Source organism: Ambystoma mexicanum, chromosome 1p (genome assembly GCF_040938575.1).
Source record: "Ambystoma mexicanum isolate Mex_15411 chromosome 1p, UKY_AmexF1_1, whole genome shotgun sequence".
In the NCBI taxonomy this organism is placed as follows: Eukaryota; Metazoa; Chordata; class Amphibia; order Caudata; family Ambystomatidae; genus Ambystoma; species Ambystoma mexicanum.
In genome coordinates this window covers 1,274,601,832-1,274,746,010 of record NC_090921.1, presented here as the reverse complement: position 1 = coordinate 1,274,746,010, position 144,179 = coordinate 1,274,601,832, and the positions used below count along the sequence as shown (strand labels likewise).

The 144,179-nt window shown below is 47.5% G+C and overlaps 1 long non-coding RNA gene across 2 annotated transcripts; it reads left to right on the top strand.

The window, feature by feature from the left end:
* The first annotated feature begins 47,218 nt into the window (after positions 1 to 47,218).
* Positions 47,219 to 138,967, top strand: LOC138452857 (uncharacterized). 2 transcript variants are annotated; one of them, XR_011260321.1, is made up of 3 exons: positions 47,219 to 47,284; positions 47,769 to 47,833; positions 129,953 to 138,967. It is a non-coding gene; the product is annotated as an uncharacterized lncRNA (long non-coding RNA). The 2 variants fall into 2 exon arrangements; XR_011260320.1 differs by lacking the exon at positions 129,953 to 138,967 and adding an exon at positions 47,992 to 48,272 and having other exon boundaries at positions 47,233 to 47,284.
* The last annotated feature ends 5,212 nt before the right edge of the window (positions 138,968 to 144,179 follow it).

Sequence of the window (144,179 nt, the reverse complement as noted above, 5' to 3'; positions counted from 1 at the left end):
GCTCGTCTCTGACTTGGTCGATCCAGCGTATATCATCTCTCACTGTCACCTGTTCTTGTTTCACTTGTTGTTTCATGTGCGCTCGCTTGTCAGTTTGTATGCAGTGTTTTACGATTTGTAGCGTGGGTCATGTTCCGCCTCTCTCACCACTTCCAACCATTCAATGGGGAATGGCTGTAGGTGATGTACCATGTAGTTGATGTACGCGTCGGCTATGGATGGTGGTGTTTGTGCTGTGCCCGAGGGGTGTCGGGATAGATAATCGGCTGGATTGTCCTCCTTTCCCGGGCAATGTCTAATGCTGAATTTGTAATCTTGTAGCCTGGCTATCCTCGAGGGCATCCTTGACTTGGGATCGTCGTAAATTGTGAGCAGCGCTTGATGGTCGGTGACGACCGTGAATTCCTTCCCGTATAAGAATAGGTGGAAATATTCACAGGCTCAGACCACTGCCAGGCTCTATTTCTCGGCCTGTGAATAGGCCTGTTCCGTGGGCGTGAGGATTCTGCTGGCATATGCCACCATGAACATTTTGGTATGGTTTTCTGGGTCCTTTTGAGATAGGATGGCCCCTAGTCCCACCGGTCTTGCATCTACTATAACTTCTGTGTCCCTTCGGGTGTCAAAATAAGCCATGTGTTCTGCCTTCGTGGTCTAGTTTCGGATGGATTCAAACGCTTGCTGACACTCCTCTGACCATACGAATGGCTGGTCTTTGCCTGTTAGTAATCGTAGGGGGTTGCTCGCTGTCGCATAATCTTTGAGGGATCTCGAGCAATAGCTTGCGAGTCCCAGGAAAGAGCATAGTTCTAACGTGTTTGTGGGGGGCATTGCCGTGTTGAGTGCGGCGACCTTGTCTGGATCCGGTTGTATGCCCTGATCTGAGAAAATGTGTCCAAAGAAGAATAGCTACCCTTTGCCAAACTCGCATTTATCTTTGTTGAGTGTGAGGTCTGCGGTTTCCATCGTGGCGCACACACGGTGTAGTGCTGTGTCGTGCTCTTTTTTGGTTTTGCCGAATATTAGCACGTCGTCCGAATAGTTTAGACAGTTCGGTCTGTGGCGAATGACTCTATGGATTTCCTCCTGAAAAACCTCAGCGGCCGATGAGATGCCGAAGCTGAGTCTCTTATATTGAACCAACCCCAGGTGTGTTACAAAGGTTGTGATTTATCTTGACTTAGGGCTCATTTCTATTTGATGGTAACCCTCTGTCAGGTCTAGTTTAGAGAACACCTTGGCTCCATGGAGGAGATGGATCATGTCGGTGATCCTCTGCGCCTTGTGTCTCTCCTTTTTGATGGCGACGTTGGCCCTTCACATGTCCATGCACAGGCGTATAGAACCGTCCGGGGATTTCTTTGGAACAGGGACAATGGGCGACACCAAGGGCGTCGGTCCTTGTACTGGCTCAATGACTTGTAGTTTGATTAATTTGTCTAGCTCCTCTTCTACCTGTCTTTGTATGTTAACAGGTATTCCCCTGTAATGTTGTGCCACCGGTGGTACGTCTGGATTGATGTGGAGGTGTACTTTCCTGTTCTTTAGTTTTCCTAGGCCATTGAATAACTTCGGGAATGTGTCCTGGATCGCCTTCAGAGTGTCAAAGTATTTGTGGGCCATTATTTGGTACAGAACGTGCACAAGGCCCATGTCGACTGCTGTTTTAAAGCTTAGAATGCATCCGCTATTGGCTTCTGTTTTTAGGATGTGCAGTGGAATCTTTGCTGCGTGAGATTTGTGTGCACACCATGCCATGATGGTGCCCTTGCATGGCAGTGGTGTGGTTGCACCATATGGGTAGATGTCCACCGTGGCCTTGCGCACTTTGGGTTGACGGGATAGCGAGTTGAAAGTTTGCTCGCTGATAATGTTCACCGTAGCACCTGTGTCGATCAGGAATTCCGCTGGAGTGTCGTTCACTTGTAGGGTGAGAGTCGGGCTGTGCTGGGTGGCTGTTGCGTTGTTGAGAGCCCAGACATATCCTTTTTTCCGCTGGTCGTCCTCTGAGGATGGTGTCTCACTGCTTGAGGGTGAGCGCATTTCTATGTATTGGACGAATCTTCATCTCTGAGTCTCCCTCCCTCTTGTGGTCGTCTCTCTTCCCTGGCATGTGTGCTCCTGCGCTCCATGTTTTCTCTGCGTGAGGGTTTGTGGTTCCTCTCAGACTGGTTGTTTGTTGGAATGTGGCGTCCAGCCCTACGTCGTTCCTGTGCCCTCTGCCTGTTAGGGCCGCCTGATGGTGAGTTTTTGCATACTGCCCTGAAGTGGTCCATGCCACCACAAGCGGCACATTGTTGTCCTACGGCGGGGCAGTCCCCCATGTGTGGGTATTCGTAGCCACACCTGTAGCATGTGGCGCCAGATCGCCCTCTGCCCTGACTCATGGCTGTTTTTAGCCTGTTGACTGTGTCGGTGGGCGTGATGGGTTTTTGTAGGTTTACTTTGACCAGATTGTCTAGCTGTGACTCGACCGCTACTTCCATTCTGGCTAGGGCTAATATTTCTTCCAGCAATCTTTATTTTTGGAGAAATTGCTTCCTGAATGACTGGGACACACAGCCTGCGATTACTTGCGACCGTAGCGCCTCCTCCTTTGAATAGCGGTGGAATTTGCAGTACTTTTCTTTTGATGCGTAGGCGCATCACATAGTTGTCCAGCGATTCGCCTTTCTCTTGACGGGTGGAGTGAAAGATGTGGCGCTCATAGTCTATGTTGGTATGTGGAGCAAAATATTCAGACAGTTTTCGATGTACCTCCTCATATGTGGCAGTGTCCCAGTTAACTAGTTCGCCTGCAATGACTCTCACGGCTGGCCCTATGGCCATGGATAGTGTGTATTTCAGCCTGGCGCTGTCGGTGAGGCCTACCGCCCGAGCATAGAATTTGAAGTCCCGCAGCCATGTGACCCACCGGGGTCCCAGGTTTGTCATGTCTCGCACATCAAAGGGGTTGGGCATGTTCATTACTTGTGCTGACCCACCTGTTGTTGGGGTCTGGTTGGTGCTGCCTCCAGTTGCCCCATCTGTGCTTGCTAGAGTCGTTGTGGGCACGGCAGATGAAGCTGTGGGCGCTGACGAAGAAGCCTGGTCTGTCATGATGAGGTGTTAAGGTTCACGGAGGGCAGGGTGTGGCTTCTTTAGGTATTTCTTACTTCCTTTGATTTACTTGCTTGTATCCTGGCAGACAGGGTCCTCTGCTGCCTTCAGCCTGGAGCTATTCCACTGGTGCGCTGTGTGTTTTCTTCAGGCACGTGGCTTGTCGCCAGTGTGATCTTCCCCACCTTTCTGCGGTGCCGCCTTTGCGTTTGTTGCGCCGTTGGGGCCGGGTGGGGGAATTTCGTCTGCCTTATGAGGAGCTCTGTGCCTCTTCGGGCAGCGCTGTTCGGGCTCTGTGGGGGGGGGGGGTGGTCAGCTGTGTAAGCTGCTGGGCCTGGTCCAACGCGGACCTGTTTGCAGGCCACGTGTGCGCAGGCCACGTGTGCGAGAGGCGCTGACGCGCTGACACTGCCTGGATGGCAGCCCTCTGTGCGCGCGGAGTTCTCCTGCGGCTCGGGCGGGTCCGTCACGGCCCTGTTTACAAGCCGCGTCTGTGCAGGCTGCGTGTGTGAGGGGCGCTGACGCACTGACACTGCCCGATGGCAGCCCTCTGTGTGCGCAGAGCTCTCCCCTCGTCGCCAGTGTTAAGGCGCTGGCTAGGCCACTCCGATACCATGCGCACGCACACACATTCAAGGAGACATGGAGACAGAGCTCACACCTCAACGTCTTCCTTTATTCCCTTACAATATGTAACTGCCGGCCCCTGGCCAGCCCCTCCCTAACCCCAACATCACTTCCCTTAGGGTATGGCCCGCAACGGCGGACCTCCCACATAACGATGTGGTTGGGCTCCCTATCAAGCCCCTATGTCTGAGACCTGACCCACACGTGAAGCAATTACATCACACGTCACGCTACGTGATGACGTCACAGTGTCATGCAGCGCAAACACACGACTGTGCGCCATCTTTTGTGCTATGTATTATAATATTTTTTGCTATCACTTAATCCACCGCTATCGGACATGAGCTAGCGTCGATGAGCTTTCAGAATTTTTGGGCAGGTATTTCGAGGCTATCCTCTGTGATGATTTTGTTATTGTGTGGTATTTTTGTTTTCTTAAACATGGTCACTTTTTCACGTGACATTTCTTGAGTAAACGTTTTAGGGATTTCTTTTTTTCCGTTCTTCATTTTTCACGCCATGTATTTCAATGGTTTCTGAACCGCATGCCACACACACAGAACTACACTAGTAAGCTTACCAGTCGTTCAGGTGGTATTTGTACATTTTGCAAATGGTGCCTGCTAGCTTACACATTTCGAGGTATGCAGGAAACGTATGATCTGTTATTAGAATGAAACTAAGTGGAGTAACTGCTTCAGGTATACCACAGGTAAATGCAAAGGCATGAATTCTGCTCAAATGTTTTAAAGCCATAAATGAGCCCATGGGCATCAATAATTCTTACTAATATAAAATATAGCTAGCATGTTTATATGATGTTGGTGCCCTCATTGCATGGTCATGGCTGTGTACTAGTGCTGGATCTTGGTACAACACATTAGTGTCACCTTGCTCCAAACAATAGTTCTGAAGAAACACATAATTACCTAATTTTAGTGACGTGATGACGGCCATTCAGCTTGCATGTTTTGAGCTGGGCCCTTTCTTCATGGGGCCAACACAAATGTATACTGATAATATCCAAATGCCGTGAACTGCAAAAGCCAAAACTATGGGCGTTGGCAATGCTCATATCTCTTACCAGTGGCCTTTGACACCTCTACTAGTCAAATCTAACAGTGAGCTACACTGCTTTGCACTTAGCCTAACCCCTCTTAGTTTACGGGCTCTATTATTTTAGAAATTAGTCCCTCACCTGGCTAGTTGCATCCTATCCATCAGCAAGAAGACCAATGGTAAGAGATGATTAAGACCGCAGTGTGCGCTATTTAATTCATCACACTTGGGTAGACCGTAATTTGCGTAGCTGAAGCAAAAGCTGAACACATTGGTTTAAGCCCACACCACTGAATTTACAAATGGCCTGTAACAGTACAGTGATCTTTCATAAAAGGTGCTGTTTTTTGAACATGACACGTACCATTGTGAAGCCCCAGAGACTTGTGTGGAGGGGCAAGCGACTTGTCCTTTGTCTTCCGGTCACTTATCTGAAGGTTGCTTTTCAAATAACAGCCAATTTGGCTGAGGCAGAAGAGAAAAGCCTGTCCAGGTGATAGCCCACATTACATGCGTCCAGGCATGGTACACAAGAGCACAGTCTGCTCTAGAAGTCTCCTCTTATGGGAACCTATTGCACTTCCTCTGCACTTCAATGAGTAAAATCAGCACCATGCCTGCCATGTCCGATAGCTTGAATGGTGCTTTATATTTTGTTATGGTTACTTGTCAGCATTGTCCATCAAAAACTTTTCTAAGGCAGACCGTTCACCAACACTCAATGAAAAGATTGGCGGGCGGTCCCTTAAGGGTCCCTTCTCTGCAGCTCTGTAGAAGTTGGCATGTCTTCATAAGGACGAGGTACACTATTCTAGGGGCCAAAGATGCCAGGCTCAGCTGATGGATTTCCTGGGCCCAGGTATAGAGGGAACAATGCTGCTGTCAACTCAGCCACAGCGGGCAGCAGGGGATGGTGTTGGGTTGGAGGCCGATAGTGATCTTGCAGTTCCGGGGCGGCTAAGTGTTGGTCAACATGAGGCCCTCCAGTTATTTGGGCCTATTCTGTCCACGATCCCTCACAATTGACTATTCTGGCTAGGGCTGATGGGAGTTAAACCTGCTCAAGATTGCTCAGGGGGAGCACATAGGTTTAGGCTTCATCTTTGGGGAGGAAGGATAACTCAGGGGCAACGTGTTTGTCTTGGGAGCAAGACAACAAAGGTCTGAATCCTGATCCCGCACTTAGAAACCTTACATCTTTCTAGGCATTCCCGATTTTCCTCTGTTGGCATTTGGGATATCACTTTTAAAATCATGTTTTGGTGAACTGTACAGAACAAGTGGAAACATTTCAAAGGGCAAAATAAAGTAAAGTATCTGGATGTACCGGTCGACATGGTTTTCTTCAGGGTGAAGGAAAATGGCGGGTTGTTGTTGTCTATAGTTAGAGCTGATTAGGTACTTGAAAATGCCCTCTCCCATTTGCCAGAGATCATAGCTATTGCACCCAAACTAGTTAAGCGATATCCTACAACCTCACACTCTGAACACAGGAAGTACCCCCTAAATATCAGTGCTGTATAGGTTGTACTCTCTGGGGCGCACCATAGTTGCCCCCTCGAACTAAGGATAAAGTGTCAAAATCGGCACCCATAGATTGTTTGGGGGTGACGCGCACTCCAGGTTCTCTTTCACTACGCCGGCTTGCACCGATGGTGAAGGATCACGACCATACGCGGTGAATCGTCCAATGCCGGCTGCACGCGACTGCGCTTGCCTCTGGCCTGGAATCAATGTTTTTCCCTTTATTTGCTTAGACATGAAGGAGCAAAAGTGTCGTGCCAAGAAAAACAAAGGGAGCAAAACTCCAACGGACAGGACTATTTGCATTAGACGTAAATAGCATAGCAAATATTGCTTCTTTTGGCAGTGCGTTTTTACAGTAATGAAGGCAACTTTATGTCCTCTAACGCAGCAACACAAACAAAATGGGGGTCATTTTGTAAGGTGGTTATTGCCTGGAGGGTTCTGTCAATGTTAGCACTTACGTGCTTGGATCCCCTGTTACAAATTGGAGTGGAAAATGAAAGCGTAAAACAGCCACATACTTGGCACAATCTTCTCCCTTCCACACGTCAATGTACACCCCACAAATTATTAAAACCTCGCATTTGATGCATTGAATATTTAGCGCTCAACTTGTGACTACTGAAACAAAGTATTTTTCCCTAAAAAATATTTGTGCGGACAGGATCCTTTATTAGCACCTGGGCAAAAGCCAACAATCATGGGTACCAACTTTTAAATGTCCAAGTTGGTGGAGTGAAAGTTATGGTGCAAACGTTGATGCGAGGATGTCCTAGTTAATGAACGTGGTCATGATTAATTCAAAGAGCAGCATCCATCATGTTTGTAGTGTGAAGAGACCACCCAAACAGAGCCCTTTAGATTACACTACTTTATGTTACTAGTACACTCTGGAAATTACATTTCTTGTATTTCAACCGTTAATGTTTACCGATCTGCAAGAGGATACACACGCAGAAGAGTGGTCAGGGAAAGGGATGCACCTGCAACAATATGTGTGCAAGCTGTGGGTCACGAGTTTGCATCTTTGATGGTGCGGTGGATCATGTATTTATTAATAACACGCCTAATACCGTACCAGAGTTTGGTTTCTAAGCACAGATCCGGCATTCGAACCTCTGACGCTCCGCATGGTCTTGCTTCCAAGACCAGCGCGTTGCCCCTGTGCTATCCTCCGTTCACAATGTAATCCTTCTGAGGCTGGTACAATGACTAGCAATGAGCCGGCTCATGCCCTCCTAAGCGAAAGGGACAAGCAGCCAACACACAGAGCTGCTGGTGGACCTACGCCCTAGGGGAGCAGTCCCGCCCCCACCCCATAACCCCTCCAAGCATGCAGAAAAATAAAGCAGCAGTGGCCCGTCACATGTCCTGAATGGTGAGGGAGAGGGGAAAAAATGAAAGCAATATTGGGAGACATCTGGCCTTAAAATTAAGCAAGCAGCCCTGATGCCTAAAATGAGTTTGGCTGCAAGGTGGAGGGGCTGGACTTATGCAGGTGGCATTGACTGGAGTCTGCTTCCCCATTGATGGATTGGGCAGGTGCGGCTTGAGGGTCTCTACTTCAGCCTGGTACTTTGAATCCTGATTCCAGATCAGCTGCTGTTAAAAAAACCACCCATCTCAGGTGGCCCCCTCAGCTTCCTCTCTGAAAGCATCCATTGAGAAGCACCCTCTTGCTCCCTCGAATCTTGAACTTCTGACAGACCTGGGCAAGAAAAGTATGGGCTGTGAGCAAGATGATGCTCTTGATTTGACCCTGGAATGTGATGGGAAGTGGAATATGATGGGGTAGATCAGGAAAAAAGGCAAAGCCCAGAAAACGGTACTGAAAGAGATGCGATGGAACAACACCTCAGAAAAAATAGTGAGGATAGCCATTTGTTGGCAGAAGACATTAATACTTAACTACATAATGGCCATGCAGGAGGTAAGATGTAAACCTAAAGATATATCATAATGGAGAGAAGGCAGGCTCTAGTTTCGAACGCTCCTGCACTAAGCTCTGTTTGTTAGTCATGTAGTCCAAAACATTTGTGCAAGGTCACAGGTTGGTAGAGGTGAAACCCACATCTCATGGTAGGCATAGAGAGACGGTCCTGGTTACCTCGACAAAGGTTTAGTTTGAAAATTCTGTATGCAAGAATTGATTCCCACGCTGAGTGTGGTTGGTACAGTGATGTTTTAATTACAGTGTAGACTTGTAGTCTTGTGGTGGTCAGCCGACATGCGTTTTCGACCGTGAGGGGTCTTTATCAACCCAATTGTATTTATAATTGCAGTGGTTTTCTTTCTAAGTTTCCCGGGCTTCTCCAGCCCGGGGAGCCCAGGAAACTAAAAAGAAAAACACTGCATTTATAAATACAACAACGTTGTGTTTACAAATGCAGATACTTTCGTTTTGAGTCTCCCGGGCTCCCCCGGGCTGGAGAAGCCTGGGAAACTTAGAAGGAGTCTCCCGGGCTCAAAACGAAAGCTGCTGCAGTCATAAATATAGCGCGATTGGATTTATAATTGCAGTGGTTTTGTTCCTAAGTTTCCTGGGGTCCTCCCGCCTGGGGGAGCCCGGGAAACTTAGAAAGAAAACCTCTGCAATCATAAATACAACCGCGCTGTATTTATGATTGCGGTGGTATGAATATAAAAAGTTAAAAAACAAGCACATACCGGGCAGCAGCCTTCCTGCCTGCATTCTCTGCTCTCTGTGTCTCACTAATGAAGCAAAAGCCGCCACTGTTATAAAAGCTACCAGCAGGTGGCTTTTGTTTTATTAGTGCCGCCAGGGCAGAGAATAACTCAAGCACAGGAGGCTCGTCCATTTCACAAAATGGACGCGTCCTAGTGCTTGATTTTAAAGGGGTTTAAACATTATTTGTGTAACATTTTACATAGGAACTAATTAAAAAGAAGTTTTATATATTTTGTATTATTGCCCATCTTTTAAGTCCATACTATTCCTTTAATACTGCATAGTATACTGCTCATACTCATTTGAAGTACTGATAACATGTAGCTATACTGCCAGTCCAAAGTGTGAACATTCATCCATTATTGCTAGGTAATACTTTATGAGGTTATAATACAAAGAAAACCCTATTGACAGGACAGCCAAAGACTTGCTCAAGAGCTACCTGTTTGCTACATTAGCCATACAGTCGCTTGCTGCTGGGTGTTGGACTGACAAACTGAAAGCGGGTAGGCTAAAAAATTGGTGAGACATAACAATGTTTGCAAAATAACCAGAAAAGTACATGTTTCTTAGTGATCTAAAGGGCTACCGAATACTGCACTGCTAATAAGCTGTGGTCAGCAGAAAGCAGGCGGGATAGAAATACTGAAATAACATAACTAACAAATGAAAAGCATTTCTAGTTAAAATATAGTTTTTTAAACGACATTTGTGTATTAATTCCATTTCTGTGTGAGTTTCATTTAGTAGAAATGCCATATGGGCAGAACATAATGCAGTAAAAATGAAAGACGCATTTCCTTCAGCTGGCGCAGTGCCCCTTGCAAAATGCAATTATGAGAAGTTCATGACTAACGCAAATTTGGCAACCATTCTGAATGATTAATTCTTTTGCTCATTACAATACAACACAATTCAGATCTTTACTAATTCATACTGCAGGTGTTTTTAAATGTACGCCATTCATCCAGAATGGTTAAGATGCCCACCACTTATCACAATTGGGCACAAAGGAATTATTCAAGGAAAACTGAAGGAAATCGTGACAGTGCCCCTTCTAAAAAGATGCACAGCAAATGCATAGCAGCAAATATGCTGGAATGATCTTCTACTCATCAGACATCGTGCGGCTCTGCCTCATTCGCATACTGTTCTTACAGAAATGATAGCTGCAGAAATTAACTAGTGGGGCATAAATACATTTCATGTAGGAGGGTGGCAAAGGATGAAAACTCCCCTCTTCAGAGTGGTTTGGGCTAATATACAAATTAAAACGAATGGCATTTTACGGCCCAGTTAACAGAGGAAAAACTGATAACAAACTGCCATATATGCCACGGTAACAAGAGATATTCCAGTACTTCAAGTAGCAAATAACTCAACATACGAGCATGTTCTGGCAGCAAATCATGATGTAGCCAGCAGACAATGGTATTATGCCGAAAGAAACACTTGTTGCATACTAGTACACACATATTCATCACCCGAACCCCAACCTCCCTTACTCTTCAATGCAGCCGACGCTCCTCTGCCTGATCTTTAATCTGCCCTGCTGACTGCTTTTGTTCAAAACAGCACACGTTCTGGAAACTCAGCGCAAGGCAGGACGGCTGAAGGAACTTGCACCAGAAGCCGGCTTGCAGGACCCACCCCCAGTACAGGCGAGGCAACGAGGGACCATCCACAAAGTACTTACACCTACTAATCCCAATGTACACTCAATTGTATGCTGTCGGGACTCAGGGCTAGCCTTTTGCAGTGGCGTAGCACAACATTTGGGAGCGCCCGTGCAAGCCATACTGAGCCTCCCCCCCAAAGCACAGAGCACACCACACTCGGGTCAGCCGAGACCACCAGGTTTGTGCAATGTCCATGAAGATTATGCAGCTACATGGGCACGCACTACTATAGGTGAAAGATGTAAATATGTGTTTTTTTATTAAAGCGTAAAGGTTTCACCTAGTGTATAATGAAGGGGGTGGTGCCTGGTCCCCAAATATACCAGCCGCCAGTGGTGGCTGGTGAGTTGTTTTATTGGAGGGTGCAAAGTGAGCCCAAACCAACGAAAACAGTTTGGGGAGGTCAGTGAGGATTATTCCCCGTCACCTGAGAAAACGTTTTGAAAAATGGGTTCGAATGATGCACACGCTTTGTGGGAAAAGTGGGTAAAGGCCAGACGGTTTTTGCAATCGGTTTTGTCGGGTAACTCATGAAAAAATACAATAGATGCAAGTCACCAAAAGTGCACAGGCACATTTCCCAATGCATTTTCATGCCTTTCCCTGCAATATATGCCAGCATAAAAACATTTGTGTCCATACATTTGCATGCTCCCTCCACCAACATATGTCAGTATTCCCATTGAAGAGCATGCTATAAAAGAACATGTAAAAAGCAAACAGGTCTTTCAATACTGGCATTATGCACAAATTCCTTTCCTGTTCCTTTCAAATGACAGCTGCATGATCCTGGCTAGAGCATTAATACTCTCCAGGTTAGATTACTGCAATGCTCTATATAGTGGCGCCAATAAAGCCATCATCCAGAGGCGACTTCAAAATAACGCCTTAAGAGCTGCACTAGGCTTGAATAGAAGAGAACATATCTCCTCTACCAGACGCCAACATAAATGGCTCTCCACTTATAATAAAATTCTCCTAAAAATGGTCTCCTTGACCCACAAAGTATTAAATAATTCTGCCCCTAGCTACCTTGTAAATGGACTAAACAGAAGAACGTCTATCAGACCAACGAGAGCTGGCAATGCCAACTGCCTCGTGGTACCGGGATTCAGACTCACCAAGATTGGCGGTAATAACTTTCCTGTGAAGGCTTCTAAATTTTGGAACTCCTCGCCACATGAGTTTAGAGTAGATCAACCATATCTACACTTCAGAAAGAACTATATTAACCTGCTCAATTTGTCTGACCACTAGTTTGTACCACTGTATTATCCTATCCTGGCTGCCCCTGCCTATCATATTGCAACACGGACTATGTAATCTGTCCTTTACCTGTACACCAGTGTTAGGCAGAATTATATGCAGTACCCTTTGGGAACACTGCACACAATTAAGACTACAAGTGACAGTACAATTTCACCTTTGGTACAAGCCTGTAATACAATTATAGTGGTAGCAGTAGCAGAGCAGCCAGACTTATCTCAAGAGTAAGTGAGCAGTACAAATAGTTACACAAAGGACACCAATTACTATGATTCAGGCAAACAGTGACTCAAGGTTTCGAAGTAAAAGAATATATATTTATTTACTCAACAGTTGTATAACATTTCACTATTCTAAGCAAGGTTAAAATCACAATCATAAATACACCACACCACTTCCCTTAAATTCCAGACAAGTTAAGCTCACAAAATGAAGTGGGAGCAAAATGGCACTCCAGTAATTTAAAAGGGAGGGAAAGACAAAGCTATTACCAATTAGGCAAAACCAACAGGTAAGTATTCTGAGCAGTTGAACAAGAGAGACTACAGTGAGGAGATCAGCTAGAAAAGGCTTAGGCCCAAAGTCAATAGGTCAAAAGTCTTTTGCTCAAGATCACACAGTTCAGGGTAGTTCGCTGTAAAGTTTTTGGCACAGTTTACGGACGAGGTTGGTTGGTAGAAAAGTTAGTTCAAAGAGAAGAGAAGGACAAGCCCTTGGATTGGAGAAAGATTTCAAACACTTTCACCGCGGCTAAGCGAAGCGCACAACAGAATTTGCACAGTAACTTAAAACGGAGAGCAGGCTGTAGCTGAGGTAGACATTCCTGGTAGTTCCTGCAGGCTCACGGTTCCTGAAGTTACTGTCGGACTGATCAGAAGTAGGAAGACTGGAGGGTCCTGCACTACCCACGGAAGAAACCAGCAGCAGCGCAAAACAACGAATAAAAGGTGTGCTCCTTAAAACCCAAGCAGGGTCCGACCTTCCTGGCTATCCGGCCCACTGTAGCTCTGTACAGTGAATTCGACCAGAGGAGGGTTCCTGGCTTGTAGTTTGGGTGAACTGGTTGGTCCCACCAGCTCAAGGGAAGAAGTTTCCTGGAGGATATTCTCTGTCGTTGGATTTGGTGATTCGGACCTGCAGCAGGGCTTCACCGGGTGGTTCAGTCGTTGTAGGGGTCCTCTTCTTCCAGTTCCTTGTTGGTTCTTTCGTTCCAGTGGCGACTCTGTCTTTCCAGTCCCAGAGACCTGCTTTTTATGCAGTTTTCCCCCCATTTATACAGCCTGGCTGTCAATCACACAGCAGGGGGGCTGGCCTGGCAAGGCAGGTCCCCTTAGCCAATCAGACAAGAGTGTGACTTGCGTTACCAAGGGAACCCATGGCAGGGGTCCGAAGATCCCTCCCTCACATCCTGCCTACCTAGACTATCAGGCGCCTTAAGGAGAGCATCTGTGCAGAAAGAAGCCCGCGAAAAGACAGCGATCCCCGGTTTGGCGCACAGAGAAAAACACGAGAAAGACTTTAACAAAAAGAAATGGCGAATAAACCCAGCCGGAACAAAAATAAAATGTATTTGGTCAAGCGAGTTTATGTTCGAGGCTAATATAATAGCCTAAAACATTACCACGTTATATAAGGTAAGCGCGGTAGGAAAGTTAGGGTACATACCACTGCCACCAGCCAAGTCTTAATATTAAGGGAGTGAAATAATGCCCCAAGAGGTACAGACAAAAAGCAATAAGAGTTAACCCTTTCCAATACTCCATGTAAGATGGGGTGTACTGGGTCTGTGGTTTCATAAAGTTAATGGCAACTTTACCTGTTTCTGGGTGACAGTAGTCAGCCCTAGAAAAATGGAGTCAGGGGGAAGTCTCAAAGACAACCCTGTGTCACTGCACTGAAGGTTCTGTGTAACACACACAAAAAGTGGTGCACATGTAGTAGGTGAGGCTCCAGTGCTCAAGATCACAGAAAGTAGAAATACACATAGCAAAACACATGTAAGAGTGGGGAAAAGACTCACACACTTACCAGGTGAAAAAAATAAATCCTAGAAATCCAGCAAAGCTGCTGGGGGACTCTTTAGGTAAGGGAATCAACCATTTATGAGAATTCTCCCTAACAATCTGTATATATATATTCCCATTGTATTATATCTGTATTATATTTGCCATACTGTAACCTATTTGTAACCTTGTAAGCTTTGCATTTTCTTACGGCTGCGCCCTGTTAGCCCTGGGTTTGGTGCGCATTATAAATCAATAAACAAACAACAAGCACAAAGCTGGCTCTGCCAATATATGCCAGTACTCCTATGTAAGCACATACACCTGTTGGGTCAGCCATTAAAAGTGACATGCCACATGTCCAAACTGGTTCCAATGTAAGCCAGTCTGGAAGAACACTTAAGTTATCATGCTTGCTTAATCATAGATGCTCAGCTTATAAAAAGTCATGCTATAGGAAGAAATAGCTGGGCCGCTATACCAAAATGACAGTCTACCAATGTAATACTACTTATCATGCTTGCTTTATGAAAGATGCCCAGTAATGCCACAGTAAGCAATGGCTGCACCAAAAGGCCAGTCTAGCCACGTAATAACACACAAACTTGGCTTTACCCGAAAATACTAGTAAAACATGCCAAGTCAATTAAGGATGTGTCAGAAATGCTCTAGTGAGCCCCAGCCTCCCAGGGCCTTATACACATACACTCACCCCCCTTCACACACCAGTCACTCATCCATATATCTTCTCTCACATTCATTCACACTGTATTCTTCACACAGGTGCCCACGTACCCAGCATATTCACACGCAATCACATTCATACCCATTCACCCACCAGTCACTGACCCATACCGCATACATACATCTGACACGCACATCACACATGCAAAATACACATACAGATTTTGTTTTTAAAGAAGCCTTATCACCCATTTTTCCCGCTTGAGCTTCAGCCTGTCACTCCAGGCCCCAGGCTCCTCTGCGCTCCTCACAGACAGGAACCAGTAAGCTGGGATAACTTCCTGGTTCCTGTATAAGACGGCGCGAGGAAGGCGGACGACAAAGGATAGGAGCTGAATGTGGCACGTGCCACATGTCACGTTCAGCTCTAACCCCTGCAGAGTGCCTCCTGCTTGTTTTTATTTATTTATTTATTTATTTATTGCATTTATTACTCGCCCAAACCCTTGTGCTGCAAGCCCTAGCCCTGCCTTCACCTTAAAAGGCGAGGACTGTGCCAGGCCCTTCCCCACCCCCTAGACCTTAGTGGCAGGTTCCCAGCACTACGGGGCCTGCAGGGGCTGTTTTACGTGCACTAAATAGAGTAGGGAGAGAGGCCATCCTGCATTTTAAAGTAAGACACTGGCATTTTGCAAAACGTGTACAGCCTGTGCTTTTTGCACACATAAAAAATAGAAATTATATTTATCAATATTTTGAAACATTTTGCAGGAATACCTCTATTAGGTTAAATCATTATTAAGGTTACCTTTCAAGACACATATGCAGCCCCTTCCGTGAGCAATTTGAATACAGTACAGACCCATGGCCTTGCTGCCCTCACCCTTCCACATCCATCATCATCCGCCAGAGTTTCTCATGGAAGCTCCAGGATGCCTCACTTCCATATTGCCTACGGCTCTTCACTGTGCTGTTGAGATGGCGCAGTGGGTTCATGCACCTGCCGAGCAGATTTAGGTGAACATTTCATGCCAGATTTCTGGCACTGCTAACCCAGTCCTTGACTCTTTCTGTGTTGCTAAAATAAGGGCCAAGTTTGTTAAGTAATAACAATTGTGTTAAAAAGCCTTCAAAGCAGACATTCACTGCTGTTGGCGGGTTGCAGTTGCGGGCTACTGTGCATTTTGCAAGTATAGCTTAGATTTTGTCAATGGAGTTGCTTTAAAATATTTTCTTTTACAGGGACTTGATAAGAGCCATCCACTTGCAGGCTGAGGTTACTAATACATTCTTACCCCTTCTTTAACAGCTTGAGTTCGTATGCAGCATTTGATACAGCAGGGTTTGAGGTTTCATAGCACTGGGTTTACAGACCGTGTCGGACTGGGCCAGACAATTGTCTCGGGCACCAATGAAAAAGTGGCCCGCCGTTGCAAATGGCAATTCATTCCTTTTGGGACACTGTTTGAATAGTAATCAAGGGGGGATTTTTTGATAAAGTGTGATGCAAAATGTGCATTTCAAAGAATATTTATTCAGCAACACTGGTCCAAACTACTAGCCACAGAGTAAATTAACTCATCAAACTGGCCCGAATTGGCCAAAAAAAAGTGTCCCACTTTGACCTGAAAAAATGGCCCATGCCAACATTTTGTGTTTTTGGTTCGGCCATGGGCCTATTGTCCTATAGGCCAGTCCGACCCTGTTTACAGAAACATGTTCTGGTACGCCAGTGCCCTCTTGGTTGTAGCCCCTGAGCTTCTATCCGGGGCTACAACCAAAAGACCTGGGGCTAAAGCCTCCCCTCAAACCCCCCTAGCGATGCTTCTGGTCTTCGATTTTATCTTGCTTCAGGAAACGCAGACGGCCTGGCTCCAGTTTCTGCAAGGATATTATATATTTCATCAGGAGGCTGAGAGAAGGGGGAAAGGAAGATGGTGGCATACTGGTGTGGGTCACATGCTTGCTTGGTATTCTGGATTTGATTTTGACACCTTTTTCGGCTCTTTTAAAAAAAAAGAATCAGTTTTATTTTGTTTCAGAGTGTTTATCACTTTGTTTTCCTTTAGAGTTAGATTGCCTTGGTATTTTGCTGGTCCATGTTCACATTTTCTTAACTCCATTCCAAACTTGCAGCCTCTTCAAGTGCGTGCTTGCCTTGTGAACAGTGTCAACGTGGGATTTTGTGGTGTTGATCAGTGTTGTATGTCTCCGGTTCCGTCCAGAGTGCCCTGTGAGCTCCCTCCCACCTACAGAGTCACACACACACAGCTGTAGTCCGTTCGGGCTCCCCAGTCGCTCTGCGGCAGCCGGGAACCCCCCTTTTTGTATACAGCATGCAGCAGAGTGCAACATCACTCCCCAGTGTGCGTGTGCCTTTAAAGGGGCAGCACCACACTCCTTTTTCATAACCAAAACAACGAACAAAGGATTGCTACCTACAAAACATAAAACCACACTGCACACAAAAATGATGGACCCCTTTAATTACTGCCACCCTCGTCCCACACACAAGTTGCAGTCCACAGGGTGTTCCCACCAGTTCAGGGTTCCAGCACATAGTCACTGAGGTGGGCAGGCCTCCCTCTCCCTGTCCTCTGGAGATACCTCCTGCCTGCCTCCCGGTTCAGGCCCCCCCTCCCCTGAGCTCTCCCGAGCCGGAGAGGCTGGTGGAGGAGCCAGGCCCCCGCCCTCGTCTGGTACATCAGTCATGTTGCTTCTCTGTGCTGCTTCCGGCCTGGCTTCTCCCAGCCTCTTGAAGAAAGTGGCATTACGAGTCACAGACGCAGTCCCACCAGATGCCGTGACTATTGACTCATGCACTGTTACCAGGTCCAGAGGTCCCCGGCTCATAGGTCAGCGACAGCCTTCCTTGTGGATGACGATAACAGACTGACACCTCATCGCCCGGGACAAAATGCAGAGGCCTGAGTCCCCTCTGGTTGTTATCCTGCTCAGTCCTTTCTTTTATCTCCCTCTCCACCTGCTTGTTGTCGGTGACTGTGGGCTCACGCTCTCCCACTTACGATAAGAGGCCCCTTGGACATCAATGGAACATTCCCTCAGCCGGCGCCATCCCGGTGGATGTATGAGGGGTGGCACGGTATTTGCGCAGATATTTATACAGGGCCCTCTGCAGACTCTGACCATGTCCATGACCAATGTGGAAAACCTTGTTTAAGGTCCTCATCAAGCGCTCTGCCTCACCATTCGCTCTGGGCCACAGCTGTGTGATCTTACGGTGATGGACTCCATACTCCTCCATCAGGTGGGCAAAGCTCTCCCCTTGAAACGGTGCGCCGTTATCTGGACACAGCACCTTAGGCAGTACATGAGTGGCAAAGATCCTCGACAGCGACCACCATGTTCTCAAATGCCACGGATTCAACAACTCCACCTCCGGGTACCTGGACCACTCATCAAAGATTACCAGATAGTGGGTAGCCCGGCCCGTAGAGCCAAAGTCAGAATGCACCACTTCCCATGGCCTGGTACTCCGCAGCATAGTCTCTATTGCAGGTTCCTTCTGCACTGGTGACACCGCCTGTCACCACATACAGGCGCTATAAATTCCTCAACTCGCCTCTCCAGGTCGGGGAACCACACCTTCTGGCGCAGCGGGGCTTTTGTCTTGGCAGTGCCCTGGTGTCCCTGGTGTGCTAGTTCGATGATCAGTGGTATCTTGCCTTGCGGGATCACTAATTGGTTGCCCCTGAGCAGTAGGCCAGCCTCAGAACGTAATTCGTCCCTCACCCTCCAAAGTTGGTGCAACGTGGCCTTGGCCTCCTGAGTTCTCATGGCCATTGTGTCCAACACTGACCTCCACGAGCCCTGCTGTAGGGCTGCCTTGAGGATGAGGAAGCACTCATCCTCCACTGCAGCTTGTTTGAATTCACTGACCGGCGCGGAGTTAGGAGTGGCCGCTTCCACCACGAGCCGGACATGCTCATCAGACTCCTCTGCACAGATGTTCGGTGGGCCTCCTGGTTCTCCCCTCAGGTGTCTAGAGAGGAAATCGCCCACGTTGTTGCTGCCAGGCCAGTACACAAGGGAGGCCCCGTACTCCAACAAAGCCAGCATCCACCGCTCGATCCTTGCCGGTGGCTTAGAGGACGAACCTGCTAGAATGGGCAAGAGGGGCTTGTGGTCAGTGACCCCCAGTGCTCCAAATAAGATTTTGAGGTGGTAGTATTTTACTCTCTATTTTTAAACTTTGAGAGTAAATGCGATTTTAAGAGAGTAAAAATGACTTTTCTCCTTTGCAAGAGAGTAAAATGAATGCGACATCCAGCCGACGTGTAAAATAAAACTGTATGGAAATCATTATTATGAGGAAAGCTTTCTGCATTGCGACAGAATACCTTTCATTATTTCTGGCCATTTGAGCTCTCCTGTATATATTTAAATGTTGAAATCACTAAAACCTAGCCAATTATATAGTAAAGCATACATGAATTTGTATTGTGTGTTTTGAGATTCGATAGCAGAATTGTCTTTTGATGTTTAATGAAAGTCCTAATTTCCTGGAGCTATTACTACCAAATGGTATGCCAATGTTATGATACAACAGTGCAGTGAGGCAAGGACTCCATACTAAATTCTATATCTAATCTAGTGGTCAAATAGTTATTTATATAGCTCTTTTGGCAAAGCGCTGTACATAGAACATATTTATCACAATTACCACTAAACCAAAGTCGGTACTCTTTTATCGACCTCGAAAAGATGAAAGGCTGAGTTGGACTTGCCAGGATTCAAACCCGCAACCCACAGATCACGCAGAGATTGCAGCAACGAGTGCTCAACCGGCTGAGCTATCTTATTGGCTAACATCTTTCAGAGGTTGGTTGACTGAGTATTGACTGAGGTATAATGATCACAGTACCTAGATGTATGACAAACCATTTATGAAGCGCTACATAAAGTTAAATACCTATCTGGATTATCACAGGTTTTGCTCAGTTTCTATTTCAATTACCAATGTAACTTTCATTTGTTTGTTTTTGGACAGCGCTTGCACTTTCTTGAGAGTCAGGTTTTGGATGTTTTATTTGTAGTCTTGAAGAATTGAGAGGCTAGAACACCTATGATCAGTGTAATGACAATTACTCACCCTTGAGCAAGGACTTTGCTGCCACTGACCATTTCTAGTAATGTACTCCATTGACTGCAAGGTTGAATGGATGTAAACTAGACTGTGCATAGTCATCAATTTACACACTGTTTTTATAATTAGACTGTAAATCAAAAAATTATAAGTGTAAAAATGATCAGCCTCTGCATGATTATGCACACAGCACTGGAACTCTGAAAAATACAATTGTGCAATACTGGTTTGCTTTCGCTGGAAAAAAAGAATAACTTGTTAAAAAAATAATAATAAAAAAAATCTCAATTGCAACTTAGTTTTCCATCATATTCATTATACAATTCTAGAAAAACATGCACAGTGCTTCTGAAGCTGAATGGAAAGAAACCATTCCTTTTATCAGTGTGCAGTTTATTTTTTTGAAAAGCTTCAGAGAAATACATTCTGTTTCAAAGGTGGTTTGCAATTCCATCCATGTAGATGAAAATCACAAGAAGCCTTCTGGTTTCTGTCAAGTAACCTGACCTTTGCACTGCCCACTGCTCTAAACCTGTGTGTAAATGTACCCAGGAAAATAAAAAAGCTTGCGTATTTACAAGATTTTCATGCGTAAAAAGGCCTGGGACTCGCCGTATCTCGAGCCCTGGTGACCCCTGTCACAGGTCTCCCCAGCACATACAATCTGAAGTGCCGACAGCCCCACAGGACCGCCAGGGCCTCTCGCTCAATTTGGGAATGTCTCTGCTCCGTTTCAGACAGGGCTTTGGTGACATATGCGACTGGACGAACCAAATTTGAATCAATCTAGGTGAGCACAGCACCTAGACCAAACGGACTGGCATCCACTACGATCTCGGACTGGAGAGACGGATCGAAGAATGCCATGGTGTCCTCTGCTGTCAGGGCCCCCTTAATGTCCTCAAAAGCAGCCTGCTCCAGCGGCCCCCACTGCCAGGTGACATCCTTCTTGGTGAGAGCCTGCAGCGGCTCGGACCGGGATGCAAGGTTCTTGATGAATCGGCCACAATATGTGACCATTTCCAGGAAACTACAAACTTCTGAGATGTTTTCCGGGGGTCGGGCCTCCATTAGGTCTTTCACTTTCCTCGGGTAAGGTGACACACCCCCTTCTTTAAAGATGAAGAACTCAATCGTAGTCTTTAGGAACTCGCCCTTGTCCCTGTGTAACATTAAGCCAAGAGACTGGAGCCGCTCAAAAGTCTTTGCCAGTTTGCCCAGGTGCTCAGCCTCGGACTTAGCAAACACCAACATGTCGTCGCTAATATTGAGCACACCGTCCAGGTCGGCAAGGGCACCACGGATTATGTTTTGAAACACCTCGGCCACCGATGACACCCCAAAGCTCAGCCGCTTGTAGCGGTACAGACCACGATGGGTGGCAAACGTGGTAATATACGGCGGCTCAGGGTGCAGCACCACCTGATGGTACCCAGCCCGCAAGTCCAGCTCCGAGAAAAACCGGGCTCCTTGCAACTCAGTGATGTCGTCAACAGTGGGAGTCAGATGTCTCTCCCTCTTGATTGCTTTGTTGGGGAGCCGCATGTCCACACATATTCTGACTGAGTCAGGCTGCTTCGGTTTCCTGGAGATGACAATCGGAGAGACCCACTCAGTCAGGCCCTCTACCTTCTCAATAATGTCCAGTTTGACAAGCTTGTCCAACTCTTGATCGACCAAGTCTCTCTGATGAAATGGGACCCGCCGATGTTTCAGGGCAATTGGTTGGATTGATTAATCGATTTGTAGCCGCACCGGTTCACCTGCCATGCGCCCAATTCCTTCAAACAGACGGCTGTACTTCGCCAGCAGCATCTGAATGTCCTAGACGTACACCGAGTGGGCAAAACTGATGATGCCCAGTGCCTCCGCAGCCGCACAGCTCAGCAGGCTGTTACTGCTAACCGTGCTGACGTAGAAACTGTCTCTTATTGATGAACTAACATGTTCTTCATCAGCCACGAAGGCTCCATCCAGAGGGAATGGCTGTGCCCCACCAAATGTAAATATGCGGGCCTTGGGAGTCACTAACTTCGGTGGACACTCCATGGCGTCATAGTGCTCCCGCGCCATGACATTCACTGAAGCCCCTGTGTCAACCAGCACAGGCACCGATGACCTTTTCACCTTCACCAGGCACCTTGGTTGCCGCCTGTTCTTGAGCAGCAGGACACGAAGAAGACATTCTCCTCCTCTTCATCATCTTCCGGTGAGGCACCATCTTCCCCTTGATCCACCTGGGCAACGTTGGGCGGGCATTGTTGACGAAAGAGTCCCGCTCCAACGGGCCCCCTTGGAACTACCAGCAGCAGCAGAGCCGTGCACATGCAGGCGTAATGGTGTGCCGCTCCACAGTGGCCACATGCATTCCCCAACGCTGGGCACTCGGCCGGGTGTGGAAGGTCATACCCACACTTCAAACATGACTCCACTAACCTGGTGCCTATATCACGCTGGTTCCCACCTGGACGCCTGGTACCTCTGCCACCCATACCAAAGCCCACCGCACAGACATCTTCTGCCTTTCCGTGGCGCACCCCCGCCTCCATCCAGGACACTCTCACTTCCGACACCTCCTGACACCGTCCCAGCTCCAGGATGCGAGGCAATGAAATGCCGGGTTCCCGCAGCACCTGCCAGCGTAACTTGCCTGACGCACACCCCTGGATCAGTTGGTTCCGGATCACTGTATCAGGATTGTCCCATCCACACGGCACAGCTAGCCAGCACAACCTTCCGTAGAAAGTGTCCAATGTTTTGTCATCCTTCTGGCAAGAGGAGCTCATGACAAAATGTTTGTAGTCAGCGTTGGCAAGTGGCGGAAGTAGTCATGTAGAGCGGCCTTCGGTGCATCATAAGAGTTGTTAGGGGATTGAAGAGACAAAAAAACTTCATGCACCGCAGGCCCAGCAGCATACAGCAGCGTTGCCAATTTGCTGTCACCATTGGTCTCCATGTTGGCCCTAAAGTACATGTCCAGCCTGTCGATCCACATCTTCCAGTGGGGCCCCAGGCTGGATGGGGCACCTGAAATCTCAAACTCGTGCATTGGTTGTAAAGCTCCAGGAGGTCTCATTCCAGGCAGTTGTTGAGGCACCTGAGCCTGGGGCATCTGCCCAGGGGGCACTGGAAGCGCTGTTTGGTCAACGTTGCTCTTGATGGCGAGCACACAGGCATACCACCCAACTTAGATGGGGCCGCAACTCACCACCTGCACCCAAAGACGAGTGTGACAGCTGCTGTGAGGCAAAATGAGCGTCACCCACCAGATGGCACAGGACTCCAGCAATCACCTGATGTCTCCGTTCACCACCAATAAGAAGCAGGCTGGTGCAATGTCCCATGCACCCCAGAAAATGTCCAAAAAGAATACATTCAGGGGCACTCAGCATGCACCACAGTCCACAATGCACAGGATGGGCAGATTGTACTGCCAAGGGACCACCAAGCCAGTCAGTGGCTCCAACAATAGAGCTGAGTGGGCCCAGGGGAACATAAAGTAAATTACAGGCCTCCACTAGCTCCACACCTCAAACTCGATGAAATATTGAAGAAAACGTCTTCACAAGCACAGCACGTGCAATTTCAGCTGTTCAGCTGAAAGGATTTCCAAAACCTGAACTTAGATGGCGCACAGGTGCTCTACAAAAGAGCCGCGACCATCCTGAGCCCGTTACACAAAATGGCCACCAAACCGTGTGGTTCTCCCCCTTTCCGCGGCATTCAGGACGGTGAAAACTATGTCGAAGAAGAAAAAATAAATAAATCACTGCCGTGCCTGGGTAAACAATCAGATGCTCGTCGCCACTATTGTATGTCTCTGGTTCCGTCCAGAGTGCCCCGTGAGCCCCCTCCCGCCTACAGAGCCACACGCACACAGCTGTAGTCGGTTCGGGCTCCCCAGTTGCTCTGCGGCGGCCAGTAACGCCCCCTTTATACAGCACACGGTGGAGTGCAATGTCACTCCGCCATGTGCGTGTGCCCTTAAAGGGGCAGCACCACAATCAGGAAGCAGAAGGAATTTCGGGAAAGAGTACTCTTTACCACTGTTCCAGAGTAATGGAGATGGCAAGGACAGCGGCATGAGCTCTGTGCCAGCTTTCAAGTTACAGGTGTGAAGCCTTGGGTGGAGTCATACCATATCGTTGCGCTGCTGCTTTGTGAAAGATGACAGCCCCAATGACATGATTGTACGTATGTGACTAAAAGGTTTGCACTGCCAATGAAGGTAACTGAATATGGTGGGATGGTGCGACTATCATGGATCGATGTCCAAGGTACTGGATACATGCAAGTACATAAGAGAACGAGATTATTATTTTTCTTTAAATCATAGCAGACACTTGTTAGGGTACTGTGATGAATCCAATGGTGTCATCACTTCTTTCCCAGCAGTGACCTCTCCCCATGTGGCCAGGGAACGGCAGCCACTACCTGACCACGACCCTGTGGGCAGCTATATGAGGGCGGATCACATTAGTGTGGCAACCCTCAAAGGAGTGATACAACATTATATGCCAAGACAGGGCATCCACACCAATCAATAGACCCTAAACCCCTTCTTACAACCTTAAGAACCATCCCTTCCCTGGTAGAGTGCGCTAGAGACCCGAACAAGATGGCCGCTCCCCTGTAAGCTCCCACACAGCCTTAAAAAATCCTCATCAATCCTGTCCGTTCCGGTGGACCAGCACCCCAATACTGCTGCCAGCAACGTCGCATGTGAGCTGACAAAAGAAATACCCGATGAGCAGCTGATTTTAGGGACTGGTGCCACAAAAACTACGCCTGGCGCACATCGGTGCACTCGAGCAGCTACTCGAACCCGGGAATTCGCCGACGCTTACCCACCTCCTGCGGCCCTGCAGCGGAGTCCCCACAGCAGACGGAAAGCCCCATCAGGCCCTCGGGCAAAGAGGGCTGAGGAGGTCCTCGCCGGTCGCTGGAGCCGCGAGCGCGCCCCCCAACAACAACGAGGACCGGCTCGAGTGGCGCAGCCTGCGGGCCCCCCCCGGCGATCCAGGAGAGTGAAGCCTGCAGGACGTCCCCTTCGGAGAGCGGCCGCCAGCATACAGCCGCCCCCCTTCACAATAGAGATGCATTCTGGCTCGTCGACCGCCCCCCTTCACATCGGAGTCACACTCCAGCCTGTGCCGGCATAGCAGAGGGGGTGAGATCCGGGCCCGGGCCCAGGGGAGACATCGCCCAGATCTAGAGGCGGCATCCAGAGGAGCCCTCCCGGCTCCCCTGGCAGCCCGGAGGGGCAACGAGCAACAGAGCACCTTGATAGGAGACAGCGCCGGAGCGCGGTGGCAGAACAGACCCTCCCCATGACCCAGCGTCGATACCCACACCACATCGGCCCGCTCACCTCAGCGCCACGGTGGCACTGGTTGACGAAAGAGTGTGAGAAGCAGACCCACGGGAAGAAAGTCCCCACAGAGGCCTCAGGTACAGTGCACACAAGGGGGGCAGAAAGCACAGAGCGCAGCAAAGAGCTATTGGTGTAACCCCCTACGGCCCAAACACGTAATTTACTGGTAGGACAAACCGCTAGACCTCACCAACCCCCGCCCAACAAAGCTTAGCATACCGCTCACCACCGCCCAGCAAAAGGCCTGAGCCCCGTAGTACAGAGAGTCTAACAAGAACAGCTGGAACAAAGTGCAGCTAATACGAACTGGGCCAGCCCCCATGCGACACCAAAGCGCACCCCAGTAAAGGCCAGCCAGCAGAAACCCAAAGTAGAACTACAGCGTTCACGCAAAATAAACCAGACGCAGAGTCAAAACCCCCCGGCCCCTCAAACACTCATTGTGCCATCAACAGTAATTTGAGAGACAGGCGCAAACCAGATTAAATCGTAAATACCCCCTGGGGCACAAAGATCCTTGTAAACAGTGCAAACTTTTACCCAGCACCAACAAACCATACACCAATCGGTCAACCCAGCGGAGTAACCAACAACACTGCTCATACAAATCTGAGATGGGGAAATCCGACAAATCGCAGCGTAAACTGAACTTTGAAGCCGGCACCTCATCCAAAACACCCAGACACAATACCGAACAAGAATCCCCGTCACACGCGACCAGTCAAGATGATTGCGATTCCCAACCTCTAGATATTAGAGCACTTCTCCTGGAGTTGAAGACTGGAATTAGTAACCTGGATAGCAAACTGGACGACCTCTCTTCCAAGGTAGACCAAGTGCAACACCGGCTTGATAATCACACAGAACGCCTAGATGAGGCGGAACAGCGAAAATCCAATCTTGACGATGGGGTGACAACCTTAACTGCCAGACTAACGACTCTCGAAGCTCAAATGAAAACGGCCAATGCGCGCAACGAGGACCTCGAGGGCGCTCTAGAAGGAATAACATTAGGATAGTAGGGGTAAGAGAGAAACAACTACAGGGCAAAATGGAGGACCACATGGAAGAAATGTGAAAATCCCTCTTTGGACCTGAAGCTCTATCGCACTTATTTGTCGTCGAGAGAGCCCACAGAATACCAACAGCAAAACCCATTCCCGGAGTACCACCTCGACCAATTATTGCAAAACTGCTCAATTATAAAGACAGAGATGCGATCCTCCGACTTGCAAGAGAGAAAGGTGAGCTACAACACGACGGTGACACTTTCCACTTTTACCCAGATTTCTCACCAGCCGTACAAGCGCAAAGGAGAACCTTCACAAGTATCAAGCAAAGACCCCGTACCAATCAGATCCCATATTCGATGCTGTTTCCCGCCCGACTGAGAGTGCAACATCAAGGGAGGACCCAGTTTTTCCAGACGCCCGAAGAAGCAAGCTTATATCTCGACCGGGCAGGCGAGAAAAAAGACACTGAAGGCAGATCGCTCCTGATACACGGATTGATGGCGTAAGAAGTCACTCTAGTGAACTCGTACGTCCCAAACACTGATAGCTCCAGCAACTTTGAATGGGTGATGAACTATTTGAACACGACCAGGCGGTCCACGATCATATGGGGCGGAGACCTCAATACAACACTCAACCCATCCAAGGACAAGTCGCACAATACGATGTCAGCCCCATCCAAAGCGAGCCTGCAAATCATAGAAATCTGCAAAGCCTACGACCTTGTCGATATCTGGAGAAATAAATACCCAAACACCCAGGACTACACCTTCCACTCCTGGGTTCACAATACCAGTTCAAGGATAGACTCCCTTCTTGTGTCTACCCACAGCCGCCTGCAGTGGGGCGACTGCCACATACTCCCGAGATCTCTGTCAGACCACTCCATGGTGACCCTGAATGTAACACAACACAAACAATCAAAACCAAGCCACACTGGAGGTTCAAACCCAGAGCCCTACAGGACACTGTCTTTGCAGAAGAACTGCGAACAGAGATAAAGTATTTTCTAGACACCAACCTAGGATCAGTGTCCTCTGCCAGGACACTATGGGAAACACTGAAGTGCTTCACCAGAGGAGTATGCATAACAAAAGAATGCGGAATCCTTAAACTGATACGAAGAGAACTGAACGCCAGTGAAACCCGACTCAAGGAGCTCCAGAGCTTACTCCTAACTGATGATAACTCGCAGACTCTGGCGGCAATCAAAAAGGAACTAGAGCTGTTCTGCACTACAGCAGAAAGAGAAGTAAAATGCCTAAACAAGGCACCACAAAATCCATCAATACAGCGAGGGACAACAGCCCGGGGCACTCCTAGCGAGGCTCCTAGCTGCCGACAGGAAACCCACATCGATTGAATCAGTGACCGATCACACAGGCACCGCTGTCCACTCCGCAACCGACATCGTCGAAACATTCCGCAACTTCTACCAAAGGCTATATGATTCAAACAACTCCGCAAACCCGGCTGAACTGGCACAATACCTAGACACTGTCAAATTATACTGGACAGACTCAGAGCTTAGGGAACCGCTGAACGCTCCAATCACTACCGAAGAAATCCTGGAGGCCATCAAAGAGCTACCGAATACAAAAGCACCAGGCCCGGATGGCCTGTCCGGAGAATTCTACAAATTCTATGCAGACCTCCTTGCGCCACTACTCCTACAGGTATACGAGGAGGCCCTAACCAACGACCAACTGCCACCAACACTCTACATGGCCAGCATAATCCTTTTACACAAGCCCGGCAAAGATCCAAACGAATGTGGTTCATATAGACCAATATTACTGATAAATCTGGACAGTAAAATCTTTGCGAAGATCCTAACTAAGAGACTATTACCCCTCATGCCCGCCATGGTACTGGACGATCAGGCGGCTTTATCCCAGGGAGGAACACTTCCTATGGGATAAGAAGAATGTTTGGAGTGATAGAAGCCCTCGACCCGGAACGTCAGGTGGTGGCGGTACTACTGGACGCCGAAAAGGCCTTTGACTCTGTCAAATGGCCCTTCCTCTGTACAGTTCTAGAAAGGATGGGCCTGGGCAAACGCTTTATACAACTGATCTCACTGCTCTACAAAAAGCCAAAATCTAACATCATACTGGGTGGTATACGATCAGCCAATATCCATCTAAGAAGAGGGACCAGACAAGGCTTTCCACTCTCCGCACTTTTATTTGCCTTAGTAATGGAGCCCCTGGCCTCCGATCTGCGCATGCATCACCTCCATAGAGGCCTTACATTCGGCCCACACAAAATGATAATTTCACTATACGCGGATGACGTAGCCCTGTTTCTCCAGAACGCTGACGAGAACCTGCACCCGGTGATGAGAGCAGTAATCCAATTTGGCCATTTCTCAGGACTGTGAATCAACAGTAGCAAATCAGTCATCTTCCCACTTACCGCCGCCACCACCGAATTTGCAGATGACTTTGGCTTCTAGTGGCAACACTCACATGTGAGATACCTCAGTATTCATATGTCCAGAATGAAAGAAGACATCCTACGAGATAACTACGAAGCCACATTGGACACCATTCAATCCAAAATCGATAGGTGGAAATCCTTGCCACTCACCCTCTGGGGCAGAGTATCAATAGTGAAGATGATCATCCTACCGAAACATCTATACCTCTTCTCAAACATCCCTCTGCTTCTGCCACAAAGGTTTCTACAGCGGATCAAAAGCATGGCCCTTGACCTCATCTGGGCGGGCAAAGTTGCGAGAGTGGCCTACACCACACTAACTCTACCAACATGACAGGGCGGATTGGCTCTCCCTGACATGGAACGCTACTACTGGGCAGCCCAAGCCCAATTCCTTAGCCACTGGTATACAACGCATTTCGTAAGACCACACGTTCAGATAGAGAGCGCTGGCGACACCACATCTCCTCCGTGCCATCATCTTTGGCCAATTCCCGGTCAATCAATCATCCATGAACACTGTCACCACCACATACTCAATCTGGAAAAAGATAGCCAAGAAAAGTAACATTACATCCAGATTCTCCCCTCTTCTCCCGATTAAACACATCCGAGGAATCCCCATCACAGCAGAAAAGGTTTTCCTGCTTTGGGCAGAAAAACTACAACTATGCACCATGAATGACTTCTTCCCAGAAGGTAGATTCCTGTCTTCTCAACAATCCCAAGACAGAGGAAGCAACAACGCCCTCGATATCTTCATCTATTTCAGATTGCGACACTCACTGCAGGCAGCAATCCCGACCTTTCTGTAACAACCACCAGTTTGGCCACTACTCCACAACACAATCCAAGCACAAGGAGATGGGCATTTGGTAGCAAACATCTACAGGGCCCTTCTCAGTGAATCAAACTCACCCTGCTCAGGCGCCAAAAGGAGATGGGGAAAAAACGCTCAGAAGCATAATCCCAGAAGGGGAATGGGCCTACATACTAAATCTTACTCAAAAAGTCGCGATCAACTCGAGATTTAAACTGATCCACTTTAACTTCCTGCATCAAACATACCATACACCAGTGAAACTTCATGCCCAAAGAGACACAATGACACAATAGCGGCAGAGTGCGACAGATACAGAGCGCCAGAAGCAGACTTCCTACACCTGGCCTGGTCATGCCCACCGGAGGCTACCTTCTGGAATGCAGTGCTGGAAAAAACATCGGCAATAATAGGAATGGTCCTCGACCCCGACCCGAAAATAACAATGCTAGGACTGACCCAACCACTGCCTAGCACAGTTAGAAAACTAACAAACCTACTTCTGGTTTTGGCACGAAGAAGAGTTGCATACAACTGGGGCAGAGGACCCCCAACAAGTCCGCAGCTCTAGCTTAAAGACATTACGTATTGCCAAGACGTGGAAACTAACTTCATCAAGACGCTGCCGCTTCATTCATGCCCCCCAGACATTTGGGGCCCATATATAGCATACTTGCTTTCAACAACAGATGTACTGGAACCGCAACACCTATCTCCTTCACAGGACTCGAGTACCAGCTCGACACACAACGCTGAAGCCACGGAGACTGCGCGATGCTCATAACCGCTTAAGCATACAGACAATGTCATTGCAATGGACGGGGTGGAGGGCGACGGGGGGGAAGGGCACTTGCGAGGCGGCCGACGCATGGCCTTATTGTTTGTTTTGATTGAAAATGGCAATAAAGTTTTTTTTAAAAAAGAACCATCCCTTCGCTAATGGACGAAGAGGGGGCCCTGGAATGGCCCTCATGCCCCCTATGCGAAGGTCAACCTCCAGAATGAAGAATGAGAGTTGTAACTCATTGTTTGGCCAGTCACCAAATGCACCAGTATATCAACGATATACCAAGAGATATTCTCTCAGATAACCATTCAAACCGTATCCGGTTGATGGGTTTGAGGAGACAGGGGTCTCATCAATGGACCAGATCGACTGACAGCAAAACCAAGCAAGTGATGACGTCACTGGAGACACCATGACATAGCGGTGTTAGTCATTTAGCAAATCTGCACTCATCTATGAAGTAATGCAGACATAGGGGGTAATTCCGGGGTTGGAGGTAATCCTTTACCTCCGTATTCCGAGGTCCCTTTGCAGGTCCTTCCTTACCTCCTGCTTTTAGCAGGAGTAAAGTACGGGACCCGCAAAGGTACTTCGGAGGTAATTACAGTACCGTAATTTGCGGTGCCGTAATTACCTCCTTCCCCATTCCCATTGAGCCCTATGGGGCAGAAATGGGAATGGGGAAGGGCAAAAGGTGAATGGGGAATTACCGGTCCCTCCAACCCTGGAATGGACCGGTAATTACTCCATTCACCATGCCGGATTTGGGACGGTTTCGAAGGCAACCATGGAGCTAATTACTCCATGGTTAGCTCTAAACCCGGAATGAGGCCCATAGTTTCTATTACTTATACATGAAAAACATGTATGTGACTCCCATAGGTAGAAGACAGTAAGTATACATGGACTGACATTGCATATGCTTTATTGCAACTAACGTTAGGAAGCTATAGAAACATATAGGGAACCTGCAGGGTGATTAAAGTGAATGAGGCTGGAAACACAGGCCTCGGATCGATGGAAGGGGAGACACAGTTCCTGCAGCACAAGCTGGTATTCACAGCCAAGGACAATGGAGGGCGGAAAATTCCTGGTTCCCGAGTCAGCAAGCCACTTGCAAGAATTCCGAATAAAATCCTCATTATTACAGGCAGAAGATCTTGGTTTTGCAGTCTCTTCACGTGTGACCCAGCAGAGCAAGACCTGTCCGTTTACTAGTGTTGAGAAGAGAAGCTGTTACCAGCAAAGCAGACTGAAATTATACATGTTTTGCCCACCAAAACTGCAACCTGCAGGCCCTCTCTCAGGCCCGGCGATCAGACCAGTAGCAACAATATGGAACACAGCGCTTCATAGCCATTCCCATTACCTTGAAAAGGTACACTGAGCTCTGTTAACAGAGAAGGATCCCAGGTCTTGGACGAACCGCTCTAGCTAATCCAGAAGCTCCATTTGTAAGGTGATTTTGCATGGGCCAATGGTCTTCCTGCAACAATGTAGTGGGCACCTAGTGTGTGAAGTCTCAGGTGGAGCAACCAGACACAATGACCCAATTGGATAGATTAATATATGGGACCTCTATAGGTAATTAGTACAAACTAACCACTCATAGGTTTTTGGGGTGGACCTGTTTGTAACATCACACATGAATAAAAATGTGTGACACGGGTTCGGGAGCTTAGATTGCTTGAGAATTTTGTTTTCTTGTATGGTCCCTGTATATTGTAGAAATAAAAGTAACCTTTGCCCCATGGCTGAGTCTTCTGTTTTTGCATTGCTGAGTTTTGATGGGCCTAAGTTACTCTGCTTATTCAGACATTGCATTTGCGAACCCCCGATTTCTCTGACATACTTCAATTGGTAGCAGAGGATGGTTTACTGCGATCGCTCGAAAAGAGGCTGTCTCATCCCGCAGCACGCCCGGAAGGCTGTGGCATGACCCACAGAAGTCTAGAGTACACAGAATGCACACCATGGTGAGGTCCTCAGGAACCACATTGGAGAAAGGTGTAAGGTGATTTTGCATGGGCCAATGGTCTTCCTGCAACAATGTAGTGGGCACCTAGTGTGTGAAGTCTCAGGTGGAGCAACCAGACACAATGACCCAATTGGATAGATTAATATATGGGACCTCTATAGGTAATTAGTACAAACTAACCACTCATAGGTTTTTGGGGTGGACCTGTTTGTAACATCACACATGAATAAAAATGTGTGACACGGGTTCGGGAGCTTAGATTGCTTGAGAATTTTGTTTTCTTGTATGGTCCCTGTATATTGTAGAAATAAAAGTAACCTTTGCCCCATGGCTGAGTCTTCTGTTTTTGCATTGGTGAGTTTTGATGGGCCTAAATTACTCTGCTTATTCAGACATTGCATTTGCGAACCCCCGATTTCTCTGACATACTTCAATTGGTAGCAGAGGATGGTTTACTGCGATCGCTCGAAAAGAGGCTGTCTCATCCCACAGCACGCCCGGAAGGCTGTGGCATGACCCACAGAAGTCTAGAGTACACAGAATGCACACCATGGTGAGGTCCTCAGGAACCACAATGGAGAAATTCCTGCCTGCTATCTGTGGGACACCCAGCATACCGGAAAGGCAGTGCGGCAGGTTGGGGGCAGAGTCAGCGTCCGAACGAGTCAGCGGATCAGCGTCCGAACGAGTCAGCGGATCCCAGAGTGTAAGTATAGACTCAGCTATATGACAAACCGGGGAGGGGTGGACCAGTGCCCATTGGTGTCCCTGTTGAAGCATTAGGGGGGGGATAAGGAGTGTTGTTGGTTGACTTTGTTCGTGGTTGGGGAATATTCGGTCTTGGGGCGATCAATTTTGGCAGTCAAATTAGACAATTGACTTAAGGGCATGGATGACTATATAAATATCTAATTTCTTGTGGGTTGGGCGTTGTAGCTCGGGTCATGGATCAAGGTATTCCTGTGTAATAAAGCTAGGCAGTTGAAGCTAGTTGTATTGCGGAAGGTGTTCTCCTGGTCAAGTATTGCAGAGGCATTTTATCTACAGGCAGATCACGTGAATTATTGGTATTCCTGGTTATGAAGGCAGGACGACGGCCGTGTATATGTTTTTTGTTCTGTCAAGTTTCTAGTTGTGGTGTTTAAGTGAATATATTGGAAAGGCAGACATCAGCAACTTCTTTTACTTTCTTACTGTAGAGGGGACGCCACTAGTCAGGTTGCTGTATAGGCCTTAAGGTACAGAGCGTTTCTGTTGGCCGTTGAATAATAGCGGGGCTTTGAACCAGTGGTCGGGCCTTTGGGGCGGAGCGTGGATACCACATGCGCAGAATTGTCAGTTGAGCCTTTGGGGCAGAGAGCTGCAGAAGGGTAGTACACGGAGCACACCCCTGGCATTGTTTGGGAACTAGAGAGGCTGAGATTAATGTGGTGATTGTATGGTCTATAAGAGGTATTTGTTAATTGCATATTTGAACTGTGGATGTGTTGAAATCCTGATTCAAGGTCAAGAAAGTATTAATATATAATGTACTCAGGTAAAATCATGACGGACACACCTCTACAGCACATGTGCAAGTCCCCCCCCTGAAGGACAACATCTGTCAGTATAGCGCGGAATACACTTGCGGCACAGAGGGCAAGTTGGCAAAGCGCTGACCAAAATAAAGGAGCTTCTCCAAATGTGTGCAGCAACAATTACACAAGTGCATACACGAGGCTTACAAGGGGGAAGACTTTAAGCAAACGAATGGCCATATTCGAGCAGGACGAGGAAGGGGACCTGATGCAGCAACACTAGATGCTGAACCAGTGATAGGCAGAAAAGTGATCACCCTCAAACTCCCCTCCTCCTCCAACAGAGAGCGGGGACCCAGGTATCATACCCCGTTAGGGAATTAAGTGCAGTGGCATGGTATACCAATCCCACTTTTGTACCTCTGGTGTATAGTAAAAGGGAGGGTCAAAGCGAGGCGGAGCAGGCAACTAAGGGAACGCAGCGCACAGGCGCCGAAGAGAAGGAGCACAACTAGATCCAGGCGAGGTTAAGTGAAAATGACTTGGGGAAGGGGGAACCTTGAGCAGGAGCCCATAGTTCTGAACAAATGGGTAGGCAGACAGATATTGCTTAAACTACATAGAAAGGTCACAGGAGCTACAGTAGGCGCAAGATCACAGGAGATACAATAAGCGCACACAAAGAAGTTGTAGGCAACAAAGACGCAGAGGAGACAAGAGAATGGGCAGCATGATAAGAAAGGGAAGAGAACGAAAGAGCACAGAGGCAGAAGCATGAGAGCTAGAGGAGCGGGAGACAAGAAGACCGAGCTTGAGGACAAAGCGAGGAGAAGGGCAGAAGAGAGGGAAAGGCAAGTGCAGATTAAAGTAGAGCGGCTCCTTGGGGAGCGCCGACACAGGAGGAGGGACGCGCTCTAAGGGAAGCGCAAATAAAGATGAGTATAGCACGTTTAAGGAAAGGGAGACACAAGAGATAGGGGAACGAGACAGAAGCGGGAAGAACTGCAGGGTTACCCCGTGGATAGACAAAGATGAGATTGATCTCCCCATGAGGGGGGAGTGTGAAAATAAGGGTCAATCAGGGGGAAGCGGCAGGGAAGCACGATATTGAGGAGGCTTAGCTTCCATGAACATATTGACAGTACCAATGGGGACACAGGGTCCGATGCTGATTTATTGGGGTGCGAGGATGACCAAGGGGAGAGGCCCTCATGCTGCTCCTGAGGGATAAACCCGGATAGGGGCACATTGTGGGGATGACTATAAAGCAATGGACGGTTGGAGGGGGGCAGCAATCGCATTCTAGAAACATATTGGTCAGCGCAGGCAATATCACCCCATATACGCAGAGGCCTAGAAATCTACCGGGAGAAGGAAGGGAGATATGACGCGGCCGTTTACCGCTACCAAAGAAATGGGGAGACCAAGCAGCGGGGTGGGACTGACCCAGTGCCCATTATTTACCCAGTGCCCATTATTAGAGAAAGGAGGAGGGCGACCTCAATACATACCATGGCAGCAGATGGACAAAGACAACTTAAGGTGTAAGCTACTGTCGTTGACTGCCGGATCTCGGAAGTGGATACATGAGCTAGAGAGACTGACATCAGGAACATTAGCAGTGGGTGACATGAGCATTCAGCAATTCTTGGGGAGGTTGTAGACGATCTATGGAAAAGAGCAGGTTACCCCGGAAACAGTACAAAACACAGCGCATGATGGTTTGCTGTTCAATAATTGTTGAGCAGCCATGTGGCACGCTCTGAGTATTCAGTACCCAGATAATAGCATGATTGTGGCACACAAAATGAGGGAAGATGAAGATCTGTTTCGATATATTCAGGCTATCCAAGAGAAATGGCGTTTGGAGACGAGTGCACCGTGGGACAAAACAGGGGTGTTATTTTCTCATATATTTTGCCAAGGGCTACCTGAACAGGTGCAAAAGCAAAGATACTATTGGGGATGGAGGGCAAACCATGGTCAGAAATTCAGCTTACTATAGTACACCATTGTATGCTAATGTAAGAAAAAAGTGTGAGGACAGAAAATGAGAGGAATCAAAGCTAGTACAGAAGAAGTTATCAAAGTATACAATGGAAGGGTCGATGTTGACCAGCGCTGATGCAGGTGCGCCGCATGCGCATTACAGACTGCCATTCACGGGAGGAGGCTTTGTGTGGTGGCGAGACATGTGCCAAGGGTTTAGAGGGAGAAGAGGAGCACCCAGGGGAAGAGGGTATGGATATCAAATGCAGCAAAGGCTAGAGGGGATAACAGGGAGTTATCAGAGACCGATTGGGGTGTGGGGGCGTTCCACTACAGTGTTGGGTGTGCAGACAGATATTACATCTCCATAGTGTGCAGAAGCAGGGGTGGTGGAGAATGTCATACAATTTTTTATTTTACGAGCGGCGGGAGATAGACTGTTAGATACAGATCCTCAGCGCAAAACCAGACCTACACCACGAGAATCATACCGTTCAAACACAAAGTGTATAAGATTTTAGGCCAAATGGCCACATAATCAGTGCCTTAAGCCCTGAAGACGGACATAGCCCGAAATGCATCAGCAATCACGTTTGATGGCACTGAATCTATGGATGCAGTTTTTGCCTTCTAATTAAAACTTTGGAGTATGAAACTATAAGAGCTTCTGGCTTTTAATTTGGAATGACACTTTAGATATAAACTAATGTTATCATAACCTACTGCAGCTCCAGAAGAGAGCCCAACATGAGCACACTCAGAATTAGTTTGGATTTGATTTTTTTCTTTTCATCAGTTATGGGTAACCTTGTGGGTAAGTGAAAAGAAAGAAGCTGGATAAAACATCCAGCTAAGACTGGTGCTCGCGCTTGTGTTCTGAGAACTGAATTTTACTCGATCTTCTTGTAGAGTCAATCAGAATTCCATATGTAAACTGTTACTTCACAGCTTTAATTTTATGTATAGGTATAGGTATAATTGATTATGTCATCAATCCATATACATGTTAGACTTAACACCATCCAAGTAGACTGTCAAATACGTATGGTTAACATTGCCTATGCATTTCGGAGACTTGCTCCTTCCTCAGGGCTAAAACCATAACGTAATATCTCATTACTGAAGTCCAACTTGAATGTTTCTATATCTGGTCGAGTGGTGGAAGTGCACCTATTTCCCTTTAACTTATGATGCCTGGAATCAGGAATTGAGCTTTTCGTAAACGGCAGTCACCTTGTGGGTAACCTTGTGCCTAGGTCTCAAGGTGTGCTCCTATATATATATATACATATATATATATTCACACACACTTTTGAAAATGTAAACTGAATCAGCCTACTAATAGCGGGGCCCAGCCTCAATTTTCCGGAATGTCATACCAACCCACATATCAGGCAGAACAGACTGACTATTACGCCCAAGACCACACACGGCAACAAGCACAGACCCAAGACGCATACATGCAAACATATCAACCTATGATGCAGGCAACACACATGCAAAAACCTGTACAGCCATACCCACAGGCATCGCCTGCATATCAGATGCAAACACCCATGCAAACACCACAAACAGCACAGCAGGATACTCGGATAGTGACAACTGCAGACTGCACAAAATCGGCTGGTGGGGGGGAGAGGGTGACTGTGGTCGGGGGCAACCCGTTCACAGGAAATGGGATGTCATACCCACAATAGGACAGCCCACAGATGGACCGGATGTGTTTAATCCGATCAATTACACCTGACCCAGCAGAGGAACCCTGTATAGGGTTGACGATAGGTGACAAGACTTTTTCCTTTCTCGTGAACACAGCAGCAACTAGATCCTGTATCAGGGAGGGAAGATACCGAATGCCATGAATGCGCAGGGATTCTCTGGGGTGATAGATTTGGTTCCTTTTATAGACAAACTCTCACTTTCTATAAGGGAGCACGACTTAGCTTTGCCGCTATTGTATTCGACAGACACCAGTGAAAATAATGGGAAGGGATATCATGAGTAAGCTCAACATGACCATCTCATTTACAGACCAAGGGATAGTGTGTTCAACACCAGGAATTCATAAATGGACGCAAGAGAGATTATTCAGGCATATTGTGGACACATGGTACAGAAGTGGGGGAGGGGCGCCAACAGACATTGAACTATTCTAATATGTAATACAAGTATTGATAACATGGCTCCCAGGAAATGAGGGAAAGCTATGGTGATTACCTATTTAGGCCAGAAATTCCATTAGATGAGCATGAGGGGAAAGTGGTCCCAATAGAACGAGAGGCAGTAATAGTAAGGAATGACAGGATAACACTACATGAGACAGATGACACAGGACGATCCTGGAGGACAGTGATTGCAGTGGGGGAGGGATACAAGTTGACTAACGTGACTGACAAATAGCTGTTTCAGGACATCCGATCAGATCACAAGGTGGTGTTTGACATCAGCATCACATATTGGGTGAAAATACACTTCAGGGAAATACCAGAGAATGGCGATGTTGTTGAAAGCACCACCACCATTTCTCAAGGAAGATTTGGCAAAGGTACCCAGTGTCTTATGCACCACAAGTCCCTATGACGTGGGGCTACTGAGAGGGATAGGAGCAGTGAAGTTAAATCTTAAACCAGGAGCAATCTTACCAAGGGCAAAACAATATCCCTTGTCGAGAGAAGCAGACAAGGGCATTTATGAGACGATTGCAGCACTAGTGAAACAAGGCATTCTAGTGCCATCGGAATCACAGTGCAATACCGCAGTGTACCCTGTGAAAAAGGTAATGGGGGGTTGTTGTGTTTTATACAGGATTTGTGCCCTTTGAACCAGATTGTAGAAGCAGAATTTCCTTTAGTTCAAAATCCAGTTACAATTCCATGTAGCATTCCCATGGAAGCTACCCACTTCACAGTGACAGATTTGAAGAATGCTTTGTTCTCTATACCACTTCACCCAGAGTCACAGGAATTTACATTGTTTCTATATATAAATAAAGTGGAAACATACTCTGCTCCCACAAGGGTACTGTGAGTCCCCTTCCATATTTAATAGGGTCCTTCAATGGATTTAGGCAATATACAATTGGAAAGTACTGTCATACAGTACGTGGATGTCATTTTGATCTGTTGCAAGTCAAAGATACAGTGCAGGAATTACTCTGTGCATATGTTTACAGCATTAGCAGAGAAAGGGTACAAGGTAGACAAGGCAGAAATGACACTATTATCAGAAAGAGGTGCTGTACATTGGACAGCTAATAACACAGGAGGGGCGGAGGGTGACACCAGAAAGGGCAGAGGCAGTTTGCAGAACGTCGAAACCTAAGACTGTGAGACAGATGCAACACCTTTAAGGTCTCAGTAGTTATCGCAGAGCATGGGTATTTGACTACAGTACATACACAAGGCCTCGGTTAAGTACACAAAGAGGCCTGAAGGGAGAGGGCACAGTTCAATGGACAGAAGAAGTGACAGGTGCGTTTAAGGAGCTGAAAGAAGCAATATGCAGCGCTTAGGTGCTAGGGATCTCAGACTATCAAGACAAATTGTATTTGTTCGCACACTCCAATGGAGTAGTGATGACTATAGTGCTCACACAGAAGGCAAGGCTAGGACATAAGCCATTGGCATACTATAAGGTCAAGTTAGATCCAGTAATGAGGGGACATTACCCGTGTGAACAAGCACTGTCTGCTCCTGCTTTTGCAGTGAAGAAATTAGCGAGCATCACAATGGGAAGCAGCATCACTCTTTTCGTGGAGCATGCTCTCTTTGCAATACTAGAACGGCACAAGAGTACACTGACCACACAGAGGGCTTCAGGGTACGCAGTGATATTATTGAATCCAGCCATAGAGGTAGTGAGATGCAGGACTGTGAACATGGCGACATTCGTGGCCAAACCAATAGAGGAGGGAGATTATGTACATGATTGCACCGCAAACATGGAGCAATATGACGACATTCCAAGAGTAAGGGAAAAGCCACTTGAGGGGGGGGGACAAGGTGCTTTACATTGACGGTTCTTCAATGATAGACCAGACTACGGGGAGAGAGACACACAGGGACAGCAGTAGTGAAGATAAAGGCAAATGGGACAGCTGAAGTGGTAGCGAGTGCACGATTACCGTCACATTTTTCAGCGCAGGTAGCAGAACTAGTAGCCCTTATATTGGCATTAGAGCAGAGCAAGAACCTGGAGGGGACAGTGTATTCGGCCTCAGCCTATGTGACGTATACAGTCCACTAAGAATTGTCTCGCTAAGGAGGGGCTCCTGATGTGCTGACGACAGGCTGGTGCAGCATACGCCCAGATTGGGCAGACTCAGAGATGCTTCATTTCCCAATGGGAATAGCATTCGTGAAGTGCCAAGCCCACATGAGAGGGGAGGACCCATGTCTCCAGGGGCAACGAGGCAGCAGAAGCGAAGCGTGCAGCATATCTTGTTGACATTTTAGATGTCGATACCCCATCTCACATGCGTGCTTGTGTGCACACAATGGTTTTACAAGAGGGGTACAGCGTATTAGCAGTGACACAAATTATGGAGTTACAGGGGGGCACACCGAGGGAAGAAAAAGAACTATGGGTGTAAAGGGGATGCTCTACATCTTCATCAGACACCCTGTGGCGGCAGGAAAGCACAGGCAAACTGGTGATGCCACTGTCATTACTAAGAATAGTGAGCAAGGGGTCCACGTCTGGATTCCCTTGCTCACTATTCTTAGAGAGGCACAGCTCCTCCCTACTGATGAGGTCCAACCAGACCGAAACACGTGTCTGGGGATGCTGTTGGTACTCTTGTTCAGAGGAGAATTGCCTAGCATTTCGGTGCTGGACTGCCCCAGGGCAGGACAAAGACTGATATGTTTGGGATATTTCATCTGTGAAAGATAGTGAGCCAAAGACTCTGGATAAGTCTCTCGTAACCAGGACTAATGTCTGGCAGAGAGACTCCCAGGACCCCCCTTGTCAATTTGCAGTACCTTCAGAGCATAGACTATTTAGCAGAACAGAGATATTCTTTGCATCCATCATTCCAGCAATGCAGGCCAGCACAAACGCTAAATGGCTCCAGATCACGAGGCGAGAGCTGATGCAGATGATATATTTGAGGGTCTAGGCGTTCAATGCAATCAAAGAAGAACTCCGAGCAGTGAGGTTGATGGCACTACAAACAGGTATGTTTTGGACCTCCTGACAGCCATGGAGGGAGGAATTTGCACCAGAATTGGGTCTTCTTGCTGTACATTTGTTACAGCAAATGACGAGAACAATGGGACACTCACTGAGGCGTTACCAGATTATCAGAGATGCATGCCAAAATGGAAGCAGAGACTAATGCTGCAGGGAAGGATGAAGATTGGCTGTCGTACATCTTTTCATGCTTACTACCTTGGATGGCCAGTGGACTGAAGGTGTTAGCTGCAGTACTAGTGTTACTACTGCTGGCTTTTTGTTTTATCAGGATATGCATTATACAAGGCTGCACGACAACTGAAAAGACTGTAGGTATGAAAGTACAGATGACAAGATAATAAAAGCTTGAGATACATTGAGAGCACAGTTATCAGATTGTCCTCTGTTCCCGGCTGGAGTGTTGTTCGGGTATCCCTACGACACCAAAGATTATTTGGGGAAATGGGTTTGGTGCAACCCTGGAGGAGACTGCAGTTATGTGACATGGAGTTTGGATGATCATGCAAGATTCTATGGGAGTGACAAAGATATGGCTACTGGAGGTGAAGATGAATAAGGTTGGAGGAGTGGCCGACAGTGTCGACCAGAGGGGGGATTGAAGAGAGGGTCCCTGGAATGGCCTCATGTCCCCTATGTGAATGTCAACCAGCAGAATGGGAGGTGTAACTTGTTGTTTGGCCAATCACCAAATGCACCAGTATATCAACAATATGACATGAGAAATTCCCTCAGACAACCATTCAAACTGTATCCAGTTGATGGGTTCGAGGTGACAGGGGTCTCGTCAATGGACCAGGTTGACGGACAGCAAAACCAAGCAAGTGATGACATCACTAGAGATACCATGGCATAGCACCTTTAGTCATGAAGCAAATATGCACTCATGCATGAAGTAACACAGACATAGGGCCTCATTACACGGATGGCGGTTATGGTTAACGGTCACCATTAATGGTAACGGTGACCGTTAACCATTACCGCCTTACTACGAGGTCCCTTAGCGGGTTGGTGCTTTAACGCCTGCTTTTTGCAGGCGTTAAAAACCAACCCACTAAGGGACCTTGGTGCTAATTACGGCACCGCAAAATTGCGGTGCCGTAATAAGCACCTTCCCCGTTCCCATTATGCCCTATGGGGCAAAAATGGGAATGGGGAAGGGCAGTGGTGGAAGGGGGAATTACCGCCCCGCCAACCTTGGAATGGGGCGGTAATTCCCCCTTCCACCAAGGCGGTGCCGGTATTTTACCGGCATGGATCAAGGTGCTAATAGCACCTTGGTCCATGTGCTAATACCGCCATCTGTGTAATGAGGCCCATACACTCATTTCTATTACTTGTAGACACGAAAAACGTGCTTATGACTCCCGTAGGTAGAGGACGGATACACTTACATAATCCCATGCCAAGACTCTATTCTTTCTTTCACCAAAGCAGAAACGCAAGACAGCAAAGTATACGTAGACGGAGCTTGCACTTGCTTTATTGCAATTAACCTTAGGAAGCGATAGAAATATATAGGGAACCTGCAGGGTGACTAATGTGAATGAGGTTGGAAACACAGGCCTCAGATCCATGGAAGGGGAGACACGGGTCCTGCAGCATGAGCTGGTGTTCACAGCCAAGGAAAGGGCAGGTGGAAAATGCTTGGTTCCTGAGGCAGCAAGCCACCTGCAAGAATTCAGAATAAAATCCTCATAATTACAGACAGAAAAGCTTGGTTTTGCAGTCTCTTTACACGTGACCCAGCAGAGCAAGACAATGCCCATTTACTCGTGATGAGAGAGAAGCTGTTCCCAGCGTAGCAGACTGAAATGATACATGTGTTGCCCACCAAAACTGCAACCTGCAGGCAGTCTCTCAGGCTAGGTGATCAGACCAGTAGCAACAATCTGTAACACACAGCACTCCATAGCCATTACCTTAAAAAGGTACACTGAGCTCTGTGAACAGAAAAGGGTCCCAGGCCTGGGAGGACCTGCTCTAGCCAATCCAGAAGCTCCATTTGTAAGGTGATATAAAATGTTGCATGGGACAATGGTCTTCCTGCAAAAATGTAGTGGCCACTTTGTGGGGCAGGGAGGAATTTTCGGGCGGAGCCTCCTGACATGGTGACCCAATGGGATAGATTAAAATTTGGGACCTCTATTGGTAATTAGTACAAACTAACCAATGGGGATGCCTCATAGGTTTTTGAGGTGGACCCAGTTTTCTGTGACGTCACTCATGAATAAAAATGTGTGACACAGGTTTGGGAGCTGAGATTGCTTGAGAATTTTGTTTTCCTGTATGATCACGTCTATTGGAAAAACAAAGACAGTAATCTTTGCCCCATGGATGAGTCTTCCATTTCTGCATTGGGGAACTTTGATGGGCCTAAATTACTCTGCTGATTCAGACATTGTATTTGCGAACCCCCAATTCCTTTGGCATATTTCAGACTCATGGGTTGTACTTCTCGCCTAATTCAGTACTGGGACGAAAAAGAATAGGAGTATCCTAAATGAAGATCTCTTTCCCAGTACTGTGACAAGGGAGAGGTTTGGAGGAATGTTGATCACTCCTAATGAGAGCCATTGTCAGTGGTCCAGTCTTCCCCCAACAACTCAGAGGAGAAAGATGCGAGGAGCAAGGATGATCACTCTTAATGAGAACCACTGCCAGCAGTCAGGTCTTTCCCCAAATCCTATTGGCCAGATAAAAGACCCAGGAAGTGTGATAGAGGCCCTCCCTGAAGGACCGGGCTGCAGGAATTGTTTGGTGTAGAAGGGGCCTTGGACTGCTATCCTGGAGAAGTGAAGGGGGAATCCTTGCACCCCAACAGCTGGTGGAGGACTGGGGACCGCTGGGGAACCACTTGGGCCTCCACAAAGTGTATGAACCCCTTGGCACCAGCAATGTGCCAGAGGGAAGCTGGAGGCCCCCCTCACTGGGGAAGTGCAACTAAAAGCAGGAGGAGTTCGCCAGCTCATGGCAGAGGAAGAAACAGGCGGCACAGGCGTCCAGACCACTAAAAGGTGCAAGAGGACAGCCTGGCAAGCAACAAGCTTTGGAGAGGCTTGCGCAAAGCAGAGCAAGAGGAAGCAAGTCGTGCTTCCTGAAGGCGGAAGAGGCTGTGACACTGTCCAGAGCACAGACACCTACCGTAAATGCTACAACGCCATAAAGCTAATTCCGGTGAGCCCAGGGAAAGGGTTGGGACATCGACGCACTGTAACAAATTCCCTAGACAGTGGCACGGGGATCGAGACCCACAGTGCAATCTTGCAGGAAGACCAGGAAGGGTCTGGAACCCACAGTACTAAATTGGGGAAGAACAAGGAGGGTCAAGGGGAGCGAAAGATAACCCCTCGCCTTGTGAAACTATTACACGTGTGAAAACATCCCTGGCAGGAGAGTATACCAGGCAAAAGGCAAGTGTGTGTAAAGCTACATAAGAGAAGCGCAAGGAAAACCCAAGCCCCTAGGAATTTGACTTGCATGGCATTTACAGAGAGAGAGAGAGATTGCATAAAGTCCTGGCAGGAGAGCATACCAGGCGAAGAACGGATCTGCTATAAGGAGTAGTACATGTAAACCTGGGATGGGAAACATGTCGGGTGTTTTGCGAGTTTGGGACTCACAACCAAATGGTGTTTCTATGAAAAGAATTCTAAGGAAGACAAATGCTCTTGAGAATTGAACTTTATTGAATGTGGGATCCTGGGAAAGGGAGACATATTCCCTGGAGTGAGTTGCAGTACAGGAGGAGGGAGCTATCCTCTTGATCAGCCGAATTTGGTTAGTTTTGAATTTTTGCTTATGATGGAAAGACTCCTGGGGAAGGGAGTTATCCGCATTGAAACATTGGGAACGTGTGTTGGATTTGACCATTTGTGCACTTCAAGAAGCAGAGACAGTTTCCTTTGCACCTTAGAGTTAGTTTTATGGGGGTGAGGGTGAGGATAGGATTTTGGACACTGGACGTATATTGATTTTGGACATCTTAGTTTTCATTTAGGTAGGGAAATACCGCCTATAGAAGAGACAGCAAGGCATTTTCTAACCCCTCTTACTTTGAAGAAAAGTTTGTAACCACAAACATGAAGCAAATTCTGTTGAGGAACCTTTTCCCAATGGACACTTATCAGGGTAGACCTCAGCGCCCTTCAGTTTGTCGGAAAACTATTGTTTGATGCATGAATTGCGTAACAACGGAGAAAAAATGGTTCCTCCACTCCGTTTTGTGAACTAATAGTAAAAATATAGTTACACCTTTTCATTCATGCGCCAGCTTGACAAAGAAAAAATCCACTCAGTTGGAATATAGTTATTAAGACTGTGTATTAGTTTGAGCGGTGATGAACCGTGAAGATTATATAACAATGGCCTACAATCATTTAACAACACCATTATGTTATGTCAAATTACCATCAAACCCCAAATTGGATATCATCAAGGAACTTACAGAAGCAATCACATGCTGGCACCGTCAAGGACTCTTAACAGATGAGGAAAAACAAGCACTGGAAATTAATTATCCCACATTACCGACCATATACTTTTTACCTACAGTTCATAAACCATTTGAGCGAATTCCAGAAGGGAGACCTATTATAAGTGGAATAGGTTGGGCTACCGTCAACATGGCTGAATACATCGACAACATTCTTAGACCCAAAGTCAGCACAACAAAGTCATTCCTTAAAGATACAACAGCAATCATCAACAAATTAATAGGGGTTGATTGGCAAGCTGGATACATCTTAGTTACATGGGATGTTACAGCACTTTATACATCGATCAAGCATAACACGCCTTTGGATGCTATAGATCAATCAAACTACTAATTAATACAGATTAGTAAGGAAATGATGCTTCTAACATTGAAAAATAACATTTTTCTGTTCAATAAGGAGTACTATAGGCAGACCTGCGGCGTAGTTATGGGTGTTAAATATGCCCCGGCATTGGCTAATCTTGTAATGGCCATGTATGAAGACCAATACATCTATTCAGATGCAGACTATGAAGACTATGTTGTTCTATGGAATCGATATATAGATGATGTTTTTCTCATCTGGAAGGGGAATGACGACCAACTACAAGTATTTAGACAACGAGCAAATCAGAATACTTTAGGAATACAATTTACTGGAACCTCTAGCACATCAGAGGTCAACTTTTTAGATTTAACAATCTATATAGAAGAAAACAAACTAATGACTAAAACCTACAGGAAACCAACAGAGGCAAACTCAACTTTGTTTGCGACAAGTTGTCATTACAATCCTGTAATTAAAAATATCCCGAAAGAGGAGTTTATACGAGCTCGAAGGAACTGTTCAGCAAAAGCAGCCTTTGATGAAGAATGTAAACTGCTCTCAACAAGTTTTTTAGCCAGAGGATATGCCAGGAAGAATATCACAAAAGCACGTGTTAAAGCAAGGGAACTCAACAGAGAAAATACATTGATCTCCAGCAAACAAACTGACAGTCAACCAGAACAAATTAGATTCATTACAACATATTGCGCCAACAAAGAAGAAACTAAGACAAGACGAGGCGAATCTAATATGCCGCTTTCGGACAGTAGAAAGAGGCTTGAACTCGGACAATGAGATGTCCTCCTTCCTATGAAACCTGGAAAGGTTATGAACTATATGTCACTTACCAACTATGAGTTCTGTATATAGTTTATGCACCTCTCAGTTCACTCAACGGCTCCAAGTGCCAAGAATTCAACCTCAGGATATGACTTTTAGTTTGTCATTAGAGCAGAACAAAACAGAATGTTTAATTAGATAATATATAGTCTATCTAGCTCCTTGTATTAACTAGACATCCTTTCCAAGAATAATTAATCACATTGACTATCATGGCCTCAGTTCACGTGTACATTAGGGAGAAGACGCATCCCTTTGCATTCCTTCATTTCTTTTAATTTTCCATTGTGCAATCGACATACATTGAAATTCGACAAACAACGCGCACAACGCTCAAATACTTAATTGGCTTTTTGCTCACAGTCTTTTAGTAATTAGCGATCCCTAATTGAACAATCACTTATATGAGTTGTCATGGCAACGGCCTACGGTATCAGTAAGGAATTAGCACATGCCTTTGTACATCCCCTTTAACATTATGTTTGTGTAATTAACCTGAATTGGATTTTGCAAAAGGCTCCTAAGTTAACTTTCCTACTTAATAGGCATCACGTCATATAGCACAAACCACATACGTTTTGCATCCACTTCAATGTATGGGCTCACATAGTCGAGAGTAGTACTCTTCTTGCTTTCGGAGCCCTAAAGATGGCGCCCAGAATAGTAACTGAGAAAGGACCATTAGGGTCGCAGAGGAGACCACAGTAACAACTATTAAAGCCACCATTTTGGTTTTCTATTCGAACACGGACAGATTTGCACAGAGCTCGTTTTTGTATTGCAGAGGTAAGATACGAACATTAGGATGTTTGCATCTGCAGCCCGCACAGCATGCGGAGTGATTAATTTAACTGCACTTGCGAAGCACTTACCACATGAGAATGCAATGAGAGAATAAGCTCACTTTAGATGATAAATAAAAAAACATACTCTTCGCGCAGCTCTTTGACCAACTGAATGGCACATGTACAAACACGAGATGCTTTAAACTTTCCTTCCTCTTTTTTTTTTATCATATAGGCACGTTTAAACTGTATTTAAGAAAGCAGTTTTACCCCAACCCACTGACTTATGTAAAAATAGTTGCATTAACATAGAACTAACTAATTTCACATGAACAAACATAAGACGCACTAAACCTTTTCTCTTCTATTTTACCTTATGGGCATAGTTAAACTTTACTCAAGACAATATTAGTATTTCAACCCACATACTTATGAAAAATCAGTTGTATTAATATAGAACAAATTACCCCCAATTTATTTGACAGGTTGGGATTGAGCCCATGACTGTTTTGTTTTGCTGAAAAGCCATGTTCCAAATCAATACTATTAGGTAAGAGAAAATTCGTTTTTTGTTTAATGTTTGAGACTACTCACCAAATGTTTTCAAGTTTGCAAACTCATATGCAAGAGACAAATTAACTCATGAAAGTTTTCTTTGTTTTTTCCTCCCCCTTTTCCCATTTGTCTATGTTTTCATTTTACGTTTAGGCTCATGTTTTCCTTTTTGTTTTAATGCTTAACCCTTTAAATGCCATGGGTATTTCTCCCCAGTGCCAGGGCGTTTTTTGGTGATTTCGGTTTGTGGCCATTCAATGGCTTGTAACTTTTTTGTTACATGAGATCTCAGCGAAATTTGGCTCCTTTTTTTCCCACATGTAGGTGGTCGTAACGCCACCCAGGAATCCTAGGTTGCTGTAGGGGGGTGGGAGAAAATAAGCAAAAAGTGCGAACATTTTGGTTTTTTTCAAAAAGTGCCAATAAAATGATGTACAAAGAAGCCTGTGGTTTTTTCCTTGTAAGAGCTAGGAACAAATGGTTTGGTGTGCTGAGTTCCCCAATTTCCTGGCTTTCAGGAACAGGTTGAGTGGAAACGAAAGAAAATTATTTTGATGTGGTTATCAACCGTTTTGTGAGAGGTAGGCGATTTTGGCCATTTTTGCCAATTGGACATGCATGGACGGAATGGAAGAAAAGGATAGGAAAGCCGAATTGGAGGACAGAAAGGCATATATTTTTGAAAAGTATACAAGATTCCAAGTTTAGGAAGGGGTGATTTGCGTAGGTCAGGCAACAGCTAGGTAGGGGAAACTGCTATAGATTGGGGGGAAAGCGGGAAAATGACTGAAAAAAAGGTATGTGTTGGACATGGTTGGCTTGGTACGGCAATGGCTTCTATGAATTTTGAGAAAAGCAATGCTCCTCTACATTCCCCCCGACTCTTGCAGTTAGGAGAGCACACATTTTTTGTAGTGTTTTACAAAACAAGCAATACCACAAGCCAAACACTGAGCCATGGTACACAGGAGTTTTACTCTCACGGCCTGAACAGACACACTTAGCATGTGTAAATCGGGAAAACCAATGTGGTGAGGAACGGCAAGCATACATTTTTTGAAAGAGCACAGGCAGACCTTTTCAAGGGTAGTTGACATGTGCAGGTTACAAAAGTGTATGGTGGCTAAAGCAGCAAATAAATGTAGGTCACATTTGGGAAATGAAAGGGTTGTGTGACAAAGGGCATCAGCAAATGGGTCAAAACGTTATGAAAACCACACAAACACAACAAATGTTATACCTTCCCGCGTTCCCACAGGTGTCCCGATGAAAACGGTACCTCACATGTGTGGGTGCACCTACCTGGGCGCCATGAGGAAAGCCTAAAACACAAGTAACCCCAAGTCTGATTTCAGACCCGAATTTCAGACTCTCTGCCGACCGGCACACCACACAGATATGGGCCTCGGGTGTCCAAGCCACCAAGGAAAACAGGGAACCCCATGCATTTCTGAAAAGAGGACACCCGTGGGAATCCGCAGAGGTATGATTTGCGCAAATCGCCCCAGAATTTATTACCCAGACACACCCGCAAAGTCTGAAATGTGGGGAAAAAATGCATTTTCCGCACATTACGCTCGGCTCACCCATCAAAACACGCCCCCAACAACACATGACCTACCGTCCTGCGTTCCCACAGGTGTCCCGATGAAAACGGTATCTCACATGTGTGGGTGCACCTACCTGGGTGCCAAGGGGAAAGCCTAAAACACAAGTAACCCCAAGTCTGTTTTCAGACCGGAATTTCAGACTCTCTGCCGACCGGCACACCACACAGATATGGGCCTCAGGTGTCCAAGCCACCAAGGAAAACAGGGAACTCCATGCATTTCCGAAAAGAGGACACCGTGGGAATCCGCAGAGGTATGATTTGCGCAAATCGCCACAGAATTTATTACCCAGACACCCCCGCAAAGTCCATAATGTGGGGAAAAAAACGCATTTTCTGCACATTTTGCTCTGCTCACCCATCGAAACACACCCCCAACAACACATGGCCTACCGTCCCGCGTTCCCACAGGTGTCCCGATGAAAACGGTACCTCACATGTGTGGGTGCACCTACCTGGGCCCAAAGGAATAAGGCTAAACCACTGCTATCCCCCCAAAGGGTTTGGGGAGCCAACCTACAGATTTAGGCCTGGGGTGTTGCAGCCACCAAGAAAAACAGGGACCCCCATGCATTTCTGAAAAGAAGACATCCGTGGGAATCCACAGAGGTATGACTTGCGTCAATCGGGCCAGAATTTATTACCCACAATCCCCGGCAAAGTCGGAAATTTGGCAAAAAACCCCACCATTTTCAGACATTTCCCTTTGGTCACCCACTGAAACACGTCGCCAGCACCACATGGCCTACCGTCCCGCGTTCCCACATGTGTCTCAATGAAAGGCAGACCTAGTATGCGTGGGTGTCGTGCCTGAGTGAGAATGGGTACATCATTTGCACAGCAAGTGGTCTTTAGTGCTCCCAGTACATAGGAAAGTGCTGTCAGTAAGCCCCTTCACATGCACCTTTGCTCACACTTCTCATACATTCACGTCACAATGCAGTCGGACAAGCAAGGTAGGATTTAGCACACGGACGAGCCTCCGTGCTTAGCACAAGGAGGAACATCCTTGTGAGCAGTGATGCCACGGCAAGGCAGCCACCGTATCACTGGCCATTCATACACCTTTTGTGTCTGCAGTCAGTGGGCATCCATATCAGCAGTCGCACCTCTACCAAATCACTTGCGCCAGAGCAAGCGTATCTGCACACTTGTACCATGTGTCCGTGTGCACACAATGCAACTGTGTCTCCAGGCAACATCTTTCACATCATTTTCCAGCAATTGCTCATCAACTGTCCGCATTCAAATGAAATGGCATGTGCCAACAATCGTATCTGCACACTGATAGCAAGTGCACATTGGCTCCCTTGGCTACCTGGCCTACAGGCGCTGTCTCTCACACCAACTTCAAGTATGTCCCTAGCAAGATTTTTACAGCACTCATATGTGCAACCTTACCCACACTAAGCTAACACCCTCTAACATGCTACTCATTTCTGCAGTGCTGGGAAAGTGCATTCACAGAAATGACATCTGCATGTTCTGTTGCTACACCTCACTCGCACACCAATCGTATCCAAGTAATTCCTACAGAAGACATTTCAGCTACACCACACATATCACAAGTTACGGTAAAACAATAAAGAGGGCAGGGTGGTACGAGGTACGCAAGACACCGCCCCCATGTAGGTGTCCAAGTACCACTTTCATGAAACTTCGACCTCAAGAGAGGGAGCCAAAGTGGCGTGTACTATTTCCAAAATACACCCCTTGAGTGGAAGGAACTGGAATGGTGTTCCCATCTTCACCAACGCAACCCTCGAGTGGAGGGAGTGGGACTGCCGTTTGTTTGCATGGCAAGCCTTAGGTGGAAGGTGCAGAAATCACCTTCCATTCCACTGCACGCCTCTTCACTGCTTCACTGAAGGAGTGAACCCTCACTGACGTTTTTTTCTAAGGCAGGCCTCAAGTGGAGCGAGCTGCACTAGCATGCCTTGCAAAGACACCCCAAAGGGGACAGAACCAGAGTGGTGTTCTCTACTTCCCCAAGCAACGCCTCAAGTGGAGGGAGCTGGAGTGGCATGCCTTTCCAAGATACGCCTCCAGTGAAAGGAGCCTGAATTGCGTTCCTTTGCAAGTCACACCTCGCGCAGAGGGCGCTAGACTGAGCCTTTCCATCTACAGCAGGCCTCAAGTGAAAGGTACCGGAGTGGTGTGCCTTTCCAAGGCAGGCCTCCAGTGGAGGGAGCAGCACTAGCAATGCTCGTGAGGTGGGTTGTATACAAATTGATCGTTTTACAACTGCTCGAATGACAATTGACCTTTTCACAATTGACCGAATTGTGAAGGTCAATTGTACCATATATGTGGGGGGAAACCCCCCACAACCCCCCACCCAACGCCAAACCCCCCAAAACCCATATATATATATATAAAAAACCAAACCATTATATATATATATATATATTCGGTCAATTGTGAAAAGGTCAATTGTGACCCTTTAAATTCGGTCAATTGTTCATTCGAACAATTGTAAACGACCAATTTGGGTAATACCGTGAGGTGAAATGCTGTTGCATTTTCATTGATGGTACACCTCCAGTGCAGGGAGCAGGAGTGCCATTCATTTGTAAGAGGTGCACAAAATCAGAGCCCAAGGGTTCCTTTCAAGGGATGATGGCCATTTCCGGAAATCAGTCCATCCCCCAATACTTTTCCTTTGTATGATACAAAAGGAAACAAGGCTGTAGGCAGAGGCCTGGATTGGAAGGGCATTGGGGACAGTACACCTGAGTATCCTTCCTCACTCCTTGTTTACTACACACCTTACATCTTCTGTAAGGGTGTGTCTTCATTGCTGTGGCAGGAACAAAATCAGCAAAGTGTCGATCTTGCAATCTGGCCACATCTTCTACCTCTGGAACGGAGGGAATTTCTACATGGACCATAGTCAGCGATTGAACAATTTCTGTTTCAAAGTTCAATAAGGACAGGTTGTTTTGTGGAGTAGCGGCACGGTACACCACATAAGCATTGAACGTTGCTATATGCATAATGTGTGTGGCCAACTTTATGTACCAGAAGCGCGACTTGCATTCAGCCTTGTATGACTCAAGCACTTGGTCGGTTTTATCTACTCCACCCATGTACTTGTTGTAGTCCAGAATGCAGATGGGCTTCCATGCTTGCTGAGTCTGCCCGCGCTCAGTGACTGCTGAAGTACTTTCATCATGAATAGTACTCAGCATGTACACATCCCTTTTGTGGCAGAATTTTACTGCCAACAGTTCATCCCGCCGCATTGCCATACATTCTCCCTTGGCCAACTTCTTGCACACAAGTTTTCTGGGGAAGCCTTTGCGGTTACAGCTCATTGTACCGCATGCCAGTGTGTCCACATTGAACAATTCCCTGAACAGTGGAATTCCTGTGTAGAAATTGTCCACATACAAATGGTGACCCTTGTGGAGCCATGGTGTGAGAAGATCCCAAACAATCTTCCCAGTTGTCCCTAAATGGGCTGGGCAGCCCGGAGGGTTTAGGGTAGAGTCTTTCCCAGTGTAGACTCTCATGTTGCAGACATACCCAGTGGTACTTTCACACAACATGTAAAACTTGATCCCATATCGTGCTCTCTTGCTAGGAATGAATTGCTTGAACACTAGCCGGCCTTTGTACAACATCAATGACTCATCAATGGATATATACATACACCTCTGCAAATCGCTGAGTCAAGTGCTTCAGAAAGGGCTGAAGTTTGAACAGCCTCTCAAAGTTTGGGTCAGTTCTGGGTAATGCTGCCGAGTTGTCATTGAAATGCAACATACGTAGCAGTGCTTGAAAGCGATTCCTACTCATTGTAGCTGGAAAAAACGGGGTTGCATGAACCGCTACAGTAGACCAGTACATTGAGACAGACGGCTTCGGCGATATTCCCAGGAGCAGAATGAGACCCCAAAATTTTCTCATCTGAAGATCAGTTGTTGGAACCCATGCTTGTGCTCTGGAATGGGGTTTCAGAGTGGGACCCCTTGACCTCAAGAACTGTGCAGCGTACAAATTGGTTTGCTGAACCATATCTGCAATTAACCCATCATCAACAAAAAGGTTGAAAATGTCAATAGGCTGGGTGTGTGGCTAACTGCCGAGTGATGGAGACGTAAACCTCCGTTGCTCCTGTGCCGCCAGCCGAATTCTACACCCATCCTGCGCATCTACTCATCCTAGAAGGCTGAAAATCCCTCCTATGGCTGCGTGAATGTAAGCTGCATCGATCCCTGGTGATTACTGGAGCAGAGGTGCTGTACAATCCTTCTGAATCGCAAATTTGTGGCTGCCATCTCCGCGCGTCCAGTGCTCCCAAGATGGCCGCCGAGAGACCAATCTAGAGGACGAGGACGAGGAGGACGAGACATGCCTGGGGAGCGCTGTCCATAGAGGGGCGTGCACGGCTCTGCCCTGGTGTCCGGGATAGACTGCAGCGACGTGGCGCTGATCCGCCTGGGGCCTGTGACCAACAGGAGCGGGCGAGAACAAGGAGCACCTGACGACCCCCGCCCTGCCCGTGCCGGTGCTGGCGCGCACATAGTGGACCCGGCGCCTCTGTCCCCGTATCGAACTGCGCCCTGGCTGCTTTGCGGCGCTGGTGAGACCTGAAATGGCCCCCTCCGCGAGGTGAAAGGATGGTGGGGTGAACCCGTCTGCGGCGACGGAAAGGACACGCCGCTGCGTCAGCTGCTCGCCCCCGGAGGCGCCCTCCTGGCCTCGTAGACTGATCAACTGGTTGAGGTGACGGAGTCGAGGCAGAGCGGCTGACACCCAACACACACTGCCATATTGGCGTGGGCGCTCCGCATCACGTAGAGCACCCGCGAAGACTTCCGCGTCCCTGATTGCTGACGCCTGCGGCCCTGTTAGGGAGAGCTACGGTGCGGTAAGGAGAGGCGGGTGGTGACGGGTGGGGGCTCGGGCTTCAAACATTGCTGGGGGCCCCCCCCGTTCCCTCTCTCCCCCCGCTGGTTCGAGCGGCCCTACTGGGGCTCTGGTGCCCCCCCCCCTTGGATCTACAGTAGGCGGGGGTTCAGGATTGTACACCCACGGGCCCCACCTCTGCATTCACAAAGCATTTCCATCCCGGCCCTCTCTTATCCAGTATTGGGTACTGCGTCACAACGGAAAAGAGCGCGAGGCCTCCCCCAAATACACGGAAGGGTATGATACAAAAAATAGAACTTGTCGAGTAGTGGCCCGATAACTGCCGGAGTGTATCCATACCATACAAGCTGTCCCCGCATTCTCATATACAATCGAGAGGAAAGGGTGGAAGAGGAACTGCAGAGTACTCGGGCGGCAAGTAAAGTAATCACAGCAAACCAAGCGCGCGAAAGCACACATCCACAGTCATAAGGTGGGTGGGCACTCCCAGCACAAGGTGGAGGCGAAATAAGAAGGCTAATCCTAAATGGCCCCACGTGGCTCCCGTCCCAATCACTCCAGGACTAGTGTACATTGCCTCCAGGACTCTGAGTAACACTCGCCTACCTACTCTGTCGACATCCTCCTTCTCATATACGCAGAGCAAGATCTCCAACACAACAAAACAGCAGAACAAAGCATAGTGCTCCAGGCGGGGAGGTGGAGTGCACACTAAGCCAGGCACAGATACAGTCGACACCCTGCAATTCGCAGCAGCCTCTGGCACAGCTGTTCTAGGAGGTTACCCGCCTGGTGGATCACCCCTGGCCCAACAATCCCATCTACTCTCTCACTCTATCGCTGGCCTCTCCCTCCCCATGGGGGACAAACCTCTACTGATATCACCCCGGACATCCGGATATGGGGAAGGATAAACCTAGAAAAACTTCTACGCAAAGTAGAATTGAACAGTATGCTACAACGCCATCGACCCGCTCCCCGGAACAGCTGCTACCACCTGAAGCGGACTGCATGGAGGAAGATATCTCCCTAAGAGATATAATGAGTGCCATCGCCAGCTCCAGAACTTCAATGGAGAAGAAAATGGATAGCATCGGTGCGGACGTGTCCCTGCTAAGACACGACCTGCAAAAGTTGACTCTACGCACTGGGGAGGCGGAGGCGCGGATCTCTGAAACCGAAGACAATCTACGAGGGATAAACCATAACATGTCCAGCATGATGGCCCGCATCAAGCTCCTGGAGGCGAGAGTAGAGGATGGCGAAGGCAGATCTAGGCGAAACAACATCTGCATACTAGGCCTTCCCGAGAAGGCAGAGGGGGACTGTATGGAACTATTCCTCGAAGAATGGCTAGTGGACACATACAACCAGGGCGTAAGAGACACATAAAATCTGGGGGGGACAGGGGACTCCTTGGGGACTTTGCTTTTTCTATTTATTTATTGTGTTTTAGTCAAAGAACTCGACTTTTCCCAAAATTAAAATTAAAATAGCAGTACGTATTAAATTACAAATATCATCACTGTATAAAACAAGAGAAAAAAAGAAAAGAAAACAGAAGAAAATTAAAGGATGCAGCAGCAAAGAACATGTCTTTATATGTTGCATTTCTGGATGTGTCATCTGACTATGAGCTCATGGTAAGAGAGAGGAAATAACAATTACTTCCAGTGGGCCACAGCTAGGACGCGAGCTTGTTAAGAGGCAGATTACCTGTAGGTGGATTCCTGCCAAATAAAGGAGTTGCAGCCATTTCTAACAACTGCAAGTTGCTACCTTTTTTGTGTGGGGCAAGGAGACGTGTGTGTCTCTTGGAATGGAAGGATGGGGGTTTCAAAGAAAGAGGAAATCTTGCTTGTACCTCTGAGTAAACCCTGTTATTGGAGTAGAGGGACTAGGTGTGTGATGTTGCTGCTTTGACTGTCCTCCGGAGGCTGGGGGTTACAGCAAACAAGGAGGATGAGCAATCGCAAGCCCACCCCCTTATAAGCACTCCCCAGGTCTGCGGCCGGATGCGTCAGACCCAGGGGATGCCTAGTAGGTGGGGTGTATGTGGACCCAGGGGGGTGGCCAGAGGAGCAGCCCGCTATAGCGCCCCTGTGAGGGCCGGGCCAGCCTCTTACGATGAGTCTGGTCCCTCTTATTCCATCTCATGCTGGCTTTAGAGCCTAGCCTTTCTTTGCCTTTGTTATTCTGAATGTAGAGCTGGACTCAGTTCCTTTCTCGTTTAAGATTTGCTGCAAAGCCCGATCTATTTAATTCTCTCATATGTTACTAGGACGGCAGAGCATGGGTCCTCTGCCCCGTTACACTATTCAAAGAGGCCCTCTGGCCTTTCTTTGCCTCTCCCTCATCTCAATGCTTGCTTGCTTAATACATACCTCCTTGCTTGAACACTCAACATATTCTCCCTACCACAGCAAAGGCAGCTGCAGACTGTCTTAACTTCTGTTTGTTCCGTGTCTTGAATTGGCCTCTTATTTCTGCTTTACTGTCTGCCAGGGAAAGGCATTTGCCAGTCACTGCCATAAAGGTTCTACCTGGCCATAAGAGGGAAACAGATAGCCAATATTGGAAGAACATGGGCATATTATGCTAGAGGCTGGCAACTGCCTTCCTAATGCCTACACAAGAGACACAACTCTTGCCTTTGTTTCTAACAGTAATTCAGTGGATGAAGAAACGTGAGAACACACATATTGCTTATAAATGAAGGGGATGATATCACACTTGGTTAAGACATTTTGATCATGCCAGGAGCTAATTTCCAGCTGCAATTAAGCGATTACCTTTTAGACTTCTGGCTTTAAATAATGTTAGTATCACCTGGAAAGCACAGTGGTTGCTCAACAGGGTTCTTGGAGCATGAGGGGTACCCTACTCGTGGGCATGGATGATTGGGGGGCATTGTTGCCCTGATTTGGGGCCTGGCCCTTACAGCCATGATGGGGGGAGGGGCCTATTACTTTTGGTCGTACGTACCCTTTGAGGGTGGGCAGACATTGCCTCCTGCTTTAGCCCACTAACAGCTCTGCTTTGCGACTTTATCACACATACCTGTCAGGTGGCATATAACTCAATGCTACTAATGTTATCAGCCTCGGAAGTCTGGAATCCTTTGCCACATCAACTAGGGTACAGGCTTGCCTGAGACTTACCCACGTCTGAGTTGGGATCTGTTGCCCTGTGGGGAAGACACACACAGAAAGAGCCGGGCACAGTGCCCTTGTGGGTTTTTCACACTTCTTCCTTGGGGTGGGCACAATTCACTCCGCAGAGAAAGTGGCACATTCTAGACAACATTCTCCCACTTTGACAATGTCACCCAAAGAGCTAAATTGGCCATTTGATATACCTCTGTCGACTTATTATTGCGCAATCCACACTGATGGGTTTAAGCACCTGTTTTATGTGAGATGGCAATTAAGGGAATTTGCCAACACACTCAAGAAGCACAGGACACCCTCTTACCAGCGACATGCCATGCTCACTCATTCTGTTCACGAATTGCCATTTATCTGGGGTCATGTTAAATGTATTTATTTATTTATTACATGTGTAGCATCGCGAAAACCCACAAGCATCAAGGCGCAAAGTAAACTGCATTGAGTGGACCATTTCCATTGGTGCAAGTTTTTACTTTTCTGCCACAAATGGAAGATTTTAATGTAAAAGGCAGGTGAAATCGCATTGCTTTTCCACTCTGGAAGAGTGTAAATACCTTGTGCAATTCGTGATTGCTGGCGGAATTGGCAATGGCTTCCTCTGGACTCCGCCTGCTTTTACAAGGTTTAATTTAATTTCTAAGGAGATCCCAGAGGAATCCCTTTCCTTATTTCCAGCATGAGAATCCATGCTGGCAGTAAGGCCGCATTTGTCTGGTGGAGCGGGAAATACAGGGGGTCCTGGTGTGTCCACTCGGCTCCCGAACTCTACCCAGAAAATGCACGAAAATCTGGCCAATTAGAAAAAGCAACAGTAATAGTGTTTTCCACCACTTTTTCTGAACCAATTGACCTGGAAAATGCTGTGTTGCATCGGAAGCTGAATGCATTCACTCCGCACATTGTCCCACCGGAAGATTAAGCCAGGTGCTGAACACAGGTGTTACATATTCCTGTGCACAATCTGCATTTGGAGCATTAACTCACAGAGCTACCTTACAAATTATATCTCTTCTGGGGCTTTACCGTCTTAACCCCTTAACTGCCATGGGTATTTCTGCCAAGGGCTTTTTTTGGTGATTACGGAATGTCGCCATTCAATGCCTTGTAACTTTTATGTTACATAAGATATCTCTGCCAAATATTGGGGCAATTCGCGCAAGTCAGACCTCTGTGGATTCCCACTGGTGTCCTCTTTTTGGAAATGCATGAGGTTCCCTGTTTTCCCTGGTGGCTTCACACCATAGGATCAAATCTGTATGTCGTCCACATGAGCAAAATCTGCTCTGCCGAAAGGCTTGGGGTTACCAGTGGGTTAGCCTTTTCCCTTTGCGCCCAGGTAGGTGCACCCACACATGTGAGGTACCGTTTTTGTTGGGACACCTGTGGGTACGCAGGATGGTAGGACATGTGTTGTTGCAGCGTGTTTCGGTAGGTGTCCAGAGTGAAATGTCTGAACATTTTGTTTTTTCCACCAAATTTCAGAGACATTTCCCTCTGCCCACCCACCGAAGCACGCCACCAATAACAGATGTCCTACCTTCTCGCGTTCCCACAGGTGTCCCGACAAAAACTGTACCTCATATGTGTGGGTGCACCTACCTGGGCGCAAAGGGAAAAGGCTAACCCACTGATAACCCCAATCTAGCAATCTGCCCCCAGGGAGGGCTACATGAGATGCCCCCCCATCCATTTGGGGTGGGGGGAGAGGACCACCCCCTTTCCACTAATAACATCCATGGTGGTTCAGTGGCTCCCCACACCCACCCAAAACAAGTTATAATTTGTTTTATTTTAGTTGTGCCCCTTTCCTAGGGGCAGATGGGCATATGTGTGTGGCCATCTGCCCCCGGGCGGGGCAAAACTTACTGCCCCAGGCTTGGGGACTGGATCTGCAATATTTGCAGTGGCCTTTCCCCCTAACCCCAAATGGATGGGGGCATCTCATGTACCCCTTCCTAGGGGCAGAAATCTGCCCCCAGGGAGGGCTACATAAGGTGCCCCATCCACTCAGGGTGGGGAGAGAGGGCCTCCCCCCACCCCTTTCAAACACAAAAAAAAAACTCCTGGTGGTCTAGTGGGTCCCCCCTGACCCACCAACCCTGCCCCCCCAAAACAAGTTATAATATATTTTTTGTTTATCCCCTTCCCTAGGGGCAGATGGGCACATGTGTGTGGCCATCTGCCCCCAGGGGGGCAAAACGTACTGCCCCAGGCATGGGGGGGGGTGGCTCTGACAATATTTGCAGTAGCCTCTCCGCTCACCCCAAATGGATGGGGGCATCTCATGTACCACTTCCTAGGGGCAGAAATCTGCCCCCACGGAGGGCCACATAAGGTGCCCCCCATCCACTTAGGTTGGGGGGAGAGGGCCCCCTTTCAAACACAAAAAAATCCTGGTGGTCTAGTGGGGCCCATCAGGCCCCACTACCCCAACAGGCCCCACTACCCCAAACAAGTTATAATAATTTTTGGGTTTTTTGTTGTTTTCCCCTTCTCTAGGGGCAAATGGGTATATTGCCCCTAGAGATGTGTGGCCATCTGCCCCTGGGGGGCAAAACATACTGCCCCAATCTTGGGGGTTGGTTCTGCCAATATTTAGAGTGGCCTCTCCCCCCACCCCAAATGGATGGGGGCATCTCATGTACCCCTTCCTAGGGGCAGAAATCTACACACCAAACATATTCTGGGGGGGATCAATGACATTACACCGCCCCCACTTACAATTGTTGGGGGGATTTGTCCCCCCATTTCTCCCCCATGTCCTACCCCATGCATACGACGCACAGTCCTTCTCTAAATTCTTTTCCATTGAACAGGCCCATCGCATTCCGACCGGCAAAATTATCCCCTGGGCACCCCCACGCACAGTCATCGCGAGATTCCTAAATTATAGGGACAGGGATACGGTGCTGCAGCTGGCAAGGGCAAAAGGGACAATCACATATAACGGATCAAGAATTGCTTTCTTCCCAGACTTTACCAGAGAAGTACAAAAGGCGCGCCAGTCATTTGATCCACTCAAGAAACGCCTGCACTCAATGGGTGTCAAATATGGGCTAATCTTTCCTGCCCAGCTAAAGATTTATCATAAAGGCACATCAGTGCATTTCACAGATCCCAAGGAGGCATGGAACTGGGCCGAGAGGCATATAGATGGCGACTGGAGCGCAGGAAGGGGGAGGAGAGAAGATCGCAATAGATCACACCCTGAACGCTCACCGGACATGGAGCCGCAGCAGCAGCAACAACTAATAGGGAACCCAAACCCAGGAAACGCATAAAGAGTTGCAACAGCCACCGTAAACGACCAAAACACAGCATAATGTAGCAACGGAGCCCGTGCTCCACAAAATATACTAAAGCATATGTCATATTAAGGCTGGTGGCCAGCCTAGCAGCCGCCCCCCACACACAGTACCGAACCCAGGGCACCGTAAAGGGGTGCCACGCCACCCATCTCAAACTTCACACAAACTGCAGATCCCGGCTACAGCTGGGTGGGCGCAGATTGAATAGAAGTTTATGGAAAAGTTTGACTGTTTTACAGTTATGTTGGGTCGACAGATGCTTCAGTTGTGGGTGGAGTATGGGGAGGTGGGAGTTGGAGATAATGTTTTTATTCGTTGTTTCGATGTTGTAAGCCGCACCAAAGCCGATACGCATGTAGTAATATGCCTCTTGAACTTGAGCCCAGCAGACCAAAGAAAGAAGCAGGTTTCGACACATAATACACCAAGGTGCCAGCAAGTTCAAATCCTTTCCGGATTGCTTGACCTTGTACTGTCTCTGAAAGTGCAACACACCAATTACACATATACAGAGACCACATGGCACAAGTCACTAACGTAACTAAAAGTAGAACTATTCGGGTGATGGTATGGAACGTGAATGGGCTCGGAAATAGCATTAAGAGGCGCTTAGTCCTACAAGCGCTGAACCGCCACTCCCCTGACGTAGCCTTCCTAACAGAGACACATCAGGCAGGCACGAGGTGCACATTGTTTAGACGCTCGAACTACCGGCAAGCCTTCCACGCCGGTTACACCATGGGGTCACGTGGGGTATTAATTCTGGTACATAAAAGGCTTCCCTATAGCCCCAATACGGTCACACAAGACCAAGGAGGCAGGTTTGTTCACACGACAGGTACCCTCGGGAACGCACCATATCTATGACTGCCGTTTATGCGCCACCTAATCTACTAACCCCCCTGATGAAGGACATAACACCCATAATTGCCAACAACCCTGAATCCCTCATATTGCTTGGAGGGGACTTCAATGAAGTCATGAACATAGACCTGGACAGAACGCACGTACGTTCCAGGAACCCGGACATACGTACTAAACTGGCCACATTCACTAATGCACTGGGATTGCAGGATGTATGGAGATCACTACATCCCAACACAAGGGAATACTCCTACCATTCAGGTGCACACGCCTCACTATCCAGGCTAGATTACTTCTTCTTACCGCTCAGTAATATACATGAAGTAAGTGAAGCCCGACTATTCCTTAGAGGTATTTCGGATCATTCCCCACTTATGATAACGATTAGTACAGACAGAACAATCCCCCCACCCAGCTGGAGATTGAATAGTTACTACCTAGGATTTCCAGAACTGGTGGAGCACATACAGAAGGCCACTGAAACATACCTTGAATTGAACACACACTCTGTAGATAGCCCAACAACACTTTGGGAAGCGCTGAAGACGGTACTAAGTGGTGAAATCATAGCCTGGACCACAGCTCACAGGAAGAAACATCTCGAAACGTTACATGCAGCTGAAGAAAAGGTACGCAATGCAGAGGTTGAGCACCTAGCCTATGACCAGCCCGAGACGCAACGAGCGTTACAACTGGCACAAAAGCAATTACAACACATTGCCCTAGACAACCCAAAATAGGCGCACGCAGCAATGCGTGCGAGAGTATACGAAGCAGGGGACAAGTTAGGGAAAATACTGGCATGGCTAGAACATAGAGACCTAGGCCTCACCCAGGTCAGGAAGCTAGCTACGGAAGGCCCTGACCCATTAATAACAGATCAGGACATAGCGGAGGGCTTCGCAAAGTATTATGCTGAGCTATACAGTGCACCACTCTCACCACCACCGACCGACATTCTAGACAAAATCACCTTCCCTGTCCTAGATAGGCAGCAGGCTGATTTACTAGAACAGGACATTACTGAGGAAGAAGTGTCTCGGGCAATGTCAGAGCTCCAATCAGGGAAAACCCCAGGCCCAAACGGTTTTCCTGTTGAAACATGGAAAAAGATAGGCATAAACGTAATCTCCACACAACTACTGCGCCTGTTTCAACACTCGCACTCACAAGGTAGTCTCCCTCCGGACCTCAGGAAAGCCACGATAATAGTTTTACCAAAGGCAGATAAACCACCTGACCAGTGCAGCTCCTATAGACCCATTTCGCTTATAAACTGTGAGGCCAAAATACTTGCGAACACATTGGCTAAACGGCTGCAGCAAGTCATACACAAACTTGTGCACCCAGACCAATGTGGGTTTATGCCACAGAGATCCACCAGGCAGAATATATATAGACTGCACACAGCAATGGAAAAGATGCCTGGACTACAGAACTCTCTGGCATTACTATCCATAGATTTTGAAAAAGCTTTTGATTCTGTGCACTGGGAAGCAATTTGGGAAATTATGCGTCGCATGGGTATAGGTCCACAATTCTTGAGCTGGGTCAAGCTACTATATCATCACCCGGTAGCAGTGACAAAAGTGAATGGATACACCTCGAAACCCTTCCAGCTGGGTAAGGGCACAAGACAAGGCTGTCCCCTATCGGCCCTGATCTTTGCGTTAGCAATTGAACCGTTAGCGATCCTATTAAGGTCCACACAAACATGGAACGGTTTCAGGTGGGCGGATGGCTGGGAGGATATGGTGTCCCTATACGCAGATGACCTGCTAATATACCTGGCGAACCCACGTGTTTCCTGCCCTGTAGTGACGCGTCTATTAGAGAGTTACGGCAGGTTCAGCGGACTCGAGGCTAAGTGGTCAAAATCCATACTATTTCCAGTTAAAGAGATAGAGAATGCTATACCAGACGAATGTCCTTATCGGGTTGAAAGAGGTCAATTCAAGTATCTAGGTATACTAATTACACATAAGTTGTCTGCTTATGTGGAAAAAAACCTCCACCCGATAACGACCAGGTTCAAGGAGGACACCTGCCACTGGATGTCCTTGCCGCTCACGCTACTGGGACGCGCCGCTCTCTTCAAAATTATGACTCTCCACCGCTTTCTTTACATATTACAGAATGCACCGCTACCCATTGCGTCCAACGCGATCCATAGGATAGACCAAACGCTTAGGAAGTTGTTGTGGAAAGGGGGTCATCCACGTCTGGCACTTACTACCCTACAAAGATCCATATGGGAGGGTGGGATTGGACTCCCCCGGCTGCAAACTTATTATTGGGTCAGTCAAATGGCAATAGTCAACGACAAAGCATGGGGACATCTCTCTGCCGCCCAATAAAATACAGGATCCCGATACACAAGAGAGGCCCGTCATGTCCCTCCTTTACCGGAAAAAAATTCGATCTCCCACCCCTTCCATGTTGTCCCACATAACCCTGGTCTGGACAGACATACATAAATACTTGGGCTGGGACAAAAAGGTAACCCTAGCACAACCTCTGTGGAACAACAAACTCCTTCCGGAAGTGTACAAACTCCCTAGGTGGCAAGCATGGACTCAACTAGGTATCACAAAAGTCGGAGATGTAATAAAAGAGAATGAGATAAGACCATTCACGGACCTAGTCAACACCTTCGCACTCCCACCTAATGAGCAATACCATTATATGCAATTTAAACACGCACTGCAGGTTCATCTTCCGGAATTGATTGATGCACCAGACTACTCCCTGCTGGAACGCAATGTATTCCCAGAATTACTTACATACAAAGTCACGTCCACTATGTATAGCGCCATAAACTCCTTTGCCACGAAAGAACTGGTGGGCCTGAAAGCCAAATGGGAGAGAGAAGTAGGCGACATACTTCCAGAGGACTGGGTAACTGCACTAATGTATCCTAGAGAATCGACTATCTCCTCCAGGCTTTGGTTAATTCAACTAAAGATACTACATAGAATCTATTATCCGAGAGTCGCATTATTTAAATGGGGAAAGACCACTAACCCAAACTGTCTGAGATGTAAGGGGGAGGAGGGGTCCTACTACCATATACTGTGGGAATGTGCTGTCATTCAACAATACTGGCCTCAATGTTGCAATGAACTGTCAAGGGTAATGGGAAAGAGAATACTTGTGAACCCGAAACAACTACTATTGGGAATAGAGGAAGATACTGATTTAACAAGGTACGAAAAGGAAAAGGCGTTTTTATCTACCACCACCGCAATATTGCAAAGGAACATAGCGCAACTATGGGGCTCTGAGAGGCCACCATGCTATGACCAATGGATCACGGATGTCGACATCTGCATCGCAATGGAGAAAAGGGTTTATGCTGCCAGAGGGTGTCCAGAGAAAGCCCAGAGAATATGGCAGAACTGGGAAGATGTGCATTAAAATAATCCATAATGGCAAATTGGAATACAGCCCAAGGACATGTTAGTGTGCCAGACTGTGTGTCATGTCCGGAGCGATGTGTCGAGGATTGCTTAGAAAATGCCTGGAGGCTCATTAACAGGAATCATGCGGGGAACTATTGGCGGGCGGGTAAAGGAAGTTGTGTTTACCCCTTTGTGTGGGGCTGTTTGTTGTATGTTACAAAAAAGAAAAACAATGTTTTTATTAAAAAAAAAAAGAAAATGTCAATAGGCTGAAACCCATCTGTATTTACTGTGCACTCTGATATTCCAGTGAAAGGGGGCACAACAGGCTGAGCCATTGCTGGAGGCACCCACTGCGACTCATCATCCATGACAGGAACTGGCACATGCCTTGCACGTCCTGCTTGTCCCCTCCCCCTTACAGGTCTCCTGCATGTGGGAAGTGTGGGAATAGGTGCATGTACTCTTTCCACCTCTTCGTAATCAGATGATGAGCAGGAAGAACTGCCATCCACAGAGAAATCACTTCCCCAATCACTTTCATGCTGACCCTCAGAAGCAGTATCTGTTTCAGATTCCATATCCACCTCTGTGCCATGCTCTGAGCCAGATTCCATCAGTGCAGCTAACGCCTGTGCACCAGACAGTGATTGTCGCCGAGAAGCCATGACTACTGTCGCTATGGAACCCTTCACTGCCCAAAGAACAGAGAAAGACTGAAACAATAACTATGTGTGCTTCTCAAAGTGTGGAACCTAGTAGAGTAAGTGCTATGCAATGCCACAAACCTACACCACACAAGGACGCCAAAATGTCCAAACTCTGTTCACAAACTGTAGCAGCCCTCTGCAATATGACGTACTCTGAGCACGCTACAAAAAACGGAGTACAATTTTGCAAACACTCACATGAAATGCTAAGGACCAGCTCACTGCTTACTTACAAGTGGGTAGACAGCTACAACACACCTGCACCTAAAACAAAGACAACAAAAAATCTAAGCAAGATGTCCTCTTCCACTATACATTACAGAAATACAAGTGTGGCGACGAGGATTGCACCCACAGTACCAATTCAGAGACAGCCAACGTGCGTTGCACCCTCCCCTCCTCCATGAAATGCTGATGCATGGGAAATGGCGTTGAGAAGCAACCATGTAACATATTAGTGATTGGGTGAGTTGAAAAGGCAGAGAGGCGATCAAGACGCAGACAGGGAACAAAAGGAAAGTACATGCCAGACCCTTCCAGACAATTGCTGGCACACTTTTCACAAAAAACCCTGCTCCTTCACGTAGGGTTCAGTGTTGGAAGGGGAAAGGTCACAAGGGCGGAACTACTGCAAGGGCAAGCAAGTGCAATTAGGCTGTTGAAAGTGGTGATGGTTAGCAAACAAATAAGCAGCACCGACATACTGAATACATTCACATGCCATGAACACAAAGCAATTGCTAGGAAGTTGGAGTCTCACTGTCAACAAATGTACTTACATGTTGATTACACTTACACAATCGAGTAAGTCCATCAGTTATTGGCCTCCCCCCTGCAACATATCGTCTGGGCAAAGGTGAGGATGTCCGCAATAAACAGCTCCATGCCTCTTTTAGAAAGGTGCACCCCGTCTCGGTGAATCACTTCACCTTTTATGAATCCATGATGGATTGTTTTAATTCTGTCATTCCACTTTGTTAGTCTTGACAGCTCCCCATTCAGTTTCCTCGCCGAGGAGTTGATGGTCCTTGCATTCCCTGGAGTTCTACAATCCCTCCTGGGAATCATCTGGGACCAGGCCACCACAGTGTTTGGAAAACACTGTGCAATCCATTTGAGTTCCACCATGAGCAACTCCCGTACCCCTTTCCGTCTCACAGACGCCAATTCATTTCCTCTCAGGTGCACCACTAAAAGGTCGGGGGGGGGGACATCTCCTTTTGCCTGGGCATCGCTGATGGCTCCTCTGAGTTGGTGAAGGCGCACCCCTCCAACCCCAAACCAATGGACATCGAGGCCATCCCTTCCAGCCACAGATGCGGTTGGCCCTCGGAAAAGTCGGGCAGCCCTTTTGATGAGAGTGGCCGATAATCCACACAACCCTCATCCTCACTAGGAAATGGAAACGGGAAAACCCCCATAAATATGGCCATACATACAGTTCACCAATAAGCACAACTATTGCTTGAACACATGGCTCTTGCAACAATCCCAGACACACACGTCCCCCAATCTGACATGCACTTCTCATGTGAGATTACAGTAGGTGCTTACAGAATTGACACATTCTTCTCTGGGAAAGAGGTGAAGAACACTCTATGTCACTGTGTGCCAATGACACAGTTATGCTGTCACAATGGCAATCAGTGAAAGTTTCTGCTCCTGTGGGCCACTGATTGGACTGCACGGTGGTAAGGTGACTTGCAAATGCTGCAACGTTTACTTTGCCAGGGTGACTATTCTGACAGAGGAAATGAACTCCACAGCTCGTGTGCTTTGTATGCTCTCTAAATATAGGCACCCTGACAGAATGTGCGCCATTCATCACAAATGGATGCCATTTTGGACAGTTTCATTGTGAGAGCTTCGGCCACAGTTCCAGCACCACTGGTGAACTTGGAGGCAGTCGACCAACAAGGCAGAGAGGCGGCCAGAGTCACACACATCAACCACAGCCATCCTACATCTCTGCCTGGCCTACGCTACAGCTTTCCCCTACAGGAAGGGATGGGGACCCTGCCGGGGTTCCCTGCAACCACTGCTGAACTTGGGGGACAAAAGACCCACATGGGAGACGGGTGCCCAAGGCCAGTGACATCACCCCCTGACTGTCCTGCCCCTCTGGCTACCCTGCGCTACAGCTTTTCCCCCTGTGAAAGGATGGGGACTCTGGCGGGGCCCACTTGGACCACTCCTGGACTTGGACGACACAAGTGGTGACCATTGCAATAAAATGAATGAGCTCCGTACCACGTGGGCATTGCATGCTCAGAAGAAATGACCATCTGCATTACTACTGCAAACATTTTTGTGACACTGCTGCTAGTTATCGTTACCACATTTGTATTTCTGCAAAGCAACCACCTTCCTCTATGCAAGCCACAACCATTATTGCCCCCAGGAACTCCCCACTACCCATTCCCACCCATACCACTGACACTGCAGCCACAGAAACTCCCACCACAGTAAGCATCCACCTCCACATTACAATGGATATCTACAAAAGAAATATATGCAGTACTTACATCAGTCAGCGAAAGCTTTCCAGGAGCCACAACTGCAAAGGAAACAAAAAATAATTACATTCAGTACTTAGCCTACCAATAACACATCTAAACTGTCTTGGGGGTTTCTGCTAACTTTTAGATTTCTACCACCCGATACATGGCACATCCCAGTCATCTACCACCATGGAAGGCTACACTGCACACTGATAGGAAATGGAATTAAGACCAATAGGCGTATGGCTACCCCCCAGCACAAAAAAAAACTTGTACAGATAGCTACGTGGCAAACTGCCCTCCCAGGGGAACAGCACTGTTCAGCTGCTCTGGGGGGAAATTTCTGACCTACCATGGCAACTGTGTCCCTGGCCACCCTAATACCTCCCCAGAGCACCCAATCCCATTCACACCGCCAACACTACAGGCCCAGTTCCCACCCACCAGAGTAGCAATCCGCCCCCGCGTAATATACAATGCTCCCATAACCAAAAGTCAATACTTACATAACAAGGGAGAAGCTTGAACTGCACAAGACCTGTAAAGGGAACAAAGGAACACATAAATTATCAGTGTCAGCCCAGCCAAACACCAAACCACCCAGACAGGCCCCCCCATTGCATGGGGCAGTAGTGTTTATCCACCTTGGGGGAGGATTGGCACACTAATGTGCCCATCTGCGCCAAGCGAAGTTGGTTAAACAAAGACAATAATACAAAATCGTAGGCTGCTTTTTAGGGGGTGCTGAGGGGCACCCTAAATTGCTGGCAAATGTCCTACTGTAACGGGGGATGGCCCTCTCCCCCCGCCCCAAATGGAGGACCCCACCTCATGCATCCCTCCCTGGGGTCAGATGCACCTTCCTAGGAGCAGATATCTGCCCCCAGGGAGGGTTGCATGAGGTGGGGCCTTCCATTTGGGGTGGGGGTGAGTGCCACCCCCGTTGCAGTACAACATTCGCTGCCAATTTAGGGTGGCCCTCAGCCCTCCCTAAAATGCAGCCTATGATTTTGTATTATTCTTTTTGTTTACCCAACTTCGCTTGGCGCAGATGGCCACATTAGTGTGCCAATCTGCCCCCAGGGTGCCCAAACCCTACTGCCCCATGCATTGGGGGTCCTGCCCCACCTTTTGTGGTGGCCCTCTCTTCACCCATCCTGAACAGAGGGGGGGCACATCATACAGCCCTTCCTAGGAGGCTCAGGGAGGCCTCGATCGGGAGGCCCCCCGATCCGCGGGCAGTAATGCCACACAATGGGTATCGTTGTAAAGGGGAGAATCTCCCCTTTCCAACGATACCCGCCTCGATCTCCGGCTTGAAATACAGCCGGAGATCGACGCGGAACAAGAAGGGCTCTTACCTTCTCTCTTCACCGCAGCAGCCAAAAATGGCTGCTGCAGTGAATTTACTTTCAGTTTCACGCCGACGTGCTTTACGCACGCGGACGTGAAACTGGAGGTAATCCAGCCCCCTGGCAGTGAGGTGTGACCTCCCCCTCACATAGCCCGGGGGTTGGATAACAGTTTTGCTCGATCCCTGCTTTGCAGGGATCGACCAAAGCAGAGTGCCAAAACCGACGAGCCGGCTCGTCGGTGGCAACCTGGAGCGGTTTCCACTGACAAGCCAGCTCGTCAGTGGCACTTAAGGGGTTAATGGTTCACTGTTTATCCGAAATCAATCCTCCCCATTCCCCCTTCCTTTTTGTCTGTGTTACATTTGATATATTTTTCTTTCCATTAATTGTACAAGAATTAAGAATGGCATTGCCTACTTTTTGATTTCAATTTGTATCAAAAATTAGCCCTGATTTGAGAAAGACGGTGAAGTCCGTTGAAACACGTGTCATCACAAAGGGCACCCGCTCAAACTAATACACAGTCTTAATAACTATATTCCAACTGAGTGGATTTTTTCTTTGTCAAGCTGGCGCATGAATGAAAAGGTGTAACTATATTTTTAACCACAAACATGACTCCTCTGTGTCTGCGTCTCATTCTTTGCTCCTCACAGTACCCCCAACTCCTATCTACTGGCTAAATCCCATGAGTCCAATGATGGAACATGCGCTGTGTAGAATGCACTTTCTGAGACTCTCTAGGTTAGTGGGTGTGGTCCGCTTGCTCACCATCTTTGGATTAAGCCATTTGGAACTGGTTGACATAATGGGACCTCATTCCCTAGTGAATCTTTATCAGAGTGTGGTGGCCAATGCCCCTCTCGTTAGAGGGATGAAGCCGAAAGTCATAGGTGGGGGTCGAGTTTCAGCATGTGACCAGCCCGGAATTGCTGAAAATTGAGGACAGACCAAGAATCGTAAATGAGCCCATTGTCAAGCGAATGTGTCATGATAACTATAGGGTCAGACCATTGGCATTGTATTTGGGCAGGTGAAGTGGAGGGTGGGTTGGCTCGGGTGGAGGTTTAGGACTGGATATGGTTGGTTTTGACTTGCAAGCTAAAATAAATGAGACTGGACCTGTCCAGTTCTACTTGAGTGAACTGGTCATCTTGTTTCTTTACTTGGATAGATGGTGCACGTAACTGACTTATTGTGCAAGGCTGCGTGCCACCGACACACAACCAAGAGCACCCAAGACAAAAGGCAGAAAAATCTCAATTGGGTGGGATGTACTTGGGCTGTTGAGCGTGCATAGAGGGCTACAGAGTTAACAGAGGGTACCTTTGAAGACAGTGGAATGAACAGCTCAGGGGGAATATCTTTAAGGGATATGCTAAAATGGAATTGAGATTTTGGGTCGGGTATCTAACATTGGTTGCAGGATTTGACTTTATTTGTTTTTTTTTCCTACCCTGAAATAAATTTACAAAGTATTGGTAATAGGGATTGGATAGGCTTGTTGCACTGTATGGTTCTGGTCAAATGCTTGGAGTCCGATAGGAGGATCCTTTAGAGGAACCTCCAAGCACCTGTAGTGTATGCATATTAGTTAGCTCAGGGAAAATAAGAGAAGACTGTACACATTAATACAGAGGGAAACCAGAAATAAAATGGAGCCCAATTAAATAAGGAAAGACAAACAAGTGGATGCTGACAGCCCTTATCCCCGTCAGGACCACTCTGCTGTCTGCTGTGTCGGTCTGTTATAAACAAGTTCCCTCCCCTCTCAAGACCGCAAAGGAGTGCGTCAAAGAAAGTATGGAACAGGGGCGCATGGGTAATGGGGCAAGTGTGTGGATTGAATGATGAATAAAGTAGGGCAGAAAATGGGCAAACGACAGTCAAAGCATGCAGAGAAACTCCCAAAGGGGTTGCCCGCCCACTACATGTTCACCCAGTTTAGTAGTACTACATGCAATTTCTTTTGGGGACTCCTTCCGTTTTTTGACTTGACGCAAGAGAAACACCCATTTCCCCATCGAGGGAACTTTTAACTTAGACAAAATAGGAGCCTTAGGAGGGCGTTGGAAGCAGAAAAGGGACACATATTGCTGACACAAGGAGGGGCTTTTGAGACATTGCTGAAGGAAGCAGCAGCTAGAAGAAAGGACAGCAACGTTAGCGACTAAAGAAGGTAAATGATCATTTGAGTGGACAAATACAGTTTCTTAGAAACCAGAAGACGGCAGACAAAGTCATCCACTTGTGTGTCCAGATACTCCAGGATAAAGGGACACTGAAGAAAAATTATTCACTTGCATGGGACCGCAACAAGATCTGACCCAGGAAGAGACACCAATTTTAGATTTGGTTCCACTCCTACCTTCAGCCCTGGAGGTATCAGAACCTAGTGGTCAAGGTACTAAGGGAGCAGGTACCAACAGGTGCACCTGCTTCATATACACCGTCTGTGACAAGGGGAGGGTACAGTATATGGAAGGGGTCCCCAAATCTCGAAAATCCAAATTTTATTCTAAGTTTTCAATAATGTGAACAAAAAAAGCAAAAAAGAATACAATAGGCCCATCAAACCAAAAAGGCCAACAACAAACAAAAATAATGCCTGTTCCTTTCCCCCTCCTCAAACATCCCACCCACATCCAGGTCCAGCATTTGTTACAAAGGCAAACCCTCTCCATCGTTCCAAGCATCTGTACATGTCCATCATCCATATTTATTTTAAAAAAAGGGGATCAACCCCCCCCTCTATATTAACTTTAAATTCGCCCAACACATGGGTGAGATATTCCATAGATGTCCCTAACCCTCTGTAACCATTCCCTTTTCGTGGGTATTGTAGGTCATTTCCATTGTTGTGCCACACAACTCCTGGCTGCCACCAGTAGCGTGTGAGCCATATGATTAAGGCCCCCACCTTCTTCCTCCTCCACCCCCAGCAGAGCTAACACATCAAGCATTGTGGGTTAACCTGTTCATACATTTTTGCTAACATGGTAGAAACCATCTATGCAATAATTTAATAGCCTGCCACCTATACTGTGGTCTGAGAAACCTTCCAGCACAGTTTATCAGAGCCACCGCTACCAAGATCTCTTCCCCAATTCGTCGTTGCTCTGCAATCCTCACGCAGCTCAGCAATTGTATAGGCAGGGCACCAAACCGTTAGAACCCTTCTTTTGAATTAAAATTGCTTTCAAAGGGGTCAGGTCCCTCCTCAAATTACCCCCCCCCCATCTTGGATCCATGACAGCACCTTTTAGCTGCAGATAACAGAACACTGATAAGCGGACTATGTTAAAACATTCCTGTAGTTTTTCCAGTGACAAAAAGCATCCCTGTTCCCACATGTGACAAGCTTTCTCCAGCCCTAACTCATACCATCTTTGAAACCCCAAAGGCTCACTGATAGCATCCCTCACTGGCAGCATCCATATACAGCTCCGTGGCAACGGCCAAGTGGTGAGCCATCTCATATGACTCCCCTCCCTCCACATGCTCCTCAATAATGCCAATACTGGATGTTCCAGAACCCGCCTCGGGATCTCTCTCCTCATGGCCCACAACCAATACCCAACAGTCTCTATTTCCAACCATTGTTTGGGTGTAAGAGGGTCCAGATGGTCCACCAACACCCTAAATTGCGCTCCTCTGTAATATCTTCAAAGATCTGGGATCCCCACTGCCCCCACCTTCCTATGCAGTATAAACGTATCTTATGCAATCCAATGCCTCGCCCCATCTCAAAGAAACTGCAACAACTCCCTTCCTACCCACAAGAAAAAGTCTGGGATTACCACTAGTGGTATAATTTGAAAGAGGAGAAACGACTTGGGGAGTAGCATCATCTTGACACAGTTCAACCACACCATTCACAAAAGTGACATCTTCCGTCTCACGAGATCAGCACGTATCTTATCCCACAAGGGCAAGTGATTAATTCCAAATATATCTTCCAACCTTTTCGGAATACACCCCCACAGATGATTAAAGCCATCCTCCACCAATATCTGCGAAGTATGCCAAGTCTGAGTCACTCCATGGTCCAACCGGAAAAGCTAACGATTTCTGCACATTTATTTTAAGCCCCGAGAGCCTTCCATACCTCTGCAAACCAATAAAGGAGGAAGTGAATGTCTCGGGTTTGTTACATAAAGCAATGTGTCATCCACCAACAAACTCACCTTTATAATACTTCCCACCCATCTCAAACCTGCATATGGACTAACCCCCCCCCCACACTGGCAGCCTATGATTCCATTACCAAAGCACAAAGCAACGGCCACAATGGGCACCCCCATCTGGTGCCTGTCTGAAGAGCAAAGGCCTCCGATTTCTCTCCATTAACAAGTACTCTTGCAGAGGGGGGATGAACACAGTGCTCCCACCCATCCCATCCATTGATTACGCATACCAAACCTTTTCAACACCTCCCTCATAAAAGACCAGTCGACCCAGTTAAAGGCCTTTTTAGCATTCAGAGACAACACCAGGGCGCCCTCCAGACAGACTTCTCGGGACTCCAAGATGTCCAGGGTCTCTCAGATTATCAGAGCTCTGCCTATTCTGCACAAAACCAGCTTGGTCCGGGCGGACCACCTTGGGAAGGACAACCTCCAACCGTGACACAAGAACTCGGGTGAAGATCTTTGCATCAACATTTAGTAGCACGATGGGACAGTAGGTCGAACATCGTGTCACCTCTTTCGGGATAACCATAATAAGAGCTCCCAAGAATGAAGGGGGGAATATAAAGATTGTTGCCAAAATTGGTACCACAAGGTCCACATACACCTAATAGAAGGCCGATGTAAAGTCATCCTCCACCTGCGCTTTTCCAAATTTCATATGTAAAATCATCTTCTTGACTTCTCCCACTGAAATCGCAACCTCCATTTTCTCCAGTTCCGTATGGTTCTAGGACGAGAATGCAAGACCTTCCAAGTATTCTGAACCTCCCCAACCGGAATCCATTCCTTCCGATCTTCATAAGAGGTCTTCATAAGAGTGCAAAACTAGAAGTATTTCCTGTGATAATCTGGTCAGCTGCCATTTCCCATCCACCACCTGGCCCACCCACCCTACCCCAACCTGCTATCTCATAATAGCTCTATTTATGATATTTCATACATTTGTAGATTTCCCCCAGAGAGAGGCCGTGCGGCTCCCCCTTTTTCTCCCTCAGGGACATGGAGATCTCCGCCTTGTCCCCTTACTTCTGTGCTAATCGAACCTTAAAGTTTTACATTTCTGCTTTCAACCTACCTTCCACCAACCCCCATCTCTTTGCTTCGCAGCACCTTCTGAAATCATTATTTCCCGGAACGTGGATTTAGCCGCTTCCCAATCAGATCTACTCTCGACCTCCCCCGTATCATTCGTTTTAAAGAAAGACTCCTTTGCCATGAACCCCCTAAAAACCATATCTTTGAATAGGAAATCGTTTCAGCGCCACTGAAAGCAAGCCTGCCTCCCAACGTCCAACGCGAGCACTGCCAGCACTATGTCATGATTAGACCATGCTATGGTTTAAACCATGGCAGCCCTCACAGTCGCCCAATATCCACTTGGAAGGAGAAGCATATTGATCTTAGTATGAGAATCATGTGGGGAAGAGTAAAATGTGTATCCCCGGCTCACTGTGCAACAACCTCCACACATCCCACCATCCAATCTTCAAGAAGGTAGTCAAATGCAACATTGTCCTTACCCCGCCCCTTATCAACACCCTTCCTCCCAGTCATCCAATCCATGGCGGATCCCAAATCATGTTGAAGTCTCCCCACAACACAGTCAAACCCTCTGCCCACCGTTCAACCAAGGCCATCTCTGACTCGAGAAAAGACAAAATGACCACTGTTTGGGGCATAATGACAAGCCAGGGTCACCACACGTTTCCTTCCTCAACCTCCCCAGGACCAGCAAGAGCCTGCCATCGAGCCCAAGCTTGATCTGGACGTCTTTGAGTTCAAAGGATTTAGCCAGGAGTATCCCCACAGCCTCCTTTTTCATCCACTCAGAGGCCAAAATGATATCGCTCTCCCCAACAATCGAGATTCTTCCCCCTTTTCAAAAGTGTGTCTCCCGGACAAACAGCACAGAGCCCCTACTTTTCTAAATTTCTCTACGCAACAATGAGCATTTATGGGGCGAGTTCATGCCTCTGACGCAGGCATGGTATCAAGAGAGACAGACTCAAAAGTAACAGTTTAAAAACCTTTATTTAGAAACTTTGTTGGGCTGGTGTAATACCTCACTAGCCCTAGCTCTAAAGGGGTTGTTCCCTCAACTGATGTTTCTAAGGGCCGTCGATGTCTGCAATTCAAAAACCAAGGTCTGGCTGTGTCTAAACCTATGCTTGCCCTTACTCTTAGAAAGAATGTGACATGGGGTTTTCTTAAAGATAAAATGGTGGCTCAAAGAAAGAAATATAAACCAAGACTGGTTTCAGGTAGCCTTACCATTAGGTATTATTCTGTCAGTTTCAAAACTACTTAAGAATGAACCACACAGTGACTGCGCCCCCAAAGGATTCAACTTAGTTGAAAAAAAGATTTTTCGGTTTCCTTTTTTTTGAAAAAATAAAGTTCCAGCAAAACAGCAATTCGTGTACACTAATTGCAGTTTTGCTGGAACTTTATTTATTTTCCAGCAAAAAAAAGGAAACCTCCTTGCTTAGTGTAAACAACTTAAGAATGAACCACACAGTGACTGCGCCCCCAAAGGATTCAACTTAGTTGAAAAAAAGATTTTTCAGTTTCCTTTTTTTTGAAAAAATAAAGTTCGAGCAAAACAGCAATTAGTGTACACTAATTGCAGTTTTGCTGGAACTTTATTTATTTTCCAGCAAAAAAAAGGAAACCGAAAAATCTTTTTTTCAACTAAGTTGAATCCTTTGGGGGCGGAGTCACTGTGTGGTTCATTCTTAAGTTGTTTACACTAAGCAAGGAGGTAGGGGCTTTGGTTCCTCCTAACAAGTACCGAACTGATGCAACCTTTTCTCATTTGAGGTTGAGCCTGGTCGCAATCAGAAGAAGTTGTACCCTGAACAAACTCCGAATCTAACTTTGTACAGTTTCAAAACTAGTTTAATTCAAAAAAGATTGCCTTCGGAACCTTCCACGCAGGGCTCTTGCAGCAAGTGAATAAAATGTCTAAATGTCTCTGGGTCTTTCAGGGTTCCCTTCCCCAAGCTTAGGCCCCTCTGGTCTCAAGCAAAAGTATACCTTGTCAGGATGTTCCTTTTTTAACATAGTTCTTTCCATGGGACAGTGTCGGAGACCCAGGCTTTTTCTCCTCCCCTGCGCGATCACTCTGACTTTTGACCCCTCTCCTTACACTTTATATGTTCTTTCTGGCACCTTTTCCTCCAGTGCCCTTTCCACTAGTTTCTGGTTTCACTTTCACCTTTCTTTCGTTTCACTGTGCACACCTGCACCTTATTCCCATTCCTCTGTGCCTCTTACACACGTCTCTTGGCTTGATCGTGCCCCTGGCACACGTTTTACTTGGTTGTGCACCCTTGCACCTTTCTCTCTCCCTTTATCGTGCCTCTTGCACTTTTTCCTGCTTTCGTGTCGCTCGCACCCTCTGTCTTTCTTTTACTTTCGCTGTTCATGCACCTTGTTTTCCTTGCCGCTTTCCACTTTCAAATCGCTGCTCACTCTCCATCCAGACGTACGTCACTGAGTTTCTCTCTCTCTCCTGCTACGAGTCTCACACGGATAGTGCAACGCTGGCGGCCAGCTTCTTGGGATCGTTAGGTCAAGTTCAGGGTCTTGCAACCTGCTCCTCAGACACCCCTAGGACCGACACACGTCCAAGGGGAACGAGCACTGGCCTGGACACGGCCAACAATTAAACATCTCGCCTCACTCCGGCTCCATGGAGACACGGCTCCCTCACCATGCTGCAACCCTCCAGTCACACAGGGTCAGCGTCCTGCTCTCCTCCGGTCTTTCCAAGTTTCTCGTGCTGCAGCCTCCACGTTCCAGCCAGCAATCCCTGCTCGCTCTCCATCTTGGGCAGGACCACACCTTTTATACCAGAGAGTCAAGTGGAGTCAGGTGTAAATGAACAAAGTAAAGTGCCTGACCTGGCCTGACTCTTAGTGGGACAGCCTAGTGGTTTAGGTGGTAGGCCTCTCTCTGCTTCTCACTATTGTATCCATGCGTAATCTTCCCTACTCCCGGTCGCAACTTCCTCGTCCCATTACTTGTTGTAAATGGGGAGGTGGGGGGGTGGAAGAGATGGAATGGGATTGGAAATATCCCATAAAAGCTGGGGGAGAGGGTTTTAAGGTGTAAAGAGGGAAAGGAGGAATACCATGTCTCACCCTTGGGTATTCTCCTCCTAATCCCCCCCATGACCCTCCACTTAGGTGATCCTCCCTCGCTTGTCCACCCCCAGGGTCGGGATCCAAAAGCGATGGCCCTTCCCTGGCCACGTAAATCGAGGATCCCGGGGGAGTAGGTGGGAGAAGACCCGTCAGGTTTCTCACAGGACCTTCATATTCAACATAGCTATCCTAATATAGTTCATAGAGTCCAAACTGTTCACCTGATCCCAAATGCTACGCAATGGAGAGATACCCATCAACCCAACTTTCCGACTTGGAAAAATAAGCCCCCCCCCCGTTACACCAACTATAGAAAACCAGAACACAAACTTCAACTCAAGGAGGATATACATTCCCAGAACCCTTGAGACACCAAGTCTAATACGGGCTGCCAGGAAATACAGGCTCCCAATCTCAAAATGCTGCCAAGTAGTGCAACTTGTACACTCAGCTGCAGCTCCACACACATTGTAACCATATTATGAAATTTCCCCAACCAGATTTCTCTCTAGCACGGCACCATTACATCATACCCACCCGCCCGCCCTCAAGATGGGCCACCCCTCGACTTGGATCAAAACGTTAGTTTTCCTAATTTTCAGGCCCCAGTAACTTTCCCTCTTCTGGAAGGCTGTGCAAAGGCCTTCCTGAATGTATCCATCATCTGCTTCTACACCTCAGCCACTGGTTCCTGTCAGGGCCTGCGCAATTGCTGAAGAATTTGGTCAGCCCCGATCCTTGACTTCATACTGTTAACCTTTCACCTCGAAGGACAATGCAAAGCGGCATCTCCAGGAATTCTAAATCCCTTCGATATGCAGCCAGGCTATCAGCTGTCTACACTTATCGCTGGTCAAGGGTATAAGTCGACAGATCCAGATACATTCATATAGAGGCCTCCTCCCATTCGAAAGTAGACCCCTCCCTCGCTTTCCGCAACATATCCTCTGATCTGGGAAATAGTGGCATTTTACTACCACCGAACTAGGGCATCAAATGAGCCGGCCCCTCGATGAATTCTGTCAAACATGAAGGTTCTCAATTCATCCACCCCCAGCAGGGCCTTAAACATAACCTCTACCCTTCTCTCCAGATCTCTCAAAGTCCTACCTCCCCCCCCCAATCAGCCTGAGGAAGCCCCCAAAGTCTAATATTGTTCCTCTGTTCCCTATTTTCCACATTGTCCAACCTGGTCCGGATCCAGAGGTCCCTCTCCTTTAGTTCCAATTCCTTAATCCTCACTCCCATCTGCATCTCCAAAGGTTTGGTGGAAAGATGGTTGCTCTCCAGGGCCTCCACCCTGTCCTCAACCTTCACCACCCTATCCTTAAGTGCCACCTTTCAAGATTGGACTGCCACCTTTAAAGCCTTGAGCTCTGAAAGTGCACTATCAATGTTATGTTATGTTAAATCTATTTGTAAAGCGTGCGGTCACCCGGAGGCATCATGGCGCTATGGTGAGAGGTCCTGGCCTGATGCCAAGGAAGCCTAGAAAAAATGAGTTTTTATGGCCTTTCTAAAGGCTAAATAGTTCACATTTTTTTTAATAGTCCAAGGGAGATTGTTCCACAGCTCTGCCGCTGTGACAGAGAAGGCACGTCATCCGACCCGGCTCCGTTTGTATATAGGCACAAGTCAGCAGAGGCTGAGCGCAGTGGCCGGCGGGGGCGTAAGGCAGGAATTTATCCTGAAGATATTCAGCCCGTTGGCCGTGAATTACACAGTGAGCAATACAAAGTGCCTTGAAGTTAATTTGTTGAGTCACCGGGAGCCAATGTAGAGCTCGGAGGACTAGAAATATATGAGCTCCATAAGAGGAGCAGGTAGCAACCCGGGCGGCCAGTTTCTGGAGTCGTTGCAGCCGATGAATGAATCCCTTAGGTTGAGCGAGATTGAGGGAATTACAATAATCAAAATGCAAAATGACCATAGCCGCCTCCACAGGGGGGGGGGCGCAGAGGAGCCAGGATCATAGGGAGCACCTTTTGTCAGACTGTAGGCATCCAGGCTACCTTTTAACCCTGGTGCTGCCATTTTAAGAGGGCAAGCTACAATTCGAGGACCACTGAAAATCTAACACTGCACCAGCTGTAGCACATCCCCCAGGGGGTTGTCACCTTCTTGGAGAGTGGAAGGGTTATAGACAGCTCCTGCCACCCTGTTTCCACATAATCAGTGGTCTACTAGTCACCAAAACACCACTCCGGATGGCTGTATGCTTCCACCACACCGTGCTAGGCCAAAACTGGAAGATCGCCCCCTCTTCCCCCAGCCCAGCCCTTGCCTGTAGGCTCATCTCCAGCCCTGCCAACAGCACTGTAGCATCCGCTTAGTCATTTCTCCTCACAGGGGGCCTCTCTCACCTCCCAGTCACTCCACTCGCTCTCCTTGTCCGTGCCAGGCAGGCCTTACCACTTCAGGCCTTCTTCTCACCATCCTCCTCGCATCAGTCCTCGTTGCATGCGACTGTGCACTTCACCCCTCTGTCTCAGCTCCAGAAGTCGGGTGGGCCTTTCAACTCTTATAAGTGGGCTTGCAACTCACCCTGTCGGCAGTGCCCCCGGGGACAGAAGCATCTGCTCCCTTAGCTCTTCCCCCAATGGGTCCCTGCTGCCGCTCCTCTGTTCTTCCGCCATCAAGTTGGGCTGACCGTAACTCTCTGGGCCGTTGTGCAGCAGTCACCCTCTCCTCCATTTCCATCGTACATACCCGCGTCCCCTCCACCTTCATCCAGGCTCCGGAGAGGGAGCGGGCCTCCACTGTCCCTCTTCCACTTCCTGGCAGTGGACCGATCCACAGGATCACCTGCGTCCATGGCCACCACCTGCCCCGTTCAACATGCAGCTGCTCTTCAACAGGTCCAAACCTCCAGCCTTCATAGATGAGCCCCGCGGGTGACAGTGCAAGGGGCCGATACCGGTAGCATTGAGAGAAAACTCTGCAGGTATGAGCCCAGCAGTGCCCTGACCACAGCGTTTCTCATCAGTGCTTGTTGTTCAAGTGCCCATTCCCTCCTCTCCACCTGGCTGTCTCCTCCCAAATCTTTCAAGCTTCTCTCAGACAAGTGCCCATTGGTCATGAGGAGGGCAAGTGTAAGCAACCAGATGTTGTCACTGTACATGTACCATGGACACCGGAGGGCCATAGAACATTGGCAAAGGAATTTTTGAACATTAGGGAACAGCCCTAACAATTTTTGGAAGAACTGCAGAATGTTTTACAATGTTAAAATCCTGCATGGGCAGACATGAACCAGTTTAAGGGAATACTTATGTCACCTGAGGTGGGGCAGAGGTTAGATGAATGAGCGGCTTTGCTTCACCTTGATCCAGGCACAGAGGATGCCCTGGTGCAGGAAAGAGAAAGAATAGTGTGGAGGAAAAATAAGTAACAAGGCATACTCATTTATGTACCCCCTGCCATAACGTCACTGTGCAGCATTATATTCTGTTTGCCACTCGCCATGTTTAAACCACTGTCTCTAGTTTGCATGAGGCAAGATGGGAGATTATACTGTGCATGTCACAGTAGTGAAGCATTTTACCCCTCCCAAAAGAATGCTCGCCTTCACCGTTTATGCTTCCAATGTATGTCCCTTTTGGCATAGCTTAGCGTGCTTTACGCTTTTGCTTTCCTGCTTGAAGGCAGCTTTAGCTGGCGGAAGTCATCATATTACAAGGACTCTCGCCTGCCTCAGAGCAGGTGCGAGGCTTTAGGAAGTATATTCACATTGGAGAAATGTATAACGCTATGCAGTCTTCACTGATGACACTAACGAGCAGAGTAGAGCTGGCATCAAAGGCTGTATAAGGAGGGTTTGTTCTCCGTCAGCGAGAATGTTGCAAGGGGTGAGCTTGCCAGGTTTGGACCACCCTCCTGCCATTGAAACCCATGTATCCATATGGGTATAAGAGTCTGGGTCACAGGAGAGAGTGGGTTCACTTGCGCCAAAGTCTCGTGTTGCCATTCGTTGTATATCTGCTACTGCTTTACTAGTAAAGGGTTCATCAATCCACCAGAATAACGAGTGGTCATTTTTTCCACCACAATCTGGAGTTTTAGATGTCAGATTGCTGCTGCTCTGCTGCCAGTCCTGGGGCTGCCAGGCACACTTCCCAGTGATCCCCCTTAGGCCTAGAAAAGATGATTTCTTTGTAGCAGGGGAGCTGGCCACTGCAACCAGAGACTCAGGGAGGGCGGACGGAGTAGACGGAGAAGCAAGAGCCAATCAAAAAACAAATCATTGGTCGATGAACACAGGTTATGCATTGTGTTGTCTGAAACTGGTCAAAATGTCCATATCAGGACCTGAAGTAGAGAATCTATCTGAATAATAGGAGGGAAAGTACCCTGCCTAACATAACTGGTTATCTGAAGTAAGAAAAGCAAAGTGGTTGGTAACCACTAAAGCAGTGCATTCATGCTCCCTGCTGACTTAAGAAAACATGAGACCGTGGTGTCAGTCAGAGTAGTGTAGGACCGATTACGGCCAAGGATGAATTTGTATGAGAGTGAAGAAAACATTTTCGATGAGAGCTCGTCTCAACCCAGACCTTGTTACTTGAAACCCTCAATGTACAAAGCAAGTTGCAGCGCTGCTTTATATTTCACACTCTCCTCTATCCTATTACAGGAGCTGTAGCTGGCTGTCATTTCCACTGATTATGTGTCTTGTCTTTGACCTTTATCTACCCACGCCTCTGAAGAACTAAACACTGCTCTGCATTGATGGTATAATAATGGGCGATATAGGCTGTGAAACAGCAGTCCTCTGAATCTGACCAACAACTGCGGGTGTCTCAGAAATGTCTGTATGGGGAGGGAGGAATGGGGCTCAGAGGGTAATACCTGAGCTTCCGGATAGATGTGGCAGAGCGGTTAGGTTAATGAGCCGTACCCACACCGCCAGCCACGGGACTCGATAGCGCCCCAATGCAGACAGGGTTAGGAACGGACCTGGATCCGAAATAATCCATACCTTGTCTCACCCCCGAGAGCATGGGTTCAGGGCAAACTACACAAGTGAGTCTTCTCCGAAGGAAAGTCCTTCACACCATGCCTACTCACCACTTGCCAAAAGCATGCAAGTACCTGGAACAATGGCACAAATATATGCAGAGTGAATCACCTAAACATGTTCCTCAGGAAGGCACATTCCATCCAGACAGAATAACAAATGTACAAAAGGCATTAGAGAAAAAGAGTACAGGTCTACAACAACGCCAATGGGACAGCTACCTTGATCGGTATACAGTAGCCACTAAGAGACACACAAAATCTAAGACCCAGGCACTAAGACTCTCAAGAAAAGCTCCAGCAGCAAGTAAATTCCATGAAAAACCGAGTACTGAAACCTCCAGGTCCCGATCCACATAACTGGGTACAAACAATGATATCCCGTTCTCCAAGGGGAGTCCCTGTTGAAAGAAAGCCCCTAAGATTATTTTGACACTTATAACCCAGCAATCTTGAATAACATGCCCGACCAGCAACCACCAACCTACCACCAATCCACTCCCATACAACAGAGGGAGGGCCCGTTCACTCCTGAAATGTGAGCTCAAATTTCTAAACTGTTCTCACCTACCTTAGGCAAGTTCAAGGCTTTCCTGAACTTGACAATAAATACCAGTACTGACATGTTCCCAGACAAACAACTCCCGGGAGGGGGTGGGGGACACCCTAGTTACAGTTCATGCCCCATGGAGAACCACTGATTTATTCAACATGGTTCAGAGATTCCCAAAGGTACGAGAGGACCCTGTCAAATTCCAGGAGGCGCTCCATGTTATAATTGAAGCCATTACCCCACTTCTGTTGATTTAAATCAGCTACTGCAAGCAGTGCTGCCCCCAGACACATTTGCTTTACTTAGGGTAAGCTCAAATCGGCCAACTGAAGAACCAGCCACGGCTAGGAATTTAAAGATGTTCACTGATTGGTACAAACTGTTATCGAAATGTGCCCCCGAAACACGGATTGGGCTAAAATACATTTGTGCAAGCAGGCTAAGGGAGAACACCCCGCTGAGTACCTTGAACCTCTAAATTGATGTTTCAAACAACATTCTGGGATTGTGGATGCTGCGCTTAGAGCAGTGCAGGCTGTCGTGGCACAGTTTGTTATGGGGTTGTAACCAAGGTAGGGGAAGAGATTAAAGTCATAATGATAGGATAGGAAGAAAAGGGGTTGGTCTAGGTGTTGCTGGTCACACAGCATTTCCATGAAAAAGTTGAAAGATAAAAAGAAACAACATGTTTATGGCACTACAAATACAGAGTTCGCAGCCCTCTCAGGCAAGAGGAGGGTTCCGCCCTTCAGCAGGTGGATGATGGTAGGGTCAGGCAAGAGGAGTGCCTCAAAGAGTTCAGGCGGGGCTCCCAGCATGTCTGCAAGAGGTCGGTGCTGTTGCCCTATTGATTGAAAAAAAACAACTCCCTGGTCCAAGGGCATCCTGTCACTGGGCCTCATTACGACCCAGGCGGAGGACCATGGTGCTATTAGCACCATGGTCCATGCCGGTGTCCGCCATGGCGGAATGGGGAATTACCACCCCATTCCGAGGTTGGCGGGGCGGTAATTCCCCATGCCACCATGGCCCTTCCCCATTCCCATTTTTGCCCAATAGGGCTCAATGGGAATGGGGAAGGTGCTAAGTACAGTGCCGCAAATTGCGGCACCGTAATTAGCTCCAAGGTCCCTTTGCGGGTCCCTACTTTAATGGCTGGTCTACACCAGCCATTAAGGTCGGGTCCCGCAAAGGGACCTCGTAATTAGGCGCTAATAGGTTAACGGCGCCGCAGCCTTTTACGGCGCCGTTAACCCATTAGCGCCTGGGTCGTAATGAGGCCCACTATCTCTGTCCCTCCATGGTGTATTGTCATTGTTGAAAGGAAAAACACCACATGTCCAATTCCCACCTCATAAGGTATGAGAAACTGCTAATTTTGGCTGCCAATGTGACCCCATTCCTTAACCCAGCATTATAGTGACCAACCCCCTGAAAATGGGGGGCCACATGACTGTCAGGTGGTTTTGGAAATGCTGTTCCCTCTCATTGATTTGGTTGATGTACCCCAAACCAGATTTGATTCTCTTCATGGGTGGCTCTTTCATCCATGTCCCAGAGACTGGAGAGCTGGTTTCGGGATATGCTGTATGTATACCCGTCCCCCTCTACCCAACTCAATTCTAGAAGCATACAGATTGCCCACAGCAAAATCGGCACAGGTTGCTGAGCTCCTGGCCCCAATGCGTGCATGTGCTCTGGTTCAGTGTAGCTCAGTTACGATCTACACCGACTCTAGGTACGCCCACAGGGTGGTCCACGACTTCGGCATCCTCTGGAAACAGCGTAAGTACTTCACCTGCATTGGCACCCCAATCCAAAATGGGAAATATGTTGCAGCCCTGTTGGACGCATTGCTGCTCCCTGCAGTCATAGCCAAGTGTAGAGGGAACAACACCTCACAGTTCTTTACTGACCTAGGAAATGCTTTAGCTGATAGTGCAGCTACCTCAGCGGTCCTGAAAGGGCCCCTACATCCTTATGGAGGTCTTGTTTGTGTTACAATTCCACGGTCACCCATTCCATCCTTGACCAGTCTGGCGATTCTCCAAGATCAAGCTCCTGATACTGAGAAGGTGTCCTGGATGCAGGATAGGTATAGTCTGAGAGTAGACTCTCTGTAGTGTTCTCCAGATGGCTGCCTGGTGGCGACCAAGGTGCTACTCCCCTATTTGGTCAGTGAAGTTCATGGCGTGGACCATTCAGGTAAAAATGTAATGATTGCATTAATTCAGAGAGGCTGGATGGACTTGATGGCCCCATGGTCTAGCATCTATGGCCCAATATTACTGCAAACACTGTACATTTTTGTCATATAATATTGGGAGAACGGTGCCTACAAAGCCATCTGCATCTCCCATATGGAAGCCTACCCATCTAGCAAGGCTGATGCAGTCACAGTAGCCAATAAACTGCTCACTGAGTTTATACCTCGGTTTGGACTGCCCCCGGTATAGACAGTGGCCAGGGTACTAATTTCACTGATCACGTTGAATAGTAGAACAATTCCATTGTGCTTACAATCTGCGTTCAAACGCATACATAGAACGCCAAACAAGTTGAGGGTATCTAATGTGTGTAAAGAAACAGAGATGAGATTGCCCCATGCCCTACCTCTAGTTTTGTCAGCCATGAGAAATACCCACGGCGTAAACACAGGTTGTCTACTCACAAAATCCTCACAGGACGCCCAATGAGAATGGGAACTGCCTCACCTACAGTTCTGAGTCCAGAGTTTAGCACTAGAGGATAACACATTGATTCAATACTGTTGCACGTTGACTAAAACTGTTTGATCAATCCATGCACGGGTCTGCGAGGCCCTGCCTGGACCAGCCGTCGGACCATGCCACACTATGCCAGGACACTCAGTCCTGGTGAAGATCCATCAGTGGAATCAGCGCTTCAGCCAAGGTGGTGTGGGTGTTGCTCACCAAGAACTCTAATAAGTGTGACAGGATCCTGGCTTGGATCCATGCATCACACTGCCACAAAGTCCCTGCTCCAAGCGATGACATCAGCACAGACTCCAGCGGTTTTCCTCGGACTAGCATCAGATCTACTGAGACCACAGACACCACCTTCTGTGACGCCTTCAGCCCCATGCCGGTGCCAGAGTCACTATGTGTTTCTGGAGCAGAACAAACTGTCCCTCAACCACCAATACGTTCATGTGCTAAGACGAAACCCGCAATTGATGAGTCTTTTCACCACTTTGAGGGCCCTACGAGAGCTATTGCTAAAGCTCCTTCATCAGGAGGTCACTGTGCCTGAGGAACTACCCCGAGCCATGTTCCGCTGTTGACTCACCATCTATGGACCCTTACCACCTGAATCTCACAATGCAACCAGCAAGAGGTAGGTACACTGTGATCCAGAGGAAGAATGCCAGAGGTACCTGTTTTGAACAAAGTGGTGAATGGTCAAGTTACTCACCACAGGATCTAGCTTAACACAACAATGAACCCGCCAACCAAGGCAGTTCTAGGACCAGGAGTAGATGTCACTGGTGCCATGTGCCCGGCATCTATGAGTTTTTGTCCCTGCTTCTATCATTTGTTGGTTTTCCTCTTTGTGACCATGGCCCTCCTATTCGCCTGGCTCTAGTACTTGCAATTGTTGTAGTGCATGTACTGTTAGTAGGAACCTGGAACATTTACATTTTGGACTTTGAAACTCTGGAACACTGGAACTCTATTTCGTACTCAGTGACCTCTCAATAAAATCTGATATGTATGTGCTGCGTAAGCGCAGCAGGAAGTGTTTGGCAGCAGTCATTCGGCCAGTCATCCGAAAGTCAGGAAAACCGAGTTATTTAGTGTGACGTTTATGAGAGCATGTCAGCTCAGAACTCTTATCAACGTATGCTCTTAGATGTAAAACAGTTAGTGACACCTCAATTTAACTTCACTGTCTACAAGTCTGCCTTTGGAATCTGTTTGCCTGGATGATGAGATTCCAGCCCCAAGCTCTGTTACTCCGGCTGTGCAAACTATTGACTGCATGGTCTTCTAAAGCAGGCTTTTATATTTCTGACCTGCAAACGTGTTTGGCTTCCACGTCAACCGGGCTGCAGAAGAATAAGCATTTATTGGCAACAAAAATAATGGCTTTCTTTCCCAAAGTGACTGGCCCAGTTGCCTCTTCAGCAATAGAAGTTACTTCAGGGCTGGAGCCTTACTAATGATGGTACAATATTGTGACGCCTCTTCGTTGAGAGGAGCAAATGAGGAATAACCAATTCATCTTTTGGATGCAAGCCTGAATGCGCAAGCTGATAGTATTATTCAGGCTGCCACTCAGGTTCATTGCAATTTGGCAGAGGCAAATCTACCCAACGTTAGTCTCCAAGCTAACATATCATCACCGGAGTCTATGCGAGTCCCTGAATCAGTGTCTAGAGAAATAAAAATACCTGAGACACGCAGGGGCTGCCCTGCTTGAAGCCCAGCCAGCGCGACCTCAGCAGTCATTCAGAAATGAAGACATGCCATTATCAGCTTCTCCCATGTTATATCCAGAAAGCTCTGAACATTTCAGCGAGTTGATCATCGGCTTCCACTATGTACTCTTCCCGATTGCAGTCAGCACAAACCTCGTCGAGAGGTGCGATATTGAAGGAACCCGATTTGACGATGATCCCAGCATTACATTACGAACAGAACACTGAGCTCTGGACAAAAAGAGGAAGATGATGGTCAGGAATTGTTGGAAGTGGAGTCCCAGAATCAGCAAACATCTAATTTAAGTATTAATTCTTCAGAGCGGATTCTGTAGGACCCCATAGTGAGAGAGGCTGACAGTGTGTAACATCTCCACTATGTATAAGTGAACAAAATATCTCTGCACAGGCGAGTTACCCGATTTTTCAGGGGGCAAAGAAAATATCAAATCAAAAGGGCATGAAGAAAAATAAACAAAAGCCCCCGGCTAAAGCGTAGAATATGGGCTCTAGGAAATTTTTAAGAGCACTAACTGTTCCATGTAAGGAAACGACAGCAACAGGCCACTAAGAACATGAGGCCCAGTTGAAGATATCATCCCATCCAAATCAATCCCAGGACGTTTCTTTAGTCGTTTTAGATGAGGAGGACTCTCTTGAAGATAACATGAGCTTCTCCACTTATTCACAGGAAATTCAATTACCTAAAACTCATAAAGCCCCTTCGCAGTCGGCCTTTATTTTGGTAGCCAACAATTTGCCTGAAATGCCACCACTGGACAGTAACCCGGTGGACAAAATGAATTGCAGCCAGCAAGAGAAGATTTTTACTAGCAACTCAACCTGATGCTTTTATACACTGGAAGAGAGGACAGAGCTTCTTTGCCAGGACTCAGAGCGAATACACCTTTTGCGGCTTGGATGATATATTAAAAAATGAGGAAGAGTTCTGTATATTTTTTGAGAGATTGACGATCTCTAGAGAAACAGTATTACTAAACAAGTCAAATGTATTGCAGCTCTTTGATACATTCCCTCCTTACGTTCAGTCCTGTGATATTCACTTGGTTGAGTTTTTGATGATTCCTTGGTGTATTATTGGATTAATCAGATGTGATTATCCCAAAGAATCTGACCTGGTACCCTTCGCATGCGGCCAGAGAAAGGCAGACACTTCCTGATCCTCCGGGTGGTGTTCTCCGGGAGGATCACATGGGAGGGGACTTGGGCCGGGGGAACTGGGAGAACCCTCAAAACAACTTCCCTGATGATGCCACAGTTTAAGGGCCTATTGTAAAATTGAAGCCTTTCATATAAAAAAGGAACCAGAACATTGGAGATTTCAAGTGTCATAATGCTCTAAATACTGGGACGAGGCAGAGCAGCTCAGAGGTACAGAACTGCAGTGTGTAGTCTAGTGGTTCTAATGACCCACACCTGAGCGGGACTTTTGACTATTTAAAGCCCCTTCAGGTGCAGGCCATTAAAAGAAGTAGCCAGCAGCAGTCGGAGCAGCAGAAGCAGAGAAACAAAGACGCCAGAGCCACCACTGTGTTTGTAGCGGGTAACGGTTCTGAGAGAGTTGTGGAAGTCGGAAACCTGAAGTGCAGAGATCACGCAGGGATAAACGGTGCTGTGACAGGGTGTCCAGTAGGAGAGGGAATCTGCTTATCCTGTGAAATACTACAGTTGCTGGCGAGCAAGGGAGTACACGAGGTACAAGAAAGACTTCTGAAAGACACAGTCTGAGGGAGTGCGACCGGGACAAGGGAAGTTGCAGCGAGGTGAGTGAACGTGCAGAGAGACCGGTAAGTTGGACTTTGTTAGGTAACCCCGGGGCACTCTGCAGTAGACCGCTGGCCACTCGCAAGCATTTTGAATACCAAACTCATGAAAGAAAGCAATGTTTGAATAGCACTCTATTGAGAGGAGAAAATGTGCAGCTATTATTGCCGGAATAAAGAGGAGGCAATCTTGAACCAAGATGTTAACCACCATTGCCAAAGTAAAATGGCGGGGCAATATTGAAGAGAGACTGTACCCATCATTGCCAAAGTAAAGAGGGGGCAATAGTTAAAAAAGACTATAACCAAAATTGCCAAAATAAAGAGAGGGAAATATTTGAGCAAGACAACAACCAGCATTGCCTAACCCAAAGAAGGGCAATTATACCAGCAGTCAACTGGTGTAAAAGTAGAAACCCAAAGGTGGCAGGAGAGAAGCCCTCCTTACAGAAAGTATCAAGGGGGAGAAGAGCATAACCTGCATTGCATGTGGCAAACAAGTCAGTGGAATAAACTGCATCAACGTGTATTGTACCCTTAGGGAAGAAGTTGTGAATCTCAAAGGGAAAAATGTTTCTAAAGTTTGAACTGAACCTCACCACAGAGTACTCGTTGTAGTGGTAGGAGTTTTTATCGTGGCTGGCGAGTATACCAGGAAAAGGATTATTGGTGGTTTTCTTGGCAGTTAGTGGTTAGCAGGTTAGTGGACCAGGGAAAAGATATTCAAGTACTGTATTGTGGTAGAAGGTTGTGGTGGCAAGAAAGTGGCAAGTCCACTACTGTGTGCATGATTAACTATGGAATAACCATCCTGACAAACTATTGTTGTTTATGAAGAAGAAATGTGAAAGTAGTTCTTTAAAGAGGAGAAGTTATTTTGAAATATTGACAAGAAGTGCGACGGCAAAAACCTTTGCTTTATCAAGCAAGAGCTTGTGGAAACTTTGGAACAATCATTTTGAAGAGTGATAAAGTTTAGGAATAAGACAATCCAAGTGTCAAGTGAAAGAAACTTTGTGTGGCATGTAAAGCAGAACTTGGATATTGAAAGAAACGTTCTTATTTGGAGAATCATGCATTAAACTTGGGGGAGGGGATCCTACCATGGTTACAAGGATACATGGTTATTAAGGTTCATGTTTATATATAATAATTGCTATTTTGTTGAGTTTGAACAGCTGTATGAAACCTGTATGATTTTGCTGTATGTATAAGTGTGAGGGACAGATACCTTTTTTCTATTAGAGTGGTTTCCTTTAGTCTTAGTTTCACAGGCAGGGAAATACTAGTTAGGATCGGGAAAGCCAGGCGTTTATCACACCCTTATTGTTTAATAAAATGGCTACATGTGAAAATACTCTATTTCTGACCCCTCACAATAAGGTACTACTTCACATAAATTCTAGATTAATAAGATCCATAATAATAGCTTGTGTCTCCTATTTCCATCTGATGGGATACGATGAGAAGGAAGTTGACAGAACTGTCTTTAAGAAACATGAGGATGATAAGGGTGTAGGATGTGTACGGGCAGATACATTTGTTGCTCCAACATACTTCCTTATGTACATGATGTCTGGCTGCTAGTGTGTTTCCCCTTAGCAAATAGTGGAGGTTTTGCCAAAATTCAGCAGTCGTGTTTGGCAGGGGCTTTGGTGTCTAATTCAAAGATTAATTAACTGCAAGAACGGGGATGCCAACAGGGTATTGTTCTGGGTTCTTGGAACACGCTAGGTTTTAAGCACCACCAGTCAGCTGCAACCAACGTGTCCCTCTTTGATATTCTCGTGTTACAAGAAATTTGGCTTAGAGACCTGCCGGTCTTGGATGGATTCCCAATGCACTTAAATCCTGCACGTAAACGCCCAAAAGGTAGGCCCGCATCGGGTCTTTTAACAGCAATACAAAATGGCAAAGGAATGGAATCCCTTCATTCAGGTTTGCAGGATCCTTTGGGACAAACCACAATATCTGGGGATGGGCAGTTTTGCCCTAATTAATTTATGCTGGAAACCCATGGGGATTCCGATGAAAGATTTTATAGACTGTATTTCTAAGATCCTGGTTGCCTGTATGGTGGACGGTCCAATACCAGTGATAATCACTGGAGATACTCATGTTTACAAGTCATCATATTAGAAGGACTCTCTCCTGCCTCAGAGTGGGTTCCGAAGTTTTAGGGAATATATTAACCTTGGAAAAATGTATTACGCTATGCAGTCTTCACTGATGACACTAATGTACACTGCACAGTACAGCTGGCATCAAAGGCTGTGTAATGCGAGTTTGTACTCAGTTAGCAATAACGTTGCACGGTGTGACCGTGTCACGTCGGGAACACTGTGCTGCCATTGAAACTCATGTATGCAAGGTGGTATAAGAGAAAGGTGTAAGGAACTCATGGTGGCACAGTAAAGACAGACACAAGTGATCACAGTTTAAGAGTGTTTATTAAACCGTATAAGTAGGTTGGAAAAATGCCTAATCTAAACCTAAATCTAAGATGGGAGCAAGCTACGACCATCAAATAATAAGGCAGTCCTAGTGGAATAAAAAGGCCTATACTAAAAAAAGAAAAAAAAAAGAACACGATTGGCAAACCTTACAACTAAATGCAAGACAAGAGTGTGGGATAGGGTCCTCAAGAAAGAAAGTAGTGTTCATAAATGGTAAGTCAGAATGTGGTGACCGGGGGTCTCCCTTCCCCACATTTTGAGCATGGGACAAGGCAGGACTCCGGGGCACAGCACACGCTCGAGCTTTCCCAGCACAAGACTACAGTTCCGTTCTCAGGACCTCTGGTGGTCAAGTCTCTTTTCTACAAAAAGTCTCTTGTCTCCGAGGATCTGATGTGGTCAATATAACAAACAAAAGTTCCTTTCTGATTGCACTTGGGGTGATGATTTTTCACCCCTGGGTCCCCCTCTTTCGGGCTCAGACCCCTCTCGAATATCAGCCTCCCTCCATCGGGTTCACTTTGGCTTGTACTTTCTTCACCCCTGGGCCCCCCCCCCTTGCAGGCTCAGACCCCTCTTGAATATCGGCCTCCCTCGATCAGGCTCACTATGACCTGCCTTCAAACACTTTTCTCTGTTACATTCACGTGACAGTGGTTGATGGCTTTTTACCCCTGGATTTACCCCTGTGATGAACCGCTTGAATTTCTTTGTATCTGGAGTGAAGGGTGGTACCATGGTAGCAAGTGTCTCTTTTGTTCCTGATTATCAGCATAGGCGTGCTCCATCGACATCCGCTGCAACACACGTTGGCTATTGCTCGCAGTCTTTGGATTCCTTCCATGTAGGCTTCGCGGGTCGGGGTCGGAAAAGCCAAGGTCGCTTCTCTCCTTGTTACCTCTTCGGTTCTCACCGCCTTTCTCCTTCTCTTGAACTGTCGCCCTGGGATAGATGTCTCATTGTGCGGTCTGCCTTGCTTCCAGTGTGCTTTCGTGCTTCGCCTTTTCTCCCTGTGGGGAAGGGAAAGGGCTGTCAAGTGTGCATAGTGCTTATCAATTGCCTGACTCTGCATGACCCTGGTGTTGGGACATGTCAGGTAAACAGCTTGAGTGTTAGTCCGTTGTCTGTCACGGAGTGGAAATGTGTTTGTCACGGTATGGGAAAGTGTTTGTGTCGGAAAAGGTGGGCGGATAGAGCTTCTACATATCCTACGGGGTAGGATGGGGAACAGGTGTTAATGGGAAGGGGGTACCGCGTCTCAACCTTCGGCGTCCCACTTAGACTCCCTGAAGACCCCTCATCCAGGTGATCCTCCCCCACTGGTCCACCCCCAGGAACTGGATCCAATAGCGGTGGCCGGGTTCTGGCCACCTATATGACAGATCCCCAGGGACTAGCAAGTGAGACACCTTCAGGTTTCTCACACCGGGCACAGGAAGGAGGGGTGGTTCACTTGCGCCCAAGTCTAGTGTTGCCTTTGGTTGTGTGTCTGATACTGCTTTACTAATAAAGTGTTCATCAATCCACCGGAATCGTGAGTGGTCATTTTTTCCACCACAATTGTGATGGCCGTTTTAGAGGTTTGACCGAGGACAGGTTGGAATAAAATATCAAACTGCAAGTAGAATAAAGGCGAATATCCTACTGACAAGACAAATTGAAGGTGGTGATGAATCAAAACTCTGGCATTACTAAACCAGACGAAATGGCCCAAGAAGCTACGGCCAAGTCCTTCGTCTAGGGCCTTTTACCCAAATTACAGGCACAGCTGAAGAACGTGTGCATAGGCAGGCCGACTAAGCCGTTGGAAGAGCTAGTGGTGGTTGCAAACCATTGCTTTGTGTGCCAGGAACAGAAAAAAAGGAGATATTTGAGAATAAGCTAATGATGCTACAAATACAGAGTTTACAGCGATCAGTACAGAATGTTCCAAATAATGCACAAAAAGGAGGCAGACTGAGGTACAGGTACTGGGGAGGAGGTCAGATGGGCCAGCAGATGCAACCAGGTCAATAAGGGGGCAGGGGTACACGGGACAACCTTTTCAGCAGCGGTCCTGGGTACAACCTGACCAACAGTGGACATGGGGGATGCAGGACCAACAGCGACATGGAGGGTGGCAGAATCAACAAGTCCCAAGGGCGGCAGTGCCAAACTCCTTATTCAACTATTGTTGGCAGGAGTGTCATTAGAAAAATGAATTCCCATGGAGACCAGAGAGGCCATATCAGCAGGGAAAGGTGGGGCCTACAAATGCCCAAATCTCATAGCGGGGTGTGGTCAATCCAACTGCAGGATGTCCCATAAGGGGCTCTGCCTCATTTCCCACAAATCAAACGTGAGCCCCTTTGCTCAGAGCGACCACAACGCCCTGAGAGCAGATCAAGACGTCTTCTGACAACCAGAGTGGGGAAGGGACTCTCGAAGCTCCTTTAATTCCAACAGATCCGGGGGGGTCTGTATGTCCAATGTCAGGTGGAAGGGAAACCAGTAGCTTGCTTAGTAGACGCTAGAGCCTACAGATCTGCATTGGGAGGAATGTGTCTGAAGAAACAGTCACAGCGATAGGCATTTCTAATACCACAATTATTCACCCTGTAAATGAGCCTCTCACTGTTACCTTAGGTCCGATAGCAGACCGGCATGCATTCTTCTTGAGGCAATGTCACCTGTGGATTTAGTGGGGAGAGATCTGTTAAACAAATTGAGGTGCACCATATACTGCACACCTGATGGATTGTTTTTGAGTGTGTCCTGCAACAATGCTGAGACCAGTCATGACAACCCTTAGGGAAGAACAAGGGGAACAACCTGAGGAGGAGGAAAGAGTTGAGTGGTCCAGTGACTCAAAGGCTCTGACTGACTCCATACCTAGTTCCTTGTGGCCACCCACGATAATGAATTGGGATACATACTGTGAGAAACCTGAGGGCTTCCTCACATCTACTGCCCAGTTATCCTCTGTGCAGGTGGCCAGGGAAAGGCCATCGCTTTCAGACCCTGACCCTGGAGAAGCAAGGGAGGATCACCTGAGTCGAGGATCCTTGGGGAGGGGGAATGAAATGTCCACAGTTGAGATGCAGTATTTTCCCTTCCCATTCTGTGATGAAACCCTAGTCCCAGAAGCTTTTGTGGTATATTGTAATTCCATTCCCTTTTGGCCAGAATAACATCAGGAGAAAAGACAAGAGTCAGAAGAAGGCTGAGAAAGAGTAATGGGCCTGCAAATGAGACATGGTATCCCCATTTCCCTATTGACGACCAACCCAACCCTTGCCCAATCTTTATGGGTTACTATAAGTCAGCTCCCCTTATCTCCCCACATTTAACACCCGACAGTCCCGGGACGAGGAAGATGCAACTAAGAGCATTGAAGACTACACTCTTATCACTATGGTACTGGGACGAGGAAGGTGTATGTTAAGAGCAGTGAACGTCAGGCATGTCCCTTTAATTGTGGTCATGTAGGGCTGATTGGACATCCACACCTGCAGCCTATCATGGGGCTGCAGGTGTATAAAAGGAGACCAGCCCAACAGCAAAGAGCGACAGGAGAAGCAGCAGGGAGGCTGCTGCAAGCAGCAGGGGACTTGAGACACGCCGAGACGTTGAGGTCTGCAGAGAGTGGTGGTCCATGGAAGCGTGGCGTGGGAGCTGGGGCTCAGTGGAGCAGACTGAAGAGGGTCAAGGGAGCCGTGTAGAGAGGCTGTCCCTTTCCCTTGTGGTCAAGATGCTTGTTCCACTGCGCTAGGTCGCCAAAGTAGTGCAAACCCCAACCTCAAAAGCAGAAGGCCTTTTGATCCGTGCTGCTGGGAAAGCTGTGAACATGACCAGTTAGTTTCCAACAAGTAAAAAACCCGGGGCGCGAGCATTTGAACTTTTCCCATTCTAAAAGGAACACTTGTATCGAAGTGGTCGCATGTTTAAAGAAGCACATTTTCAAAAGTCTGCGTGCAGGGCATTACATTTCAAGCCAACTAAAAGGATTATTACACAGCATGTTAAATTGAAAGCGTGTAATGAATACAACTCATCATTATTGAATACCGAACTGTAGAAAAACTTTATGAATAGGCAGAACTGTTACATCCCGAGTTCAGAAGTGAACAGAACTTTAAATCCAAGTAAAACCACTGCATGTCGAATTCTACACTGAGCAAAACTTTAATTTTAATTCAAGTACAGCAACTGTATGCTCAGTTCTAAATTGAATGAAACTTTAAAACCCACGGTGGGCTGAATCCTAAAGTAAAAGGAATTTTAATATTGAACCAAATTGAAACTTTAAAACCTTTGTATGCTGAATCCTAAAGTGAACCAAAGAGAGGGTTACAGAATACCAAATTGTGTCAAAGCTACATATGACAGAAATACACATTGAAAGCAGAATTAACTGGAAACCTGATGTTTATTCCAACAAGGCCAAGATATTTAAAGGAAAACGAACAATAAAAAGAGGGTGCAAGTGTGGCCAAGAACGCTAACAAGTCAAAGGATATATTTTTTTGTGATACTGAAAGTAAGTCTTGGGGAAGGGACCCCAGAGACTTGAAACATTTACTGACTTGAGAAAGGAGTCTCAATGTGCTTTTGTGCTTGGAACTGTGTTACTTGGAAGTTGGCAAAGGGAACCCAGAGAATTAGTTAAAACTGTACCATCCTGAACTTAAGAAAGGTGATTTTTAGATGGTTTGTCTAAACTGTTTTATACTGGGAGAAGGGAACTGCGAGCTGCGAGAGGCTCAGAACTTTATGTTAGACGCCGTTTCTTTTGGTTGCTGACATCCCCACGCATTGTATAGATTAGTTGTGAGGGAAAGCATAGGATTTGGACACAGACAGAATCTTCAGTTGAACTCTTTGACTCAGACTTTCCTTAGTTTCCATTAGGTAGGGAAATCCCACCTTAGCATAGAGCAAGTGAAGCCTTTTTCCATCCTGGCATTTAAGTTAAAATTCTGAATCGGTTGTCTGTCTTGCTTCGTGATGCTTTCACAAAACATATAGCTGAACTGGTATACACAAAGATCAATACTTTTAAAAAATCACCCCTTATTCCCCAATACCCTTTGAAACCCAAGGCCGAAGCAGGCATCACACCAGTTATCGAATTACTCTTAAACCAAGGTTGTCCCCACTAGTAGCCCGTGAAACACCCTGATTTTTCCAGTGAAGAGCTTCACGGTCGTTGACTTATACTTCACTTTCTTTTCGGAGCCCATACACAAACATAGTCAGTTTCATTATGTGTTTTTCCATATTGGAATCCAGTACACATGGATCAGTTTGCCCTAGGGGTATACAGAGTCCCCGAACCTCTTCTCACAACAGCGCAAAAAGGATTTAGACATCAAGTTACTTGGGAAATCAGTGCTAGTACAAGATGTTGATCTTTAGCAGAGAAGGGATATAAAGCATCGAAGAAAAAGGTCCAGTTGTGTGCCTGTAGGGTCCACTACCTGTGACATGACATTGTGGAACGATATTGGTTGATCGCGAAAGGAGACGGTTTACAAAATCCCTAAACCTCTGACGATAAACCAAATGAGAGCGTACCTAGGGATAGTCAGTTACTGCCAGTAGTGGATCTTAGGCTGTGTGGAAGTAGTGAAACCACTTCAGGCTTACACTTGCCTCTACACCATAGAGTCCCTACAGTGGAAACTTTTGCTACAATAAAAACTCTTCTGTCTGAAGCACCAGCTGTGGGTTTGCCAGATTAAAAAAAAAGGAATTTATCTTATACTGTCATGAAAGAAACTGGATTGCACCGGCAGTACTACCCAGAAGCATGAGATTCACTTTAGACCAGTCGCACCTTGGCTAAAATCTGTGGCTGCTGGGAAAAATATTGTACTTGAATCCCCCCTGGAAGTGGCCATCTCAAATGCAGTGGTGTCCCTACTACACAAGATGATGAACTACTTTTGCTGAACTCATCAAATATTACACTAACGAGGTGCTCCATCTTGAACCCAGCATTTTTGCTCCCCACCCCAATGGAAGGGGAACAGCATGACTCTATTCCTCACGATTGTGTGTCAGTCACCAACTGCCTGGTTAAGCCCAGAACTGACCTGTACGATATACCCCTGCCAAATCCAGCCTTAAAAATACGTTGTGGATGGTTCATGTTTTAGGGATCAAAATGGAGAAGTGGTGGAAGTTTGTGCCCCTGGGGAGGTGGTTCAAAGTGGAAAGTAGCCCCAGGTGACAACTGCACAGGAAGCCGATCTGGTGGCCCTTATCAGGGCTTGCTGACTGGCTGCCAAACAATCTGTTAATGTCTAGACCAATTCCGGTTATGTCTTTAGTGTAGAAAAAGAAGGTCAGGCGCGCACTCTGGTTCCAAGTCATTTAATCCTGATGTAAGTAATAACAGGGTTGAATCCCAACACAGTTCAAAAAATAATAACAGGGCTGAATCCCAGATGCAAATAGTCCCAACAATGTTCAAAAATTACCAGGGTTAAATCCCAACTGCTACAGTTCCAAAGCACAATAGTTAGTTGTACTCCTCCAAGTACTTTCAAGTCTCAAACTCTCATCAGGGAGGCTGTGTTCCTTTTCAGGTGTTGCTAATTACTTTTTTCAATTTCATTCAATTTCAGTCTCAAAGGATTCTGGTTATTGTAGTGATGGCTCAAGTGTTTCATTCAGGAGACCAGGAACCAACTCCCCTCCAAACACAAATCTTACCCACAATTGGGGGAGGGGGGAAAACCATGAATAGAGCTCTCCAAAGTGGGGGCATAATAGCCCCGGTGCTGCTGCCTCTGGAGCCCGGGTCTCCTGTAACATTAAGTAGAAAAAGAAGGTCAGGCGCGCACTCTGGTTCCAAGTCATTTAATCCTGATGTAAGTAATAACAGGGTTGAATCCCAACACAGTTCAAAAAATAATAACAGGGCTGAATCCCAGATGCAAATAGTCCCAACAAAAATTACCAGGGTTAAATCCCAACTGCTACAGTTCCAAAGCACAATAGTTAGTTGTACTCCTCCAAGTACTTTCAAGTCTCAAACTCTCATCAGGGAGGCTGTGTTCCTTTTCAGGTGTTGCTAATTACTTTGGAGGGGTGTCGGTTGCTGGTCACCTGAACAGAAAAAAACGTTTTCACTACAGCTACCAGAATCCTTTGAGTCTAATTAGACACACCTGCTCAACAGCCTCCCTGATGATTATTTGAGATAAGAAAGCGCTAGGAGGAGAACAACTACAGACCACAGAACTGCAGCTGAGGGATCTAACCCTGTTAATTCTGGAGGAGAACAACTACAGACCACAGAACTGCAGCTGAGGGATCTAACCCTGTTATTACTGAGTACCTGATTTGCAGCAAGGGATCTAACCCTGTTAATACTGAGTACCTGATTTGCAGCAGAAGGGATCTAACCCTGTGATTATTTGTCCATATTGGGATGTGACCCAGCTACTTATTTTTTGCAACAGGTTCAATTGACCAGGACAGGGAGTGCGCGCCTCACCCACCTTCTTTTTTGTACTCTATGTCTTTAGTGTAGCCCAAAACTTTGGCCAGCTCTGGAAACAGATGCTTCATTACCTCCACCCACCCACCAGTCTTTGGATGACTCGATTAGTTGTGGCAACAACCAGCGAAACTGGCGGCTACCTTGGAGGAAGTTGACGCTTACAGTATGCCTGTTAAAAATGCCCCTGGACCAGTACCGTATAAAACGATGGCGGACTTGGCTCTTATGCAGGAAAATACCACATCAAGTGAAAGATAATTGGATTAAGCCGGGCTGTCGGTTTCATGAGGACTCCCTCTGAAGAGATGAGCAAGGTCAGTTAGTGGCCCCCAGGATACCAGCGTCACACCTTGTTAGAGTGCACCATGGTCAGACACATGTGGGTGGAGATGGGATGGTAATGTTTGTACCATGAAGAATACTGCCAGAGATTGGTTTGGAGAATAATTATTTATTTATTTGCATTTTTACAGCGCCCACACAGCCCGTGGGCATCGAGGCGCTATTACAGGAATTGTTTGTTTAGTTGCATATTTGTAATTTTTGTCTTAGTTGCGTCTTTATAATGCGCTTAAATGCCCAGAGGTTTCTAAGCGCAGACCCGGGGATCGAACCTGTGTTGCTTCGTGTCGTCTTGCTTCGAAGGCGAATACGTTGCCGCTCCTCCCGGGACAATAATGTAAGTCAAACTGTACCAATTAGACAGGGGGCACACCCACCCCCATGTGGTTCATTTGTGGAATTGCAGATTGATTTCTTGCAGTGGAGTAACCAGTGGTAGAAACTCTTTGTATTGTAGATATGCTTTCTGGCTGGGTAGAAGCCTACCCTTATAGAAAGGCAGATGCTGTAACAGTGGCAAACAAGTTGAGACAAGATTTTGTCCATAGATCTGGAATACCTGTGTGCATTAATAGTGATCAAGGCACTCACTTTGTGATTTTTATCAAAGCGCTGTCTACCTTAAAAATCCAACATAACCTGCACTGCGCCCACCATTCCATCAGCAGGGGCGGTAGAGAGATGGAATGTGGTTTTGAAAAAGCTGGCTCAGCTATGCCAGAACACAGGATGGAAGTGTCCAGAAGCCCTTCCATTGGTTCCATTTAGCATGAGAAGCACTCCAAATAGGAAATTAGGACTACGCTATGGGCAGCCTATGTGATTACCTGTATGTGACTGTGCTTGTTAATTTACAAATGTCTGATGACTGCCTGCTCGAGTTTGTGTAGACTGTAATACCTTATATCAGTTACATTCACAATCAGGTCCAAGCAGCTCTGCCACGAGAACCTGGCTTTGCCAGGTCATTAGATACAACCCGGTGACAGTGTCCTCATAAAAGCCCACCAAAGGAAAACAGCCCTACCATCTATGCTGAAGGGGTCATTGTTGGTTCTCCTTGCTTCCAATTCAGCGATGAAGGTGCAGGGCCACCCGACATGGGTGCAGGTAAGTCACTGCAAGAGGGCAGTAGCGCCTGCAGAACGATGCAAACAATGTAATGATGCTTCTTTGCACTGACTAGAACTAACTTTGCCTTTGCTGAACAGGATAGAATTGTGCAGACCAACTTGCATTGCATAATCTCACAAACATCATACATTCTTCAGACAGAAAGGCATGGCTGTGGTCGTTACATTGTACATTGGCGTGGTGGAGCATGTGATTTAAATGGCGGCGGGGATTGCAAGGTTGACTTATGGTTAGGGTTTATTCTACGGCCTGCTAAATGCCCACCTGAAGTAGTTCCTTATCCACGTGAAGCTTTTCCAAATTGGATGAAGAATAAGGATCCCGGCCAAGGTCTGAGTGCAGGGGTAGCAGAGCCAACTTACACCCCAACTTAGAGATAGAATGTTGCCTACCACTCACCAGTCCAGCTGAAACTGTTCACAAATAGCTAGAGCCTTCTGTGGCGAACCAGAAGGATTTGGACAATTTTGAGTCATGGTTCAAGGGTTTTTATTTAACAAAAATAATCAAACGGCTAACTTGTCTTACATCTATGAGGGATGTTTCCTATCTTATCAAAGCAAAACTAAGGATGACGTAAAGTAAAAAACAGAGTCTGAATCTGAACTAACTGGCCCTACCACTTTAGAAAACACCTAACTAAACAAAAGGGAAAAGGTGAGGTGTGGTACTAGCCTCAGCACGGCTTCTGCCTGGCCCAGTTCATACTTGTTTCAGTCATCGAAAAGTTCCTCTTCCACAAGCAAGATATTCTTCCCATCCTCTGTACAAAAATTAAAAGTTTCAATCTCTGCTTGTTCCCTTAAAGAAAATCTGTTTCTGGATGTAAATGATTCAAATCCTCCAAGATGGCTTGGAAATGTTTAACTTTCTTGTCTTTTCCTCATCGAGGCATTTGGGACTCCCCAAAGTCCTGCCGTCCTATCATACGTGGTTTTTATAGAGTGGCGGTTCACCCTGGTTATTCCGTGTTTTACAGTTTCTTTGCCTTTCTAGGTCTTTGTTCAAAATGTTCCTATTTCTATCTTTGTATATTCGGGTTTCTCATGCTCCCATAAACTAGATAGCTTCCCAGCCGTTAATCACAATGTTAGTACTTTTTCTCAAATCCCCCTTTTCTAGGATTTTTCCATTCTCAGTTCTCTGTATCCTCGATAGCCTCAAAGGGGTTGACTCCTTCCTGGAGTGAAGGGACGAATACCCTGGATTCGTCACAATTCCCACATATCAGATTTGAATCACTATTGCTGCTCTGTTCTCTTCACTAGGGAAAGCAGTAGAACCATCTCCAAGCATATCTACTGGCACATGCAGTGGCCTAGTACTACAGTGTTGACAGCACAAGGACTCGGTGGCAATGTCAGCTTGGTATCAGACACGGTGAAGCTACCTTTAGCAATGCAGCGAGTGACGGTGCCTGGTTGTGAGATAAAGGACCTTAGTGCTATATTAGGCAAGAGTAGAGTAGGGCCTATCCACCTAGAATGTTATTTGTTGCCCATATTAAACTCCAGGAATGACACCCGAATGGTAAAGATTTGTTTGAAGTCTAAAGATGCACAATGTCAGTTCTCAGGTGACTTGGATAATAGGTCTTGTACAATGATACAGCATCTGCAATCCCCAGAGATGGATCAGAGAAACTATTAAGTACAAAAGGTATATAGTCAGAAACTTTGGTATAATACAGTGTTGCAATTGGAGAGAAGTCGATATAGGTATTTCATATTAAATGCAACATTGGCTACTGCCCGATTTACTCTCTGCCCGAAACCACACCATCTGCCTTTCAGGTCACCATCCATTACCCTAACTGCACAAGGGGGGCTGGAATAAGGCTGAAACAGCAGAGCAAGGAGCGGTTTGAAGGGCAACAGAAAAGGGAAATAATTGACAAAATATGGAACGGGGCAAATATGGCATTTTCAGCATGTGCCATCAATAAAGGGACACATTTAAAAGGCCGGGTAGATCGGCTAGAACAGGTCACCTGGCTTATATCTTCGACTGAGCTTTCCGGGAGCAAGGGGCATGTCGGGGGAACTACATGTCATCGGCACCCTCAGCCAACTGACGCGGAAAACCATTCAGCGCTTGATGATAGAAGCCGGCAAGAATCTCAAGTGAGATATGGCTTGTGAAGAAGTGCAAGCCTATCTGAATTCACAATGCCTCTCCATCCTGGAGGATGTCCAACACGACAGCTGGCCAAGACAACCAACGAATGATTATAGAGTACCAGAATATTTTTTGCCTTGGGGAAAAAAAAATACAGTGGCTGGTACTATGAAGCAAAGGAGTGCTCCTTTACGGCACAAGACCCAATCAAAGGTCTGAGCTTGCACTAGCAATAATACAACACTCTGTGTGGTGTGGTTTGTGAAACTTTTTATTAAGGTATCTCAATCTGACAATTACATCATTGTCCGCTTGTCATCTCTTCAGGGGTCCTGCAATTCACTCTGGTTAGGTCTTGCCTTCAGATCTCTCCAGGGTAGTTGCTTTCTGCCGGTCTGGTCAATATGCCCAGGTATATCCTTCTGCCTCTGACTCTACTCCTTTCGCTTGGTCTTGTTATCAATATGAATGACCCACAAATTTAGACTTCCTCTTTCTTATAGTTCCACCTCCCCATCATTGGTTATTCTCCTCCCACACCTCCCTCTTCCTTTTGGAATTGGACAGGAGCTCCAGGTCCCTCCCTCGATGGTTGCCTGAGCGTTCTCTCCCTTCTCCTTGTGTATCTGCCTAACCAACGTCTTCTCGCGCCTGCTTCCCTTCCCTGTTTGCCATGTAAGAGTTTACCCTGTTGTGTGCATGGATGTCTGGGGTGTTATGGGGTTGGGGTCTTTGAGAGAGGAGGCTGGGTTTCGAACTTGGGTGAGGGGTAAGGCATTGGCTGCAACATTGGCATCCTCTGGCATCCGTTATCATTGCTGGAGGGTTTCATCACGGGTATGGTCCGTGGAGAGCCGGCAAGCTCCAACGGCAGACTGAGACGGTCTGGTGGGTGGTGGCGAAGAACGGTGTCTGACCTGCTGTTGTACACTCTGGTGGCTCAGTCCCCCTGGCGTTGCCGCTGTCAGTTCAACTGGTGACGCTGCTGTTTTTTCGGCCCAGTTGAGGGGCGCGCGGGACCCACAGGGCCTCACAAAAGGACTGTGCGCTGGTGTGTTGCATACTGCCTGCTCCATGGGCGGAGTGCAACTGGGAGTGGATAACCCATCATGAAGTTTGGGAGGTGAAGCCACCCGACAGTGCCTCCTGATACCTTACCACCCTGGGGATAACACCTATATTGTGGTTTGGAAATTACTCCAACTGGAAATTGTGCTCTTTCCAGCTCGCCAGTTGCAATGCTTGAATACATTAGATAAGGGGCAGAATATGCATGCTGATGGGAGATAGGATATGTTGGGAAGGCAAAGGAGTGGGGTATAGCCTAGTGGAAGAAGACTGTTTTGAGGAAAGGACATCTGTCTGGCTTGTATCTCCTTCAGTTCACACTGCATACCAGGAGCAGGCAGTTTACGGTCTTCTGGCTAACAGTAAAGGCATATGTTGAATTTCTGAAAGGCTTGCTGAAGTTAGTGCTGCACAGGCTTGACGAACTTGAAAAGTTAGAGGGAGTGATCTGGAAGTTACTGATATTACTACTAGGAGTTTGCACATATTATAAAGAAAAACATGCAAACATGCCTTTAAAGTTCCCCACCACACTGCTACTATATGTGTTCCAGGGGATGTTTTAAGTGCAGTTCACCAGGAAGTGTCTGAAACAGCCTTACATTCCCACCACTGTAGGTCTGACTGTTTTCTTCCTCATCCTGGCAGCGGTAGTGTCATGCTGCAGACAGTGAGGTCACCAACAAGAATCCGTAGTAATTAAAACTGGGCCCACCAGCTCACCCTCCCACCCCGCGCCCCCTTCACCTTCCCCAAGTCAATTACTCTTCCTTCGCATTGCTAAAAGTCCAGCAGGGGAAACATATGCTGTAACAAGAACGGAGTCAGCTGTTGCAGTGTAATTGAGGCACTAGTGAAGCTTGTTCATATACTCATCATTGTTGTAACATCAGGTAGATGTACATGGTTAGCCAGCACAAAGGAAAAGCTGGTGAAACCCAAGGTGAGGGAACGTGAGCAGAATTCCCTGTGCAAGGAAAAGCAGGTGACTTGTGGAATGATGGGCACGGAGGCAAGGAGTTTGTCTAATTGTGCAATAAGCGTAAAGGTGGGGGGGCTCTGTGAATGGTGACAGACCCTGGGCAATGACATGAAAATACGCATCTGATGGTTTGCACTGCCAATGAATGCAGGTAAATAAATACGGAGGTGTGATGAGAATATCTATCATTGCCCCAGGTTTTCAATACATGCATGATGTCGAGTACATTAAGATAATGAGATGTATTCTTTTTCTTTAATTCATAGTTTAAAGTGGTTAGGGTAAGTCCCTGCCACCTCTCCCTCCCCCCCCCCATCTACTGGCTAAAGCCAATGCGTGTCCAATGATGGAACATGCACTATGCAGAATGCAAAGATCAGCACTTTGAGACTCTCAGGGTATGTGGTTGAAGGCCACTTGGCAGCCATCTTTGAATTAAGCCAGTTGGAACTGGTTAACACAAATGGGACCTTCTGCCCTAGTGGAAGGTGAGGATGGTGGCACAATGTCCCTCGCATGAGAGGGAGAAGCTGAAAGTCGCCATGTGGATTTGAGTGACCTGGAAAGAAATAAGCATGTGATCATCTCCGAGTTGCGGGAAATTTTGGACAGACTAAGAATCATTGTAACTGAGCCCATTGTCCAAAAGTGGGAGGGCGGTGTCCACCAGATGTGTCATGCTAACTGTGGGGACGGACAATGGCGACTGTACAATGGCAGGTGGGGTGGATGGTCGGGGTTGGGTTGTCTCAGTGTTAGGACAGGATACTGTTGGTTTTGGCTTGCAAGCCAAAATAAATTGGCCCCAACATGCCCCATTTCTACGAGTTAACTGGTCGCCTCATTCCTTTAGTTTGATACCTCCACCACCGCACTAAATCAAAGATTATGTGGACAGTGAGGAGCAGATCGTCACGTTGGACATGAAATGCTGTTATGGAGCCAGGTTCCCTGGACTTTCCAACAGATCATGAGTCAGAGTCATACTTTACCTGGAATGGTTTATAGTGATTTTTTCGAACGCCATATTTTCGAATGCCATTTTGTCGACATAAAATTGCACGAAAAAAACCATTTTTGAATGTTTTTTTTAATTAAATTTTTTTAATGGTGGGGTATTCCCCCAAACCCGTTTTTTTTTATAACTGACACTTTTTTTTACTAACGAAACAAAAATAAAACATAAAATAAAATAACAAAATTCAAAATTCTTTTTTTCGGCATTTTGTTTTCAACAAAATTCCATTTTGAAAATATGTTTTCGAACAATTAACCGGATACCCCTGGAATATGTGTACCCTGAGTAAGTGAGGGTAGAAGGACGACAGCCTTCTTGTGCAGAATTTGCACACTGACCCCTCGAGTCCCATTATGGTTTCCCTATTTGCTTTGCACCCCATACCATGGTTTGCAGTACTGAATTGTCTCTGCGGCAGAATTCCCTTCCCTTCCCTTCCTGCACCGTTAAGTGCATGGCTCACCTTAGTTTGCTTCCGGCCTGCCCACTTTACAGTAATGATGCTCTTCTCTGCTGCCACCATCCATCTGGCGACTCGTGCGCAGCCGACACGAGACACTTCTGAGGACAGTGTTTCGAATGTTGTGATTGGAGCTGGTAAATTTGTCCTCACCTTGACATCCTCTGGGAACTTGGGACTGCAGTATCTGGAGGACTTGGGCAAACCCTTGACATACTGGAACGTCTCGCCTGGACCTACAGGCTGACCCTCCATTCTGGTTGGATTCTTGATCTCCATCTTGCTCTTGATGTTATTTTGCCTTTTTTGTAATTTTTGCATGCCATTATTTTGAACTCGCTCAATAGCTCCAGCAGAAAGAGACCCTAGCATGAAAGTGCATTCTCAAGATAAGATTTGATTCTGATTTCATTTAATTAATGTCGATTAAAAGGAGAGCAATCAGAGGAGTGTTCTCCGATTGGTTGGGAAGATCTTCCGCTTCAGGGTGGGGGTGAGATCCAGCTTCCAATCGGTCTAAGCGATGCTTACAAAAAATGTGGGAGTGGGAGTTTAGGAACAGGCAGTTGCCCGTCCAAACAAAGGCATGCTTTCCATCTCACGCGGGAAAAGGGAGTTGCTCTTATTGAAGTGAATATTACAATTCATATTTTTATTACAGGTGCATAACCGTGGAATAATTTAACACCTGTAATATAAACATGAATTTTCGAGAAGATGTTTTATTATGGAACTTCTTAAAAGAAACCATTAAGAACTGGAAATATGTTTGTCCCATTTGCATAGGAGTGCATAACAGTCCAGCTGTTGAGGGTGAGCATGTTTGTATTGCTGTTGTAACAAGCAAGGCAATGGGGAGATGATATTTTCAAGGAAATGCTGCTACACAGTGAATGTTCTTCTAGCAAATATTCTTAAGGGAGTGTTGTTACTGTTCAATGCCAGGAGACTGGCATGTTTTTTGGTTTAACTGGCCACGCTACCATTCGTATTTCTGATCCTTACTTCCACAGTCTATCATGGGCGTAATTTTAAGGGGGGGCAAGGGTGTTTTCCCCCCAGTCCCTCAACTTTCATGGCACACTATTTTGTCACCCACATTTGGCAGAGGCCTAATGGCATACCGAGCGGGGGGGCAGCTTGCCGCCTGCCCCCCGTTGGCTATCTTAAAGCCAGACGGGGACATTTGGCAGTGGCACACCTTTCCTGCTGGCAGGACAATAAGGGTGCCGAGCACAGAGTTCCTGCTCAGCACCCACATTGTCCTGGCACGGAGCATTACAATGGGCGCCATAATACATTGATGGGAGAGCAGGGAGGAGGAGGGGGACTATGTCCCTCAAGAATTGTGAATGGGGTTGATCAGAAGAGAGAAGGGTGCATAATGTTGCATGCTTTATGAAATAATGACTATGGCTTTAAAACCCATGGGGGGGGTGTTAGGCTCACATTAATCTGCATGATGCTAATGGGCCTTGCACGCAGGGTTGTGGGAATACAACTAAAGCCATACTCTTATTGCTCAACATATTTCTATGACGATGTGTATAGTTCGTTTTATTATGAAAGGCTAGTTTATTATGTAATGGGGTTTGCTGCAACAGAATTGAAAATCGAACCAAAACCTTAATATCTATATCAACTAAATTGGGAAGATGGGTTCAGCTGCTTATATCGTCCACATCCCAGTTTCACCATTTAACCAAAGTGTGTGATCCTGGGCAAGTCATTGAATCGCACTGTGGCTTATCTGCAGCTCTGCAAGTGATTCACTTAATAGCTTATGTTAATAGATGATGCTGTTATAAAAATTAAAAAAAAGCCTAATGACTACAGAGTTTTCCATATATAATAATGGTGCAGTGTAGGTATTTTGCACCACAACATTATTTGCCACTTGGCTTACTTATGGCAACTTATTCTAAAGTCACTTCCATGGTGCCTCCAAGTATCAAAGACTGGTGATGCGCCCTGCAATATCCTTTTCTGTGAAGTCACTCCTGTTGGTGCAATCCATATGCACATGTCTAGGTGTGCGTGTGTTTTGCCCCACAGAGTTCTAATCGATGAGTTTCCTGCATCTGTAATGGCCCTGCCGTTTTATTTATTTCTTATGTGTTAAAATGCCACCTGTCACTAATGTTACCAAAAAAGTTGATGGGGGAGGAGTGGGGGGGCGAATGAGGCCGTATGGAAACGCACCAACAGCATTGGGGCGGGGGGTAGCAGGACTGTTTTCGTTGCTCGTCCCCTACCCCATTCCCCTTCTTGCAATGCTGGATACTTCCCTCAAGGGCTCCTTTCCTTTACATGTCGTGTCCCCCTCCTGCGTCTAGTCCTCCCTCCTGGTCGCCCCTAGTCCTAGACCCTCTCCTCCACCCCCTCTATATATGAATTATGCATCTTTTCAATGGGAAAGCAGGAGCCTTTTTTTTTTAAACAAAAGCTGATATAAGGGAGTGGAGCCGGTTGGTCGGGCGTCGCTGGTAATAGCGGGGATTGACACATGCACTTTCCAGCACAGGCCGGGGACGGGGGTTGAAGAGTGCGAGGCAAGTCTGGACTGGCACCTGGGTGGAGAGACATCCTTCAAACAGATCCTGCTTCATTCCAGGACATCACGGGTGGGGGCCCGAAAGCAAAACAAGATTCTACCTCTCTCTCAAAAAAAAGCCAGAAATCGAGTCTTTGCCAAGAAGACTGCTCTGAAGTTCCTCGGCACGAGTTCCAAGGCGCAGCCCGCTCCCAGCAGAGCATGGACCTGCCAGAGGGGCAGACCTCATCCCGCAGTACACCGCCCCCAGCGGGGCTGGAGGCCCGCCCACGAGTTAGGCGGAAGGGGGGACCCCCGGTCAGGTCCTCTGCGTGCCCCAGGCCCAGATGCCCGAAGCGCCGAGCCCTGACCTCCTGTGGGGACAGCAGCCACCCCCTGACCTCTGCCACCTCTGAGAGGCGCAACGAGAGGGAGAGAAACCGGGTCAAGCTGGTCAACCTGGGCTTCGCCCACCTGCGGCGCCACGTGCCCCAGGCCCAGGGCGCCAGCAAGAAACTGAGCAAAGTGGAGACCCTGCGCTCTGCCGTGGAGTACATTCGGGAGCTGCAGGCCCTGCTGGGGGAGAGGAAGGGGCTGCCAGGCGGGAGCCTGTCCACCTCCGACGGCCTGTCACCCCACGGCAGCTCTTCGGCCGAGTCGCTTCCACTCACGCCGGGGTCTTGCGCCTCCTCCCCGGAAGAAGGATCCCAGGACTCCAGAGCAACCCCAGACTACCTGCCCATGGACAGCTGGGGATAGCGTGCGCAGGTCAGTCGCCCTCTCTCCTTCCTACTAGAGCATATTCAAAAATGAGGCCCGAGTGCGGAGACGGGCCATACCTCCCACGCCTCCCCACGACGTCGAAAGGCACCTGCTCCTTCTCCTGTCAGACACGCACGGGATTCACGCCACCTGCTCCGTCTCCTAGCGCTGCACCTGCCCCCATTCCACCTTAAATACACTCACGAGGCATGCTGCACCTGTCCCCTTTCACTTTCAACACACACGGGTCCCTCTAGTTGGACTCATCGTGCGTGCTTATTATCTCCAACGCAACCAGTGCCCTTTGCGAGATCTGTGTCACCCCTTCACCTCCCGCCCACCACAAATTCATAACAACCCCTTGCTGCTCTTGTAACGTGTGTTTAAGGGTGCCTTGGCTCCAGTTCAGTGTCGTGTAAACAGCGCCTATTAAAGAATCGAGCGTGATTCTAGGCGCCGTTTACACGACACTGAGCTAGAGACAAGACGCCCTGTATTTGCTGCGCCTGTACCCTCTGAGCGCACCTTGAGCCGGCGCTGATTACACCTTGCACCTGCTCCGCCCCTTATACAAATATTTGACATTATATCTCGATATACTGTAGTGAGCTAAAGCACTCTACAGTGATTAGGAATACATACTTAGTATTCGCATTTTTATACTGCGGTAATACAAATAAATGGTATATACTTTATTCACTGTAGTATTCATAGCTAAACTACAGTAATTACTATTAGAAACCCTAGCACGTGAATTGTGCTTCTAGTAAACTGCTACATACTGCAGGATATGGGAGTTTACTGAAGAATATCACAGAATGATTGTTAAAAATACTCTAGTAAATGATTTACACACTTCAGTATTTGCACACATATGTACATTATCATCCCAGCTAAACTGCAGTGATTTATTGTAGAAAGGAATACATGAATGGCTTTTTTTTTTAGAATGCTGCAATATATTGTACAGCATATGTTATGTTAAATGTCCTACCGTGCTCAGTTGCCACCTGCGTGGTCTCCCGCGGTCTGGCAGATCTGTAAAGCAGGGGGTTAGTAGGTCTGAGCGGGAAAAGGTCAATAGTGCTGTTATGAGCTTTTGGTAACTTCAGTTCAGTGACTCTGTTCACTGAGCACAGGTGTGTTTTTTGGTTGGTAGCCGCCATGCAGTGTTGGGCAAGTCTATGCGTGGTTTGTTTCTGTGTCGTGGTGTTGTGAAGCGCGTACAGTTTATTGTGCTGCAGAGGTATGGTTGTGTTTAGTTCAGAGTTTGAGAAGGTGTATGCAAAAGGATGTTTTTAGTAGGGTTAGTTAGTGGCAGTACTCTTCCCACCCCTGCGGTTCTAACTGCAGCCCATATCCCTTCCCCTGTCGTACATTCTGTTGTGCCGAAATTACTACCCCCACAGGTTTCTCCGGAGATAATGTGTGCTCTGTGCCCCGCGGTCCATCCGTGTGAGATATGGCCCATTAGCACAAATGGGCTAAATGCAAGATATTGCTGTTAGGAAAGATTTCCATTAGGTGCAATTTTGCCTCCATTTATGGACCCTCCAAACTTTTTGCTTTTGTTTGGCTTACCTAACCTGACTTTTTCCAGTGTAGCACAGCCTTCAGCTGCACTCCTCTGGGATTTCGCTCATTTTTTATGGGGAAACTGACACGTCCTTCAGGCTATTCGACTATGTTGCCATTTCCTGGTAACTTTTTATCTATGTGCCAAGTACCTTACAGTACTGCGCATCAGGGTCATTTTGTTTTATGGGCCAGGCCACCCTGTAAGGATTTTTTTGGTGTTTGTACAAGTGTGTCTAGGATGAACCGGTGGCAATAGTTAACCTTTTAAGTATGTTTACTTTGTTTTTATGGACCATAGTGTGTTTACCACGTTTGGCCCAAGACTGTGGCCTTTGCCAAAAATAGCCGTGCCACAAAGTCTTTTGTTCTGTCCTTTGGCCATTTTGTCCCTTTGCCTTCACCCGGATTAAGAGACCCGGGTATTCCTTATTTGGGCAGTTAGCCTCCTGCGTGCTCCTGCATGTTACGTGTGCTAGTTCCCAGGAAGAGGGTTGGGACTGTCTGGTCCCAATCAACACTACTGGTGCCAGGATATCTGGTAGACCTGAATGATGGGAACCACCATGGGCCTCGATTGCAAAAGAGCAGATCTTCCATTGGTTATCCTAGATTTGAGCGCAAAACAAATCTTGGATAAGAGAAGGGGCTCTGTATCCATTCCAGATCGATCGCCTGAAGTTCACACCGAACTGCAGAAGGAGCCAAGTATCCTGAACGAAAGGGCAGACCTGTGGAACTGCCGGAGATGTGCTGGAAGGTTTGCCACCCTGACCGCGCTGTTGTCCAATCGGAGACCTGCTTTTGTATCGTACCAAGAGGGCCTGCAAGTGCGCTTCAAACCTTTGGAGTAGCGGAACCAACTACTCTTGGCACCTCATGCTTACCCTCACAAAGAGCTTCTTCGAAAGTCTTCCTGGGCCATCCAGCGAACTAACCAGCTCGGACCCTGGGTAGCGTAAAGAAGCACTGCCATCCCGAGTTGAGACTCGAGACTTTGGGCATCGCTTACTTGTGGTCCTGGGCCCTCATTGCCGTAGCTGCTCTGTGTCGCAATTTATGGGAGTGTGCCATGTCGCAAGCACTTGCAGTCCCTGTGTTGCCCCGCTGTGGTGACTGTCGCTGTAAGTGCTTGCAGACCTGCCCCACCGTGTCCTGAGATGTGCTGCACCAGAACTATCCTTCTATCTTCGAGAGCTGAGCAAAGGCTACTGTCCCGCCACTGATGATCGTTCTGTCCCGCACCCGCTGAGAGCCGGAGCGTCCTGTAACTGCAGGGGTGAAACCTACTAGCGAAGTGGACTAGACTGGCAAAGTTTGGACTGGCAAAGTTTGGTCTGGAATGTGTCTAGCATCGGTGAGTACTTGCATCACTTACCGGTGGCCCCCTGGCACATTCATCTGTTTTTACGCACAAGAATCCCTGAAAATATTCTCACCTTAGCTGGGCTAGCATGCGCTCCCCAGCTATTCCCCAACTTCGAAGGTTGCTCTGTCTGCAAGGGTAGACCCTCCTCAAGGAGTAGGGCTTTATTCTTCATTGCCTCAACCCACTCTCTGAATAGCTACAGCTCCCTGAAGAGAGCCTGCTTTACGCACGTCCGCGCGTGGTTAACAAACTGCTGTGCTTTGAGCCTACGGCTCCTCACTTCTTAGGGCTGGACTGCATAAGAGGGATTGACTTCGAAGAACTGCCTACTGCGATATCTGTGTTGAACTTGCCTCTTCTGTTGCAGGTTGTGGTTATTTTCTCCACTTTCATCAGCATTAGGCTAAACACATTATGTATATATGTTACATAGTGAAAAGAGTGTGTGCTAACTGTTTTATTATTACTGTGGTTTATTTGTGTTTACTTATAAGTCCTATAATAAATGTATTTTTGTGGAGTTTTACTTTGTGTACTCATTGTGGCCTTCCAATCACTCTCAACCTTCCTGAGACTTAGGGCCTCATTACGAGTCAGGCGGTAGGGGATACCGGGCACCGGTAAGGGGACCGGTGCCGGTAATCCCCTACTGCCCGATTCTGAGGTCCCCTAACGGGAACCGCTAGGGACGTGTGGTCAGACCACACGTCCCTTACGGGTCCCGTTAGGGGACCAGGCCGCTAATTACGGGCCTGCCATTAGCAGGCCCGTAAATAGCGCCTTCCCCATTCCCATTGAGCCCTATGCCAAATGGGAATGGGGAGTGGTTGGTGCAATGTTGCAGAGGGTCTGCAGGCGTCTCTGGTCATCTTCTTTGTCGGTTACTTCAGCTTCCAGTGGTTGTCTTGCTTTTCAGTCCAGGAGACTCACCTTTTATACAGTTCCAGCGCACACTGCTCTGCAATCTCTCTCAGAAATTTCCAGAAGGTGCCGTTTAGATGTGGGAGCTGATTCTTTGCAGGCAGACAAAAGACAGGGGCTGGAAAACTCCGCCCCCACTTCCTGCCTGCCCAGACACTTTGAAGCCTAGGCAGGAACACCCAAGGGTTCCCGCCAAAGGCAAAACACACACTGACCTCACCCTCCCAGAATGGTATAAGGGCTAACAAAGAACAACCACGCTAGTAATGGCGAAAAAAGAAGGGAGGCCCTTAGTTAGTACTTGGGTGCCTCTATTGTGTACTACTGAGGCTATGGACATAGCCTGCGGTATACAAATTACACAATAGTTGGTAGAACATGACCACTGCCACCAGCTATAACTAGGAGATTGTCAATGTGACTAAAATAGTCACAGAAGCATAGAGAAAGGCACTCCACATAAGGTTGTGTTTGCCAAGCTCTCAGACTATAACATTTTTGGAGAGATGCCCTTAATAACTGTAGTAATTTGAGGATAAGAAAGATAATCTCAAAGGAGGACCCAATGGGTCCCCAGCAACACTGACCCTAAGGAGCTGTGTGCTGCAATATTAAAACACACATGCCTTTAAGAGCCATGTTGCAGAAAGACTCCATATTAAATGAAGAAAACAAAGAATAGAGTTCAAACGAGAGAGCCCACAAGATTGAATGAGTGGAACAAGGCTCCACTCATTCAGGATTAAAGAAAAAGGTGCAGGGGGGGGGGTTCTCACTAGGAGAGGGGATGAAGCATAAAAATGACCAATCTCCCTAACATACTGTACAATGCTTTGTAATAAATAGTGCAGTACATGGTTTCCACACCCTAGGTTTTGTAAAAATGAATAGTGTATATATATTGCCATGTTTCACGGTATTCAGTTAAACTACAGTGAACTCTAGTAGAAACCGTAGTAGGTGTATGCATATCTAGTATGTTGAAATATATTATGCAATATATGGTAGTGTACTGCAACATATTACAGAGGTGTACAGTTGTTTATAATAAATACTGTAGATAATGGTTTGCACAGTGCAGTATTTTTACAGATGCATAGAATATGTTCCATTTATGCAGTACATTTCAGAAGAAACTAGTGCATGTCTTGCGTTTCTAGTTTCCCACAATGTATTCTGCAGTATATGGTTGTGCACTGCAGAATGTTACCTAACTGTAACATTGTACGTAGGAAATACAATCGGATGCAGAACTACACTGATTAGCAACATAATACACACTTTTGAAGCATAATTTTGATCAATTAGGGCACCACATATATGATGTATTAAAGACACGCTACCATAAAGTGCAACGTGACAAAACTCTCAAATGGCAGGGTAAAAATTAAACACGTGATATATCCCTTAGAATGTACCCAGTCTAACGTATTTTTATTGAATTGGCAAGCCACAATCAGCCGTGCAGCCACTTCTGCTCCATAAAAACAGGCGGATACTCCATGCAAGATTAATATATTGCGTATAAATAAATACACAACAAAAAAATGACGCAACAGACACATAACAGCCTGTCCCTTGGAGCCACCTGTCGTAAATCTCCCCCCGTCCCACCTGGGATCTCTTCTTGCTCTGTTCCACGGGAGGATTGCTCTTGTGGACGGATTGGGTCTTGTATAGGCTCGCTCGAGTCTCGTCCGGCTGCAGAGCACGTTCAGAGTTCCGGGAAGGTCGCAGTTCCAGGATGTCCAGGAAAAAAAGTAGCGGTCGCTAGGGATGAGGATTCCGGGAGCAGAATTAGAGGGAAGGGGTGAAGGAAAGGAAGAAGGAACCAGGAAACTAGGAATAGTGGATTCGCCGAACAGCACACACACGTCAAGTCACTACCTAATGATAGCGTTGAGACGCGCGGGGCCGCAGGGGCGTGGCCAATTTATAGAACGTGCCGTGTGCGACGTGAAGGCTGGTGCGAGGCAAGTCACTTGGCACAGCCATGTTGGGAGTAACAAGGAATACAAGCCCCGTCCCGATAAGGACAAGGAAGTCCAGAAGGGGCAAGTTCTATGGGTCATGACAGCATGCCTCCTCCGAAGACCTGTTCCACCAGGTTTGCCCGGGTGTATGAGATGGAATCTTCTAAGCAATCGAGGGGTATTTAAGTTAGAAACTGGTTCCCAGGTTCTCTCGCTAGTAGGATATCCCTTCCATTCAACCAGGTATTGAAGTCGACCCCGTTTATACCTGGAATCGCATATTCTGGACACTTCATATTCCAGCTGATCGTCCACCACAACAGGACTGGGTCTGCAGGATTTTCGGGTGGATTGGATGTAGGGTTTCAATAGGGAAGTGTGAAAGACTGGGTGTATTTTCTTCCAGGAGTCAGGTAGCTTGAGTCGGAATGAGACAGGATTGATGATTTCCTTTATGGAAAATGGTCCATAGTACTGAGGGGCTAATTTGTTTGGACGTAGATGTCGCGGTAATAGTTTCGAGGACAACCAGACTTGATCACCAACAGAATAAGAAGGTGCTGGTCTTCTTTTGGAGTCCGCATAACGCTTAGTGCGTGTCTGGGCCTCTTTCAATTGTTCCTTGGCTTCCTTGTGTATGTTGATGAGAGTCTGAATCCATAAGTCAAGAGTAGGTACTGGGGTGGGATGTGGAAGAACAGAAGGTAAAACGGACGGGTGAAAACCTTGGCTGCAATAGAAAGGGATGACCTTGAGTGCTGGTGATCGGAATTGTTGTAGGCAAACTCGTCCAGGGGCATGAGGAGAGACCAGTTATCCTGAACCTTGGTGGCAAAACAACGAAGATATTGCTTGAGGGTTTGATTTACACGTTCCGTGGCTCCGTTGGTTTGTGGGTGATAACCTGATGAGAGAGCGCGTTGGATCCCTAGAATACGACACAGCTGTTTCCAGAATTGTGAGATGTATTGAGGTCCTCGGTCCGATATGATCTTGGAAGGAAGTCCATGAAGACGGAAAATGTGTTCCAGGAAGATTCCAGCAAGTTCTGAGGAGGATGGTAGTTTATACAAAGGTGTAAAATGAGCCATATGAGTGAACAAGTCTATGGTTACCATGATGGTCGTGTATCCTCGGGAAGGTGGTAATTCCACAATGAAGTCTGTAGCAATAAATTCCCATGGTCTTGTTGGCAGCGATGGTTGCAGTAGAAGACCCGCCGGTCTCTTGTTATCATGTTTATTTTGACCACAGATAGCACAAGCCTTGATGTACTGTTGTACGTCGGTCTTCATTGCAGGCCACCAAAACTGTCTCTGTATAAGACAGAGGGTGTTAGTTATACCACGATGACCGGAGTGAAGGGTATCATGGCAGAGGTTTATTATCCTTTGTTGTAATTTCTGCGCAGGAATGACCAGTGCATTGTCCTTGAATAAATATCCTTCCTTAACTCTTAGATTCCATGGATTCTTCCTTGAAATATCCTTCCAGAGGTCAGAGGACTGGGTTTTCACTTGGATTTCTTCCAGGAGGTTGACTGCTTGTGCTACAAAGATAGTGTGGGGAAACATCTTAGGATAGGCCTTGTCTTCAGTGGCTACGTAGTCTGAACGTCGAGATAAGGTGTCAGCAATCATGTTTTGTGATCGGGGAACATGAGTGATTTGGGATTGGTACTGGGCAAAGAAGTAGGCCCAATGTGCCTGACGACTGTTCCTGCACTCCAACGACTGTAGAATTTATAGATTCGATGGTCTCTGCGGACCTGAACTGGATATCTAGCACCCAGAAGTAGGTGTCGCCATTCAGTGAAGGCTTGGCGGATGGCCAACAGTTCCTTCTCCAGGACGGAATAGTGTGTCTCGCTGGGAGTCAGGGTTCGTGAAAGGTAAGCAATGGGGTGTTCCGGTTTATCCTCAAGTTCCTGTTTCAAGACTGCTCCTATGGTGTAGTTAGAGGCATCCGTTTCCACTAGGAATGGGCGATTTATGTCGGGTTGGGCCAGGATGAGGGGCTTGCGTGAACTCTGTCTTCAATCGTTGGAATGCTTTATCTTGAGGTGTAGACCAGATAAAGGGGGTGTCTTTCTTCAAGAGAGCAACGATCGGCTGAACGATCTCGGAAAAGGTAGAAATAAACTTCCGGTAAAAGTTGGCGAGCCCCAGGAAGGATTGAACTTGTTTCACAGATGTGGGAGCGGGCCAAGCCAGTATGGCCTTTACCTTTGAAGGGTCCATACCAATTCCTTCTGGGCTAAGGATGAATCCTGGGTAGTGAACAGAAGTAACGTGAAACAAGCATTTTTTGGGTTTGGCTAAAAGTTTGTGTTCACAAAGTCGTTGTAGTACTGCCTTTACATGTTCTTCATGCTTTATAGGATCCTTGGAAAAAATCAATATGTCATCCAGATAGACAATGACGAAGAGGAACAACATGTCAGAGAACACCCTATCCATAAAACGCTGAAAGACTGCGGGAGCATTAGCTAGTCCAAAGGGCATGACTAGATATTCATAGTGACCAAAGGGTGTTCTAAAGGCTGTTTTCCATTCGTCTCCTTCCCGGACACGGATTAAGTGGTAGGCACCCCGGAGATCCAACTTCGTGAATATTACGGCGCCTCTGACAGCTTTCAGGATATCCGAGATCAGGGGCAGTGGTTACCGATCTTTGAGGGTGCATTGATTTAAGCCTCGATAGTCGAGGCAAGGTCTGAGTTCCTTGGTATCCTTCTTGGGAACGAAGAACAACGAAGCACCCGCTGGAGATTTCGAGGGTCTTATGGTGCCGTTTTCAAGATTGGTGTCTAGGTATTCTCGAAGGGCCTTTTTCTCAGGTTCGGAAAGAATGAACATTCTGCCGAAGGGAATTACTGCTGAGGGATCTGTATCTATGGCACAGTCTTCGGGCCTGTGAGGGGGTAAGGCTTGGACTATGGCAGTAGAAAATACATCAGCATATCCCTGATAGACCTCTTTAACTTGTATGATATTGGAAACCATGAGTGGTGTTTCTTGGTCTCTTGGTTGTTCTTTAGGAGGTGTCGAGGAGGGATCCAGGGATAGACAGTGGGACATACAGAACTCTGAGCCCAGGAATAATGATCCTGCTGTCCAATTGATATACAGATTGTGCTTTTGTAACCAGGGCATACCCAAAACCATGGGGTAATGGGCTGACTTAATGATGTCGAATGTAATCCGATCGTGATGATGGTTTATGGAAAGTTGGATCTCTTTGGTCTGCAGGCTTATGGGTCCTGAAGAGAGGGGTCTTCCGTCAATTGCTTCCACCAGCTGCATGATGTTTTGTGTCTCGTACGGAATATGATGACTAACAACCCAGTCTTGATCAATGAAAATTTCCATAGCTCCGCAGTCCACCAAGGCCAGAATGGGATAGGTCCTGTTCTTGGAGGGCGACAGAAAGGCCTGTAGTATCACCAAATTGTTTTGTCCAGGAGAGTTCAAGGATGGAATTGATGTGGAGCAAATATCTCTCTCCCGACACCTTGCTCCATCTACGGTCGGGAACTGACGTTTCCCGAACGCCATGGAGGGGCTAGAGGGCATTCTCTAACAAGGTGTTTATCCGAGGCACAATACATGCACAGGCCTGTGTGGATCCTTCTCATCCTTTCTTGTGGGGAAATAGGCCCACGGAAGGCTCCTATTTGCATGGGTTCCGGATCTATGTCAGGGGTTGGGGCAGGATCGGTTTTTACAGAAGTCTCAAGGGAATTCTTTTGAAAGGGTTTCTTGGTCTTTCTTCTTTCAGCCTTTCTTTCCTGCATTCGGGAGTCTATTTGCATGGCTAGATCCATAAGAGCCTGGAATGAGCTAGGACGAGCCACCCTAGCTAATTCGTCCTTAATATCCTCGTTTAGACCCCTGCGAAATAGAGTGAAACTTGCTTCTGAGGACCAATCCGCTTCCTTGGCCAGTTGTTTGAATCTAGTAACATACGTTAGCATATCCTGAGATCCCTGTCGGAAATCAAGTAACTGTTCTTGAGCACTAAAAACCTGTTCTGGGGGGTTGAACATAGTCTTGAGTGCCTGAATGAATCCATCATAATCATCCAGGAGGGCATCTCCTGAGTTGACTAAGGGAATGGCCCAGGTCAACGCGTTCCCTGTGAGGTGCGAGATTATGAAGCCCACTTTCGCCCTGGAAGTTGAAAAATAATAGTGCTTAAAAGTAAAATGCACCAAGCAGGAATCCAGGAATCCACGTAAGTATTTTGCTGAGCCATCATATTTGTCTACCACTCCACCCAGTAACACACTGTCCTTGTTAGCGGGGTCGCAAGACAAAACAAGCTGTTTTAACACAGCATTCTCAGTTCTGTACTTCAGTTGTGAGTTCTTGCATGCCACGCATAAGGTCCTTGACTGCTTTCTCCATAGCAGTATCAGTGTCGGTCGTTTGGCGTCTCAAACTGTCGTAAATCTCCCCCCGTCTCACCTGGGATCGCTTCTTGCTCTGTTCCGCGGGAGGATTCCTCTTGTGGACAGATCAGGTCTTGTATAGGCTCGCTCGAGTCTCGTCCGGCTGCAGAGCGCGTTCAGAGTTAATGGAAGGTCGCAGTTCCAGGATGTCCAGGAAAAAAAGTAGCGGTCGCTAGGGATGAGGATTCCGGGAGCAGAATTAGAGGGAAGGGGTGAAGGAAAGGAAGAAGGAACCAGGAAACTAGGAATAGTAGATTCGCCCAACAGCACACACACATCAAGTCACTACCTAATGATAGCGTTGAGACGCGCGGCGCCGGAGGGGTGTGGCCAATTTATAGAACATGCCGTGTGCGACGTGAAGGCTGGTGCGAGGCAAGTCACTTGGCACGGCCATGTTGGGAGTAACAAGGAATACAAGCTCCGTCGCGATAAGGGCCAGGAAGTCCAGAAGGGGCAAATTCTATGGGTCATGACAGTACCCACCATAAAAGCTCCACAGACAGGTTCCATCAGTGGTGCCAGCAAAGCGGTGCCACAGGAAGGAGCTCAAATAGTAGTACTGTCTGATCTGAAGTACAACTTTAAGGAAACAAATGGATCTTTCCCTTTGCATAAATTACTAGATGCAGACAAGTATGAATTTGCGAAAAGATAAATATGGAAAAACGGAAATATGTTTTTACTCCCCATTTTTTACTCTTTAAAATCTAATAGCACCCCTGCAAGTACATATTGCAAATGTATTCTATCGATGTTTCAGTAAGCTTCTTGTTAAATCATCCAGAATACCAGATGTATACAGCATGTGTCTTAGATTGTCCATAGATAGCCTAAGCGTATGACGTACCCTTTTTACCCTTCCAAGATGGATCATATTGGGAGCTGGCCTGGGTGGACATGCCGTTCCCCTCCAACCCCCTCACCCCCGCCAAAAAGGGGGGTGGATAATGTCACTAAGTTAGATTTACATCCCATCGTTCTGAGTCTGCATTAATAGGGAGATGTGGGTAGGGTTCCTAAAATGCTTAGAAAAAGCTGCCCATCTAAAAAGTTTCTGCAATAGACCCTTGTAAATGAGGACAATCTTTAAGCAGATTCTCTAGTATTCTCCCTTGGCCATTAAGTAACTTCCCGATCACCTCAGATGGATGAAGAGAAGGAGATTATTTATTTATTTTATTTATTGTTTGCTTGTTAGGGGCTTATACAATACGAAAATACTGTTTCAAAGCGCCCACGGGGCAGGGGAGGGAGCAGGAGTGGGAACTACAAAAAAACACAGTATTTAAGAGCAGTGAGGGTGGGGGGGAAAGGAAAAGAGGATGAACTGACTGTGCCTTGTGAGTATTCAGAAAGTGCAATTATTGGGCAATCCACACACCTCTAATAAGGAAAGAGCTAATACTTTGGCAGTGCTTGACTTGGGTCTCAACTCACGCCTCATTCTGGAACGATCGTTCCTATGATCAACTCTTTAAATTTAATTTTGCTCCATTTCTGTGGTGCTCAGGAATCTAGTTGCCCAGTTCACTCTTCACATCCCCGTGAGAGGAGTGCACAACCAACCTTTATTCCTATTTCCTATTTTTTAATGTTTAAATAACAGTTCTATTTGTGATGAATTCATATGGGCTCAACTTTTTGTGGGGTGTGGGGGGGGTGGATCCTCTGCATGTGGTTGGTTCCTTTTTAGTTTGAGCTGTTTGGTGGTGCTTGCGCTCCACCAATATGCCGGAACTGTTGCATTGAAGTACAGATCGGAGGGCATCCTAACCACGCTTGCAAAAGGCGCTCTAAACAAGTACTTACCTTAGTAAGAGTTCTCTTTCTTCCTAACAGGCACAAGTTTTGTCAGCGCACAGGAATAACTGCTCGCCCCAGCCTATTCTAGACCCTCTCAAGGGCCTATCTTGCACCCTCCAGCCCAAGACAAAAAGGGATGATTAACTGCCATGGTCCTGTAATCCTGAATAGAATACATATGTTAAAAAACATGTCTCGCAATCAACTCACAAGGGCTGGTTGGAAACACTGAAAGCAGTTAAGAGACAGCACAGAATGTCCACACCATACTGATAAAATAGAACCAGGCATTGCCAGACAGGTCAACAGTGAGAAGACTAGAGCAGTCCCTTCCAAATCAGTCCATGGTGACAGCCCTGGACAAGTCCAATCTTGATAGGTCCCCAGTAACCACTTGACAGGGCCATTGCTCACCCTCATATATTTACAGTGGACTCAGCAGGGAGGCAGTGCCAATCAAACCTGAGAAACAACACAGACACCTTCTTTTTGGAAACATATGGCCACGTTTAATTCTTAAACATTGCTAAATAGGATCAACACATCCGAGTATAAACGTAACCCTAATAAACACCTAACTGCATAATCATAACAGGTATATCTCAAACTCATATAACCATATTTACATTGATACTTCCTTGTGACAGGCGGTCCAGGTGGAACGGATGACCCCGCCCCTGTGGCGGGGTTAACATACAGCATTGAGGTCATGCACAGCGGTGAAGTCCCCCTATGCTGTCGAGAACCTCCCCGCCAGACCCTATGTTGGGGATGATCCCAGGAGGCCCCCCCCCTTATCCGTCCCCCTCCTCCTCAGACCCCCCTGCCAGGCCGAAGCCTTCCCAGTGAGAGGTAGACCATGCCCACGTGACTGCACTTAACTGGCCTCAGGGTCCCTCCAGGAAGGGCAAATCACTGACCACATGGTCCACCCCCACCTACCTGCCAACCCCCTCCGCAGCCATCTAACTAAAAGGGAGAATGGGATGGAAACTTGAACTGGAGTGAGGCAAAGATTTCTCGGCAGCAGCAGGCAGAGCAGGAGGTCGGCGTGTCCAGGGGATCCTTGTAGCATTGGCTGGGTTATGGTGGAGGAGTGGAAGAGCTGCTTCTCTTTCCCCACTTCCCCGACCGTTTTTGGAAACTCCTTTTGGCGCACTTGCCACGTCCCGTGTGGATCCCTCACTGTTCTGGCTGGGGGCTTGTCACCACACCCTCAGCCAGTTCTCGGGGGCTGCTTACTGCAGCTGCCCTTTCCCACAGTCTTCCCGGTGCTTCCCGCCCTGCCCACACTGCAGCCCCTCCACTGGGGGAGTGAAACCACTAATCCCGCCCCCATGGGCGTTTGTACAGTGGTGAGGTCCCCGTTACGCTGTTGCCGACCTCCCTGCCATACCCTATGTTGGTGGGTGATCCCAGGAGGCACCCTTCTGTTGTCCAACACCTTCCGCCTCCCCCCCTTATCCGTCCCCCTCATCCTCGAACTCCCCTGCCGGACAGAATCCATCCCAGTCAGACTGTGCCTTCATCACTGCACCTAAATGGGCCTCTGGGTTTCCCCCGGGAGGGGCAAATCACTTACCACATGGCCCACCCCCACCTGCCACAGGACCTTTGACCAACCGGTCCGGGGTACTCCCCCTTGCTTGTGCTGTGAGTATCACAGCCAAAAAGTTCTCAAAGAGCAAGTCTGTTCCTTTATCTGACAAAGGTACTCCTTCGTGAGGTAAATTCTCTGTGCCTCTCAATCCGTTGGCCACAGTCCGCTGTCGACCTCCTGCTAATCTGGCCAGTTAATTGTTTAGCTTCCTTGCTGAAATGTTCAGAGGTCTTGCCGACCCCGGAACTCCCCACCTTGTCATCGGGATGATTTGAGACCAGGCGATCACTGCCGTGGGCAAAAGTCGCCCAACCAAACGAACAGGGAGACCAGTGCTAATCAAAGTTCTTTCTGCCCGATGGGCACCAGGTCATGCCCTTCTATGTGCATGATCACCAAATCCGGCTTGGGCAGGCAATGCTTCGACCTGTGTTGCGCACCAAGCTTATCTTCATGCCCCCTTTCCGAACCAGTGTATCACTAACTCTGTGTGCCTGCGCACCCTATGCCGCTCCCTCACTCTCCTTTCCATCCGCCTTATGAAGGAGTGACCGATCACCCTTCTTACCACCCACACGCAACTGTGGCATCCTCTATAGACAACAGAGAAGGACATGTTATGCACAGTAAAATCAGAAACACGCATTCCGTCAGTGGCATCCTCTCCCCTGCCCCCCACACCCTCCTCGCCCCACTTTCCTTTTCCTTGCTACTGTGATCCACCGGCCCTTAGCAGGCCAAGTGCAGCCTTATTTACCCCTTGTAGGCCCCAGACTTGCATCTCCCTAGTTGAATGATTTCCCCCTCTTGCAGCCTGTGCCTCGTCGCCCCTGTGGCTGCCCCTATTCGGAATGAATGCAGAGCAAATCCTAGTCCTCCCATCCCTATTGCCATAATACATCTCTGAAAGATCACCCTGAACTGAAATTTGGAGGTGCTGGATCCATCCTGGTGCCTCCATGGGGGCTCCCGTGCTCCCCGTGAGTGCAATAAAATCGCCATGGGTGTCCACCGGACAAATTATTCGGTTCACGTTGCTGGCCAGGTCCACTAATGCCCCTCTACCCTCCTGATCCGTTTTTGACTTCCTTCCGTATATTTGCACCCCGTTGAGTCCCAGAAAACGGACATCAGAGAAAGCCCAGCCCCCTGACGTGTCTGTCTTGGCTGCCCCTACTATCTCCCCAGTCTGAGTGCCTCGAAGAAAGCTGTGACAAACACAGCCCTGAAGAGCGCCCCCTGGTAGGAGTCCTTCCATATCACTTCTAGTGAATGCACAATTTTTCTAGTTTCTGAGGGTTCAGAGGACGCCTTCAGTCTGTCTGCCTGACCCCCATCCTTCGCCACCTTGCCAAGGCCTTTTTCACTGCGAAGTCGTAGGTGGGGCTTGCCACCCCATGCAAACCTGCCACAAAACTGATGGCCGCCACCCTCCCCTGTGCCATTCCTGCTGAAACTCCTGTGTTATACAAATGCCCAAGGAAGGCAATCAAGGTGTCCCTGTGGAATATGTCCCCTCTTCCCTTATCCCCACAGAATTCCCAATATTCCTGGAATGCTTTAACATGTGGTCTTCTTGGTCAATGAGCCCGCGATCAAGGGTGCTAAACCGGGGCACCAAAACTCATGTGTGTGTCGGGAGAATGGAGACATCCTTATTTCTGCCAGTGGCAACCATCTGAGCAATTCCTGCATCTTAAAACGAGAACACGAGTCAGCAGCATTATTGAGTACCGCTGGGACGTGCTTGGATTGAAAATGCATCCCCTTCCTTAAATACACCAACACCATATGTTTCAACAGTTTGACTCACCAGATGCTGCAGCTGCGCCAAAGTCACCTTTTTGGACTGCAAGCATATGTATACTGATTCTTGAAATGTTCTTAGCTTCCGGCCAGGAGGCGGCATGTTCCCTGTATTGAGTCAATTTCGATGCCCAAGAAGGTAATAGTGGTCATCGGACCTTCTGTTTTTTCTGGCCCCACCGGCACCCCCAAATCTTTTGTTATTTGTTGTAAAGCTCCAAATGTGTCTGCACACTGCCCAGATCGAAGAGGGCCTAAGAAGAGGAAGTCATCCAGGTAGTGTACCACCCTTGCCCCTTTCAATCGCCCCGTCGAGACCAATTCTAGGAATGAGCTAAATGCCTCAAAGTAGCTACATGAGATTAAACACCCCATTAGCATGTATTTGTCGAAGTAAAAACTCCCTCCTGCCCGAAAACCCAGTATTCAGTAGTCAGACGGGTGGACTGGCCATAGCCTAAATGCTGATTCGTTATCTGCTTTTGCCACTAGTGCCCCCTTACCCAGCTCCCTGCGCCGAGCAAGAGTGTAATCAAATGATGCATACCTTACAGGGCATATTTCCTCATTGATTGTGTCATTCGCTGATGCCACTTTTGGAAATGATAAATTGTGAATCATTCTGCACTTCCCTGCCTCTTTTTTGGGCACAATGCCCACATGGGAGCAAACGTTGTAGACAGCTATGTGAAGCTTGGTTTCTTGGTAAATCTGGTGGTACCAGCCCCTTTACTGGAATGAAAAACCCCTCAGTGAAACCTTCCACTAACAAATGTGAATCTGTTTTTCTAGGGTAAGTGTTTGCCCATACCTGAAGCATATCTGCCCTTTTCCCCAGTCTTCCTGGTGCCTCCCGTCCCGGCCACCCTGCAGCCCCTACACTTGGTGGGGGGGGGGCCTCACCTCCACATGGTTTGCTCCTCTTGCTCTTCAGACCATATTGCGAGCATTGACAGGGCCCTTTCTTGCTCAGCTAGCATTGCCTTGTCCACACAGATTTCACACACCAATGGTGTCATCCCCTGGTCACCCAACTTCGTTTGCACCCAGTAACAATTTTAACACACATCTGCCCCCTCCCACCACAGTAATAGCAGTGTCTGGTGGTTCCGTGCATCCAAAACCCACAAAGCCTGCCTACATTACCTTCGCTCTGCATTCTCAGTCCTGGGTGACAGCCAGTACTTCCCCTTTGATCCCGAGATGGCATTGACAGCATGGCCGTCCCCTTTGATATCTACACCACAGTGACCGCTTTACCTTCCGCCTCTTCTCTGCCTTCTCAGCCATCAGTAGCAGCATTGCCTTTCAAGGATATTTACCCTGTGTCTCTCCAGATGTTTTTAACTACAGCTCCCATTAGCCCTGGCCAGGATAGCCGATGTCTAGGGATCATGGGAGTGACAGTCCAACCTGGAGAGCTGTCGGGTAAGACTCTTCCTTTAGGGTATTTATCTAGGGCGAACCTAGCTTTGGGAAGCAATGCAGCACTTAACGGATCATAGGAGATAGGCCATAGTGAGGGAAGCAGAGATACAAGGGAGAGAGAGGGTAGCGGCCATAGATATTCTGTGTGCACAGACCACAATAAAAATATTGCCTGGCACCCTGCTAAGTCATGCCTGGTCTTCTGCCTCCTCCAGCTACAAGCACTGCATTGCTTTTTGGCAGATAAGTCCCCCCCAAATATTACAGTGACGGGCTACTCTAGACCAGCCCATAGTCAACAATGGAGAAGACCCATGTGATCAGCGCATATTGATCACTGGAGCAGGTCCCTCTACATCTGCCTCTGTAACAGCAATTTATGTGTGTGTGTAAAGTTAGCCCTTGCTTCACTCTCACCAAACAGATGCACAAGGGATCATAATTAATGGACAAAATGATACGTTTGCATCTTATGTGGAAGTTAGATTTTCAGACCGCTATATATTAGCTCCTCGTTCCCCAGTGGTAGCTTCTAGTTAATGCTGCATACCCAGGAGCTGCTTTTAGCTCCTGCTTATCTGATCTTAATTTCGATCAATCAAGTGAATTGTTTTGATAGAATCTGACTGCAGATACTACGAGGAAGGCACCAGCAAGAGCAATGCAAGCATTTTATTACACGTTGCTTATTATAACTGGCGCACCGATGTAATATAGATTAGTCCCCCGCTAAGTGCCTTTGTGTCTTTGAAATTCCTGTACATCACAAGTTTTCTCCAGATCCATGGGGGCTGTTTCTTTTAGAAGATCCTGCCACATTTGTTTACAGAATAAATAAACCAATCGTAAACACGATTGGGGAAGCATCCAATCCATTGTTTTCAGCATCATGTGTCCTTATTGAAGAGACAAAACCATATAAGGACACTCGAATTCTGAAGTATCCCACTAGATCGGCAGGGTGAGTTCCTTACTTTACATACTCAACTTAAGAGAAATGCACTCGCCCCATGGTGATGGAGGTCAAAATATGTACCTGTGCTTTCTGTAAAAGGGTGCAGGTAGTCAGAAGCGCATTATATATTTGCTGCAACTCTTCCACGCAAAGGCCAGTCATGCACAGTGAAACTTTTATTTTCTTTTTACTTCTAACAAAGTTTGTTTGCAGTAAATGTCAAATAAAAGTTGTTCCCCATACCCACAAGCAAGGTTGAGTACCATACAAATGATATTTGCTCTTCATAAAATCTCCTCATCAATGCAAGTGACCTAGTACATTTTGTGAGCCCTGCATTTGCAAATCAGGCTTAGTTGAGGTGAATTGAGCGAGGTGTAGCTTTGACTTTAGGCAAAGTGAGCTTGCATACCTCTCAACCTTTTGAGTCTCCGGGGAAAGTGAAATGAGCTAATTTTGCTTTTAGCGTGCGTGAGCCCATTGAAATTTGTGGGAGAGGTATGAGTCCTGTTGTGTGTATGAACTGACTCCTGGGTGATATCCACCAGAAGAGTGTGAGTTGAAACGTATGAGTTTGGTACCCATGCCTGGTATTACCAGTCTCACTTAGAGTAACGTATCCATATTTTAAGAGAGCCTACTCTGCAATTCCATAGGAGTTTGGGTTGGACTGAGCCTTTTAGAATAAGCCTGCTTTCCATATGGATTTCCCCCTTCTGTAGGGGTACAGCAGGCTGAAATAACAACGGTTTAGCTGATAAGTGGTTATGATTGATTCAAAAACTTCACCCCGCACTGTTCTGTTTTGCATAGGTCACCCTAAGTGGGACCGGTATGCCCAGTGTGGGTCCCAGGCATGCTGTGCCTAGTGTCCCAAACTACACCTCACTGATGATGTCCATTGGGGCTAAACAAGTCTACGATTGCATGTGGTGTCTTAGTGAGGGAATGTGGACTTCCACATTGGAATGGACCCCATTGGGGTTGGACCATTCCCACTTTGCACATGTTTTCCCATTTTTCTAATGACTGCGGGTATGAAAAACAATCATTTGGAGGCTTGTCCAGAGCAATGCCAGTGCACCTCTCACTGAGCCGCTAATGATGCTTCATGCACCTGGTTGGTGCAGTAGACGAGGGCCAAGCACTTCATATGTGCTTTGCAGCTCATTGATTGACTCTCTTTGCATAGGCAGCCATTCTCCACCATGGCGGGCTAGGAAGGGGCGGGGGGCTTCTTAAACAGACTGGAAACCCCAATTACTGGTCCTGAAGCGACCCTAGGAAATGACTGACCTCGTTAGCCATAAGCGCTGGTGGGGGTATCGCTGTTGCACTCTTTGGGGCTCGACCTCCCATTAAGCAAAGAATAACTCGGAACTGAAGTCCTCTCTCTGTCTCTCTCTATTGGATAGTGATGGGCATTTGGAAACAAGTTGGTGCTGCTTCTGTGCCTGGGTTTTGTGTGTGGGTGAGAGGCGAGAGCACGCGCTGCTGCTAGTTGAGCAGCACCTGTTCTGTCGCCTGGGGATGCTGATATGGCTGCTTGCTGTTCTGTGCCTGTCATCAGCATGTGGGGGCAGCCTGAACCTGTGCTGCTGTTCTCTACCAATGCAATATAGGTGTGTTGACCTGACACTGCTTCTTCTGAGTGTGAGTTAAAACGTGCACTGCTGATTCGTGTGCTATGCGTTGTTCTATGTGAGGCTGGCACAGATTGTACCATTGTTTATTCCGTGCTTGGGAGGAGAAAGTACTGTGCCTGTTCAGTATTCCTCTGGGCGCCTTGTTCACATATCCTTCTGTTTTTATGACACTATGCTGCGTATCTGGGGATCTTGCAAAGTTTTGGGCACAGCACAACAGCTTGTGGTTATTGTCTTAACTGAATATTCCAAATTAACCATGGCCTCCTTCCATGCCTCCTTGCAGATAACCTCTCCCAAGCTGGATTTGGACTTCATAATATGGGGAATACTCAAAGAATATGGACGACGCTGCCCCCAACTGCCTATGCCATGGCCTACAGTACACCAAGAGAACCCCGGAACTCTGTAGCGATGGGGTTTCACCCCCTGAGTGTGCTCTGGCCACCACAGGCCGACTTGGGGGATCCAGCATGAAGGCCAACAGAGGAGCGATGTCAGACTTCTGAACCTACACTGCCAGCCACTTCATAATGTACATTGGGACACTTCTGGAGGCAGCAGACGTGGGTTTCAATGTTTCTCTATTTTCTGGGCAAGGTGAATGGCTTTGGATACTTGGTGTTCATTAAATCGAGCATGATGGAGGCCCGCTTCTTGTTAAGAGGACGGTATGGAAGCTTCGGAACACAATGCTGTGGACATCAGACTGTGGATCGAGTCTCGGAACCGGTCAAACCTTTGTAGCAAGGTAGATCTCTGACTGCCAGCAACCGATACCCCCAGGACCATTGGGTTAGATTGTCAGCCTACTTCCTCCCACCAGAGGCCTAGTTGTACATCGAGTATTTGGCAGCAAATGAATCGGTGGAAACTTATCTGAAAGTGACCCGTCCAGGAAAGTTTTGAGTATTGACGTGCCAAGTGATCACACTTGCAACTACCTGACACCTTGCGCAGGATCGCACCAGCATGTCCCTGCCTGCCAGGGGAACCAGGAAGCGTCATGGCCCAAAGGAACTGCAGCCGCACTTTTGAAGCCTGTACGTTTACAGGACTCATATTTCTAGGGAAAACAAGTTGTTTCAGTTTCTGGTATCTTTGTGTAATTTATAACTCACTGCCTTCTATAGTTACAGGTGGGCAGGGCGGAGGAGAGGGGGGGGCAGCCTCAGGCAGCTCTGAGCTCCTGATATCGAACTCATTGCACTTCCCTCTGAGGGGGCGCAGTATCACCGGGCCCCTCTCAAGCAGTGCTGCGGTCCTGTGAAATCTGAGGTTATCTCGTTATTCTTATGTCCTGGAGGTGCCTGTCTTGATGGTGGTTTTTGTGCGGGCATTGCTTTCTTTTGGCAGCCATTTTAGTCTACGTTCATGTTGCTGGACTGGCTTTCTTTTGAAGGTTGATCGTAGACGTTTTGTGCAGGACACATCCTAACAATGTCCTACATGACTATTGCCTTCCATGCTCTCCTAGGGGCAGCTTTTCAGCTCTCTCCAGACCTGAATATCCCCATGAAACAGGTATTCTCTACAGCAGAATACAACTTTTTCCAAACTCCTGAGCGATAAGAAGCAGGTGCCCCCTCACGCCTGAAAAGAACCTTTATTCCCATGGGGTGTCTCAAGACTTGAAACACGCATGGGCCCTTTCAATGGGGAGCTGTTCCATTTCCCCGCCACTAAGCGTCCTTCCGGCTCAGAAACAGGGGGGACCTGCAAGTGTTTCTCTGGCCCGAGTACAGCAGAAGTCTCCAGGGACAGGTGTCACCTCTGACTTGAACGCACCATGGGTGCCTGTAGGGCAGACGGTCCGTCCTGTATTCCCCCCTGAAAAGGGCAATACAGGTCATATTGAAGAGTTAAGCCTTGGTACCTAAATGCATCATCTAAAAACACATTTTTGGTTGGAAATTAGAAACAGGTGGCACCCTGAACCACATTATATAGGAAAATATTCTGACACAAGGAAACAAGGAAAACATTCCTTTTACAGAAATTATAATTGTTGTGAGTGAACACAAAAAAACATGTATAATTAACTGTAATAAAGAGATCAGAAAGGGGCCTGGATGAGACTCCCGGCAGCACTTGGTAAGGGCCTGTTAAGTTCACAGTGGCTAAAATGGGCTTAGTCAGGCGTAGTCACTGCAGAGGTGCCCAATTGTGTCCGTAAGTGTCTCAGAAGAGGTCAGGTGCTGCTGTGAGAGGTCTGCTCAGGATCTTTGTGATATTTGGTTCAGCTATATTGGGGAGGAAACGAGCCTTAGTGTGACTGTCTGTGTATTCCCTCTAGGGACCATTTGAGGGTCTGCGCATGCTGATAAGGACTAGTGTACGTCTCTGTAGACCCCCCAACAAGCGTACGGGTCTCCTATAAGGATCGTTGCAAGTTGCTATGTTATGTGCGCACCTTAGTAGGGTTTGTGTACTTTGCAAGCCATCTTTTATGAATATAGAAATATGTTTCACATTTCTATGTTTATAAAAGATGGCTTGAAAAGTACACAACCCATGGTAAGTTACGCATACAAATATATAAATGCTCACATACATGTATATATTTGTTTGCTTACCTTACTATGTTTTGTGTATTGTTCAGGCCGTGCCCATCATTCAAGCCACGCCCCAAAATGAGCCCCCCCCTCAATTTGTTAATCCACTTAAAGCCCTGGTTGCAACCATCTTCATATTTGCTGAACAGAGGAGTGTGACAGTCTTGCACCCCTAAAAGCACCTATGTGACTAAAGGAGGGGATTTTCAGTCCTGACATTGGAGGGCCGGCAGGAAAGGACACAGCTGTGCCCCACAGTAGACGTTTTTGCCAAAAACCAAGCATGTAGTGTCACATTCAAAGGGGAACAATGGCTCCTTAAAAGTCTCCAAGGTTTCCGTCTTTGGTAACAGACCAAGCACACTGCGTCTAATTCATTAGGCAGTGATGCTGTGTTATTGTCGGAACAACAAAATTCAAAACATTGCTGATATTAAAGGTCGTTTTTGGGTCAGAGGAGACATAATCATGTGCATATCAATCTGCTTGCACCCACAAGGACAGTCCTCAGAACAAGAGTACCATCAGCAACCCCAGATACATGTTTCTACCTTCTTGGGCCACTTCAGTGAGGTGAACCCGAGCCTTTCTAAGCACAGTTAGCAAGGGGTCAACATATGTTTTACTGGTGGTAATTTAGGGTCAAACCCCAAGATCGCCAAAATGTGCCCCAGAACCTACCTGAGTAGGAGCCATTCCATAGAACAGGTTATTTGGCCGTGTTTGTTCTCAGTCGAGGGGCTCCTGCATTTTTGCAAATTCTTATATTCTAGATAGATAGTCAAGGCAAGATCATTTGAACTGCAACAATTATGTTTTTAGAATGAAGTACTAAAAGCAAAAAGGGATCAACCAACACCAAACAGCATTAAATTAGCACCACTGGGATATTGGGAACCAAAGAAATTAGCGCCTGGGGGTCTTCTGGTGGCCGCTAGCCAGTCGGGGAGCTCAGAATGTGGGCTTACCTAATGGTGTTACCTGAACATCGAACCCCTTCATGAGTTGAAGACTGATCTTTGCCTTTGTCCCCCAGCACACTTTTCTTTTGGTCCCCACTACAGATATCCTTCGCCCCTCATCCCCACATTCCCCATTTACTTTTCTCAGTTTCGCAGCCCCCAGCTACTTAATTTACTCACTTTCCTTCGGCAATGCCTCCTTCCTCGTTCGGCATTGGTAGGCATAGAAATAGAGGAGTGAGTAAGAGTATTTTTTTGTTTTTATTTAGTTTTTTATAGCGCAAGCTTAACTGGGAAGCAACAGAGTGCTGTACATGTTGTCACATATGAGGTAAGTAGGGTAGGGGTAAAAATATGTGGAATGGGATGTTAAGGCAATGGGGGTGGGTTGTGGTGCGAGAAAACAAGGAACCTAGGCATTTATTTTCTGCATTTATTTATTTGGGGCCATTTCGATTTGTATTTTTCAGCTTTAAATTGCCACCATATCGTTTTACAACTTAACAAAAACAAAGCTATTTACGCCCCATAAATCAACCCTTTTGGTGGGTGGGGGCATTACTGCCTGGTAATGGCACATGAGCCTGCATTAAGGCCCTCAATTCAATGGGGCCCGTAAAACAGGGCCATGACCAGACAGTAATGCCCCCCACCCCACCTCTGGGGTTCTTGCTTAATTGACGGGGATGCAGGCATAGATGGACCATTATTAAATGTACAAAAAAATGCCTGCGTTTCTTCATGGTCTGGGGCTGAGGATGGCAACACAGTGTCTTACTTGGCTTGAGTAAGTGGGTTTGTCTGCTGGCTGTCTGTGCTAAGACTTAGTCTCTGGCCTAACTTGGTCATTACAATGGACTCCAAGCAATGCCCCCCTCTTAGCATAGGGGCCGCAGTCCTGGTTTTCAGATGAGTGTCCGTCCTCAGAGAAACACAGTCCATATTAAGATCTGCCTTGCGAAGGTCCTAATGTGGGCCATGTTCCTGTGAATGTCCCCAAGCATGTCCCAATAACTTGCGCTATGAGCTGGGGCTGATCACTGCACTCCTCAAATTCGAGGGGATCCTCCTCCCCAACCGCCGAAGCTGTATCTGCCTGTTGCTGTACTGAAGCACTGGACTGAAACGTGACCATTGAGCAGAAAAAGGACCATTTTCCACCTCACTTCCAAATTTCGCCAAGGATGAAAAAGAAATGTATCGCCTGGCAGGTAAACATGTGTACTGTAGTTAGTGCCTGAGTGTCTGTTCTTTTATGTTATAAACTCCACCTGACAGCTGATAGCAATCCTTCCTTCACTCGTGTCATTGATTGATTGATATTTTATTTCTATTGCGCTCGTACACAAGCGTTTCAGAGCGCGACAAGACAAGGGAGGGGAACAGGGGAGAACAAAACAGCGATCTTACTAAGCCCAGTGACATTGAGAATACACAAGTGCATGGGAGAGGGGGAGGGGAAAAGTGCATGGAGGGAGGGAGAAGTGGAAAGTGCGAAGCAGAGGAGAAACAGATAAATAACAATAAATAAATAATAAAGGCAACAAACAGTGGTAGTGCAGCTAGCAATTTGCAAGTGCTAGGTTTAAGGCAGCAGACAGGGTAGGTCTGATAAGTGCAGGAAGAAAAAGGGGGGAGCTGTATGGGTACAGATACAGACACCAGTGCAAGGGGTGGCCCGGCGGCAGTGCGGGAGGGTGGCAGGGTGAGCAGGTATCTGGGCCCGAAGGACAGAGGGTGGCCAGGTGCACAGTGCCAAGAGAGAACAGATCAGCAGGGGAGAGGGGGATCGAAGGCAGAAGAAAAGAGGGCAGACTTGAGGTGCTTCCGGAACCGGAGATGGTTCTCCTCAAGTTTTAGAGTGGCAGGGAGGCTATTCCAGAGGGAGGCCCCAGCCAAAGACAGATATCTACCCGCAGCTTCTTTCTTTGAAAAACAACTGACCCTGAGGGAGTTGGAGGTAGAGGAGCGAAGAGATCGAGAGGGGAGATATTTGCGGAGGGATAGCTGAAGGTATTTTGGACCCAGGCCCCAGAAAGCCTTGTGGACAATGCAGAGGGTTTTGAATTTAATCCTTGCATCCACTGGGAGCCAATGGAGAGATTTCAGAGCTGGAGAAGTAGATCCCAGGGCTTGAGGCCAAGGACAAGTCTCGCAGTCCTGTTCTGGATTAGTTGCAGAGGGCGGCGAGTAGAGGCAGGTAGATTTAGAAAGAGGCTGTTACAATAGTCCAAGCTGATGAACCAGAGCTTGGGATACCATGAGCTTCTGGGTGAAGGAGAGGAAAGGCAGAGTACCTCTGAGGAGGTGCAGTCAGAAATTTGACTTTTTAGAGACCTCAGAGTTGTGGGCGGCGGAGAAGGAAAGGGTGGAGTCAAAGATGACCCCGAGGTTCTTAGCCTCGCAGGTGGGGGTAGGAGGAGGTCCAAGGGAGGCCGGCCAGAGAGTGAGGGGAAAGAATGGTGAAGGTGTGCCGATGAGGAGGATCTCTGTCTTGCTGGCATTCAGACAAAGATCATTGGCGGAACACCAATATTGAATGGCAGTTAGGCAATCAGAGATGAGAGAGGGAGAGGAGGTTGGGTCTTCTCCTGTGCCAGGAGAAGGGGGGGGGGTGAGGGAGTCCAGTCAATTCCAATTAGCAGCCGAATCCCGAACCATTACTGTCATCATCAGTCAGATTTCCAGTTGACTTAATGTGACCGTTTGGACTCCTATTTCAATACTCCACTTTTACTTTAATCCATTTTATTCAATTAAAGTCACCCAAAATGCCGTTGATGACCCCACTGGCATGGCCTCATTGGGTAACCTTACATAAACCATTGGGTTTTATTGGTACATGGGATCACCTCTGAGAGTTTCATGTACAACTCTTGATGCTAACTCTCACAGGTCTTGAAACCTAGCTGGAAAAAGCTGCCATACCATGACCCACGAGCTGGAGCAACGCAGGCTGAAACCATGGCTCCAATGCATATTAGCACTCTAATCCAGAGGATTGCTGACCAAGGACGATGTACACATGTCTGAAATCAGTTACTCCTGGCAAGAGGGGAATTCTAGTCGTTGAGCCAAAGAGGTTACAGGTGAATCCAAGCTGTTCTGATTAAGTGAGCCCACTGCAATGGGTTCACATTACCCTGAAACAGGCAAGTCCTGTTCGTATAGAATTACAAAGGAGCGTGGGAGCCTCTCTACTGAGAACGAACTTGGGTCAAATACCATAGTCTAAAACGTGGTTGTAGACCCTCCTGAGTGGAAATTCCATAGAAGAGGGGATTTGTAGTTTTCTTTAGTGTGGAGTCAAAACTCCCAGGAGACTTAAGAATCGACGTGTAACCGGACATTGCATAATCAGACGTTCTTAAATTGGACTTCATGCCATCTGAGCAAGGATGCCCCTAGCTGGACCAGGGAACTTAGGAACAAGGAAATAATACCCAAAAGCTGCCCCCAACACGTTCCTATAAATGATATCTACTGGTTTGAATCTCCTTTGCCTGATCTGAGTCATGTGCATGGAAAGGAGGGGAGCAGGTTGGGGATTCAGCCATGCCCAGCAATATATTTTTCCATACCCCCACAAATAAAAGCATCCTTGATAAAGATAAATATGTAACTTTGCACCCCTCACCATACCCCCTGACATCATCAGTCACGCACGGTGGCGCTGGATCCTTTTAAAGCAATCCTTCCTATTGGCCCTGGTATGTTGTCTAGGCCTTCTCCTCTAGGCGCATGTCCACCTGCAGCTCTCAACATGCTCCCCACCTACAGGGCTCCTCGCTGCTGCTTCCACCTCAGGGGACATTAGCCTTGGAATGCCTTCTTAAGCGGCACTTTGCACATATCTTGGCCTAGAAACTATTAGGAGGAAGGGAGACTTGTATTTTGTAAATCTGTTGGGGAACCCCATTGTATAAATAGCCCTCCTATATACAGACTAGAACATGCCCTTAGCCACCTTTACACCAAAAGGACTAACAGACAATAGAAAGTCATTGTTAACAATTATAGAAATTTATAAAAAATATGCAATGCTAAAAAATGTTGGGTGACGCTGCTCATCTAGAATGTTTGTTGAGCCCATAGATACATTTTACAGAAACCTGTGAGGAGCACAATATGCACGAAAGGCATCCTTTTTTCCGCATTGTGTGATTTTGAAGGATTTGTGACACAGGGATGTTTTGTAGCTCTCCCTGATTGAGAAAAATGACGGTATGGTTCCGAGCCGCAGGTTTTTCATTGATTTGGCAGGTGGCTTTCTGAAGCTATACGTACTTAACAAGTCTTGCAGATTTTGCACTCTGGCCTGCCAAACTCATCTGTTTTACTTGCCAGGCGTGCTGGCAGTAAACCAACAGAAACCGCCTGTTTTCTTCCACCTGACAAAAGGAGGCAGATTTCATTGGAATCTATTGTAAATGCCTAATTGTTAACCGATAGACGCTTTTACACTTTTTCTGAAAAGGAGTGTAACGAAAAGTGTGCACGCTGTAAGTGATAGTTGCAGTGTTCTTACACTATGGGCCTCATTATGAGTATTGCGGAATGGGTTAACGGGTGCCGCTAATGGTGGCGGACCCGTTAAACCCATTCCGCCTCATTACGAGTTTCTTTCGCGGGACCCGATGTGGACGTCTGATTTTACCAGACGTCCTTACCGGGTCCCGCGAGGGGACCAGGGAGCTAACAACGGGCCGGTCGTAATCTGGGGGGCTCAAATGGGAATGGGGAAGGTCCGGCCCGGGTTACCTGAGGGAGGAATTACTGGGCCCTCCAAACTCGGAATGGCCCGGTAATTCCCCATTCAGGGAACCCGGACACGGTTTTGGAGGCAGCCATGCCCTTATTAAGGGCATGGCTGCCTCCAAAGTCGTAATGAGGCCCTATGTCTCAATATGGCATGGGAGGGAACTTATTCCACAAAAGTGCAAGCAGAGCACTCATTCCCTGCAATGCCCACTTGGATCCTAGGCACAGATAGAAATGACCAATTCTGCCATCCTAAACTGAACTCCTCTCGCGTCACAAAGCTGACAGCTTCTCAGCCCGTATCCAATTTCGATGCGGGCCGAGATACTTTAGATTCCTCTAGAATCTGTAAGTTTTTGTACTTGTAAAAAACGGGCGGTTTCTGTAGAAAACCTTGTGAATGAAATCTGCCATGCACGAACGAACATGACAGACCGCATTTTCGATTTGCTAATAGGCACACAAATAACACAGTGGCCCGGGTCCGCCAGTATTTCCGAGGTCTGTTTACACCTATTGACAAAACGAATCGATATAGCAAGGGGCAGACTGCTGATAATTGTAAACACCCCCCCCCCTAATGCTGTAATGGACATGAGAAGGCAGACGGCCCTCTCCCCCGGAGTCTTGTGGAGGGAATTGCGTGGCACGGTGTGTCCTATGCGTGGATTGCCTCTCCCCTCTGTGGCCCCGTACGTGTGACCAGTTTCATGCGCCTTCAAACATTTCACAGATGAGTGTACAAAAGAAATGAAGTACAGTCAGAGTGACTCGATGCAGTGGAATGCCGTCGTCATGCATATAGCCTACGTGTTCCTGTCTCCGTGCCAGTTGCAGGGCTCTGGGTGCCAATCCTGCAACGGCTATAAACCCTCCTGATTCACAGAACATTTTCCTGTGGCATTGCGCCATTGCAAAACACTTCCACGAATCAGGAGTTGCAAGGCACGTTCTTTGCACAAACCGCATTTCCGATTGGCTGAGATATTTATTTTTTCAAATAAAACAGGTTCTTAAAAATCAGTTTCACAAATGTTCTTGAATTATTTTTCGATACGGCATCACAGTGCGACACGTGACTTGCACAAGTCCGGAAATGTGGTCTCGTGGTGGATGTGAGTGAGTGTGCATGATGGGTGTGTTTGTTTAGTGATCTGCAGGGACATCTTCAAGGCTTTTCAACTTTGTCATGTGAAAGGGGCCTCGAAGCCTGGGGGTGGGGAGGTAGTCCCATACTGCCAGTCAGCCCTCTTATAACGCAGCAACAGACTCCCTTCTATATAGTTTTAGTTTCTGGGGCTTGAAATGCATGGTTCGCAGCACTCGCGTTACAAGCTTCATCTGCGGGAGCCCTTGGAAGTGTCGGCCTGAAGCGCGCCAGCAAAGTACGTTTAAGAACGTCTGACTATGCAATGTCCTGTTACACGTCGATTCTTAAACGTACAGGGCAAACGCTCCAATGGGATTGCGCCATTGAAGAACGCTTTTGTAAATCGGGCACAGCGTCTCCCGATTTGGACTCCACCCGGCTCTGCGTGTATGAGACCTGTGATGTCGGGCGGCTGCACCACTGGCAGCTCGACCGTTAGGATGGGCCTTGATGGGCCACGAGCAGTGTGCAGCGCAGCAGGGTCGCGGGCAGAGAAAGGACACGACCACTGGGTTGGATGCATAAACCCGGACTGGCGTTCTAACGCCAGTTCCGGTGATACCTTTATTTCTGCCGTGTCACGTGACCCGGAACTAACTGGGCACGTGACACCACATTCCTCCCCTACTTGGAGGTGTTTGCACTATTATCTAACATCAACAATAATAACTGGACATTAACACAACCAGATGGCTTGTTTCATTGGAGTTCATCTCAGTGGGTTTTCTGTAGGTACAGTCCGTCCACTACGTATCCTTGGAGACGGGATGACGGTCTGGGCTTTTCTCTCAACAGGTATCGGGTGCTGCCTCTCCCGGCGCGTCTGCTCTTGGGCTCACAAGTTCAGTCTGGTCGTCGTGCTGGTGTGGTGTTTCGGGGACTCCTGGCGTGGACGGGGCTCTGGGCGACGCCTGGTCTCGGGGCGTGTGTTGCACCCTCGTTTCTCTTCTCGGGGACCCTGAGTGCTCTTCCCATAGTTCGGATGGTACTCTTCGGAAGTGTGACACGTTTCTTGTCACGGTCTCACCCCCTCGGGTAGCAGTGACCATGTTGTGGTTCGCTGTGCTGACTGTCCATGGTTGGAGCTCAAAATTGAGGGACATCGTTTTGGGCGTTGCTCTGTTTTTGACAATAACTGTATCGCCCGGTGTTAGCTCTCTGTGGCTGGCTCGCCTGGCGATGCTTTCTTGTTAGTTCCGCCTCGTTCGCATGGCATCTATGGCTGGGATGTCCGGTTTGGGAGCTACCCACTGAGGGTGTATGGGAAGTTCTGCCTGTATGGGTACTCCGAACATGAGGGCCGCAGGGCTGATGCCGGTGGATGAGTGTGGGGTTTGCCTGTGCGTTCTTAGGGATCGATATACGGCCTTCAACCATGCGATTCGAATGACCTTATTGAGCGACCCCATGAATCTTTCTACGTCGCCATTCGCTTGGGGCCATCTTGGGGTGATTTTCTGGTGCTTCACGTTGATGTCCTTAAAGAATTCGCGCAGTTCTTGGCTGGTGAATGATGGGCCGTTGTCGCTCTTCACCTTCCTCGGGATTCCTTGGGTCGCAAAGATCTTTTCTAGTGTGAGGATGGTGGTCTCGGTGTTAGTGGACGCCACGTGTTCTACTTCCGGATACCTGCTGAACTCGTCAATCACCACGAGTAAGTATCCTTCGCCGGCGATTGTACAATGATCCATGCTAACTGCGTCCCACCGCTTGGTGCTTCTCGGAGCGCTGCTGAGAGGCTCCGGGTTTTCGGGTCTCCTGGTGGCTTGGCAGGCTGCGCAGGATTCCACCAGTTCAACTACTCTTTGTTGTATGTTGGGCATCCACATTCTGGACTTAAGGTATGCCGTTGTTTTGACGATGTCCTGGTGTCCGCTGTGGGCCAGCCGGAGGCCGGAGGGCTCTCTCCTCAAGCGACGCCGGTAGCACAATGCGGTGGCCTTTTAGGAGTACTCCCTCGGGGGCGACGGAGAGTTCATGTCGGATTCCAAATAGTGCTCAGAGTTTTGCCTGAGCTGAGGTGGTGCGTTGGGCTATGGACATGAGGTAGTTCTTCCAGTTACCTGACTGGATGGCAGCAGTGGTGTGTTGTAGGATGGAGTCTGCTTCCGTCTCACACGCTACTTCTTGTAGTGTTAACGCTCTTGGTCAGGCGCATGCAATCACGTGACATACATGTTCATTGGTTTCCTTTGCATGGCGTTGCTCTCCTTCCGTGGCAGGCCTCGGGTGACGGGACAAGTAATCAGCTGGGTTATCTGTCCCTGGAAGATAGTCTACTTCTATGTTATAGGGCTGCAGCTGCAGCATCCATTTCTCAATGCGTGCTGGTGGGTGAGGAACAGATCCTCGGAATATCGGGATCAGGGGCTTGTGATCCGAGAAGACCTTCGCCTGCTTACCTAGCAGGTGTACTTTGAAATGACGGCATCCCCATAGTATAGCCAGGGCTTCTTTCTCTATGTGCGCATAGTTCTTTTCGGGATTGGTGAGTGCTCGGCTGGCGAATGCAATGGGGAACACATTTCCTTCGTTGTCTGTTTGGGTCAGTACCCCCCCCTAGGCCGACCGGGCTGGCATCAACGAGGAGTTCAGTGTGCCTTTCTACGTTGAAAAATGCCATGGTTGTTGATGCAGACAGTGTGTCCTTAATTTGCTGGAATGCTTGTTGGTGGGTCGCTGTCCACTCCCATTTTTGGTCCTTCTTGGTCAGCTCTCGGAGTGGGCTTGCAATGTTGGCAAGGTCTGGAATGAAACGCGCACAGTATGTCGCCATTCCCATAATGCTTTTCACCTCCGTGACCGACTGGGGTGCTTTTGTGTTCTTTATGTCGTTGACTTTGGACGGGTCAGGGGATACCCCTTTGGCGCTGAAGATGTATCCGAAGAAACACAGTTCCTCCTTCGCAAACTCACACTTTTCTGAATTTAACGTTAGACCTGCTGCTTCTAATCTGTCTAAGACTGCTGCTAAGCGTTTGTGGTGCTCCCTTTCATTTGACGCGTACACAAGAATGTCGTTGCTGATGTTTGTGGTGCCGTCTAGGCCTGTGATGACCCTGCGGATTTCGTGTTGAAATACCTCCGCGGCTGACGATATCCCAAAGTTGAGGCGCTTGTATCTCATTAGTCCGAGGTGGGAGGAGAATGTGGTGATGTACCTAGATTCTCTGGCTAATCTGAGCTGGTGATATCCAGACCTGAGGTCAAGTTTACTGAATATAGTGGTTCCTATGAGGTCTACAATGAGCTCATCTATTGTTGGGGTTATGTGGCGTTCTCTTCCAATCGCTGCATTAGGGAGCCTCATGTCTATACAGATTCTTACCGCGTTAGGTTGCTTGGGTTTCTGGGCCACTACCATGGGTGATACCCACGGGGTCGGTCCTGATGTTTTTTCAATTATTCCAGCTTCTTCGAGTTTGGCCAGTTCCTTCTCCACTGCTTCTCTCAGGTGAAATGGTACCCGTCTGTGTCGTACAGCCTTCGGCTCTATGGTGGGGTCTATATGCAGCTTGATGGTTCGATTTTTTAGGCACCCTATGCCTTGGAATAGCTTCTTGTGTTGTTGTAATAAGTCATCGTGTTCGTTGTGTGGAAGGTCGAATGCGAAATGGATCAGCTTTAGTTTTTCTGCTGTCCGGCAGCTGAGTAGTGTCTCGCAGCCGGCATCTACGACATAGATGCGCGCTCGGCAATTAGTGTTTTTGTGAGGGAAATCCCTCCCAATTGCCTGACGGAGTTTCTGGTCAGCCCCCCATGGGAGATTATTTTCATAGTGGCCCTTAACCCCCTTACCACCCACGTACTTCCTCCATGTCTCCCTTACCGTTTCAAAGACCCCCCGACGTCCCCACATTGCCCAGTGGGTACCACAAGAGCTCCACCGGCCTACACCCCCGCTGCAAGGGCCGCACCAGTGTTCACAGGAGCTCCGCCTCCGGATGATCCGACACCAGCACCGATTGTAATTGTGCCGCCACAAAGTACTTTTCGTAGTCCGGAAGACCCAATCCCCCACTCTCCCTCGGTCTCCGCAGAGTTTGCAGGGACATCCGTCTCCTCCCCCGAGTCCCACAGCAATTCCCTGATCTTAATATCCAACATTTTAAAAAACACCTTCTTTGCCACGTACGGTATATTCATAAAGAAATAAAGCAACCGCGGGAGGATTACCATTTTACATAATGCTACCCCTACCCATCAATGAGAGTGGTAAAACCTTCCAGAACTGGATGGAGTCCCCTATTTTGGATAGTGCCCCCCCAGTATTGTGTACAAACGTGTCCACTACTTCATGGAAGACCCGCACCCCCAGGTACCGAAAGGATTCCCTCTCCCATCTTATCCCCAACTCTGGTAGTACCTCCACTGGACATTCCCGTAGCCCTCCCAACGGAAACGGAACTGATTTCTCCAGATTTATACAGAACCCCGACATAGCTCTAAAATTACGCAGGATTTCTGAAAGGTCCGGGAGGAATAACCTGGGGTCCCCTACGTATAATAACAAGTCATCCGCGTATAGGGATACAATATGCCTCTGCCCATTCACCTCGATTCCAGCCTCACCCATCTCCTGCCGCAGATAGGCCGCCAGTGGTTCTAAAGCCAGAGCGAACAAAATTGGGGAAGCCGTGCACCCCTGCCTAGTCCCCCTCTCCAAATCCCAAATCTCCGAAACCCAGATTAAAATTATGTTTAATGCATGTTTTTCATTATTGCCCATCTGTTTCGACAATAATATTTTTGAGCACACTATTCCTTTAAGCTGTTTACTAGATATTTTTGGACATCACACTGAGCAAAGTTGAATAGACCCTTGAGGCCCTACGTGATTATATCTACAGCTTTTTACGGCCTCCTTGTTGAATATTTTATTGTGTTACATTACATTACACTACACTGTGAACTGTATTTAGAAGCATATTGTATGATTATTTCTGTGCATTTCATACCTTTTATTATACCCTATAGTATTTTAATTGATATTTTACAGTAGTAGACATATTATCATTGTGCACCCATTAATGATGAAAAGGAAATCAGCACAGCCTATCTCTCAGAGGGAAGGGAGAACGAAGG